Source organism: Sebastes fasciatus, chromosome 8 (genome assembly GCF_043250625.1).
Source record: "Sebastes fasciatus isolate fSebFas1 chromosome 8, fSebFas1.pri, whole genome shotgun sequence".
NCBI classification, from domain to species: Eukaryota; Metazoa; Chordata; class Actinopteri; order Perciformes; family Sebastidae; genus Sebastes; species Sebastes fasciatus.
In genome coordinates, this window is record NC_133802.1 from 34,506,674 (window position 1) to 34,625,560 (window position 118,887).

The window sequence follows — 118,887 nt, forward strand, 5'->3', positions numbered from 1 at the left end:
GCGAGAGCAGCGATGACATCGACTGTATAGCGTCTCATTCCTGTATATGTCGGGCAGAAGGTCGAGTTTGTTGTTCTGATTCGGTTTTGGCTCCATAAAGGACCACAAACTCACATCCAGTCACACCAGAGAGTTTATCTATTGTGTGCCTTGCTCAAGGGGAACAACACCATAAGAAGCGAGGGTTGATTCCCGTAGCGATCGTTGTCAGGTTATCACAGCGTAACTCGAACTCTGCACATCCACTTTGTTTGTTGCCATAACAGCGTACACACTTTTACTTTTTTACGTTTTGAAGAATAATTTCAAGAATTGGAGTAATTCTTCAGTACCACGTGAGCAAAGGAGAACAAATTGTATTTATTCTGGTACCAAAGTAAAGATGACATAATACTATGTTCATGTCTTGAGAGGTTCATTATTCGGAGCTGCATTTAAATTATAGTCTTACTAAAGTCAATGGCAGTGGTGGAATGTAACTAAGTCCATTTACTCAAGCACTGTACTTAAGTACACATTTGAGGTACTTGTACTTTACTTGAGTATTTCCATTTTATACTTCTACCCCACTACATTTTGGAGGCAAATATTTATTATTTTTTAATCCACTAAATTAATTTGATAACTTTAGTTACTTTCCAGATTCAGATTAATAATACAAAATATAAATCAACTAATAAATGAGGATGAATTATTATAGATGAAGCTACCCAGCAGTATATTAGGTAAAAAATTACATCCTTTGTGATGTACAGATTAATTCATCAATCACTATAATCTGATAATATAATAAACATGATTCTGAAATCCTGCATAATGACAACATTTTATATTTTTTTGTTAATATTTTTATACTTTTACTGAAGTATGATTTTGAATGCATGAAGAGTATTTTGACGTTGTAGTTACAGTGCGATATATATCTGAATAACCTGATTTTACTTCAGAAACAGAGGGAAAGTTTGAACTCTTGTCGCCAGTATTTCCCACAGGGATCATTAAAGTTTCATCTGATCTGACCTTACTGGTGCACAGGTGTTCAAAAAAATAGAAAAGCCGGCGTGACACCCGGCACACATGTCCCACTTCTGTGGTGGTGGTCGTGGCACGCTGTCTGCTGCTTGAATTATGTCTCAAGTGCCACAAAAGTCTTTCACAACTATTTTTTTGTTTTGTGTGTGCAGAAGTTGTGGAGAGTGTGGCATGCCTGGGACTTTCTCAGGGTCTAGTTGGCCGGGCCAGATGGTCTGGCTGAAGCGGTCCCCCCCCCTTCAACAGGAGATCAAACACCGTAGCTAATGTGATGTGTAACAAGACACACTTCTATTGTCCCCCGTCTCGGGCCCAGTGAATAGGCACAGAGTGTGGGAAACGGGAGATATCACACTCACAGAGAGATGGCTGACGGGAAGCCGCTCTGCGCCGCCGCAGGTCTGAGCGATGGCCGAGACTTTATGGCAGGAATTCAGAGCTCTCTCTCTCTCTCTCTCTCCCTCTCTCTCTCGGGCTGCTGGTGGGAGGGGAACTCGTCTTCACACACACTTGTAGACAAAGACCCCCGGCAGCCGCGTAGTGCACACTGACTTTCAGAGGAGGCACACATTCACACAAACATGTTTACGATGAAATCAATGGAGAGGACGGATAATAAAGCCAAACACGGATGTGAATTAACAGATTGGCAGTTTCTGTGCTTTCAAATGCTGCAACGAGAGAGATGTTTACTTAGATATACTGAAATATGCAGATAAAGAGCAAGAAAACAAGTACTGGAAACTTACAGCACCACATGTGACTCCAAAAACATCAACAGGTCACAAACCTGCTCAGAAGGCTGCAGGAGGGAAGTCTTTAGTGGTGCAACGGTTCAGCAAATGTCAAAGTTAACGTGATAATAGACGCGTTAACACAAATTTGTTTTAACGTCACTAATTTCTTTAATGCATTTACGCAACTTGTGATTTTTAGGTTGTAATGGTTCAGTTTTAGAGCTAGAGTGAAGCTACTGGCATCATATGAAACTAGAAAACCTAAGAAATCCATCAATGTCTATTGTACCATGTCACGTTAGCTTGTCGCGAAGGAGGCTCGCTAAAATTTGGAAAAACTGTCATGTCCATGTCTATGTCCCTGAAAAATGTCCGAAAAAAGTCTGAAAAATATTTTTAAAAAGTCTAAAAAATTTCTGAAAAATATAAAAAAAAGTCTGAAAAAAAGTCTAAAAAAAAAAGGTCCCTTGACCTCTGACCTCCAGATCAGTGAATGTAAATGGGTTCTATGGGTACCCACGAGTCTCCCCTTTACAGACATGCCCACTTTATGATAATCACATGCAGTTTGGGGCAAGTCATAGTCAAGTCAGCACACTGACACACTGACAGCTGTTGTTGCCTGTTGGGCTGCAGTTTGCCATGTTATGATGGGAGCAGATTGTTTTATGCTAAATGCAGTACCTGTGAGGGTTTCTGGACAATATCTGTCATTGGTTTGTGTTGTTAATTGATTTCCAATAATAAATATATACATACATTTGCATAAAGCAGCTTATTTGCCCACTCCCATGTTGATAAGAGTATTGAATATTTGACAAATCTCCCTTTAAGGTACATTTTGAACAGATAAAAAATTTACGATTAATTTGCGATTAATCACGCTTAAATATTTTAATCGATTGACAGCCCTAATTTCTATATTATATGAAGCCAAAACACTGATTTTATACATGAAATAAGGCAGGCTACTTGATGTTCAGATATTTGCCTCTTCTATGTCTCTGGCAACTCATCAAATAATTAGAGGGCCTGTATTTAATAGCGGTGCAACGGTTTGGTTTGTGCGTCATTGAACGCGGTTTCAGTTTTGCACCCCTAAGTGTTGTGTTGCTGTTGTACCGTATGATTGCATTTAAATATTTGTAATTGTATTATTTGTTATTTGTTATTTCGGGTTAGTTTGTTTTCCCTGTAATTGTCTTTTACAAATCACTAAAGCACTTTCATTCCATTTAATTTATTTCAGGTTTCTAAGTAACATATTTGAATGGAGAAGTATTTCTGTTGCGTTTCTTTGCGTACTTGTTTCAGCGTAGTAGACGGGTGTCTGAAACCTTAAATTAAAAGAGTCAACACAGGCTGAAGGCAGCCAGACTGCTCTGCGCCGGGCAGTGAAGTCAGTTGACTTGATTTTTCCCAGATGGACCGAGACACAGAGTTTCTGTTTGTCCCGCAACAAAAGATCAATTAACATTCCCAGCAGAGCATTGAGGAGCGGCGTGGCTTTTGTAGCTCATTTACCCTGATGTTGGGGACTTGTGGGAAACTGGGGAGACGGGACTACTCACACTGGACCCACAAGGCCAGCTTCACATCTGGGGCCAGCCAGTGATGGAGGCCCTCAGAGGCACGCTGCCAGCGCGCTCATAATGCCATTAACTTGACACTGATTTGACACAGTTCATTTACAACAGGGTCTGCAGACCCTCAGGAGACGTCAGACAAGAGCTCATGATGAAAGGTTGCCTACAGTTTCTCAGTGACTTATATTTGACTAAAACAACAACAATCATTTGTGATTTGTTTTAACACACGTAATTCAACATGCAGCACAGCGTCTGAGAAAAAATCCTCACAAAAAACTAAATCAATTAAATATTCATAACTTGAAGTGAAAGTTACTTTTATAAAATGTTTTTATGTCCAAATACCAAAATAACGGACAGTTCCTTTAAAAATTAAGGGGTATGATTCTCGCTTGGGGTGCGAGAGGTCCAGGGTGGAAATCCCGGACGAGCCCCCAATTGTTAAGTTGGGGGCTAAGGAAAGGACCCAGGAAAGAGAGAGACTGGCAACAGATGTGTGTAAACAAAAATGATACAGTTTATTAACAATAAACAAAAGTGTACAAAGACCAAACTTAAATCTACTTTCTACAAGAGAAAGCGCAACTTAGAGCCACAGCTCAACAACACCGCAATAACACACTTGAATCACTAGGAAAGGGGAAAACACTGCCGACTCTGACGCACACACTACGGCACGTAACACTGATACATTTTGCTAACAGTCTCCGTGATCAGAGTCAGAATTATTTGTAAATACATACAAGGAATTTAACTCTGGTTTTATGCATCTCTCTCAATGTACTTACAAAGAAATAGAAATAACAGCTGGAACAAGGAATCTGGACAAATAAAGGTGAGGAATAGTCAGGACTGTTATGTACACAAGTAGTGAAAAAATAGGTGTATATATAAATAAACTATGAATATATATATATATATATATATATGACCAACAATAAGATAACACATAGAATATACAAGTCAAGTGTTCTGTAAGTTGTTAACAATACAAATAGTGAAAAGAAATAAATACTGAAGTATGTACTTGTAAATATGTCTATATACTGTATATACAGTGAGTAGCATTTATATTGACAGTGGCAGATGATATGTAGCTACATATTAAAAGAAAAATGTGTTTTAAAGACTGTAAAACTATAATCTGTCATGGTAGCAGTGAATATTGTGGTGTTAGAGGGATGCCCTCCTAATGTTACAGGTGTCTCCTGTCATTAACATTGAACTTTCTGTTATAGACCATTTGGGAGTAAATTCTGATTAACATAAAGTCACATTAATAGAATCATATCCATGACTTGTACATATAATAGGCTACCTGTCAGTTCTCCTCATGGGGCTTCAATTATTAGGGATTAAATACTTCTCTAATATCACATTGCTTACTTTCTTTCTGAGTTTGATGTATTTGATACGACAATATGACAACAACAAACTAAATCAAAACGTCAAGTGCACACAAGATCACTTGTTTCCCTCCTCTGCCCACCGACGTGTGCCTCCTGGTGGAAGCGAGACAGCAGCAGCAGCAGCGTTGGATCAGTGTCTCTCTTCAGATCGTTGCCGTCTCTCTTCATACGTTCCTTCTGTTAGGAAACTCAGAGAAAAGGTGAACTGTAACATGAAGAAAAGCAACAGGTGGGAAAAAGAAACGTTTCACCTGCAGCCAGTTGATGTTGATGACCTCCCTACCTGCTCCTTCCTTTCTCTTTCAGTTTATCTTCTTCATTTTAAACATTAGTGGTTATCAACATAGGGGTCGGGCCCCTCCAAACGGGCACAAAATAGATCTGAGGGGGTCATGAGGTAATTAATGGAAGAGGAAGAAGAAACGAAGTTCTGCTGCAAAATATATCTTCTGAAAACGTCATTTTCATCCTTCCAAAATGCTTTTTGGAGGAAGGGAAGCTTCCTTTGAAGAGAAACTGAAAGCCTTCAGTTTATATTGTTTTATTGCAGTGAAGCTTTTGGTGCTTAATTGTAGTTACCCCCCCCCCCTCCTCTGAAGATGCTCACTTCCCCTTATTCTACATCTAACCAATGTAATTCAGACCTTCAGTCCATGATTAGTTTCTGAGATGACCGCTTGATAACATGTTAATCACCTGTAGCTTATCTTGGGAAACATGCCTCACACAGATACACGCTCTGTGAGTTATTGACGTGTCGTCCATTGTTGTGCTGGGAGTCCCACTGGTCAGAGTGTGGGAACCCCAGCCCTGCCTGAGCCACATGGCTTTGTTATGCTAATCTCCCAGTATAAAATGAGGAGCAGCCCCTCCAGGGACATCAGAGCTAACACCGTGGTCCATAAGAAGAAGCTGCACAGACATGGCTCCCTGCTCCACCAACTACTCCTCCATTCACCACATCTCTGACAGCATCAAGGTGAGTACTGCCGGGGGATCTGAAGGGGTTTTGCATCAGCTTGTACAGTAGAAATGTTTATTGAATCATGAGCTCACCTACCTGTCTCCTCTCCCCCCAGTTGAGAAAACCTGCCGTGGAGAAAATGCGCAGAGATCGCATCAACACCTGCATCGAGCAGCTCAAGGTCATTCTGGAGAAGGAGTTCCACAAGCAGGAGCCCAACTCCAAGCTGGAGAAGGCCGACATCCTGGAGATGACCGTGAGCTTCCTGAGGCAGCAGCTGCAGCCGGGTCTCTGTCAGAGCGACTACAACCAGGGCTACTCTCACTGCTGGAGGGACTCGGTGCACTTCCTGTCCGCTGGATCCAACACAGAGGCCTCTGTGGCTCCTCTGCAGGGCCTCCAGCAGCTCCATCGTCAGGCCCAGAGAGCCAGCAGCTCCTCCCCAGTGAGCTCCACCCTGAGGCCCACCTCGCTGCAGGACAGCAGCAGCAGAGGCCCCGTGTGGAGGCCTTGGTAGAGACTCGGACACTCTTTGACACCTGAGGGGACTTTCTCCCTCACTATGTAGGAAATATCTTTCCAGCCCGACTCATTTCACGATGGGTTTCCTTATTGTCTCATCACATTGATGGACAAGTAGTAAAAGCGAAAGGCTCTCACTTATTTGAAGGTTGTCCTGCTTTGACTTTGATTCACATTTGATGTTTGCTTTTCCTTTGTGTTTAAAGCTGGAGGGGAGTGATGATGGATTGTGTTTACTCCAGTGGAGTTTATCTTTGGACTGCTTTAACGTGACAGTATCTGCCGTACTGTTTTACACTGACAGCTGCTGTTGAGAATATTTCTCTTTTCTGTTTTGATCTATGCCAAACTGTATGTATGAGGATGATGATGATGATGAGGATGAGGATGAGGATGATGATGATGATGATGATGATGGTGTGTATGTTTGTGCAAATGGATGTTAACATTTTTGTTGATATTGCAGTTTTGTTATCACATTTAGGCTCTTAAATCTAACATTTGTTTGACAATTAACAATAAAAAGATACAATCATTAAAAAACACTGATTTCAGATTGTTTTTTTTATTTAATGAACAAAGCGTAGTTAGCGTATTGTTATTCGAGAATTGAAAAAAAAAAAAGTCTCATTATAATGATGACTTTCCTTTATTAAATAAAGGACATGTTATGTATTATTTTAAAAGTGTCCTGAGCTCGTCTTTATTTTGGAGAAGGTCACGTGATGTTTGGTCCAGGAAGCAACAGATATCAGGATGTTTTTGCACATAATACTCAAGTTAGAAGTCGTACTTCGATATACTAATACTAACATCTCCCTCCTTTTTTTTTTATATTTCTTTACATATTAGGAAACATGACAGCCTTTATTTTAATTGTATTAATCCAGAGCTCATTCCACGAAAACTGGAAAAAAAAATCTACACGCATTTAAGACACAAGCAAAGTGTCGAGTGGCCTTGTGTACAAATAATATTTTTGACTAAAAGATAAGAAAAGCATCAGTTACAATTTATATATTACACATAATTTACAATATGAAATTTATCTGCCATCAAATGATGGATACCTCGCCTGGTAGAAAGCTCAGGACGTTAGATCTATCCATAAGCATCATCACTGATGGAGGGAGGAGAGAGGAGATCGAGGAGGAGCCAACTCGATAGAGAGGCAGCACGTCCAACGCCCGGCCAGTTGAGGACGTTTTTTCTTTGTTTTGTTTTTGCTTGTTTTTGTTTTTTTCTTATAACAAATAAAATAAAATAAAATATGAAAAAAAAGAATAAATAAATAAATAAATAAATGAAAACAAAGAAAAAAATAAAAAGTCAACAGAACTGGGCAAAGATCAATATCATGTGACTGTGTACAGCGTGTGTGCTTGAGTGGGGGTGGGGGGTGGCTGGTAGTCAGTCAGGGTGCAAATCAAATTAAGGCAAAATTAATAAATAAATAAATCTAAATAGATACATTTATAAATTTATATTTATAAATAGATAAATATAAATAGATACATTTATAAATTTATATTTATAAATAGATAAATATAAATAAATAAATTGATAAATATAAATAGATACATTTATAAATCTATATTTATAAATAGATAAATATAAATAAATAAATAGATAAATATAAATAGATACATTTATACATTTATATTTATAAATAGATAAATATAAATAAATAAATACATAAATATAAATAGATACATTTATACATTTATATTCATAAATAGATATAAGAAATAAATAAATACATAAATATAAATAGATACATTTATAAATTTATATTGATAAATAGATAAATATTCATAAATAAATACATAAATATAAATAGATACATTTATACATTTATATTCATAAATAGATATAAGAAATAAATAAATACATAAATATAAATAGATACATTTATAAATTTATATTGATAAATAGATAAATATTCATAAATAAATACATAAATATAAATAGATAAATATAAATAGATACATTTATAAATTTATATTTATAAATAGATAAATATAAATAAATAAATTGATAAATATAAATAGATACATTTATACATTTATATTTATAAATAGATAAATATAAATAAATAAATACATAAATATAAATAGATACATTTATACATTTATATTCATAAATAGATAAATATTCATAAATAAATACATAAATATAAATAGATAAATAGATAAATAGAAATAGGGGGGTTATGGTGGTTTGTTTTGGAGGATTATGTAGAGGGGTGTTCCGGTGGCCCGTTGTCCTTCATGGATTACCTGTGTCATTGCAGTGTTATGGATTTTGCTCTCTGTTTATATCCGATATATATCTGAGCTCTCTGGAGGAGCCGCTCTTAATTTTATAGTGAGATCTAATTATCATAACAAAGCCATGTGACTCAGGCACAGCTGAGGTTTACATCACATCAATTACTCTGAGGTGAAGCAGTCACAGGCTGACCAGTAGAGATAAAGATATATATATCAGCCTGATAATGACGTGCTGTCAGTCTCTTATCTTATCTCAAACACCAGTTACACCAGTTACCCCAGCAGGAGAGCTCCTGATGTGCTCCCAGGGAATAATTAAACAGGATGTAATGCATTGGTGGTATCCAGGGAAAGGGTATTGCAAGTAAGAATGTCATTACTGATTTAATTTATAATTAATCAACTTTATATTACACTAATTGGATAATTTTTGAACATTTTGTCTCTTTAAATTCTTTGCAAAAAGTCTAAAAATACCCGTCATCATTATGCATCTTCTAAATTTCATTCCACATGAGACAATTTTACAGAAATAAATTCAATATTACTGAAATAAACAACAAATTCACACTGCTGCACCTGCAGATTCAATGTCATTCAGACTGTGATTTGTTGCTCACAGTGTTTGTATCTTGGGTGTCCTTAATTTATATATATATTGAGCCACTTTGTGTATATGGTGCTATATATATATATATATTTAAAATGTATTTAGCATTCTATTTATCTCATTCCATTCTCATAACATTTGTGAAATACTGTTACTGCGACTTACCTTTAATCCTAATTGTCACATGTATATACAGTACTTTTATTTTATCATCACTTTTTATCTTATTGTCACTTTATCTTGTAATTGTCTTTCTTTATTATCATTTTTTTCTTATCCTATGCAACTATTGCTTTTATTGCTGAGCCGTTCTCTCATCCTGTACATTTCATTGTACCGTTGACGTTGTGTTAACCTACATATGACAAATAATACAGAAACTGAATATTGTATTCTTTAGGAGAAACTTCTGACCACCATCTGTCCGACTGTATCCGTCAGACAAACTGACCAGAAGCCTGAAAGATGCTTCAACAAATTTTAAATATTGTGTGATGATGAATATTAATTTCCCTAAAATGCAGCGGATCAGAAAGCTCGTCAAATAAATCTCCTGAGATCTTCCCCACGGCGCACTGCTCTGGTCCTCTGACAATAAAACTCCTGCTTGTTCACCCATGGCACACTTCTATTGTTGACCGAGGGTATTAAGCCGTGAGTGGACAGAGAGACTGTGGGAAAACCAAGCTCGGACTCTACTCACACATCTACTGGTCAACAGCGCTGACCTCCCAGCCACAAAAGGCCTTTTCATGTCTCCTCTCAAACAACAGCCAACAGCAGCACTCTGTGTGTGTGTGTGTGCGTGTGTGTGTGTGTGTGTGTGTGTGTGTGTGTGTCTGTGTGTATGTGCAACCACACACACACAAGACAGGCCAATTGTGCATTTATTTGATATGCAATGAGATGTTAGGTGACGTCATGCTGCAATACTGAAACTCTTCTTTCTGTTGACCAGCTGCCACTTGTTGAAAATATCATCATATCATCATCATATCGCTTTTATCCACTCAAACCGACATTTATAAACTATAAAAAGGCTTTACAGGTTGCTTAATCAAATGTAAAAATCAGACAAGACTCTCTTTTATTGATACTAGAGAGGTTTTTGACCAATTACTGTCAGTTTCAAATTAATGGAGCTAAGTGAAACTTCCTCAGAGGCAGCAGTATGAGGGCCACATTGATGGGAGAATAAAAATCTGAGATTTTGAGAATAAAGTCATAATATTACCAGAAAAAAGTCGTAATTTAATGAGAATAAAGTCATAACTTTACGAGAAAAAAAAGTGATTTCCTCCTCCACAAAAGAGTCATAGGTTTACGTGAAAAAAAATTGTAATATTATGAGAATAAAGTCATAAGTTTACGAGAAAAAAAGTCACAATTATGAGTATAAAGTTATAATACTATAAAGTAGTAATTTTACGAAATATTATTCAGCTGAATAACAAATGACTGAAGCTATAATTAGTTATTTCATTACTATTTTATTAGTGGTTAAATGAGCCATGGATGTCAAAGGAATAACTTCTCTGTCTTCACTTTACATAAACATTTTTTATCAGTTCACCCTTAATAAGTTAAATGGAGTTTTACAAATGTATAGAGACACAAAGATGAAGTTTATTTAGTTGTTTTCTTTTCCCCTACTGTGGCCAATCTAATACAGTTATTTGTACACATACAATTAACGTTTTAAACTCATTTAAAAGTGACATTTGACCTGTGTCGTTCCAATTGTTGTACCTGGTATTCCTGCATCATACAATTCAACTATTTTTCATCAACTGAAATAATTACAAGCTTTATGTTTTATGTTTTATTTGCACATTTTTAAAAAGAAAGGTCAGTCTGAGAAAGAGTAAATAGAAATAACATCCATGTGCAGCTGAGGTAGAAACCCTCTGCAGACTTATCTAAAACCTTTACCTAAAAGGGAGAATATATATATATATATAAATAAAAAATAACGATGCAAAATAAAATATGAATTAACATCTTTTATATCTCAGATCACATTGTAAATTATGATTATCTGCTAATGAAAATATCACCACTATGTTGAAAACACAACAAAATGTCTATATTCTGGATACATACTGTAGATACAGTAGATATATGGATGGACGTGAGCGTCATTGTTTGCTCATGGTATACATTTGAATACAGTTCTGGAAATGGGCAGTGGTGTTCATTTGCGGTCTCAGGGCAATTATATAGATTTTGGGCAGGAAGTAGCCGCCGAGGAAGGCCAGGACGCTGAAGAGCGTGGCGAAGACGTGCGCGGCCATGGTGAACGGGCCTCTGCTGATGAGGTAGACGGTGAAGAAGCTCATCCAGGAGATCATGTACACCATCAGGCTGAAGGTCACACACTTGGCCTCGTTGTAGTTGGCTGGCAGGTCTTTGCCCATGTAGCTGAAAGAGAAGCAGAGGAAGCTGAGCAGCGATACGTAAGCGAGCTCGAGGCCTGGACCGGGTGAGAGGGTGTTACTGCACTCCAACACAATGCTGTCCTTGTAGAAGTTCAGATCTTGGGACGGCTGGGGGGGGCTGACTGCCACACGGACCACAGAAATCACCAAGATGGTGACGGACACCAGGAAAATGGTAAACTCCGGCCCGTGTTTTTTGGCCCACTTGTCATAGGCTGGCGGCAGCTTGGATGCAAATTTAAAAATGCAGACGACCTGGAGGGAGCGCACGGTGATGCAGGCCAGGCACACAGTGAAGCTGAACATGAATAGAGGCTGCTTGAGGATGCAGGCCAGAGGAGACGGACGGCCAAAATGGCACAAAGAGCTCATGGCAGCGGCAGTCAGGGCTGCCAGCATCAGGAGGCAGGTGCGGCCTCCGGCAGACTTGGCCACGGGCGTGTTCAGGTTGAGCAGCAGGATTACCGCGGAGCTGGAGGTCATGAGAAGACAGGTGGCCAGAAAGAAGAGCAGGGCGATGGAGAGGGGGGCGTCCCAGGCCAGCAGCAGGACAGTCCTGTTCAGACACTGCTCGCTGCTCGGGGGGGCCCACTGCTCCGGCTCACACGGCTGGCATGAAGTGGATTCTGAGAGAGAGAGACAGCATGGATGGAAAAGCTGCGCTGTGTTCATATTTAACATTGCTGAGTCATCCAGAGGAAATGTTATGATCTAGAGCAGAAAGCATTTTTTAGGCATTTCTGACATGTTATGCACCGTGCCCCCTTTTCAAAAAAGGGGGTTTGTGTCCTTTAGCGCCTGCATCAGGACATAGTATGAGTACACAGCGCCACCTGCTGGTCAACCTCACACACAACAGATACAAAAATCCTGCTGTGTTGGAGTGATAGTCATTTTGTTCAACTAGACCAGAGGTCAGCAACCTGCGTCTCTTCAGCTCCTCTCCAGTGGCACCATGTGGATTTATAAAAATGGAAATGAAGAACTGTTTTTTGTTTACATTTTCATTTTTATTTATCATTGTTGGAGGTCTATGGTACGACGGTATAACGGAGTATTAGGGCCACATCGAGGAAAAAATAAATAAATCTGAGTTTTCAAGAATAAAGTCATAATATTATGAAGTAGTAATTGTACATTTCATTTTATTTTTTCAAGTTATGACTTTATTCTTGTAATATCACAATTTTTTTTCTCAGAAAGATAGGACTTTATTCTCGCAATATTCTGACTTTATTCTGTAAATCTCAGATGTTTTTTCCCTCAATGTGGTCCTAATACTCCGTAGTACATTGTCTCTTTGGTCCTCACTGCATTAGACTTATATATCACATCACAATGATCACATGTTTTGCGGCTCCAGACAGATTTCTGGCTCTTTTGATAGTAAAGGTTGCTGACCCCTGACCTTTAACCCTGAACTAGATCAACGGGAAAAATCATAAAGAAAAGAAAATGTCCTGTTCTGTTTGTCAGTGTGATCTTTGTCCTGACTGTCTGACTGCTATAGGGCTGCAACTAACGATTATTTTCATTGTCAATTAATCTGTCAATTATTTTCTTGATTAATTGATTAGTTGTTTGGTTTATAAAATGTCAGAAAATGGAGAAAAAGGTTGATCAGTGTTTCCCAAAGCTCAAGATGACGCCCTCAAATGTGTCTTGTTTTGTCCACAACTCAAAGGTATTCAGTTTACTGTCATAAAGGAGGAACGAAACCAGAAAATATTCATATTTTAGAAGCTGGAATTAGAGAATTTTGACTTTTTTTTTTCCTTGAAATATTACTCAAACCGATTAATTGATTATCAAAATAGTTTAGCAATTAATTGATTAGTTGATGCAGCTCCAGTCTGCCACCATTTTTCATGCTCTCTGTCTTAAATTTTCTTTTTGGATATCTTTCTATTTTGTTTTATTTGCTTTCACACTTAACAACGACCTCCATCACATGCTTCACACATTCCCTCCGCTGATGATGATGAAGACATCCACAACATTTATTGTGTAGTATAATGAATTGTTAAATTCTGCACGGCCTGTTCAACCTCCCGTCTTTGTCACAAGCCGACTGGTGAGGTTGAAACATTATTAATCTATATTGATTTGTTTTGCAGGTTGTCAGTTTGTCTATACATGAAGCAAAGATCTCATTTAAAGGTCCCATATTGTAAACAGGGGTTTTCATGTCTTCTTTTTTTTTTTTTTAAATGTTTTATAATCAGGCCCTTTAAACGGGCTGTCACGATTCTAAATGTGTTCCAGTTTATTTCCAGTTGCAGTGTATGTGAATGACATCAGCTGACAGGACGTAAACAAGGACCCAAGCTGTTGCCTAGCAACGCAATTCTGCTGAAATGTGCTAAAAGGGAGCGTTTCAGACAAAGGGTAAATACTGACATATTCAGGCAGACAGTATGAGGAAAATAAAAGTAACACAATACAAGTATATACCTGAAAATGAGCACGATATTGGACCTTTAAAAAAAACACCTTTCCAGTTGTCCTCTCTGTTATTTTTGTCTGAATATTTTTGTGGTGCTTTGACTTTTTCTTCTGTGTGTCTTTGTGTTACCACTTTTATTGAGAAATGTAGCCGAGGGGCAGGCCTGGCAGTCGAAGCAGCATGTGTGTTGCCCCGTCTGCAGCTTCTTGTGGCCTCGCGGGCAAGGTGGAGAGCAGATGGACAGCGGCGCCTAGACACAACCAACACATATAACTTTTATTTAATTTAATAGGATCAACATTTTCAGTTGCAATGTCTGATTATTATTATTACTGTGGGATTATTACAAATAAGCAGGCAGCTGAACAAACACTTTATTCCAGTTGAGGGAAATGTATTCAGGTCTCTTTGAAACAGAACAAATTTTAAATATTCATAATTTTGTTATTTCATAAAACCCTTTGCAGATTTCTCACTCATAGTTGCACCACATTTACACTGAATTAGATTAGAAGCTAATGAGTTTTAAGCTTCTACACTAGAGTTGTAACCAGGGTTGGAAATTGGCACCAGCCACCAGCCAAATGCCGGTAAAATATGCAAGTGGCTGCTAAAGCAATGATAATCTATTGAGTGGCTGGTAGATTTTGTTATTTCCAACACTGGTTGTAACGGGATACCGGTATCAAGGTAGTATGAGTTGACAGTTATCATACCATGCACATTTACTATCTACGGTATTGAAAAAGAAAAATGATATAGTGCTGCTAACATGTAAACTAACATGCTTTAGTTATATAGCATATTATAATTGCATGCTATTTTTTTTTTAATCAGGTTTATAAGTAAAAGATAATGAACAGCTAGCCGGTCATTGTTGTGAAAGAAACCGATGCATCGCCCTGAAGGGGATTATTTCACAACAATGACCCGCTAGCTGTACATTATCCCGCTTATTACACGGCTACTTACTGAAGAAATCAATAATTTGACACAAAAACGGTCCTCCAGAGTCTGAGATCAGATTGGCGCCCATAGCAACGGTCTGTTATACATAGCAACGGTCTGTTATATTTAGCAACGGTCTGCTATAAAGAAATAACAGACCGTAGAACGCCGGGTTATCGTACCGTGAAAATGTCATCCCGTTACAACCCTACTTCACACACACAAACACTTTACTCACAGATGCTCCAATAGGTCGTACTGGTGTTGAATCTCCCGCATCGTGCCACTCGATTCGATCGGCATCAACTGTGAGCGTGATGGGATCTGGGCTGAAGGAGCCCACCACTCTGAGTGACCAGTCGGTTCCCCTCCAAACCCAGGAAACGATGTCGTATCCTGTGGGCGGGTCACCGTTCTTGTCGAAGTACACCGAGGTGTTGCCCAGAGAGAATCGCACCTCCTTAATCAGTGAGAGCAGCTGAGGTGGAGAGGAAGAAGGAAACATCAGTGCCTAACAGATAGAGTGAGATTTTCTTCTTTGCTAAAACACAAGTTTACATCTGCTCACCTCCCACGGATACACCCTCCTCCGTTGACACTCTCCAGAATCACAACCAAGTGCTCGGTGCAGAGCATGAGCCACGGCATACACCGCCTTATACACGTTGAAGGAGGAGGTGATGTCATATTTCTCCAGAGAAAACTTGTTCCTGGCGAGGCTGTACAGGTCTATGCTCTGTAGACAGTCATCGCCTGGACTCGTGGTAACATTGGAGACTTCCTGGGTGTCACTGTGTTGCATTGCAGCCTCAACTACCTTTCTCTCAAACTCCTCAAAACCAGATATGGCTGCATACTTGATGGATACGCCGAGCACAGTGCCGATGGTGTGGATCCCAGGTATCCTTGATATGCGAGTAGCTACTGACCAGTCCTCCGTCCCAATCCAAACCTTACCCGTCACGTTCCGCTTAACGACAAACGGGAAGAAGCCGCTGAGTATTGTCTTGCTGGAAAACACCACAATGGTGTTGACTTTGGTCTTCAGTATTCCTTCCACCAGGTTCCTCATGGTCTGGCTCGTGTCGTTTGTGTACGAGGGGATGACTCCTTGGTAGGCGATGCAGATGCCGTGGTGCGGCGCTTGCTCGTACAGGCTCTGCATGCCCGTCAGACCGTAGGCGTTGTCGCTGCCTAAGAGAGCAATCCAGGTCCACTTAAAATGGATCAGAAGCTGGATCATAGCCTCCACCTGGTTCTTGTCACTGGGAATTGTGCGGAGAAAGGCTGGATAGAGGAACTTCTTGCTCAGCATTTCATTTGATGCTTCATAAGAGATCTAAAAGTGAAGCAAGAGCATGTGAGGAATGATTCTGCATTATGGACGCCTCGTCATGTGGCTGCCCGTTGGCATGAAAAAGGCGTGTTTTTTAGTGACGTTTGTGACGTGTTTTCCGCAGCTATATTACAGTGTTTCTGTACGTATTTTACTTAGTTCACGTACTTATTTTAAGCCCAACCAAGACGTTTTTCCTAAACCTATCAAAATGATTTTGTTGCCTCAACCTAACTGCGGATGTTACCGTAGTTTTTGCGGAGTGGCGTACAAATGACACGTAAAAAGGCTAAAATGCGTCCTCATGACACGCGGAATGTCTGTGTAATGTTGTGCTATTTATACGTCTTCCTTCCTGTGAGACTGGATTGCAGGATGTGGAATATGTAATAATTCAAGGGCAACTTTCCAGGTAATAACTTACTTGTGGTACAAGGTAGGCTCCCAGTAGAGCAGCTGGGGTGAAAGATTTGCTGCTGCTGTCCGGCCCGATCACAGCCACGGCCCTTTGACTGTAGTTGTAGTTTGTGTTGCTCTCTGTCTCAGATGTAGAGGGGCTCTGATACTGCTGCTCCAGCAGGTCCAGCGTGGCCAGGATGCTGGCTGCTACCGAGCAGATGTCGTACATCTGGTAGCCCAGCTTCACCCCCGGTAAAAGAGGCTGCGGTCCGGTGCCGTTGTTAATTTCTTCCACAGCAAATCTCATGGCTTGCAGTAGGTGGAATCCATGTTTGTTGGGGGCACCTCTAGAAAAAGGTAACATGTAATAAATAAGACAACATTTTAAAGACCACCGGTGAGATACATCTGATCAGTGGAGTTGGAAGTATAGCTGCAACAATTAATCAATTAGTCGTCAACTATTAAATTATTTGCCAACTATTTTGATAATCGATTAATCGGTTTGAATAATTAATAAGAAAAAAAGTCTAAATTCTGTTTCCAGCTTCTTAAATGTGAATATTTTCTGGTTTCTTTGTTGTGGACAAAACAAGACATTTGAGGACGTCATCTTGGGCTTTGATCAACATTTTTCACCATTTTCTGACATTTTACAGACCAAACAACTAATCGAATAATCGAGAAAATAATGGACACATTAATCAACAATGAAACTAATGGTTAGTTGCAGCCCTAGTTGGAAGTCAACTGTCCAGTAAAACTCACTCATCGCATGGACCCACAGCAGGCAAACCAGCACCTGGTCCATCTGTGTCGTGGAGAGGAAAGAGTCCAGCGATGGAGTAGTCGCCCTGCAGCTGCATGCCCTGCCCCTGAGAGATGTAATCCAGTTCCCCACCAGCGAACTGCAGCATCAGCCAGCCTAAGGACAGAACCATGGCACCAGACAGATCCATATTCACCTCCTCGCTGCTGCCGATGGAGCTCGGTGTGGTTTGAGAAACGGATCAGGGCTTGTTTTTTTAAAGTGTGGATTGGTGCAGGGAGGGATGAGAAGACCACCTTTGCATCTCTCTGGGGAGTGTTGGTTGAGTGAAGAGCATTTGCATGTCAGATTTGTTTGTGTGACTGTGGAGTTTCCATCCCATTAAAAATGAATTGCATAAATGTAATAAGCCATGAAAAGAGAGACCGGTGATTTTTCCATTAATCTTTGACAAGTGACAACTGTAAACCAGAGCAGACACAGACCGTTTGTAGGTCAGTGCAGATCTAATAATCATAAAGCTGTTGTTTCACTTCATTAAAGCTGTTTAAAAAAATATTTTGAGCAGAAACTTTTACCTTATTAGAGTCTGTTTTAAAGGATTTTTCAAAATTCAGTCATTTGAGAATATCTTTATGTCCACTTTAACTGGATAATAACATGATACTGCTTTGTCTTTTGTTTGTCAGGTCTCTTGTCTTTTGCTTTTGAGGAGATCACTGGTGACACAATGTGCAGGTTCAAGAAGGCCGAAAACATCAAATCTTGAGAAAGAAAAGCACACTCTGCACATTTAGGTCCAATGCAATGATTTCATCAAAAAAGCCGCCACGCTTTTTAGACCTTAAGCAGGGAAAATATCTCTCTTGTAAAAGATACTTTAATTTCCATGAGACTTTTACTTGGTTGAATATTTATATTTATAACATTTTGCCACCTAAATTTGATGAGTTAACATTGTAAAAACATTTATGGACAAACAAGAAGTTTTGTGAGCAAACAATATAATAACTTTAGTAGTAACTTTCATGACTTTTATGTCACATTTTGAGTTAAGTATTTGTTTGTATGGCCATATAAGCATTTCAAATTAAAGGTTTACATGTAAACAAAAGTTACAGTGCAGTGTAATATTTAATATATATATATTAAATATTACAATGCACTGTAACTTTTATTCTTGTATTTTTATACCTTGTCTTATTATATTTTAGCTTGTTTTTATTTTCTGTTCTCTTTGATGTTTAAAGACTGTTTTAAATGTATTTAAATGTCCTTTAATAATGTGTTTCTTTTGCACTTTGTCTCGATGCTTTTGATATTTTATATAAAGCTCTTTGAATTGCCTTGCTACTGATATGTGCTATATTAATTAACTATTGTCCATGTTGCCTCACTGGGAAACTAAAAAGGAACAGAGCCTTCATGAATTAATGTTATTAGTTGAAACAGTGTTTTTTGCTGCTTAAAATGTCTGTCAAGAAAAAGGTTTGTGCAGGTGTAGCTTTGCATTTTGGTTGACATTTGAGGCTCATTTTGTTAAACACACCTGTTGTACTAACATACAATTTGCCTGATCACCTGCGTGCAGGACCCAAACCCATTGTTTTGACAGGAATATTGTGCATTTTGTCAACCACAGTATTATGGAGGCAAATGGACATGTAAATCTCCACGTCTGGACAAACAAATAGATTTGAGTAAAACTTGCATCGTGTAAGCTTTTCTATTTTCAACAGAAAAATTATTTGGTAATAGCCTTTATGATAATTTCTAGAGATGCACCGATCAGACTTTTTCAGTCCCGATAACTATATCGATACCTGGGCTTTGGGTATCGGCCGATACCGAGTACCGATCCCATACCAGTGTTTGATTAATCAGCTGTATGCCTCACTGTGTGGAAGTGACTGGATCATTCTGTTATGTGTAACAACAACATCAGGCTGGACTTAAACATTACTTTCCTAACTTTGTAAAACAAAATATAACTGATAAATACATAGATATACATTTACTGAATTATTGTTTATTAATAAAGTAATAAATCCTGCACCTGCAACTTGGTAAAAAAAAAAATCTTAAAGATTAACAGGAATTACAATTCAAGTGTATTATTATTATTCAGAAGATGCATTTACAAACAGTAAGGCAATCATTACAATTATAAAATGTTCATCCTCTGGACTGAACAGATACCACATGAGACATACGAAATGTACACAGACAGTACAAAAATGGTATATAATTATATTCTCACAGTTCTTTATCATGATAGTACGATGGAGTATTAGGGCCACATAGATAAAGTCATAATATTACGAGAAAAAAATCATAATTTAATGAGAATAAAGTCAACTTTACGAGAAAAAAAGTAATTTCCTCCTCCACAAAAGAGGCAATCTCCTCCAGGTCCATGTTTCCCTAGGTCTCTATTTCTAGAGCTGAAATTAATTAGACAGACATTATATACCATAGACAGACATTATATACCATAGACATGTATTATATAGCATGGGGATGTATTATATATATATATATATATATAATACATCCCCATGCTATATAATACTAATATATATATATATATTAGTATTATATAGCATGGGGATTTGTTATATAGCATAGACATGTATTATATATATAGCATGGGGATGTATTATATATATATATAGCATGGGGATGTATTATATATATATATATAGCATGGGGATGTATTATATACCATAGACATGTATTAGTATTATATAGCATGGGGATGTATTATATATATATATATATATATATATATATATATATATATATATATATATATATATATATGATATAGAATGGGGATTTGTTATATATATATATAGCATGGGGATGTATTATATATATATATATAATATATAGCATGGGGATGTATTATATAGCATAGACATGTATTAGTATTATATAGAATGGGGATTTGTTATAGACCATAGACATGTATTATATATATATATATATATATATACATATATATATATATATATATATAGCATGGGGATGTATTATATAGCATAGACATGTATTAGTATTATATAGAATGGGTATTTGTTATATACCATAGACATGTATTATATATATATCTACCATAAACATGTATTAGTATTATATAGAATGGGGATGTATTATATATATATATATAATATATAGAATGGGGATGTATTATATACCATAGACATGTATTAGTATTATATAGTATTTGTTATATACCATAGACATGTATTAGTATTATATAGTATTTGTTATATAGCATAGACATGTATTAGTATTATATAGAATGGGGATGTATTATATATATTAGTATTATATAGAATGGGGATGTATTATATATATTAGTATTATATAGTATTTGTTATATACCATAGACATGTATTAGTATTATATAGTATTTGTTATATAGCATAGACATGTATTAGTATTATATAGAATGGGGATGTATTATATATATTAGTATTATATAGAATGGGGATGTATTATATATATTAGTATTATATAGTATTTGTTATATACCATAGACATGTATTAGTATTATATAGTATTTGTTATATAGCATAGACATGTATTAGTATTATATGTATTAGTATTATATAGCATGGGGATGTATTATATATATTAGTATTATATAGGATTTGTTATATACCATAGACATGTATTAGTATTATATAGTATTTGTTATATAGCATAGACATGTATTAGTATTATATAGAATTAGTATTATATAGGATTTGTTATAGACGGGTAGAATGCCGCCGGGCTCTGCCTACGTCACTGCTGTGCGACGCACATGTCGAGGTGAAAGTGCGTGCTGCCATTTTTTCGGCGGAATCTTCCTGATCAGAACAGAAACAAACTGAGAGCCTCTCCGTCTCTCTGCAGCGGGCTAGCTTCATCTGCACGGGTATTACAGCAGCTCGGTGCACATTAACCCGGGTTAGAGCACGTTAACCCGGGTTAGAGCACGTTAACCCGGGTTAGAGCTCCGGGTAGCTCGGCTAGCTAGCGTTAGCTGCGGCTGTAAACAAACAGCAGACTGAGAGGAGAGGAGATCAGAGAGGAGACCACTCACATCACATCACTCAGCTCACTCACATCACTCACAGCAGCTCGGCTCAGTCTGATGTGGTGGAGAGTTCAGGTGGAGACCGAGCTAACGGACCGGGAGAGAGATCACGGTAGAACCGGGAGGAGAGCTGAGCTGGAGGCGGGAGAAGGGTTCTGATGCTGCAGGTAGAGAAGACTCTACTCCAGCTTTGATGACACTCAGAGTTTCTCTAAACTAGGTGTCGGAGCTCAGAGGCTTTAGAGCAGGTCGGGTTAGGAGGGTCACCGGGGAACACACACCGAGCACCGGCACCGAGCACCGGCATGTCGTCCTTCTCTGAGTCGGCTCTGGAGAAGAAGCTGACGGAGCTGAGCAGCTCTCAGCAGAGCGTCCAGACTCTGTCTCTGTGGATCATCCACCACCGCAAACACTCCGGACTCATCGTCCGAGTCTGGCACCGAGAGCTCAAGAGAGGTGAGAGCTGCCTTCACTTACTGCTGCTGCAAACTCTATACTGACTGCTGCTGCAAACTCTATACTGACTGCTGCTGCAAACTCTATACTGACTGCTGCTGCAAACTCTATACTGACTGCTGCTGCAAACTCTATACTGACTGCTGCTGCAAACTCTATACTAACTGCTGCTGCAAACTCTATACTGACTGCTGCTGCAAACTCTATACTGACTGCTGCTGCAAACTCTATACTGACTGCTGCTGCAAACTCTATACTGACTGCTGCTGCAAACTCTATACTAACTGCTGCTGCAAACTCTATACTGACTGCTGCTGCAAACTCTATACTGACTGCTGCTGCAAACTCTATACTAACTGCTGCTGCAAACTCCATACTGACTGCTGCTGCACACTCTATACTGACTGCTGCTGCACACTCTATACTGACTGCTGCTGCAAACTCTATACTGACTGCTGCTGCAAACTCCATACTGACTGCTGCTGCAAACTCTATACTGACTGCTGCTGCAAACTCTATACTGACTGCTGCTGCAAACTCTATACTGACTGCTGCTGCAAACTCTATACTGACTGCTGCTGCAAACTCTATACTGACTGCTGCTGCAAACTCTATACTAACTGCTGCTGCTAACTCTATACTGACTGCTGCTGCTAACTCTATACTGACTGCTGCTGCAAACTCTATACTAACTGCTGCTGCTAACTCTATACTGACTGCTGCTGCTAACTCCATACTGACTGCTGCTGCAAACTCTATACTGACTGCTGCTGCTAACTCTATACTGACTGCTGCTGCTAACTCTATACTGACTGCTGCTGCAAACTCTATACTAACTGCTGCTGCAAACTCTATACTGACTGCTGCTGCTAACTCTATACTGACTGCTGCTGCACACTCTATACTGACTGCTGCTGCACACTCTATACTGACTGCTGCTGCTAACTCCATACTGACTGCTGCTGCTAACTCCATACTGACTGCTGCTGCAAACTCTATACTGACTGCTGCTGCAAACTCCATACTGACTGCTGCTGCACACTCTATACTGACTGCTGCTGCACACTCTATACTGACTGCTGCTGCACACTCTATACTGACTGCTGCTGCAAACTCCATACTGACTGCTGCTGCACACTCTATACTGACTGCTGCTGCACACTCTATACTGACTGCTGCTGCACACTCTATACTGACTGCTGCTGCAAACTCTATACTGACTGCTGCTGCAAACTCTATACTGACTGCTGCTGCAAACTATACTGACTGCTGCTGCTAACTCCATACTGACTGCTGCTGCACACTCTATACTGACTGCTGCTGCACACTCTATACTGACTGCTGCTGCACACTCTATACTGACTGCTGCTGCACACTCTATACTGACTGCTGCTGCACACTCTATACTGACTGCTGCTGCAAACTCCATACTGACTGCTGCTGCAAACTCCATACTGACTGCTGCTGCAAACTCTATACTGACTGCTGCTGCACACTCTATACTGACTGCTGCTGCACACTGTATACTGATATATGTTGTTGATTCACTGACTGCTGCTGCTTTACAGTATACTGATACCATCACTGACTGCTGCTGCACACTGTATACTGACTGCTGCTGCTGCAAACTCTATACTGACTGCCGCTGCACACTGTATACTGATACCATCTCTGACTGCTGCTGCACAGTATATACTGACTGCTGCTGCACTGTACACTGATACCATCACTGACTGCTGCTGCACATCACTGACTGCTGCTGCACACAGTATACTGATGCCATCACTGAATGCTGCTGCACATCACTGACTGCTGCTGCTGCACACTGTATACTGATACCATCACTGAATGCTGCTGCAAACTCTATACTGATATATGTTGTTGATTCACTGACTGCTGCTGCACACAGTATACTGATACCATCACCGACTGCTGCTGCATAGTATATACTGATACCATCACTGACTGCTGCTGCAAACTCTATACTGACTGCTGCTCCACATCACTGACTGCTGCTGCACAGTATACTGATATATGTTGTAGATTCACTGACTGCTGCTGCACATCACTGACTGCTGCTGCTGTACATCACTGACTGCTGCACACTGTATATACTGATATATGGTGTTGATTCACTGACTACTGCTGCTGCTGCACAGTATACTGATATATGTTGTTGATTCTGTGCAACTGAAACTTGAAAGATGAGGTTAAAGTGTCAATGTGGCTCATAGGATAGCTGTTAAAGACTTTAACTTTACTTTAACATTGTGAGAATACTCCACTACAATTAAAAACCCTACATTCAAAACCGTAATTCAGTAAGTACTATCAGCAATATTTACTTAAAGTGTCCAAAGTAAAGGTATTCATTGTGCAGTAAAATGTTCCCAGTCAGTATTTTTCTATTATATCTGGTGTTTTTATTAGGACCACATTGAGAGAAAAAAATCGGAGATTTCGAGAATAAAGTCATAATTTAATGAGAATAAAGTCATACTATTTCAAGAAAAAAAAAGTCGTAATATTACGAGAATAAAGTCATAAGTTTACGAGAAAAAAAGTCGTAATATTACGAGAATAGTCATAACTTTACCAGAAAAAAAGTCGTAATATTACGAGAATAAAGTCCTAAGTTTACGAGAAAAAAAGTCGTAATATTACGAGAGTAAAGTCAGATGTTTACGAGAAAAAAAGTCGTAATATTACGAGAATAAAGTCATAACTTTACGAGAAAAAAAGTTGTAATATTATGAGAGTAAAGTCAGATGTTTAAGAGAAAAAAAGTCATAATATTACGAGAATAAAGTCATAACTTTACGAGAAAAAGTTGGAATATCACGAGAATAAAGTCATAAGTTTACAAGAAAAAAAGTCGTAACTTTACGAGAATAAAGTCGTCATATTACGAGGATATAGTCACAAGTTTAAGAGAAAATGAAGTTGTAATATTAAGAGAATAAAGTAATTTCCTCCTCCTCTAAAGAGTCAGTTCCTCCATCAGGTCCGTGTGTTTCTTTCTTCAGAATAAACTCAGTTTCTTGCACAATCTTTTCCAGGTCCTGATACTGATGATGATGTGCTGCTGATGAGCCAAAAGATGAAATATTTGGTTATTTGTGAAACTTAAACTAAAGTATAACTTCACAAGATGCTCCACGTTCCTCATTTTCACACAGCTGCTCTATTTCCCCTCTAAAATAACACGTAAAATTACTACTTTATAATATTATGACTTTATTCTCGAAATCCCAGATTTATTTTTCTCCTCAGTGTGGCCCTAATACTCCGTCGTTGTTTTTGGATTAATATCACTCCTGCATTAATGTGTATGTTGCACGTTTTGGTTTTATTGATGTTGTTTTCTGTTTGGCTGAACAAATCAGAGATGGCAGTGATTCAGAGGTATTGAACATAGCAAGATCAGGATGGAGTACACCCACAAACCCTGTTGCTTTTTAAGTAAAGAGGCATGACTTCCCCTCATAAAACCTGTTACTCCTCCATGACTATATGACTACAATGACAATGCATACAGTAAAATGTGTTTCTTAATTACAGTAGACAGGTATGTTGAAGAAAACTAGGTCAAATAGTAAATTAAACTGATTCAGAGTGCATTGTCCATCCCAGATTGATCATATCGTTTTTAAATGTCATGATTTTGTGTGACCTCCAGCTAAAAGCTCCAGGAAGCTGACGTTCCTGTATCTGGCCAACGATGTCATCCAGAACAGCAAGAAGAAAGGACCTGAGTTCACCAAAGACTACGAGACCGTCCTCGTCGACGCCTGCTCCCACGTTGCCAGGTACATGTGATGTGACCGCCGTATGCTTTCAGACAGCTACAAATAATGGTCTGTGTTATGTGTATGTGTGTAGAATAGGGATGCTAAAATTAACCGATAACCGACCCTCTTTGACCGATTATTAACCAACCAGATTAGTGCGTTGCATGCAGCGGTATGCTCGGTTCATCCGTCCGGGAGCGTTACTGTAGCATCCACGATGCTGCGTGTAGTGTCAGACACATGCAGACACTTTCCCAGTAAAAGTCCGCCACCACCACTGCATCATTTAATTTAGTTTATTACACGGCTGTGTTGAGTACTCGATTCTGATTGTTCAATCACGGCGTTTTGCGGCCTGTAATTTCTCTATAACAGACCGTTGCTATGTATAACAGACCGTTGCTATGTATAACAGACCGTTGCTATGGGCGCAGTTCTGATGTGGGACTCTGGAGAACCGTTTTTGTGTCAAATTATTGATTTCTTCAGTAAGTAGCCGTGTAATAAGCGGGATAATGTTCAGCTAGCGGGTCATAGTTGTGAAAGAATCCCCTTCAGGGTGATGAGAGACCCCTCCGTGTCGGGATGCAGTGTGTAGTGTGCGCGCATGCACGTGAGAGGTGGAGCGAGAGTAAACGAGCGCGGTGTGTGAGTGAAGGCAGCAGAGGAGCAGAGGAGCAGAGGAGCAGAGTACAGCAGAGGTCCTGGAGACCAAAGCTACGGTCTCCCCCGCATCCTCCGACCGCGGCCAACACTGTTTAACAGCTTCACTAGATACAACCAAGAGGTTTTGGTGCTTCACTGGAGTTTGTGTTGGGATTCTGAGTCTGAACAACAATTTGCTAAACAACATTTTTGCTTTGTTTTGAGCTGTAAAGATGATCCTTTCAATCCTCTTCTTCTTCTTCTTCTTCTTCTATCCCGCCTCCCTGCAGAGAAGCAGATGAGGGCTGTAAAAAGCACATGGAGAGACTGCTGAACATCTGGAAAGAGAGAGCCCTCTACAGAGCAGACTTCATTCAGCAGCTCAAACTGGCCATAGAAGACTCCAACAGCCCCCGGCCTTCAGGTTAGATTTATTACACCGGTACATGAATATATATACAGTATTTGTCATTGGAGGGTGATAAAACCAGGGCCAGGATCGCTGATGATGATTTATTATTAAAGCAGCTAATGTAATATGTAGGGGAGAGAAGTATGTCTTGATTTATGAGGTGAATGCATAAAACCTTGTATACTGATCCATCTCACATCCATCTCTTATAGCAGAACAATCTTTGAAACTGTAATGGTGGTAGTTCACATATTAAACAGCCATAACTTTTCATCTTGCGTCAGAGGTGGAATCGAGTGTTGATTACTTAATTTAAAAATAGCTGAATGGTGACAACATTTCAGGATTTCTTTTTTTCAGAATAACTTAAAGTTACCTCAAGTGGAATTTCATTTGACACAAGATCTTAAAAAAGGCAAATAATTGCATTCAATTATTGGTGTTGTGAAAATGCACATTTATCTATAATATATGTAGGGGTTAACTCAGGGGTCTCTTAGCAACCTGCAGCTCCGGAGCCACATGCGTCTCATCAGCTCCTCTCCAGTGGCTCTCTGTGGATTTATACAAATAACTGTTTTTTGTTTACATTTCCATTTTTATTTATCATTGTTGTAGGTCTATGGTACGACGGTACGACGGATTAGGGCCACATTGAGAAAAAAATAAATAAATCTGAGATTACGAGAATAAAGTCATAATATTATAAAGTAGTAATTTTACGTGTTATTTTCTTTTTTTTCTCGTAATATTCTGACTTTATTCTGTAAATCTCAGATGTTCTTTCCCTCAATGTGGCCCTAATACTCTGTAGTACATTGTCTCTTTGGCCCTCACTGCATTAGACTTATATACTATATACTTATATAAACTGTGTTACCTTCATCACAATGATCACATGTTTTGGGGCTCCGGACAGATTTAGTTTTTTTTGCCTAAAATGTCTCTTTAGATAGTAAAGCTTGCTGACCCCTGGTCTAACTGCATCATTTAGTGATATTGATAATATGTGGGTGTTGATCTGTTCTGGTCTTTAAACTCGTCTCTGCAGAAGAGAAGAAGGCCGTGAAACGAAGCTATCAGAAGATCCAGGAGGAAGAAGATGATGAAGATGATGACTACAGAAGCCACGGCTCTCCTCACAACGCAGACATCTCCGCAACGCAGCTAGTAGGACGCCAATATTTCACTTCCATGGCACAAAATGCAGAAATAAATATTCCTTCACCAGTAAAATATTGCTTGTTTCTCTGCATTTCACGCTTTTCTCTTTGCACCGCTTTCTTTGTTCTGCCTCCCTCTTTTTCTGTCGTATTGGTCTCCTCCCTGATCATTTCCCCCCCTCCTCCTCGACTCCTGTTAACTTCCTCCCTTTAAACACACTTTCAGACAGAGGAGCTGGTGAAAGCTCTACAGGACTTGGAGAACGCTGCATCGGGTGACGCAGCAGTTCGTCAGAAGATCGCCTCGCTGCCGCAGGAAGTCCAGGACGTTTCCTTGCTGGAGAAAATTGGCGGTAAGACCTGAGAGCTCAGCTTGATCAGAAATGACTTACTATTTTATATAGATGTTTTCTCAGTTTGGATTGAATGTTCTTTTTCCGTCATTATTGAAACATGCTTCTGAATTTTATTCATTTGTTATATTTTAAAATTCCTTACATCGTAGTGGGACTGTTTCTGTTGAATTATCAGGGCTTTGTGGTGAGGATTGTCAGATGGATTTTAAAATGAGTTAGGAGATGACGCAATAACAAAAGTAATATGACTCTATGGCGCTATGGAAAAAATATAAAATGCAAACAACAGAAAGTCAAATAAAATGAGCTGTGAAGAACTTTAAATAAAACAATGCATACAGTGTTGTTAGTAAAATGTAAACAGTTAACAATCGTTAAACTCGGTCAGTAAGTTTAGTACAGCAATACCCTGTACGTGATATTAAAATGTGCATTGTGTCCACACTACAGTAATGTAATAGTTTTATTTGTATAGGACATTTATAAACACAGGTTATAAAACGATACATGTTGATCAATGTAGAAAACATACAGTACTAAAATAAACATATCATAAAAAGAAAAATTCCAAAGTTAAATGCCCTGTATATAAAGAAACAGAAAATAAATGTCATATACTGTGACCATAACAATCCGCTTTGGCACCAATACAGACAAGGAGGCAGCAGACAAGCTGTCGAAGACGGTGGACGAAGCGTGTTTGCTGCTGGCGGAGTACAACGGCCGACTGGCTGCAGAGCTGGAGGACCGGAGGCAGCTGGCTCGCATGCTGACTGAATACATCAACAGCCAGAGGGATGCGCTCATGGAGAGAGAGAAGAAACTAGAGGTAAAATACCACGTACACAAATATAACAGTACACCAAGTATAACTGTAACAAAGGTCATGACTAATCACAAACATGGATAAGTCTATGGTCAGCAGAGCAGCATATTTTACAAATGAAGAGCAGGTACTACTAGACATTATACAAAGAAGTTAAACACATGATCCAGGCTAAAAGTAACAGTTGAAGCTGCCAAATGCAGGAAGGACAGCTGACCAAAAAAATTGCGCAATGTATGAATGCATAAATTAACAGGTGAGTTGATCTCTCATCTCAAACGTAACCTGCTCCCGAGCAGGTCAGCTGTGCAGCATCAGTTACCATGGTGATATACCCCGGTAAGAAGTGAACCACCGTCGTAGGACTGAAAACCCTGAAGGGTTAAACCTGAAGTTACCTCGTTAACCACAAATCCTGCTTCGTAGTACAGGCCTCTGATTTAATTCTGGCTTATTACAAATTAGGTCTATTTACTATTTTTCGTACTTTTGTTGTACTCACCATTAATAGCTGAATCTGGAAATGTGGCAACATCACTAAAAAGAAAAGAAATACAATCAGTTAGACCAAAAAGTTATAAACATCCACCACAGTTTATAGACACACTTCCTGGTTCACCTTTAGCCTACAGCACGTAGCGTAGTTCTGACACCGTTTTCCTTTGGAATCAGGGATTATTACTGACATCTTGAGTGCATTCAAGAATTTACTCTTAAAATCAAGTGGTTGAGTTAATCTAGCTTGTTTACAATGTCAGATTATCTGACTGCTTGTACATGTTTCCAGATTTCAGAAATGACTTTGACCCAAGTTGTAATGCACCTTAATTATCTTTTAAAGCCACATTCTTTGACTAAAATGTGTTTCCGACATACCTGAAAGCTGTAGGTGCAATAACTGCAATGTGTAAATAAGCAATCATTTTGAGCTCCTACCTGTGCCGTGTCATCTTGCAGGAGTATAAGCAGAAACTGGCGAGGGTGACCCAAGTTAGGAAAGAGCTGAAGTCCCACATCCAGAGTCTCCCTGACCTGTCCCTCCTGCCCAACGTGACCGGGGGTCTGGCCCCGCTCCCCTCGGCCGGAGACCTCTTCTCCACCGACTGAGAGGTCTCGGCCCAGTCAGACTACCGCCGTGCCCCTCCCTACCCGAAACCCACAACAGTTCCAGCTGTGTCACCAGTCAGAGGACACGTGGTCAAACCTCTCCCAAGGCAGCAAGCTCACCTGCTAAATCCAAACCTGAAGGACGAGAGTGAGGACGGGACATTAGAAGGTTTGGTGAAATCAAAAGGCTCTGCAGAGGAGAACAGAGATTCTGTCGGCCTGGAGTTTTCCAGCACTTGCTGGATCGACAAGGATTCCACTCCACCAGCTTAGAACCAGTTTGTTTCCTGTTTGTTTTTACTTTATTTTTTAGAAGGAGGGGCGGGGTAAAGAAGCAAAAGCTTAGACAGACATGAATGTTGGCTGTCAGGACGTGTCAATCAAAGTGTCTTTCTGCGTGGTATATTGTGGATTCAATGAGAGAAAGGTGGGCCGTTTGCTTTCATAATTCTCAGAGGTTGTGACTACACTGTGAAGACGATGTACCATTCGTTAGTTTTATTTTTTCGGGTTTTCAGTTGGTGGCTTTTTATCAGCCCGTTAGGTGGTCTTGATGTGTGTGTAAGATTAGAGAAGTTATCAGATTGGGTTCAGTGTACGTTGCTTTTCGGTTACTTCATGAACGCACATGGTTAACGGCCGCTAGTCAGCACACTCATTTCAGTAACACTTCATAGAGACGGTGATCATATAGGTTTTGTCCTCATAGTTAAAATCAATAGTTACGCTCTGTTTTTTTGTATTCTCATTCATCAAAACTGCGATTCAGAGTTCCCATTTGTTTTCACGCATTAATTTGGACAGATGCTTGAAATATGGTAATAAGTGTGTAATAGACGAGGTTTGAGTTTTACAAATAAACCCTTGAAGTTTGAGGAACAATTCAAACGTGAATGTTTGCTTTCCAATAATCTACCTGGTCTTTAATTAAATAAGCCATTAAAACTCAAAAATACTTCTCAGATGTGAAAAACTAAAGTATTAAAGATCGTTAAGTATAAGTGTGTGTAGAGCTGAGCAATAAAGAAATATCAAGATAAGTAGATAAAATGAAGACCTTTTATATATATATATCATAGGGCTGCACGATTATGGCCAAAATGATAATCACAATTATTTTGATTAATATTGAGATCACGATTATTCATTGATTTTAGCGACAACATATTTTATTGCACTTTCACATTAAAATAAACAGAACACTGCTTTCACTTCAATGCTGTGCTTCATCCCTGTTAATGTACATTTAGGGCTGCACGATGCTGGAAAAAAACTATACTGAACTATATTGCAATATTGAAAAAATACAGGAATATTCACTCCGTTGTTAGCTACATTTTAAAGATAAATGCTTCAATCTGGTGCACTTTGAGAGCAAAATTAGCAACAATAAGAGGCTAGATAAACTATTTTATGCTCTTAATTTCATCACATTGGTTGTATAGCTAATATCAATAGCCAAAAGTGACGTCTAAACATCTGGATCACCGGCTGGATGTTAGTTTAGGAATCGTTTGATTTGATATGCGGCAGAGTTTTCTATGAGCAGAACGAGCATTTTAAACGTCAATATCTCAGGAGATCATGTTCATTTAATTTCGGGAAGCCAAAATTGTGATCGCGATTAATATTTGATTAATTGTGCAGCCCTAAATATATCACAACATGTGTTTTGGTTCAAAAACAAACAAAACATTGAATGTAAAATGAAATGGACTGGAACTGTCATTTCCAGCTAAATTCTCTTAAGTATTTAAGAAAATTGTGCTTAAGGATTCACAATAATGATAATTTATACATATTGCTCAGTCCTATGTAGATGTTCAGTGATGAAATATTTTACTAAAAAGTAACAGCAACAAATTAAGGTTGAGTTAAAATCCCCAAATTATTTTTGGTCCAGTAGTTTATGATTTCCTGACCAGCATGTATTATTTGTTTAGCTCATATTTGATTTTCCGTCTGCATACAGGAAAAAATGAATTTGGGAAGTTATTAAACCTTTTTTATAAAGTTTTATAAAAACGACTGTTTTTGTTGAAGCTCTCAGTAGTCGATCACGGCTCCTGCTGCTGGTGAGACGGACGCTTTTTTAAAGTTGAAGAAGAGTTGCAGTCACTTATCTGCTGATGCAACGAGCTCGGGCGAGAAATGCTGCTGCAAATCCTTTTCAGTGACTCTCAGATTGATTGGTGTCTCCTGGCAGGCTGGAACACAACATGTGTCAAACAGCAGGTAAGAAATCACAGCAGCTTCAGCAGTGTTTGTTAAACTAAAGGATGGAATCATTACAATCACTGGTGTGCGGTCACAAAACAGATATTTGGGACTGTTGGTACATTAAAATTACAGACTGGAGGGATTTTTACCCGTTATGTGCTTCAGTTTTGATTAAAATATAATTCAATGATGAAAGATAAAAACAAAGTGTCCACTGTATGCCAGGAAGGATTTCAGCAGCATTTTGACCCGGGTGTGCTTCACTGTAGATATTAGTTAGATCTTTTCTTACCTACTTGCAGTGTGGTATGCGTTTCTCTCTGCAGAATCATACTGTACTACCAAGACTCGTCCAGTAGGGGAGGTGCTTTTCTGTTATGGAAGTGATTCAGTGAATGACAATAAACTGAAGCCATGTAAACGAATACTGTATGTGTATTTTGCATGAAGTCACATAAAGGTAAATATACTTACAGAATTCAGAAAACAAGAACCCATATTGTTAGGTGTGCTACTGTGAAAACAGTAGTTAAAAATCACACTGACCAGAAGAACCCTGTTATACAGTATACTGTGACTTTTTGCTGATTTTTTATGTCATATTATACTATGACTTTTTTTCATGAAATTTTTTAAAATACTAAACTATGACTTTTTATGAAAGTTTTCGACATACTATGACTTTTTTTTAATGAAATTTTTCAACATACTATTCTATGACTTTTTTTAATGAAATTTTTTAAAATACTATACTATGACTTTTCCTTCATGAATTTTTCCGACATACTATACTATGACATTTTTTAAAATACTATACTATGACTTTTCTTCTTGAAATTTTTCGACATATTATACTATGACCTTTTTTTTAATATAATTTTTCGACATACTATACTTTGACATCTTTTCATGAATTTTTTCGTCATACTATACTATGACTTGTTTTTCATAAACTCTTTCGACATATACTATGACTTTTTCATGAAATTTTCCGACATATAGTATGACTTTTTTTTTCATAAAATGTTTCGACAAACTGACTTTTTGATTAAATTTTCCAAAATACTATACTATGACTTTTTTTTCATGACATTTTTCGACATACTATACTATGACTTTTTTTTAAGTTTTTCGACATTTTATACTATGACTTTTTTTATGAATTTTTTCAACATATTTTACTATGATTTTTTTAATGAAATTTCCACATACTATACTATGACTTTTTTTTCATATAATTTTTCGACATATTATACTTTGACATTTTTTGGTGAATTGTTTCCACAAACAATACTATGACTTTTTTCCATGAAATTTTCCGACATAATATAATATGACTTTTTTTTTTCATAAAATGTTTCGACAAACTATTCTATGAATTTTTTCTTGAAATTTTTCGACATACTATATTATGACTTTTTTAATGACATTTTTCAACATACTATACTATGACTTTTTCTTCATGAATTTTTCCGACATACTATACTATGACTTTTTTTCATGAAATTTAAAAAAATACTATACTATGACTTTTTCTTCGTGAATTTTTCCGACATACTTAAGTCTTTTTTTATGAAATTTTTCGACATACTATACTATGACCTTTTTTTAATGTAATTTTTCGACATATTATACTATGACTTTTTATGAAATGTTTCGACATACTATTCTATGACTTTTTTCTTGAAATTTTTCGACATACTATATTATGACTTTTTTTCATGAAATTTAAAAAAATACTATACTATGACTTTTTCTTCATGAATTTTTCCGAAATACTATACTATGACTTTTTTTATGAAATTTTACAACATACTATACTATGACTTTCTTTCTTGAATTATTTCGACATACTATACTATGACTTTTTTATGATTTTTTTCGACATACTATACTTTGATTTTTTTTAATTAAATTTTTCGACATACTATGCTATGACATTTTTTCATGAATTTTTTCGACATACTATATTATGACTTTTTAATGAAATTTTTCAAATTATTATACTATGACTTTTTTAATGAAACTTTTCGACATACTATACTATGACTTTTCCTTCATGAATTTTTCCGACATACTATAGTATGACTTTTTTCCATGAAATCTTTCAACATACAATACTATGACTTTTTTTTATAAAATTTTTCGACATACTATACTATGACTTTTTTAATAAAAGGTTAGGCATGGAAGAATATCTAACCTTGAAGATCAACTTATTGTTGTGGCAATACTTGAAGAAATGAAAGGAGTGTTCAACATTTTCTCATCCAACAAAAAGAAAAAAGAAAGAAATTGTGAGATTTTTAAGATGTCTACCTATTCCACCTTAATATTTTATTGTGTTCAAAGTTACTTGTATGGCACAATCACAATTCTAAGTGTATTACATAAGATGAAGAAATGCATTAAAACATAATTAGATATGAACCAAAATCAATAATAATACAATATAAAAATAAAAACAGAATTGATCCAGTCTTTATTAAGTTCATACAAAGTGTAACAGTGATTTTCATTTAGATTTACAGTCTCTATATAGCTTTCCTTTTAAATTAGAATTTGATCATTTGTAATTTCACTTAATCACAGACTAATGACACATTTTACTGATTGAGAGATTTTTTTGTTTGTTTTTCATTCGAGAGAGTATTTGTGATATCACTGTGATTTCAATATGTTTACACAGGATCTGCAAAAGAACAGATAATACAGGTTAGACCGATAATTTCAGTGAAATTTGTAAATATCTTATTAATATTATTTGTCATTTAATCATTTTTATTAATTACTTAAACGTGTTGTTCCACTTTAAATAGAAATATGGCCTCACTAAATAGCTGGATGGTTTTGAATTTACAGATCGAAACCTAAATGTAGGATTGACTGTTTTTTTTTTTAGCAGTTATTATGTTGAAATATTTCTACATTACTGTTATTTTTTTTTAACCGTCTTTCTTCTCACATCAGGACCACAGATTAGCTTCAGCAGAGTGAAACAGCCACGAAGGGCCTTTGAGCTACTTACACTGACAGACGTAAGCCACCTCCAGGTACTTGTACGTGTTGACGCAGGGGTCTCCAAACACCGAGGTGCTCGCTCTGACAATACAGCTGTTTTTTCCATTACAGCTGTGGATGCAGATTAATGTGAGTGAATACAGGTTTAAATGGTCACTGAGGTTCATTAAATCTGGGCAGTGGTGGAATATAACTATGGCGATTTACTCTACTACTGTACTTAAGTACAATATCTGAAGTACTTGTACTTCACTTGTGTTTTCTTTTCATGTTACTTTATACTCCTACTCCACTACATTTATCAGCTTTAGTTACTCGACAGCAAATTTATTGTAATTGGGGACCGAGGACGGATTAACTCCTCCTGGTGTGGTAGTAGTACTTTAACTTAGGTAAAGGCTCTGAATACTTCCTCCACCACTGCATCTGGGTGTCATTTGAGAGACGGCATCATAAATCTGTGCAGCTGGTATATTAATGTTAATATGGACTGTGATTTTTGATTTCCACAATCCTCAACCTGGAGTCCAAATCAACAACGAGCGGCCAGCTGTACCTTTCAGACACTTTGCTCGTTGGCCCCGAACAGTCGACGTCCTGGAGTTGAGAAGCAGGTCGTTTGTAGGAGCATGTGGTGCGGTCACGACGTCCAAAATCAGCACCGTACACTAATATAACCTGACCTTCATCTGATGAGAAGAGGAGGAGACAAAGTGAGCAGGTATAATATTTAACTGGAGCGTTGAAATAAAATGAAAATATTAATTACACAAAGAAATAGTGATCTTACCACAATATAGGGGTGCCAGACTTTGCTCACATACAACGAGCTGAACTGTCGAAGCAACATCAATCAGATTAGACATCATCACACTATTAAAGGCCTGGTCACACCACAGAGTCGCACATGTGGCGCACACGACATTCATCTGAGCGTCTTCACCACAGGTCATTTTATACAGAGGGGTCAATGAAATGTCTCCTATGGAGACTAACATCATCACACATGAATCCAGTTGGGCTCAATGGATCCACCAGAGTCTCAACTTTACAGTGAGACCCAATTTATGGAATTCAACACTGTTTAGGGACCCCAGGATGCAGAAATATTCAAACACACCATTCTTAGAATAGGAGACAATAACACATTTATACTGCATTCAAACAACTGCATGTGGGCATGTCTGTAAAGAGGAGGCTTGTGGGTACCCATAGAACCCATTTACATTCACATATCTGGAGGTCAGAGGTCAAGGGACCCCTTTAGAAAATGGACATGACAGTTTTTCCTCGCTAAAATTGCGTTATTTAGCCTCCTTCCTGACATGGTGTCTTCACTCTAGCTCCAAAACTGAACCTACTAGATCAGGGCTCAGCAACCTTCACTATCAAAAGAGCCATTTTAGGCAAAATAATAAAAAAAAATCTGTCTGGAGCCGCAAAACATGTGATCATAGTGATGAAGGTAACACAGTTTATAGTCTAAGTATATAGTATATAAGTCTAATGCAGTGAGGGCCAAAGAGACAATGCACTACGGAGTATTAGGGCCACATTGAGGGAAAAACATCTGAGATTTACAGAATAAAGTCATAACTTTACGAGAAAAAAAGAAAATAACACATAAAATGACTACTCTATATCTATATTGACTTTATTCTCATAATATTATGACTTTATTCTCGAAATCTCAGATTTATTTTTTTCCTCAACGTGGCCCTAATACTTCGTCGTACCGTCGTACCGTCGTACCGTCGTACCGTCGTACCATAGACCTACAACAATGATAAATAAAACAATAATGTTAACAAAAAACAGTTATTCATTTCCATTTTTTTAAATCCACAGGGAGCCGCTGGAGAGGAGCTGAAGAGCTGCAGGTGGCTGACCCCTGGACTAGAGCCTCTGAAAGACAGTAAAGTCAGTCGCGGGTCTCAGAGGGTTATGTGTAATGATCTGTTTGCTTTTTTCAAAAAATTACCAGCATCTGTAAAAGTGGAACAAAAAGTATTGGTATTATATCAAATTTAAAAAGTCTGGTACCGCCCATCCCTAATATTTGGTGCTAGAAGCTTGGTGACGTAGTGAGCACTCGAAGCAATAATTGATGAACTGTCGTAGCTCGTTGAGTATCGAGGTTTACTTCGCCCCTCATGTTTAAATCCACTGATGACAGACCCTTAGAGTAGCATGAATCAAAGATTCCAGTAGAATGAACTGATTTTGTCTTTTTGAAAATGCGGTGTGAGCGAGCGTTTAGACTTCACATTCATTGAATGCAGACGTGTGACTGACTTGCTGGGAAGCAGGTGTAGTTGGTCTCCAGGTATTTATAGATTCCTCTGCAGGGATCAGAAGTACGGACGGCGTTTGTGTTCAGCTCACACCATTTCTTTCCATCACACCTTCAGGAAACACACATAAAGACAGCACATACTGTATCAAAATGTACTGTAAATTAAAATACAGTTTGGGCTAATATCAGAGACTGTAGAGATGTTTTGGGGGGGGGGGGATGTACCGTTTCCTGAGGACATCGGTGGTTCCCTGCTGAGAGCACTTTGTGTCGGAGAGCTGTTGTGGAGGTTTTCCTTCACTGCAGGTCTCAGTGTCGGCGCGTCCGTACAGAGCTGCCTGCACACTGATCACTCCATTCTCTGTTACACAGACGGTCACATTACATCAGTTATTTAAGTAGATAACAGCAGCTGAATGTCTGTCATAATCTGTGATTACTAGACGTATTCTTATCTGCTTAAAGGGACTGTTTGTAAGAATCAGAAATGCTTGTTAACAGCGACAACTGTGGCCGTTAAGTCAATGAAAGTCAGCGTCGGGCTGACGCTTGTGCTCGCTCTAAATAGACATGAACGAGCATCGCTCAACACAGTGAGGCGACACACGTCAGCTAAAAGCACAATATCACTCTATATTTCAGCTGCTTGGCACCCGGTCGGAGACGATAACGTTTCTCTCTGCAGAGCCCCGTCACTTCACAAGACACGGGAAACCTCTGTTGGTCTGGAGGAGCTGCAGCAGTTATTTCTGCACAAACGTCCACTGAACATTCACTAGATATTCTCAGAGCTAAACTAACTCTTCTGCAGTGTGGAGTGAGCAGCATGCACACGAGGTGGAGCGAGCTGAGTGAAGGCAGGCAGAGGAGCAGAGACTCCGGTCCTGGAGACCAAAGCTACGGTCTCCCCCGCATCCTCCGACCGCGGCCAACACTGTTTAACAGCTTCACTAGATACAACCAAGAGGTTCTGGTGCTTCACTGTGGTTTGTGTTGGAGTCTGAGTCTGAACAGCGTAGCCACACGCGAGTGCGCATAAGCGAGCACGCATGGGACACCGACCCGGGTGATTTATACGTGTCAGAAGTTACAGACAGTTCCAATAATAATTATAATAATAATTATAATAATAATAATAATATGTCTTATTACAGCAGGAATAGAAATATCTAAATGATCTGAGGTCTGTACTACGAAGCGGTTAGCGAGGTAACTTCAGGGTTTAACCCTTCAGGGTTTTCCGTCCTACAAAGGTGGTTCACTTCTTACCGGGGTAGATCGCCATAGTAACTGATGCTGAACAGCTAACCTGCTCCAGATCAGGTCACCGAGCTCTGATTGGTCAGTAGGATGTGTTTTCATACGAGTTGATCTCTCATCTGGAACATAACCTGCTCTGGAGCAGGTTAGCCATTCAGCATCAGTTACCATGGTGATCTGGAGCAGGTTAGCCGTTCAGCATCAGTTACCATGGTGATCTGGAGCAGGTCAGCCGTTTAGCATCAGTTACCATGGTGATCTGGAGCAAGTCAGCCGTTCAGCATCAGTTACCATGGAGATCTACCTCGGTAAGAAGTGAACCAGCTGAAGTTACCTTGATAACCGCAAATCCTGCTTCATAGTACAGACCTCTGATATGAGAATTTCAAACTGTTGATCTCCTCAACAACAACAACTTAAAATTGTCTCTTTCAGAGTTTCCTATCTTACTTTTAATATATAAATAACAAATTTAAATATTGATGCTACACCTTTAAAACGTATGATAAGAAGAAAAACCAAGCGTCCATGTGAAGCGTTCAGTTAGGTTTCTCCTCAACAAGCCTCCACACTTATTCGGTCACTTCAAGTCTTTCAACCTAAATGTGAAAACTTGAGTTTTGAGTCTCACCACAGTTCAGACGTTGAACAGCGATGCCGTCGTCACAGCTGACGACTCGCTCTGTGGAAACGTCTAAAACACAGATATGAGGTTATGAGTTCACGGCCGATACGTAAAGAAATATGTGTAAACATTAAGATACAGATATTTACCTGCTGTCATACAGGTCGCTGCCAGCACTGAAAAACACAAATCACTGTCACACTGTGTTTCAGACAAACATCTGATCTCCTCGTCTCTCTCCGGTTGTTGTTGTTGTTGTTGTTGTTGTCGTTAACCGGATCTTGTCTCCATAATGTGTTTACTCGCACACCGACCGGCTCGTTGTGTTTCACCGTGTTCACCTGGCTAACCTCAACACCTGTCTGTCTGTCGTCGTTAACACCTGTAACACCTGTAACACCTGTCTGTCTGTCTGTCGTCGTTAACACCTGTAACACCTGTAACACCTGTAACACCTGTCTGTCTGTCTGTCGTCGTTAACACCTGTAACACCTGTAACACCTGTCGTCTCCATCACGGATCGTCATCGGGCTTCCTGCTGGTGGTGTTCGGCTAAAAGAGGTCCCCGAGTGGATATTCCGCTTGTGAACTTTGGTTCTGCATCACATGCATCAAATCTTTTTTTGACGTTAGAGATCAAAAATAAACTAATTAAACCAAATAAACCAACTACGAGGACGAAAATCCGTCTGTAGACGGAGCACACATTAAAACCCATTGACCCATTAAAACCCATTAAAACCCCATTAATCCATTAAAACCCATTAAAATCCATTAAAACCCAATTAACCTATTAAAACCCATTAACCCATTAAAATCCATTAAAACCCCATTAACCCATTAAAACCCATTAAAATCCATTAAAACCCCATTAACCCATTAAAATCCATTAAAACCCCATTAATCCATTAAAACCCATTAAAATCCATTAAAACCCCATTAACCCATTAAAACCCATTAAAATCCATTAAAACCCATTAAAACCCCATTAACCCATTAAAATCCATTAAAACCCATTAAAACCCAATTAACCCATTAAAACCCATTAATCCATTAAAATCCATTAAAACCCCATTAATCCATTAAAATCCATTAAAACCCATTAAAACCCCATTAACCCATTAAAACCCATTAAAATCCATTAAAACCCATTAACCCATTAAAAGCCATTAAAAACCATTAAAACCCATTAAAAGCCATTATAACCCATTAAAACCCATTAACCCATTAAAACCCATTAACCCCCAACATCTCTACAGCTCAATGGTTCTTCTTCTTCTTCTTCTTCTTCTTCTTCTTCTTCTTCTTCTTCTTCTTCTTCTTCTTCTTCTTGTGTGTGGACATACATACATACAAATAAATAAATAAATGAATAAATGAATAAATGAATAAATAAATGAAAAATAAATAAATAAATAAAATAAATGAATAAATAAATAAATACATAAAAATAAACAAATACATAAAATGAAATACATAAAAGTGAACAAATAAATAAATCTATAAAAATAAATGAATAAATAAATATATACAATTAAAATAAATAAATACATACAAATAAATAAATAAATGAATTAAAAACAAAAAACAAACAAAGTCGTATTTGTAATGAAAACAACTATTGTTAGTTTCAGCTGATTATACACTAATGAAAACATAGTTATGAATATTATATTCCATTTCTGCTAATAGATCCACTGAAATGTTACAAACTGGTCCTTTAAGGTTTAATGAAGCTCTCTTGTTTAGGATAAACTTTATCAAGACAATTTCATTTAAAAATTTATTTCGAACATGTAAAAATAAATAAAAAAGAGAACAAGTGGACAATCAGAAAAAAGTAGTATTTACAGGAGAAGATAAGGTCAACGATATACCGTGTGATCTGGAGAGGTCATTTGTTTGTGTCATGTGCGTGTGAAGTCCACCGTCATGAGCTGACACACGTAAGAGAATGTGATGATGTCACTTCTACCAGGACGTCGAGCTGTCGAGACGACATCACTGCTAGAAGATCTATTGGTTTGATTTGAGTTTCTCACCAATCTTATTTAAATCATAACTGTATAAAGAGTTCAAACAGCAGTTTAATGTGATGTAATTAACATAAAGTGTCTCGTCAAACTCAGATTGAGAAAATGATTTCTGTCAAAACAAAACTTGTTGTACTTTTGTTGACAAGGAATCAATAAAGTAAAAAACTAAAGTGATTAATTACCGTAACTCGACCAAAACTGGATTAAAAAAAGAAATGCAAATGACTCTGAACATTTTTCTAGGAGCTTTTATCCAAGTTATTCCTGCTCCCCTCAGGATGAATATTAATAACTTTGGTGATCCTCTGCCGTTTCTTCTAGGAGTGTGTGTAAGCAGCAACACTGAGTCTACCCGGTACACTAAAACTCCATCAGATATAATAAAAGTCCTCATCCTCTTCAACAACAATCGTATCTAATCAAAACCCCAAAAAAGAATTTATACAAACAGAGTAATTATTATGACTGCAGTCACCAGTCGGTAGTGTACTCACACAGAGTGGTGCTGATCCTGAAGCTGAACATGGTGTGTTGGAGGCAGGTGAGTCTCTGGACTGATGGAGGCTGAAACAGACACACCTGGCTGTATTTATTCTGTTGGGTCCAGAATTGTGTTTGTTTTAAATGAGAAACCCAGCCGGCTGCTGTCTCATGATCCAATACAGTCTCAAATGTAAACACACAGTTCAAGCCTGAATGTATGACTTATTGGGTTTAGCAGATAAAAGATAATGAATTACTTCTACGGGAAAGCTCGTATGAAGTGTGTTTACAAAGTGCATTACTCATTGTGGACCTCTCCCTCTGTTCAGACACATTACTTCAGTCTGACAACAATAAATGGTTCATGGCTCCTTTTAATCAGCAGTTTCCTTATAAAGGACTGATTGAACAGAGAAGGATTATTCTGGCTTTTACAACAGATAAACAGAAACTACTGAGACATTGGAGGAAATAAAACCACCCCTTCATGAAGAATGGGCTACAACAATGGCTCAGTTATCAGAGGGTGACACAAGCCATTTTAATATTTAATAGCTAAGCTTGACTATATATATTTATTTATATATATAAATATATATATATATATTATTTATTTATCTATTTATATATATATTTATATATAAATATATATGTATTTATATATATATATATATATATATATATATATATTATATATATATATATATTATTTATTTATCAATTTATATATATATTTATATATAAATATATATGTATTTATATATAATATATGATATATATATATTATATATATATATATATTATATATATATATTATATATATACTGTATATATGCAGTTCAGATAAGTTATAAATCTTAATGGATGATAAAAGATATAAATTCTACCAAAAGCTGCACACACTTTTCTCCAGAGATGTGGCAATGAGGAGCCATTTTTGGAGTTTTTTTTATTTGCAATGTTTTATTGTGACCATGTGTACGGTATCGACTGCACTGTGTATATTTGTGTTATTATTTATTTTTGATATGGAACCACAATCAGAAGTAAAATCAATCGATTGATTGATTGATTGAAACTGTTTTAAAGAACCTTTGAGCTTTGGTGGATGAGATGTTATAAAGATATATATATAAGATATATAAGATATTGTCATGTTCTGGCTGTGCCAGCTTATTATTATTTACTTTTGTGATTTGTGATTTGGTTTATTTGTATATATTTCCGGTGTTTCCTGTTTTATTTTGGTAGTTCACTCCTCCTGTGTCTTGTCTGGGTTTACTTCCCTCCTTTGTTTGTTTTCCCGCCTTTTGTTGATTGTCTGCCCCGCCCTGATTTGTGTCACCTGTGTGTAATCTTGTCTATTACTTAAGCCTGTGTGTTTCCCCTCTGTCCTTGTCGGTTCGTTTGTCTCTCCAGCCCCGTCTACCTTGTCCTCCATGTTTCCTTGTTTCCTCCTGCTCTATCCTGGTGTTCCTCGTGTTTCCCTGGTTTGTGATTTTTTGGTTTTGATCCTCTGTTTGGTTTTTGTTATTTGTTTCTAATTGTTGTTTGGTCCTTGGTTCCCCTCCCTGCCTTTTTGTGTTTTGGATGTGTTCAGCTCGATTAAAGCTCGCTTTATTTTCTAACTACCTGTCCTGCCTGTCACTCTGCGTTTGGGTTCACTCTAAAGACTCATCACACGACAGATATATAAGATATAAAGAGGTGAGGCAGACTGTTGAAGAGGATATATTTGTTTATTGATTAAACTCAAATCAAATCAATAAACCTTCGAGCAGTGATGTCGTCTCGACGGCTCGACGTCCTGGTAGAAGTGACATCATCACATCCTCATACATGTGTCAGCTCATGACGGTGGACTTCACGCTTTGTTGACACACACAAATGACCTCTTCAGATCACACGGTATATCGTTGGTCTTATTTTTTCCTGTGGACAGAGATTTAAAAACCAATCAATAATAGCACATCAGAGGCCTCAGAAGTTACAGGTTTACACGTTGACTTTCTTTGCCTTTTCTCAACTAATTATGTAAAACTTTCTTTATATAGCACTCTCCAAAACCTGGTTATAAAACGCTTAGAACAATTTAAACAAAATACAATTAGTGATGTAAGGTTACACCACATTATCAGTCACAAATGATCGTTTTTCTATCTCTTATCGACAGATAATCAATATTTACCTTCAAAGTTAATCTCCATGCAATGTTCGTTTCCACCTCCGTTGCTGGGCTGACCTTTGGGCCAGCCTTCGTAGTCAAACACGGAACCATCAGTCCACAGCCACACACCCTCCTGAAAGAAAAAGGTTTAACTTCAGTTGTGTTTTAACTGTGGTGCCTTTTATCAAACATCGGTTACAGCATGTGATGTAAAGAACAGGTGGATTTACTAGTATCCACATCCCACCTGTCAGACAACATCTGGAGGGATTAATATCTCTTAATGCAACTATCAAATTACATAGAGAATATATTCAATATCAGGCACACAGGATAGCTGCATCACAACCTGCTTATTGCTAAAACTCTCACCTTTGATGAATCGTAGCCTCCAACCCAGGTTTCTACATCTGAGCCGGTCGATCCTTTAATGGTGTCTCTGAGGAACTGGTACTCTTCTGTTGTGTGGAAGGAAGCCAGATTTCCACCGAGAGAAACGCAGAAGATCTGATGAAGGAGGCAAAGTGTGAGACAGAAAAAGTGAGAACATCACTACTTGAACATTACTGGTCTGTGTGTACCAACAGGAAAAACAACAAGGGTTTCATTGGTAATTAACACTTAGTGGGTCGTTTTTTAACTAACGATTAAAGTCCACGACAAAATCCTGTTTATTTAAAAAGAACATTATATTCAGTAAAAAAATAAAAATGTACCTCTGCATCAACGAAGTCCTTTACATCAAAGCTGAACAGGTAACACTTCTGTTCATAATGAGTCCAGCCAGGAGGGCAAAGTTTACAGTCTATAACACAATCACAGATCATTAGATAGATAGATAGATAGATAGATAGATAGACAGACAGACAGATAGATAGACAGACAGATAGATAGATAGATAGATAGATAGATAGATAGATAGATAGATAGATAGATAGATAGATAGATAGATAGATAGATAGACAGACAGACAGACAGACAGATAGATAGATAGATAGATAGATAGATAGATAGATAGATAGATAGATAGACAGACAGATAGATAGATAGATAGACAGACAGACAGACAGATAGATAGATAGATAGATAGATAGATAGATAGATAGATAGATAGATAGACAGATAGATAGATAGATAGATAGATAGATAGATAGATAGATGTACATCTCAACACTAGAGAAATATTTCCATAGAATACAAAATACAAAGAATACTCCATAAATATACCCGACTACTACAACTAGAATATAAAAATCGAAATTATAAAGATAAAATAACTCACTATATTATACATATGGATACTATAAACATTAGTGAAGTGTGCAAGTTACAATGTTTGATGTATATTGTCTTTATGGACAGTCTAACAAATAGAAGCTGTTGAGGAAGGACGGAGTTATCTTCAACAACAACAACTAAACTTAAACATTTCTGTAGACTTCTCAATAAGCAGAAGTTGAGTCAAAGTGGCAGCTACAGTCTTTCACCTCCACCGTTCTGAGAAGAACAACCAGACTGTGTCTCACCTGCTGCCTGTGAACACAAAGAAATGATCGTCAGTAGTCAACTCATCTTGGATTTGAACTTCAGATGTTAATTAACAAACACAGGTTACAGAACGCTGAGTTTTACTGATCTACATTTGTTTTGTTCGCTTCTTTTATTTGCAAAATATTAATAAAAAAGTCATATTTCCATTGTATTAATAATATCAGTCATGTTGAAACGTGACGTTTTGCTCCGAGACTGTTTAAAGTTTAGGTGTTCTCACACCAAAGATCTTTCTGAAATAACTGTTTTAGTGTACATATTACATACATTAGCTGCAGTCCACTGGTCAGACAGAGGACCGCAATGAAATGAAGACTTGATGCCATCTGTGTAAAGACACATCATATTAATGAAGTTATAGATAAGTGCATTGTCTAAATGTGAAACAAGGCATTGTAAAGAACTCTACATGAAAAGGGGATTTCCCCTTGAAGTGAACACTAAATGAAATTTTTTTATTTTTTATTTTTTATTTGACCTTTATTTAACCAGGTAAAATCAATTGAGAACCAATTCTCATTTACAATGATGACCTGGCCAAGAGGCAGTAGCACAGTCCACACAAGTGACACAAACAGCACAGATACAATACAGTATGACAAACACATGAGAAAATGGCTAAAAACAGCATAGGTAAATTAATAAACACTATGTACAAAAAAAGGCGGATTACTGGATGTTCTTTGTAAAAATGGAAGAGAGAGAGAGAAGTGAGGGCTGGTCAGCAAGTACAGCAGTCAACTATGACTTGTTGCAACTTTTGTTTGAACATGTTGAGAGAGGTGAGAGCTGTTAGTTTGAGCGTGTTTTGTAGTGAGTTCCAGTCATTTGCAGCGGCAAAATGAAAGGAGTTATGACCAAACACAGTACGGACTTTTGGAATGATGAGCCTAATGAAGTCACTGGATCTTAAACGGCGATTGCTGTCGGAAATGTGCAGAAGATTGGAGAGGTAGCGAGGGGTCATTCCCAAAATGGATTTGTAGACCAAGAGCAGCCAGTGTTGTAGCCGCCTGGTGTGAAGGGAGGGCCAATCCACCAATCTGTAAAGATCACAGTGGTGGGTGGTGAAGGGTGCACATGTGGCAAAACGGATTGCTGAGTGGTGGAGTGTGTCCAGTTTTCTGAGGGTGGTCTTTGATGCCATTTTATAAATTATATCGCCGTAGTCAAATAGAGGAAGGATGGTCATTTTCACAAGGGTGAATTTGGCAGAGTGTGTGAAGGAGGCCTTGTTTCGATACAGGAAACCCAGTCTAGCTTTGACTTTAGCCAGAAGGTTATTGATGTGTGTGTTAAATGAGAGAGATGAGTCCAACCAGAAGCCAAGGTATTTGTAGGAGCTGACAAACTCTAGCTCCGAGCCATCAGCACTGTAGATCTTGGGAGGGCTGGGGATGATGAGGTTTTTCCAATAATAGTGTAAATAATGAACAGATGAATAAAAACAGCTGATGCTGTGATGAAAGGCAGGAATGAGAGCCTTACCTTGTTGAGATGATCAGGTGAGGTTGCTCTTGCAGCGGTAGCAGGTAGCAGGTAGCAGGTAGCAGGTAGCAAGGTGTCTTTGAGAGGGAAACCCACAGCTTATATACCTTCTCTGCAACGTGTCTCTCTCTGATCACAGGATAATGTTTAATTATTGTAATTAATAAGGAGTAATCTATTGGATCAGACTTGAGGAAAAACCAGAATGCTCTTCAAACAAAGCTAAAAAAACAAAATGGATCCACCGCCTTTGTAGATACCTTCTACAGCCTGTGCTATTCATGTAGTAGAAATTTGAGTTAAGAGTTGTAATTCACAACGGCTCTCCAGACATCTATGGGTGTTGTCTCTACGGCCATATTTGATACAGTCTATGGGATTGCCGTGAAATTTAGTGCAGAAATTCATGTCACTAAGACGGTGAATTCTCAGGACTCTGATGATCTTCTGACTGATCCTCAGGCACCTCCAGCAGGTCAAAACTGTCACAAATTCTGTGAAATCTCTCAACATCTACTGGATGGATTGGTACAGACATTACTACGTTTAACTTACGTTAGCTGAATTTTTGTTTTGTTTTTTACTTTACTCCCTTGATACTTTGCCCCGTGTACCGTCTGCTTTCCGGCTGAACACCTGTGCATTGATATCATGGGGTGAAAGGAAAGAAATTTTCTCTGAATAAAAAACAAATGCATACAAGGAAAGCACCTGTGGTTGAAGCCGCCCTCGTCAAGTGGATTGATAATGCCGGGTCACGAAATCACCTATGTATCGTGATTTTTAAAAAAAAAAATTTTAGATTTTGAAATGTATGTTTTAATGCCAGAATCGATATATTTGCTTCATCTGAGTCTCTGTGGAGGTTGAAGGAAGTTACCGCTTTTATTGTTGTAGTCTGAGTAACGTGATGTCATATCCGTTCCGTATCCGTCAACCAAAACAAACCTCAGCGAGCCGAAACAAGAGAATAAAACGTTGGAGGGTCGTCGTGGATACGACCTGCACCCTCCCATGTTAAATCCAGCATGGTAAACACTACACATCCAGTAAAGGATGGAAACACTTTGGGTTTCACACATTGACAGGAAAAGCAGAGCTAGACAGAGCAGAGCTAAAGCTGCATGCTAACTCTGTCAGGGACAGGAAACGTTATCGTATCGCGGTAACGTGGCGGTGGAGCCGGCCGTCGCTCTCGTCTCCGTGGTCAAACGGGCCGACGCTACAACTGTAGAGCACCCTGATACTGACATGTCTGTTCTCTTCATTGAAACGGCCCCGATGGAGCTGACCATGGATGGATAAAGAGAACGGAGCTGACGGGAGAGCTAGAGACCACCTTGGAGAAGTTAGAGGAAGTAGACACGTGGGACTACGTCCGCTTTTCAAAATAAGGTGTTAACAAAGGGAACTGTAGATACTAAATACATCTATGGAAATCAGACTGATGGATTATATTCACCAGAAGTATAAAACATTACATGTCCCTTATAAATTAAAAAGAAATACCACTAATTTGTGAGGGAAATGTCTTTATTCTTTGATTTTTTGGGTTGCTGGAAAAGATGTGATAAATAATTACTGACAATGATCCTGATATATTTGACTTCAGGACATCTCTGACTACATACATCCTGAAAATTAAAAAATTTTACTGGATTAATTTTAGAGATTTTCCAAATTAAAAGTCCCTAGAAGTGTATGATTCAACGTTTTCTCATGGTCTAGTGGTTTAAAATCACAATAAATCGCAATATTGAAAATCCCAATACATATTGAATTGCCTCCCAAGTATCGTGATAGTATTGAATCTGTAGATAGGTGAATCGTTCCAGCCCTACACATAATGCCTCCAAAATGAAACTTTGCTGATCGGCTCCTCGGCACTGCACCGGTGTCCATCTCCCTCCATAACGCACACACACCCTTAATAATGCAGGCCTACAGCTAAATGTTGTAAAATGACTTTTACTCTGAGGGAGGCAGACTGGGACATCTAGTGGCTGAATACTATCACTACTATCAATTGTACCATTAATTACACATTACACACACACACCATTATGTCACCCTCTATTGCTGCAGGTAAATGTTCAGTCCTGAAAAACACGTGAAACCGACCCAGGGTGGGTTCTGTGAATACAGATGGGAAAAGTAAACTGGCAGACACTTCTTTTGATCAAACCTCTCCTGGGTGTTTGATGAAGATGATTCTGTTTAACTTTGAACATCCTGGTTGAAAAAGGGGACTTGCTCACATGAGTAAATAGGCCAACAGCAGTGCTGCACTTAAGCCCCGAGACCTGTGGGATCGCAGGTTCATCCACCGTTTTACAGCCGCTCCTTTGATCAATTGTCAAAGCCATGGTTACACATACCTTAAAGCGGGTAATGGAGATGCGGCCTCGGTGCTGGAGGTGAGGCGAGAGCGGCGGGTGCTGGTGGACGGTGAACTTCCAAAACGTTCAGAAACTGCATTTCAAACGGCGGACCACGGCAACATACGCCTAGAAGAAGAGAGCGAGTGAGAGAGAGTCAGTGTGTAGAAGAAGAGTAAGAGGAAGAGAAAGAAGAGGAAGAGGAGGAATAGGAAGAGGAAGAGGAAGAGGAAGAGGAAGAGGAAGAGGAAGAGGAGGAATAGGAAGAGGAAGAGGAAGAGGAAGAGGAAGAGGAGGAATAGGAAGAGGAAGAGGAAGTGGAAGAGGAAGTGGAAGTGGAAGAAGAAGAAGAAGAAGAAGGGGACTTTATTAATCGCCGATGGGAAATTCAATTTTTTCACTGTTATTTTACACAGTACACACAGGCCCGAAATACACACACATGCACAAACAGGACCAACACTATATACATGCATTAATGGAGAAATGTCAGAGCGAGGGGGCTGCCCCTGACATGCGCCCCGAGCAGTTGGGGGTTTGGTGCCTTGCTCAAGGGCACCTCGGCAGTAGCCTAGAGGCAAACTGGCATCTCTCCAGCTACCAGTTCAAACTCAGTACTTGGTCCATGCGGGGACTTGAACCGGCGACCCTCCGGTTTAGGGATGCTAATTTTGAAAAATGTTCTTAACCGATAACCGACCCTCGTTAACCGATTATTAACCGTTAACCGACAAGATTAGTGCGTCTCATGCAGCGGTGCGCCAGCTGCAGTGTAGGAGCACAACAGACAACCAGTTCACCGTCCGGGAGCGTTAACTTAGCAGCTACGATGCTGCGTGTAGTGTCGTGGACATGCAGCCACTTTCCCAGTAAAAGTCTCCACCGCACATTTAGTTTAGTTAAGCAGGTTGTCAGCTGTGTGTCTGCCCGGCATAACGATAGCAATTGTCCAACAGTGTGTGTTTGTGCTACATTAGCATCGGTGGCTCTGCTGGTAGCTCCGTGCCCGCTGTAGCCACACACATACGCTCTGTCAGCGCAGCGTAACTTCAGCGAGTTTGCGTCAGAGCGTTTTAACCGATAGCGTTGATCAGTTAAAACGCTTTATTTCGATTAACGGTTAAACGGTTAATTATTAACATCCCTACTCTGGTTTCCAAGCCAAGTCCCTATGGACTGAGCTACTGCTGCACACACACACACACGCACACGCACACGCACACGCACACGCACACGCACACGCACACGCACCATTAGTTATTCATTCACGGCTAAATATTTATATCCTGGATTCCACAGATGTAGTTGCTTGGAAGGAAGTAACTAACACTTTAATTAACACAATATTATGTAAGAGTAATGTAAGAGTATTATTGCGGTATGGCAGGGTTGCCTGCAATAACATTTCATCTTTCGGGTCTGAGTTCTTTCATGAGCTACATTATACATACTTTCGTTTTACCAAAACTTCTTTATGTAGCCAGAACACTGACACTGTGTTTCAGATACATATTTTTCATGGAAAGGTAAACATTGTGTTGCATTTAAAAGGGTTTACTATTCAACATAAATAAATTAGGGATGGGTCATGATTTTCAACTCTTCGAATGGTCATTCAATTCTTAAAAAATAAAATAGTTTCTGCGACTATCAACGTTTTTACGGGCCTGTAGCACATAAAAGCCCCAACCTGAATATTTTTCATGTGAAAGAAGGTTAAGTGGGAAACTGTCTGCCCCAGAGTCACAAGAAACGCCTGGTCCATGTGCATTAATGCATTTTTTTTCCCATGTTGATTTACTTGCAATTTTTAAAAAAATTATAGACTGGTTCCCAATGATTATTGAACAGGAATTTTGCTTGAAATGCACATATTGTTGGTAAGGTCAAGGGTCATCCAACGTCAGAGATACTCTGTGGGTACTGGATTACTATTAGGTGTTTCATTGGTTTTGGTGTGATGTTTTGAGGACCTGGCAAAGATAATTGTACATAGTTGACTTCTTACAGGGGTATAGCCATGTCTTCACTCTAGAAATTGGATGTCCAAAAACATTATGTGCATTAGCACTAACCCTGTGAGACCTCTTAGATCACTGGGCAGTGGACTGCTAGTGGTACCCTAGGTAAAAACCAAACAAGGAGAAGTGGCTTTTAGTCACTATGAAGCACAGCGCTGGAACCAACTGCCTGCTGGTCCTAGGAATGCCCCAACCTTTGTAGTTTTTAAATCCAGACTGAAAACCTGATTGTTCTCAAATGCATTTAATTAAATGTCTTTAATGCCAAAGGCCTTAATATCATTGTATTATTACTATCATGTTAAATATATTTATTTACTTATTCTTTAACTCCTTTCTTTTTTTTTAACAGATCTATTTTATTCTGCTCTTTCAAACCACATTGTCTTAACTTTGAACTGTGTTGTTTTAACTTTGAATTAATTTGTTCTAAATGTGTATTGTATTGATTTAACTTCTCTGTACAGCACCTTGAACCTACCTCTGTGCATGCAACGTGCTTTATAAATAAAACTGCCTTGCCATGCCAAGGAAGTTACAAGACAATAGATTTAAAGAACATTTCCTTGTATGCAAATCACCATCTCTGCACATCTCGTCTTTCAGTTTTTAGCATTTGCTTCCTCCTCTGGTGTCTCTAAATTGCCTCACCTGAGAGAAGTGTTAAAACTGCAATTTTTCTGTGCATTTATTCAGCTTTTGAAAAAAAAAAAAGTTTGATTTTTTAACACTATACAATCTAACCAACCAGATGGTCAGAAAAACCTGGCCCTGTGGGCTTCACGTGCACACACGCTGCCATATGCTCCACATGACATGCAAATGAGAGTAGATTAGGGACGCAACGGATTACAAAACTCACAGTTAGGATCGTATCACAGTTTTGAGTCACGGATCAGATCAGTAGAAAAAAGGGAACAAATATAACTTTTAGATATGCCACAATTAAGTTATTTTGCCGCAGATACATTGACTCAATCGTCAATGAGCAATATCGGCCGATACAGATGTTTTTTGTCATTGTTTTGTAAATTTAAATGTTTTTAAATCCTAAATGTTATCCTTTTACTTTGTTATAGTCATCTATTGTGGTTATTTGCATTCAAACACACAATTCAAATGATTAGGAAATCCATCTGTCCATCCATTTACTTCTAATGATATGTGATTGATGAAAAAATCTTGGCATTAGTAGTTGTAATGATGTATTATAAGCTGCTGTAATGGCAATTTTCATATCTGCAGTCTAACACTGTACCTTTAGATAATCTCAGGGCCTCACATGTTCAACTTCGTCACCATAGGACAGTGACCTGACATTTTAGTTCTCTGTAACTGCAAACAACAGATTGCTGAAATACTTGTTATGTCTTGTGATGCTCTGTTGTCTGCTGTGTGCTGACGCATTGATATACTTTCTATCCTTCTCTTCTTTTCTTCTTTGCACTTATCTTCATGTTATGCTTTAAATGTATAAATACTGACTACTCTTTGTATTCGGGGTTCACTTGCCACAGTCCACAACAGGTGGCTGTGCTCGTGAGTCCATCTGCAGTCCATCTGCAGATGTTTTAGTTATTAATGTATACCTTTTTATTAAATTCACTGAAAGACAAGTTGTTACGTTGGTTTGTGTCTTGTTTTAACAGAAACTGCCACCACACTGCTCAGAGCTCATGTTAGGTAGTTAAACAGGTCATAATTCTCTCTCTATTATTTATTTTATATTGATGTGAAAACATCTTCAAACAAATGTATTCAAGTTTCTCGTCAAAAACTATATTTTAGAAGACTTCAAGACTGCTACAAGACTTCCTCTTGAAAGCATTCATTTCTCCCGAGGACACACGGTGAACGCCATGTTATCGCCGTGGTTACAAATTTATAAGAGGGATACTCCGTTGTCGGACTTCCAGTGAAAGCAACTGAGCGTCTGGCAACCAGCCACACACGAACTAGACACCTGCCATCTGACATTTAGTCACAATTCAGTCCAAAAACATACAGTCCACCAATCAGTGCATTTTAAAATAAAATCATTCTTTTGCGCGGCAATAGATCAGCAGAAAACATAGCAGCAAAATAGCACAGAACAAGAAAAAATGTAGTCAGTAATCTGTTGAATATCTTAGTTATTGATTCGTACCTTCTCACACCAATGCACAACTTCCAATGTGATTATTGTGTGAACAAATCCTTCTGCTTTCTTTCCAGAAGCCTCAAATGTCATCCTTGGTTCCTTGGTAGGCTGATCTTGTTTTCCGTTGGAAATATTAATAAGAATTGTTTGTCATTTCTGATTGGTTGACGTTTGTGATCAGTAACGAGACCTAATTAAAGTCTGAATGTCAAATTTCTAACCATTGCAACACTCATAAATATCTATTCTATTCACATGCCTTTTTAATGATATAACACAGAATAATAATAAGAATATAATGAGAATATACAGTAAATAAATAATAAATCTACATAATAATAATCAACATTAATATTTAGGAAGACAATTAGCCTACGTTTTATTTGACGGGGGGCGTTAAGGGACCTGGATAATATATAGGGGGGCGCTACCCCAAAAAAGGTTGAGAACCACTGGAATAGAGCCTGAACGCACCATAATGGAAACTCTGTATATTAGCTGCTCCGGTGCTACCAACGTCAACTAGCTCTCCTCCTGCCGATTTCAACACCGATTTGTTGTTCACAATGGAGCATTATCAGGGATCGGTGACTAGAACACATTAATGGAGATCTCCCGATCGCATATTTTTACTGAATATTGAACATTTTTATTTCAAACTATGATGGTTAAACTGTGTAGTTATTCCACGGTTCACATGTGTGCCGAACCATGTGGTGATGCGGGGGGTGATCCGTACGGATCAAGGATCAAGGATCAAGGATCAAGGAACCTACTGAACATCGACCGTAAATGCAAAAAACAATGAGTGGTTGTCGTCTTGTTGCAGATAGAAGGGAATTGTGCCAACCAGGAAAGACTCTGAAAGTCAAAGCAGCTATCAAAACCCGATCCTAATAAACATCGACCGTAAATGCAAAAAACAATGAGTGGTTGTTGTCTTGTCGCAGGTGGCAGTGTATTTTGCCAACCAGGAAACACTCTGTAAATAAAAGCAGCTATCAGAACCTCACCTTACTGAACATCTACGTAAATAGGGCTGTGTATAGGCCTGAATCTGGTGATACGATACATATCATGATACAGGGGTAGAGATTCAATATATTATGATAGGGGTGTGAATCTTTCTGCATCTCACGATGCGATTTCAATTCTTTGGGTCACGATTCGATTCAAAATCAATTCTACATTGAGTAAATAGGGGTGCTAATTTTAGGATGAAAATTCAAAAATTAATTGTAGAAAAAATAACCCTGTAAAACTGGCATTTTGTGTGATTTTTAATCGCACGCATTATGTCCATGACCTCGTGTCGGCAACAGACGAGCAATGGCTGATTGAAGTTGAAATGAGGAGTTATCTATACGATACCTCCTCCTCCTGAATAAAAGGTACAAAACATCAGAAGATAGCAAGTACTACTCATCCATCTGTTAAGTGGTTACGTGTCCTGTCTGATCTGGAGCTCACAGCTCATAGGAAGGTGGTTTGTTTACATGACGTAACGTAACGCTTGCTGTTAGGATACGCTGTCTTCCTCTCTGTGGCCCAGTTCTTTCCATCATTACGGTTGTTGTTGAATTATTCCTCGTTCAGCTTGACTGAACGTTACATTTCATTTTCAGTGTCACTCCCTTCATGTGGTGCATTTAGTGCGTGTGAGGCGGTAGTAAAAAAAGTAGTTCAAATCAATTTTTTTGAAGTTATGAATCGATTCAGAATCTTAGAAGATAAGAATCACGATTCTTACATGAATAGATTTTTCCCATACCCCTATATTGCGATATATTGTGTTACTGTAAGTAAGGCAATATATTGCGACTTTTTAAATCTAATTTTAGGATAACTGTCATGGTATAGAGAACACACAACCATATGCACAAAATCTGAAATTAAAAAAGTCACTACGTCACATGGCTACTATGTGGACTTACTAGGGATGTCACGAGAACCGATACTTCGGTACCAAGTCGATGCCAAAATTCTAAAAACGTGATGGTTCACTTTTTCTACAGTACCGAAGGTACCGCACGATCAGGGTCCGAAATTAACACCCCCCAAGCGCCAAATGCAGGTAGATTTTCCATTTGGCGAGTAACTCTCTGAAGGCTATCCGCCACACTGGCAGGTAAACATTTGTAACAAACCACACGCTGCTTCTGTCCTCTGCTCTCCGTGTCGGAGTTTGACACACACATGCACACACAACAGCGCCATGCAATAGAGTCGGAGATGTTGGGTTTGTTTGCTTTTATATATATATATATATATATATATAAACTGGAAAAAGTTCGGAAACTTGTGTTTGGTCGATTATTTCATTGCTGTTACAATGCTAATGGTCATTGTATTTTACATCTTTGGAAAGCCTGTTTATTTACCTTTGCAATGATGTCCAACTTGTAAAGATCATGCATTTGTGGGATGAGCAGCACAGCTGATTATGTGGGGAGCGCCCAAGAAAAATTTGCCAAAATGCTCCGTCAATGGTAAACAGTGTATTATCCTGTTGGTGTTGACTCTTGTTTTGAGTTGTTTGGTGGATTGGATGATTGAACTCTCTATCAGTAACAAGGAACAAACAAGACATATTGGCAATTTTACACTTTATTCATTTAATACACCGTCAGCAGCCTCAGTAGCGGTGGAAGATCCATACGCAGCCACAACAGCCTGGCACCTCCTCCTCATGCTGGTCACCAACCTGGTCACACGTTGCTGTGGGATGGCGTTCCATTCCTCAACCAGGATTCGTTGCAGGTCAGTCAACGAGGTTGTGTTGGTCACTCTAACACGTACAGCACTCCCAAGCTGATCCTACAAGTGTTGAATTGGGTTGAGGTGTGGACTCTTGGCAGGCCGTTCCATTCTCTCTACTCCCACATTGTGGAGGTAGTCTGTGATAACCCTGGCTCTGTGGGGGTGAGCGTTGTCATCTTGGAGGATGAAGTTAGGTGCCAGATTGTGGAGATATGGGATCGCTACTGGCTGCAGAATCTCATCCCGATATCTCACTGCATTGAGATGGCCTTCAATGATGACAAGCCTTGTTTTGCCAGTGAGGGAGATGCCGCCCCACACCATGACACTTCCCCCACCAAAAGCTGTTACTCCATCGGTTTAACAATCAGCATAGCGTTCTCCACGTCGTCTCCATACTTTCACCCTGCCATCCAACTTTGGCAGACAGAACCTGGACTCATCACTGAACATGACATTCCCCCACATGTTCAGGTTCCATTGTCTGTGTTGGAGACACCAGCGCCAACGGGCCTGACGGTGAAGGGCAGTCATTGCAGGCTTCCTGGTAGCCTTATGAGAATACACTGTTTACCATTGGCAGAGCATTTTGGCAAATTTTTCTTGGGCGCTCCCCACATAATCAGCTGTGCTGCTCATCCCACAAATGCATGATCCTTACAAGTTGGACATCATTGCGAAGGTAAATAAACAGGCTTTCCAACCATGTAAAATACAATGACCATTAGCATTGATACAACAGAGAAATAATCCACCAAACACAAGTTTCCGAACTTTGTTTTTCCAGTATATATATATATATATATATATATATATAGAGAGAGAGAGAGAGAGAGAGAGAGAGAGAGAGAGGGTGTGCGTGTGCGTGTACAGCCTCTGCTGTTTTCTTACAGTCATTGAGCTATAAAGTCTCATAAATAAAGTCTCATCATTTTCCTTTTTTTTTTTACCATGGTATGGAACTGGGTATCGTGAATCGTGGAAATTCACCGGTATTGGTATCGACTACTAGATTTCTGGTATGATGTTAGTTTTCTGGAATGATGTTAGTTTTCTGGATGATAATCCTAGGGATGTCGCATCCCTAGGACTATCATCATCACACATGAATACTGTTTAAGGACCTCAGTATGCAGAAATATTCACCATCATCTACCGTAAATGCAAAAAAAATGTTTTGGTTGTTGGTTCGTTGCAGGTGGAAAACGCCCATGTCCTGTAATTTTAGCTTGACATATTCAACATTCCAGGCACACAGACTGGGTATAAATACATGTTCCATCCTTTTCCAAATCATACTGTTTGCTCATCCTCTCTGCATCAGGCATCACTACAGCAAAGGTAATACTACATAATACTATTTTGTAATACTTTCAAACAAATTTTTATGTGACAATTACAGCTGAAATAGCTAGTCAACTAATCAGTAAGTTTAGCTGGATAATTATAAACTGAACAGACTGAATTGACGTTCTATAGACATAACAATGAATGAAAAATCAAAAAGTCTTAATAATTTTTTGATGTGGAAACAATAATGGTAAATACATAAATATCAATGTCAGACATTGAGATGCCTTTGTAAACATTTTACCACAGATTTTAACATGTTTAACTAGTGCTACTTACAGTGTAACAGAATAGATACTAGAATAGGATTAAATACCTACAAGCACACATAAAATACATTTATTCTGTTTAATGCTTTTCCACAGATGGCATCAGGATTTCGCTTGGCTTTCTTCCTCTGTTTGGCCAGCGTACTGTTGATTTCAGAAACTGTAAGTAAAATTTTAAACACTTCTATATGAAATTGTTCAGGATAACGCATGTCAAAATGAAAATGAAGAATGCAAATACCAAGCTGATTTAAGGAATGTGTTTTTTCGTGTTCACAGTGGTCCTGCAGGCGAGGTTGGTAGCTCTGACTTATTTATACTTGGATGTTGTATGTAAAAGATACACTGTCACATCTCAGCTCTTATCAGATTATAGCCATATCCCGTTTGCTTTTAGTAACATAACAACTGTGTTGCAGGCTGTCCTTCAGGTTGGACTCGTTATGGCTCTCGCTGTTTTTACGTTGTGACCGCTCAAAGGAATGTGGCTGCTGCAGAGGTACCTACTTAATCACTCTTCATTGGCCTGCAGGTTATTCATGATCATATTTATGTTGTTTAGTTGTTTTTCTCTCCTATCCTTCATCTCTTAGTTCTTCTGTCTCACTCTTTCTCCCTCATCAGCGCATCTGCATTACTCTTGGTGGGAACCTGGCCTCAATCCACAGCTACGGTGAAAACAATTTCGTTAGGGGCCTGATTTTCCGAAGGTATCGCTCATATCCAAGAACCTGGATTGGGTTGCATGATGCAATGAAGGTGAGACCATTTTAGACTCGTAGACTTGTTCTAGTACAATCAATGATGAGTAACGTGTTGCTATGTGGAAATTAATATGTGCTCACCGAATTATATCTCAATTTAATCTAGATTAATTAATTTAGACAAAAATGTCCACATGTGCAGATTACCTAACTGAAAACCAAGATGGCTAAACTGGACGAATTACTGTTGATGAAGTTTTAATGTGCATCAACAGCTTATGAATATGGTAAACTGGTACAGTGCTGGTTTAATTCAAGGCCACTATAATTTGGCTTTTTAACCATAATCATAATGCTTCCCTAACCTTCAACAATAATTAGAGTTGGATTTTTTTCAAAAGGATGACGATGTGACCACAGTAGGGCTGCCAACGAATATATTAAATTTGAATATATATATTAAAATAGAAAATAAACAGACATTCAAATTTGAAAATGAAGCAGCACTACGGCGGATGTCTGCCTCGCAGGACTGCATGATGGGAGTCACACAACCCTAATTTTAAAATATGAACCCTATATAACCAGTAAATCAGTAATCTACAATTAGTGCAGTTGTTGTGAAATCACCTTTCTGTTCTAGGAGAGAACGTGGATGTGGACGGATGGTTCGAGGGTTGGCTTTACCCGCTGGGCTCGTCGCGAGCCTAACAACAGAAGAAATGAAGACTGCACCGAAATTAACTTTAGAAGTACATATATTATTTCTTTACTTCCTGATTTTGAATTGAGCGTTAGCATGGATACGTATGTTGTATTTCTATTACTGTTCATACGCTTGTCTTGATTTGCCTGAAGTATACACATTTCATTAGAGACATTTAAATGCACTCTTTTATGCTGTTGAACTCAGTGATTCTTTTCTTCTTACAGGATACTATTGGAATGACGAGAAATGTCACCGCAGGAGGCCTTTCGTTTGTGCCAGGAGACTGTGATACATCCCGCCATCTGCTGTCATATTTACCATTACGAGACCACTTCCGCTATGACGACGTTACTTCGCTAAAAGCCAACATGCTCTAATGCTTCACTTCCAATTTAATGCCTCCATATCAATAAATATCTCTCCTGATTATTCATTATGAATAGAATAAACCTGACATCATATCATAATAAGTAAACTGATTGAACTGTGATTAAAAAATAGGCTTTTTATGACGGTGGGGGGATTATGTTTTTTGTGATTCTTTTATTTACTGGCATATATTAACACAATTTAATATGGGTGACAAGAAAATCAATATGTAAACGAACTACAATGAAATAAAATAATCTGATAGCATAATGTGTTCCTGGTATGAAATCATTCTCCATTTTATCTGTTATACTTTAATTGATATGATTGTTTATTATGATGTTACTTTCTCTTTGATGATACTTTGATAGTAGCATTATGTATGCTTATTACAAGGCTCTGTTGAATACTCGATTGTGATTGGTCAATCACGGCGTTCTACGGTCTGTTATTTCTTTATAGCAGACCGTTGCTATGTGTAACAGACCGTTGCTATGGGCGCAGTTCTGATGTCGGACTCTGGAAAACTGTTTTTGTCTCAAATTATTGATTTCTTAAGTAAGTAGTTCTGTAATAAGCGGGATAATGTACAGCTAGCAGGTCATTGTTGTGAAATAAACTCCTTCAGGGCGATGAAAGACCACCCCTCCGCTCCGTCTCTGCGGGTTTATTTCACAACAATGGCTGGCTCGCTGTACATTATCCCTTACATATAACATGCACTAATAATTCACTTCCAATTTAATGCTTCCAAAGCAGTAATTAGCAATATCACTGTCCTGACTATTCATTCTGAATAGTTTAAAACCTTTCACCATATCATCATTACTAAACTGATTCAAAAACATGCTTTTTATGAGGCGGGGAGGATAATTTTTCTTGTGATTTTTTTCATTCAGTCATATAATAACACAATTTCAGATGGGTGAAAAAAAATAGAATAAAAAACTACACTGAAATAAAATATAATCTGACAACATAATGTGTTCCTGATATGAAATCCTTCTCCATTTTACCTGTGTTAGTTTGTGTGTGTGAACATCATCACATAGAGTGCAAATGAAGCAGCTGATCACACCAGATGTTGGCTCAGATCATTCATCAGAACAGTAATGCATTCATCCATTACAAGCTGTTAATCAAGCTGATTAAGTTTCTCCCAAAACCATTTTACTGCTTCTTGAACAGATTAATAAAGGATCTCTGAAAAAGTAAACAAACCAAACATCTTGACGCTGTTGCACGGCGCTGTTGTGTGTGTGTGTGTGTGTGTGTGTGTGTGTGTGTGTGTGTGTGTGTGTGTGTGTGTGTGTGTGTTTCAAACTCCGACACACAGAGAGGACAGAAGCCTTCAGAGAGTTACTCACCAAACTAAGATCTATCCACATTTGGCGCTTGTTATTTTCGGATCACGATTACAGACATCGTACGGTACCTTCGGTACTCTAGAAAAAGAGTACAGTCACGTTTTTAGAATTTTGGCATCAACTTGGTACCGAAGTATCGGTTCTCATGACATCCTTATACCAAACCTCTGACTGTAGCACAGGTAAATACAAGCTAAAGCTCAATATTTCTTAAAACCTTAAAGCGCCTCAACACAAAAGTCCAATAAAAGGGATGCACAATATATCTGTGGTTGATATTTTATATATACAACCTAGCAGACAGGCTGTATACCTGCCTCTGCAAACTCCAACCAATATTGGAATTTACAGTAAAACTATCAGATGTATACGTAAAACACACACATTGTCATTTCAGACAATCCAAAGATAGATTACAGTGAGAAAATACCCCGACGTCTATCATACGTGCCGGTAGAAACGGCTTATGCCACTATGATAACCGGTTAATGATTTAAAAGATTTATGCTGAATAATAATTAATATGCCATACGTATGCCTAGTTAATGTTAATGCAACGTGGAGTTTTATAAATGTGTGAACGCATTTTATTATTAAACATGCAAAAAATAATACAAGTACTATTTGGTTATTGGTTCTAAATGTATGTCATCGATTAGTGAGACTGGCTGCAGTGGCTAGGAGGCTAGCTCTACATAAAAGGACAACAGAAATGAAACAAAACCAACATAAAATAAAAAAAACACACATAATAAAAATAAATAAATAAGTAGATAATAATAAAAAAGACCACGTGAGAGAATGACAATAATTTCACTTAAAAAAACGTTAAAGATATTCCATACGTTCATTGTTTTCATTGCTTTTTGTTTTGTGAGGAAGATATAATTCCATTTCTTTATTTAATACAAAGAAATTAGGCTTTTTTTGTAAATTTACACGTGAATGTGGAACTTCACGAGAATTAAAATTAAATGTATAGAGTTACCTGGTCATCTTGCTGCAGCTGATGGTGGATGACGTCAGCTGATGGTGGATGACGTCAGTTGGTTGAGCAGTTACTGTTAACATTAGCTCAGGGAGTTGGTGCTAACTTTGGTTTAAAATTGTCTTTCAGGAGATAAAAGTTGAAAATATGATCACACTGAAGACTAATGAACTTCTCAGCAACATTTTAAGTGACTTCCAGTCGATGTCAGGCGGGTTTAACGGTAATAAACACATTAAAGACTCCAACAGGCAGGAAACCGCTGCACCGTGCCGAGGAAGAGCCAAAATGGCGCACGATTTCTTCTTCGCTGGTGGACTGGAAAGCTGCTCAGCTGCATCCGTTTGTTCTCAGTGCTGCAGCTGGTTCTGGAGGACTACCGGTGGCGCTGTCATCAGATATAAATGAAATAATAATGGAAACATGTAGAAATATTATCAAATAAATGTGCAGGTTCATTTGAAAATAAATAAATGTATTTATTTGACAAATTACTTATTTTTGTATTTATTTATTCCCCATTTCCCTCCACTACTGGTGGCCACAAACTGTAGATGTTAATGATGCTAATACTTTTGTAATTTTACTATTTTAATTTTAACTAACATTTTGAATGCAGGATTTTTACTTGTAACAGAGTATTTTTTCATTGTGGTAGTACTACTTTTACTAAGGTAAAAAAAAACATTAAAAAAAACTGTAAATTAACTTTAAAAAAAAAAGTTATTAAAAACTACTGATATGCAGAAAATATCAGTAAAATATCCCCCACAAAATTTGTGAAATATCCCGAAAATATAAAACAAATCATGAGTTACAAATCATGAATTACTCCAAAAAATATTAGAAAAATATCCAGAAAATATTAGAAAAGGTATTTATAAAATATCCCAAAAATGTTAGTCATGTCAGTAATGAAAATGAAACCTAAAATCTCTCAAAAAATCTGATTTGTTTGAATAAACAATTTCCAGCAACACGAGTTCTGCAATTAATCATTTATCATTCATTTAGTTTAGTGTTCAAATGTCAAATGAAGTGCCATGTTTTGGTTTCATCATTCTTTTAGCTCACATAACCTCTAACTACATTTGGTTTTGGTTGTTTTTTTAGTGTACAAACTTTTTTTAGCAATGAATTTATGTTTTCAAGCTGACTCACTAACTGCACCTGCTAACCTGCTTTGGAGGATTAGATTAAAACCTGTTAACTGAGTGATCACTGACCTATCAGATCACTGGATTCATACAGGATCCAGGCTTCCCATTCCCACTGTGGTTTTAAAACAAGCTAAAAACACAAAATAAATGATTATAAATGCATTTTAATTATGAAAACTTTCTTTCATTCTTGTGTCAAGAGCTTTTAAACTCTTATTCTATCACTGCATCTCAAGGTAACATGATGGGACTTTGTGATAGTAACAGGAAATAAAAAATAAACCCTCTGTTGTTTTTTATTAAAAAAAATAGTCCACACACTGTTAATCAGATCCCACGATTATAAATACATTTTGGTCAGGTAGACCTCATTAGGCATTAACTACTTTTCTCCTCCTCTCTTGTCTGGCAGCTTAACTTTATAATGTTGTTCATCAGCAGACAAAAACAACTCGCTCCATACCAAACACATATACAGTATATTATAACTGATTTATAGCCTTACTTTTAATAATCTGAAATTATTTATTCTATTCCAGTTATCTGATTATATTGAATCAATTTCACTGCGATAACCAAATTTTCCAGTGAGTATCACTGTTTCATCTAATGAATTGTAATGATGTTACATGTCATGAGCTGGACCAGTAACCCCAGTGTTACCAGAGCCAGTTATCCAGGATGACCAGTAACCAGGTAACCCAAAGACTGTTGAAGTTGATTCGTGGTTCAGGCCTCTGGCGTTGAATCTGGAAAGTCATCCCTCTTTTCACAACATTATACAACACTAAACAAAAAGCTGTGGATGAATATAAAAAGGTTATTATGTCAACTAAAGACATAAAATTATACAATAAATAACATTCACACTGACACACCTGGCAACAACCTGAGGTTTGGAGATGACTGGAGGGATTTGAACCTTCAGGGATAAAACAACATCTCTGAGAAAACACATCAAAAACTCAGTTTTTAAAGAAGCAGCCGGCGACGGAGGATGAGAGGCAGTAGTCATGTCCATTTACTGTCATTGCATTTACACGTTGATACAAACAGAGAAATTAAAACGACACAAAACTGAGGCTGAACTATGGAGGACCACGAGACACGTAAATAGTAATAAAGAATTTAACTGATTAATAACTAATTGTACAATAAAAACAGGCATTAATAAAAAAAATTACAAATGTATTTATTAGTCTATGAATAAAAGGACTAAATTAAAGTCATACAAATAATTAATTATTTGACATTTTATTGGGCAATAAAAAGAATTATAAAAAGAATTTACAAATGAAATATTTACAAAAACACCATAAAAGAGTCAATAAATACATAATTTAAATAAACATTAATAATTCCTAAATTAAAATGAAAGTTGCCCGTTTAAATGCCTGATTAAAACCTGTATTCTTAATTAAATTTGTGAATCCAAGTATTTATTTCTCTTTAACTGCATTTTCAAATAGAATTTTAAATTCTATTATTTATTTCTAAATTCTTAATGTATTTTTAATTTATGTACTTGTTGACTGTTTGTAATTTATTGATGGATTAATATTTAATATGTAAATTATTTTTATTAAATGTCAAATAATGAATTACTTTGTAATTTCATCCTTTTATTAATATTAATATATTAATAGATGAATTTATTGTACAATTAGTTATTAATCATTTAAATGCTTTATTACTATTTAAGTGACTCTTGTGGTCCTCCATACTGAACAGAGAGAAAAACAAAAAAAATACAAACAGCATAATTCTCTTTTCTTCACCCGAGTTCTTACACAAACAAAAATAAAAAGCTTCTAAAATCAAATAAGCAGCTGCACATTTTTCTTGAACATTAGATACAATTATTAGCTTTTTACACTCAGCTCCACTGTTACTCATGTTGGCACATTGAGACACAAACGGCAACCAACTCAGAAACATGATGAAATCTGTACGAGGTCCTGCTTCTGGTTCATCGCACTAAATCATTCTCACAAATCACAGACGTGGAAACGAAGAGGAGAAACCTCTGAAGCCCCAAATGAGCTCAGAGTTCACGTTTAGTTGGTTTTTACTCAATTTTAAGTTGTGAATCGTACGTTGCTTCAACCTTGACTTCAGTCTCTCAGCACAGGAAGAATGAAGTTAAAAGACTTTTGCTCAGAAAAAATCATCAACATTTTCTCCTTCAATAGCTGAAAAGAGGCACTAAAGGTTGGAGGAAGTGTGGTGATACTAGGGGTGGGAAAAAGAAATCGATTCACCTATGTATCGCGTTTTGTTTTGTCGAAGTTTGAAGCTGAGAGCCACAGACAGGAAGTCAGAAAGTACCGAGAGACGCTCTGACACATTGTTGGTTTTGGTCTTTTCGTGGAATAAGTTGACAGACGATAATAAAAATACAGCCTTAACCTGAAAATGAATAAACAAAGCCGTGAATACAGACACCAATTAGACACCTTAGCTTTGATTTAACGGGCTTCATCCTGTGATATTGTTATAATAGTACCGTATCATGATCCCGGCTCGATCCACAGATTGTGGACTATCACACATTGTGTCAAACTGTTGGTGATTATTTAACCAAATCATACTCACGTAATGATTTGGGATTGACTTTGGTACCTTATTTTAATCAAAGACAACTCTGTAAAGTCTAATTTAATAATGAAACATGGAGTCTAGACGCATCACACTACTTAAAAGTAGCACCAGTGAGCCCCAGTGAGCTAGCTAACGTTACAGCTCAGGTGAGGAGGACGCTATTATTGTTTACATCTGGCGCTGTGACAACGGCGAGCCTCTCGTCCACGAGTAGATGCACGCACAAATATGTGTTTTTGACTTTGGGGTGAACTGTCCCTATGAATATATGAAGACGGTTTTGTTTTTGAGTTATTGGGAGATTTATGAAACACTTTTTTCCCTTTTTGAACATGAGATGTGCAGCTGGTTTGGGGCTTTGAGAGAGGAGCCGACCGTGTGGCGTCCGGAGCTACGCGTGACGCTGAACACACTTTTCCCAGTTTACACCAGACCGACCACCGCTCTGCAACTTAAACACAAAGAAGAAGAGAACATACAAGCGTGCAGACACACTACAGATACAGCCAACGAATCCTATGTCAAACAAAATGACACAAATCTAAAGTTTTTTTTAGAAAATGACAAATTAAAACTAGTAGAAATATTGAGTGTAATCATCAGTGTACATAACAGTACTATGGCAGCGAGCGAGGGGAGGAGACAACTTGTTGCATTAACTACAGGGCAGTTACAAGTAGCACTTCACGTTAGCATCATTCCAGGTGTGGAAACACTTTAACTATTGTACTGAGGCGGGACTCACTGTGGTGCACCAGTACCGTACCAGTACTGAACGTATACCCATACCGAGCAGTTAAATAGCAGATATTGCTGTTTATTATTGGCTAAAACACACGAGGATAAAACCAAAGGAAGTGTTACCCTGCTCTACCTCTTCCACCGAGTTGGACTGCAGCGCGGCCTTTCACAGAAACAACCTCTAGCTTCTATTACTCTTTGTTAAAATGATGACTCCTTCTACAGAAGTGGGAAACATCTACCAGTGACCAGATGTTGTGTCTCTACCTGCTGCTGTCATTTTAGATACCAGCTCTGCTGCACACCTACTCATCAGGAGCTAAAGGTTGTTTGTTTGACAAGACCAGTTTTATGTTCCTCCTCTTCCTCTTCCTCCTCTCCTCTGGTTGGGTTTGTGGCCGCTGGCGTGCGGCTGCAGTCGGAGCCTCCCCCCGCGAGGCCGTCACACGCCGGTGCAGCATCTGTTCTGGAAGAGCTGCTCGACCACCGAGGAGTCGGCCAGCGTGGAGATGTCGCCCAGGTCTCGTTCGTCACAGGCGATTTTGCGGAGCACCCGTCGCATGATCTTACCTGCGCAGAGCGGAGGACAGAGGTGATGGTGAGCTAATCTTAAAGGAGTGTGTGAGATCAAGCGGGTGCCAGGCTTGTAGAAAATCTAAAGTGGCCGACATGAAAACACAAACGAGGAAAAGCACCAAGCTAAAAACATACTGCCGCAGAAACATATTTTCTCCTCATAGTTTTCCATCGTTGCAATCATTTGATGATTTTTGCAATCGAGTTTTTGAAATTTGGAAATGAAACTAGGGTTTAGTCACAGCTCTAAATATGTTAGTGTTCATGATCAGTCAGGTTTGGCTAAATCTCCTCCTCCACGAGTACAGCTAAAATAAAAACCTGCTTTATTCTGACCGTCTATCTAACTTAGGCGAGGAAACTCTGTCTGTGTGCCTTTCACATCCGTCCGATCTACTTCACATTTGGCGGGCGTATTGCTGGGGACCCAAAGACGTGTAGCGTCGAAGTTGGAGCTATGTGAAGACGCGTGCAGCAGCAGGGGGCGTGGCTTCAGGGCTCTGCAGACAGAGTCGAGCATGTCGTCTGCAGCGGGTCTTTACAGGCCGCGGCTGGATGCTGGATATACTAACGTTACAACCAAACTCTTCTTCACTTCGCTGTTGAGTCAACGAGCGGTTCTTGAAAACGCTGCAAGGAGAATCTCCTAGGGCCAAGCAATCGGCCCGCACACGCTCAGAGCAGCTACAAGAGCATGCACGCCCCTCCTAACAACGCTGCAAGCAGCAATACCTGGAGCCATGCAGAACGGGCACTTCACTAGTTTACTGGAACTTTGGTAACTTTACCAGATCTGGTCTTGGGGAGTCCTGGAGCATTCTGGATGAAGTCTGGTGTAGCGATGGCACCGATCTTCTCCCGCACTGCGAACACCAAAGACAACAAATCACATCACAATCTGACTTACACGAACTGTCACCGAAAACCAGGTTTTACTGTAGAACTTAAAATGCCTTAAAAGAAACTCAGACACAACTAGAATCTGTGGTAGAAATCGTTTCACTGAAGCCCGTTTCTTTGCATATTTTATTTTCTTCGTTCATGTTCTGTGCACTGGGGTCAGAATTAGGGTTGATTGTTTAAATCTCCTTTTTCTCTACCCCAAACAATTATTGTGGTTTCAGTGGAGAAACCCCTCACAGGTTCTGCATTTAGCATAACACATATGCTCAAGTCATAACATGGGATAGGGGAAAAGCAAATGTATTTATGTAGCACAGCCGAGTTCACCAACCTTGTCTTTTGAGCTCTGCCTCCAGCGTGCGGTTGTACGTCACTCCATCAGTGAGAGTTACGAAGCAGTAAAGGCTCTCTCCTTTGACAGGATGAGGTCTGCCCACCACGGCGGCCTCGGCCACGGCCTCGTGCTCCACCAGCGCCGACTCCACCTCCGCCGTACTCAGTAAGTGACCTGGAGGGGAACGACGGGGACAATATTACAGATCGACTTGTAGTGGAGGCATCGTCAGAGACTTTCTCCTGTTTGTGTTCTCTAAGAAGCTGTGTGAAGTCTCCGGCCTTGAATACCTTTTTGTACGGATACTTTTAATACAAGAACAACAACAAAAAGTGAAATGTAAAGTAAATGTGAATATTTTCTGGTTTCTTTACTTCTCTAGGACGGTAAACTGAATATCTTTGACATTTTAAAGACCAAACGACTAATCGATTAATGATTAAGAAAATAAGCGACAGATTCATCGACAATGGAAAGAGCGATCAGTAGTTGCAGCCCCAGTTTGCCAGTTAGCATGCAATGTCTGGGGGATGTGTTGTCAACTATTCTCAATGGAAAGTGCTTAATCATGTCATTATTTATTATAATATCATATATGATATCATAATATCAATGTCGTTCTAAATCCATCTCTATTCTAACAATGTTTTATGAAGGTTGTTGTGTAGACGCTGGAATAAACTCACTCTTAAGAAAATGTATTTTGAGAAAAAAACTGATATAGCAAATTAAATCACTTAGAACAGGAACAAAGGAGAAAGGGTTCATTGGAAAAACAATGCATAGATTTGTAATAGTTTTGTTGCTAAGCTTTGTTTTGTTTTGTTTGTTAAAGGTCATGAAATGTTGCCTTAACTAGAGAGAAAGTCGCTCAGTTGGGGAAAATATCTTATAATTTAACTCCTGTTAAATATTTGTTTTTGGATTAATATTCACAAAAATGGGAAGAAAAAAAGCAAAGAAAGCAGGATGAGAGGGTCGTACTGTAAAGGACAGAGACTGGTCGGTCTTACCGGAGACATTCAGCATGTCGTCTATCCTCCCCGTTATCCAATAGTAGCCGTCTTTGTCTCTACGGCAACCTGGAAATCAAAAACAGTAAAGTTTAAACATGTGTTGTAAACATAAAGCTTCCAACAGCAGCACACCGTGCACACTGTGGTTTGTTGTTGAGGACTGTAGTTGCACTGGGAGGCGGTGAGAGTTCTTTAGAATAAAAACAGAAATAATAAAGGATGTTGGATGTTGTCCGTCTCTCGGGGTCGCCACAGCGGATCATCACAAACACGGGGAGAACATGCACACATACAACCGGGGATAAATAATAAAGCATAAATACATAAAGGTGTTTACAGAAAGAAATAAAAGGCAATGGAGTAAACTATAATAGTTGATAGCATGATAAAATATAGATTAAATATAAATTCACACGTTACAGCGGTAATAAAAACAGTCTAAAGATGATGGAAACAGATAAAGAATGATTTAAATAAGAAATACAACAAAATAAGAAATTAAGAAAAACAAAACAAAAGAAAGAGGACACTAAAATAAAAATCATATTCTCATATAAATATAAATATATAAATATATAAATATATATATATATATATGTCAACGAGGCCGGCAGTCTGGTCTCTCACCGTCTCCGGTGACGTAGTATCCGGGGAACTTCTTGAAGTAGGTGGTTTCAAACCTCTGCTGGTTGCCGTACACCGTCCTCATCACGCCGGGCCACGGCTGTTTGAACACCTGTCAGGAGACAGAAGATCATCAACACACGTCGTCACATGATGATGATGATGATGATGATGATGATCCTCACCAGGTATCCTTCACTCGGCCCCTCCAGCTCCTCTCCTGACTCATTCAAGATGGCCGGCACCACGCCGAAGAACGGGAACGTCTGGAGGACAGAAGAAGAGAAGATGGCAGATGTTGAACTTCTTCACTGTATACACATATACTGTATATATATATATATATATACACACACACACACACGTTATTTAATTATTTCTTATGACTTTAAAAGTAGACATTTAATAGAGGTTAGTGTGAAATGAGTTCTACAGTAATCTAGGTATTCCTGCAGCGCCCCCTAGCTTCTGGACACCGGAGCTAAAATTTGTTTTAACTGTATTAACTGTCCGATATTTTCATGGAGAATATTAAATTGAGTAATTTATGTTTGTACAGTAAATGATAATACAGGTATTTTCTTCACTTTAAGCCATTAACCACAGTTCTGTGATGTTTACTTGACAAGTAAATATTAAATGAAGGTAAAATCAAGCACAAATAGGCCCAAAACTGCATCAGCATAAAGAGGTTATATTTGGGGGAGACCTGACTGTTTACACCTGGGGCTTCTTCACCTCACCTGTCACATCTGTTTCACATCTGTTGTCTGCTTTTACGCAGTTTGCAAAAGTGAAAAATAAGACAAAAAAAATTAAACGTTTTTGAAAACTCAGCTTAAAACTCAGCTATTTTTAGCTGCTTTTTAATTATCGCTTTTATTTAGCTTTAGTCTCTTTATTTTTCACTTTTTATTAACAGCATTATCTCCAAATTTTTATACATATTTGTATTATTATTTATTTATCTAATCTAATTTAAATGTCTGTAAAGCACTTTGAAATTCCAACAGCATGTACGTTTGCTTTTCCTCACAAAGTTGAAGTGAAGTGGAGCACTGAGTGTGTTTTATTGGTTCATCATTTACTCACAGCAGATCCAGGTTTCATGGGTGTGGCTGCAGGTAGAGGAGTCAACACGTGTCCACCCTGAAAGGCCAGAAAACACATCCTGTTAATGTTCTTTTAACGGCGTCAATCAACAGTCTGCAATCACGGCTTCTGAGTGAACAAATAAACGTTTTCTTTTTTCAGTTATTTTTTGGGGGGCATTTTCCATTTTATTGAGAGGACAGTGGATAGAGTCTTGGAAAGGGGGGAGAGAGAGTGGATGCGGAAAGGGCCACAGGCCGGATTCGAACCCGGGCCGTCGCGGTCAGGACCAAGCCTTGTTACATGGGCGCCCGCTCTACCAACTGAGCTAACCCAGGCGCCCAACGTTTTCTTTTTAAGTGTCTAGATTGTCGGGAACGTTTCCTATCTATCTATACTATAATAACGTACCGTTTCTGTCTGCCAGAAGGTGTCGACGATGGGACATCTCTTCTCTCCCACCACGCTGTAGTACCAGTGCCAGGCCTCGGGGTTGATGGGCTCTCCCACCGTCCCCAAAACCTTCAGAGATTCTCGCTTATACCTGCAGAGAGAGAACGGGATTTAAACCAGTAAAAAAAGGCCTCCCATTACACACAAACAGATAACAACAGCAGTGAGGACCAGCACCACAGAGACGACTCACTTCTGCACCGGCTCTCTGCCATACTTCATCAGCAGTCTGATGGCGGTCGGAGCGGTGTAGAACTTGGTCACCTGGTATTTGTCCACGATCTCCCACATACGGCTGACGTCTGGGTACGTAGGCAGGCCCTCAAACTGAAACACAAACAAACAAACAACCCGTAAATATTAGGGCTGTCAACGTTAACGCGATAATTAAACTTTAAATATAAATCATAAGACGGATGTATTTAAATGACCACATTGGTCAGCTTTCTTTAGCTGCAGATAAAACCAGACACCACCTGCAGTCGGTCCAACAGAGCGACCGTCAGCCAAGTCGGCTGAAGTTTGTAAAAAAAAAAAAAAACAGGAAATTGAGTAATCCCGCCGTCGCCACTCACCAGGACGCTGGTGGTGCCGTTAGCCAGCGGGCCGTAGGTGATGTAGGAGTGTCCCGTGATCCAACCGATGTCTGCCGTGCACCAGTAGACGTCATCGGGCTGGTGGTCAAACACCAGTTTGAAGGTGGTGGCGGTGTAGAGCATGTAGCCGCTGACTGTGTGGAGAACGCCCTGCAGACGACAGGAGAGAGGAGCGCTGGTGAAAAATGATATTTCATGATTAAAACGTGTGATTTAAAGAACAAAAGATGGAAATTAAGAGGACAGAAATCCTTTTAACTGTAATGGTGGAGATAAAAATACTTGTGATGCTCCAACATGAAACATCCTGCTGGTTCTGGGCTTTACTGATTCAGTTCAACATTTTTAAACTACTTGGATCATAATACGGAATCAGAAGGACACCACTATTATTGTAAATAGAGTCTGTGTAACTGCTCTGACTCTTTTTCTTTTACATTTCCATCAGTGTGTTGTATTCATGTTTGTTTATACTAGAGAACGGTTGATTTATTTTTTTCTATCTTTATTTTTGCATTTATTTATTTTATATTTATTTTAAAATGTATTTATTTACCACTTATTTATTTCACCAAACTTAATTTATTTATAAATGCAAAAATAAATAAATAAAATGAATGCAAAAACATTTTCTTTAAAACAAATTTAAAAATGAATGAAATAAATACATAGAAAAATAAGAAGGGAAATTAAGCAGAAGAGTAAATAATAAGGGAATTAATACAAAGATAAAACTTTCAGGCGTTATAACCCCATCATTTATTATATCTTCAACTGTGCAATACTGACTTAACATTACAATAATTTAGTGCATTCATTCAGCTGTGCAATAATCTGGTTTACTCCGGCATTAACACTGCATGTATTTATACAGAACATTTAAACTAATATTCTTATTTTACACGATTCTTGAATTCTTATAAATGTGTGCAGTTATATCATTTGCATAGATCCTATTTTTTAGCAGTATTATTTGCACTGCTGTTATATGTGTTTCTTATTTATATTTTCTCTATTATCTCTATTTTTATATATATTCTAGCACGGGAGCAAAACGGACCTCAATTTCCCCCCCGGGGATCAATAAAGTATTTCTGATTCTGATATTTATTTCCTTGCTGAAGAGAGGGAAGTTCGTCCCAAAGTGGCTGCTGTGTTTCTAACCTCCACCTTAAAGGAGGAGCTTCATTGAGCTGTGAGTGAGACTACAGACGGAGTTCACTCCACCACCAGAGTCTCCTCCTGTTCCACTCAGGAGCAGCTGCTGAATCAAGTGCGACACATGGTGGTAAAGTTTGGTAAACCAGTCCGGTCAAGTGTTTGACCCAATATCAAACCAGTTTGAACGTGTTTCCACCGGAACCATCCGTGGTTTCTACTCTACCTTTGGTTTGCCGGTTGAGCCGCTGGTGTAGAGGATGAAGAGAGGATCTTCAGAGTTGCACCACTCCGGTTCACACTCGTCTGACGCTCCACGGACCAGAGTGTGCCAACACAAGTCCACCTCGGGGTTCCACGGGACCTGGTATCAAACACACACACACACACACACACAAACGTGCACAGACATAAACAGAGAGGACAAATTAACACACAAATAATCAATAAAATCCCCGTCAATCAATCAATTAACTAATGTCTCTACAATCTAAAACACAGAGCAAAAGAGAGAGAAAATTAGTTTGACAAACTAGTTAGGAGACGAGAAAACATGAAAACTGTCGATCAGAGTTACAGCAAATAAAGCAGCAAAGAGTTAGAGAAGTTACAGACATGAAGGTTTTCTTATAACGTATTCCCTTTGTGTCTGGGTCACTTACTTACCATCGGATATCTAGTAAAATGTGAATATAGTTTAAGGAATATAATGGAGAAAATGTTATTTTTGTTAGACACAAAGCCTGAAAATGTTTGGACTAACAGATAAAAGAGATTACATTAAGGAAAGATGAGCTACATACGCAGAAAGATTTATGTTGAGAAATAGAAAGATACAAAGATTTAGTCATTAAATAAATCACGATTCCACAAAATCTTTCCAATTATTTTAAGTGTTTTGGAAAAATCTCATCAAGTGGGCTGCTATGGAGGACAGAATCTGCCAGAATCAAAAATAAATAAATAAATGACTCAATAAATAAATGTCATTAAATATAGCAAAAATAATATTAAAAATAAATGTAGCCATTAATTGATAAAATGTGGCATAATTTTATTTATTCATGTATTTATTTTCATTAATTTATAAATGAATCTGTTTATTTTTGCATTTCTTCTTTTTTTCTTTCTTTCTTTATTTTTGCATTTATTTATTTTTAAATTTATATATTTATTTATGCATTTCTTAATTTATTCATTTCTGCACAATCTTCCCTTTGCATTTGAGCCCTTATCTATTTTCCCAAACTTATTTATTTTTAAATGCAAAAATAAATAAATAAAAAAATTAATGCAAAAAAAAATGTTTTAAACAAATTTAAAAATGAATAAATTAAATATAGAAAAATAAGAGTGAAAATTAAGCAGAATAGTAAATAAATAAGGGAATTAATACAAAGATAAATAGAGATAAATATATAAACAAAAAAGTAAAACAGAAATATAAATTTATGTCACATTTTATCAATTAATTAATGGCTACATTTATTTTGATATTGTTTTTGCTACATTTAATAATTATTTATTACATTTATTAAATATTTATTTATTTATTTTTGATTTTGGCTTGTGATTTTATAAGGGACATGTAATGTTTTATACTTCTGGTGAATATAATCCATCAATCTGATTTCCATAGATGTATTTAGTATATACAGTTCCCTTTGTTAACATCTTATTTTGAAAAGCGGACGTAGTCCCACGTGTCTACTTCCTCTAACTTCTCCAAGGTGGTCTCTAGCTCTCCCGTCAGCTCCGTTCTCTTTATCCATCCATGGTCAGCTCCATCGGGGCCGTTTCAATGCAGAGAACAGTAATGTCAGTATCTGGGTGCTCTACAGTCGTAGCGTCGGCCCATTTAACCACGGAGACGAGAGCGACGGCTGACTCCACCGCCACGTTACCGCCATACGATAACGATTCCTGTCCGTGACAGAGTTAGCATGCAGCTTTAGCTCTGCTCTGTCTAGCTCTGCTTTTCCTGTCAATGTGTGAAACCTAAAGTGTTTCCATCCTTTACTGGATGTGTAGTGTTTACCACGCTGGATTTAACATGGGAGGGTGCAGGTCGTATCCACGCTGACCCTCCAACATTTTAGACTTTCTCGTTTCGGCTCGCTGCGGTTTGTTTTGGTTGACGGATATGACTACAACAATAAAAGCGGTAACTTCCTTCTACCTCCACATAGACTCAGAGGAAGCAAATATATCGATACTGGCATTAAAACATCAATTTCAAAATCGAAAAAAAAAAATAATCACGATACATAGGTGAATCGATTTTTTTCCCACCCTTAGTAAAAATACTGCCGACTGAGAAATGTGGCCTTCAGAAATGGTTTAAAAATTGCAGAAAGTACATTTATAAAATCTAAAGAACCACAACAACAGACCTCTGATTCTTCCTGACATGTCAGTTAAGGAGAAAAGAGTTACAGCAGTTACATTAGTGAGAAAAACACTAATAATAATAATATTATAAACATAAAGGGTGAGACTACAAAGAGAGAAAAACGGTGTTAATACAAAGTTCACACTTGCAAAGAATTTACATTTTATTCCAGCGAGTTTAGACGGTCCAGAAAACACCCGAGTACAAGTAACACTTTCCAATCTTTTATGGTGCAATATCGTCTCTGTAAACTTAAAGTTCTTATTTTTATTTCCGTTATTGTCTAAATGTTGGTTTTAATTTTGATTCTGCTGCAGATTGTATCATAAGATTTTAAAAATCAGTCAATCTGAAATGTCATTTCTAAAGCTGACAAGTCATTGGAGGTAACATAAATCATGTTTTATATCTTAGTTTTAGTTTCATTGTGTCAGCAGATATTAACGAGATAATATCTTCAATTGTTTCTAAATCAGGGGAAAATATTTTTTTTGTGTTTTTATGTTCACAAATGTAATCTGAACCGTCAGAAATCACAGGAATAACTAACTGCTGTCGCTGGATAAAAACAATAAATCAACAATAACAGTTTCTTAAATTATATCAGATAATATATATATATATATATATATACATGTAAGGGATAACGTACAACAAGCCGGTCATTGTTGTGAAATAAACCCCGACGCGGAGCGATCACAACAATGACCCGCTAGCTGTACATTATCCCGCTTATTACACGGCTATTTACTGAAGAAATCAATAATTTGACACAAAACAGTCCACCAGAGTCCGACATCAGAACTGTGTCCATAGCAACAGTTTGTTATACATAGCAACGGTTTGTTATACATAGCAACAGTCTGCTATACATAGCAACGGTCTGTTATACATAGCAACGGTCTGCTATACATAGCAACGGTTTGCTATACATAGCAACGGTTTGTTATACATAGCAACGGTCTGCTATACATGGCAACGGTCTGCTATACATGGCAACGGTCTGCTATACATGGCAACGGTCTGTTATACATGGCAACGGTCTGTTATACATAGCAACGGTCTGCTATAAAGAAATAACAGACCGCAGAACGCCGGGATTGACCAATAAGAAACGAGTATTCAACAAAGCCATGTAATAAATATATATAGAATCATTGATTTTAAGAGCCAACATATCATGAAATGCAACACACTAAAGGCCCCTAAAATAATGAACTTTTTCTTCTTACTTTGTTTATTGTTTTTACCCCGCAGCAGTGATATGACAATTCTACTTGTGGGTGAAATATCCCTTTAAAAAGCAAAAACAAACAGGAGTTATGGGGGTTTAGTGGAGGGAGGAGGGAATGAAAATACCTGCGGAACAGGACGTGTTTTCTTTACTCTCCCTGTCTGTTTCTCCTGCTGGACGGGAGGGAAGGAAAGGAGGAAGAGGAAGAGGAGGAGGAGGAAGGAGGAGGAAGGAGAAGTTAATGAAGGAGAGTGGCTGTTTTAAAAACCCAAATTAAAGAACACAAAATGAAAAGGAAAACAGGGTCCACAACATCACCTCAAGTTGAGAAATTCAGAGAAGTTTTAGGAGTTTTTAAAGATTGATCCGAAGATCCACAAATTATAAAAATAGTTGAGAAGTCTTGTTTTGAGATTTATTGACAATAACAAACATACAGAATAGCACCACCCTTTTCCTCTAAAGTACACAGGAACTAAATGAGTATTATTTACATGTTAGTAGAACTGACCCTTCTGTGTTTTATCTGACGAACGTGGGAGAAGCAAAGCAACCATGATTTCTTCGGGATGTGAACTTAAAGCATATGAAGGACACGCCATGATGGGACCGCAGGATGTAATGATAGAGTATTAAACTAGCGTTGGCCTGGTCTGGAACGGCCCAGTTTGGGTTTTTAGTTTATCGTTTACCTGCAGATCAGGACAGGACCGTTTGGCGGGAGGAGACTGAGAGCCCAGAGGAGTCTCTTCTGCTTCTTTGGACAGGTGCTTCAGCATGATACACCTGCGTAGAGGGAAACCTCTGCACAGAGACACAGACATGGACGTGGTCCTTATTAACTTCTCATAACCAGCATGGTTCTCTCACTTAGGGCTGCAACTAACTGTTATTTTCATTGACGATTATTTTCTTGATTTATCGATCAGACTTTTTCCCGATACCGATAGCGATACCTGGGCTTTGGGTATCGGCCGATACCGAGTACCGATCTGATACCAGTGTTTAATTATAATGATCTGTATGCCTCACTGTGTGAAAGAGACCGGATCATTCTCTTATGTGTAAGGCAACATCAGGTTTGACTTTGCTTTCCTAACAAATAAATACATAAATATAAATATATATATACATATTTGCCCACTCCCATGTTGATAAGAGAATTAAATACTTGACAAATCTCCCTTTAAGGTTCATTTTGGGAAAAAATGCGCAATTCATTTGCGATTGTCCCCCTAATATGTATGTTTTAATATGAATGTTTTGATATGAACCCCAGAAAGAGCAGTTGTTGCTGAGGAAACAACAAATACAAATAAACAATAACAAAATAATCTGTTGTGTAATTCTGCAGTATTTTGTGAGTTGTACTCAGGTTGTATTTAGATTGATGTTACAGTAAGAGTTTGTGTATACATGTAGTTGTGATCGTTTGGGAATAATTTATGTTAATGATGGTCCTCACTAATATAAACAAGTACAAGTGTGTGCGTGTCTCGACAGCTTACTTGTCTCTGCATTTCTGCAGCGCTTCGTCAGCCAAGAGCTTCAGGTTGATCAGCTTATCTCCTCGATAGAAACCATCTGAACAAACGAGACATATGACATACAACAATGACACTTCATCAAAGTTAATTATAACATGTTTGGTATTAAAGGTGCAGTGAGGTTGCAGATTGCAACCAACTGAAACTTCTCTCGTGTGCTAAGCGTGTGAAAACGAAAAAATGCAAATGTCCCTCTAGCTCATTCTAAGGTAACAAAAGCACAGCGATTCTTATTTTCAGGTGATTATACATTAAAGAGAATGTACTTATTAATATTGTATTCCATTTCTGCTCATAGATCCCATTAAATGTTACACACTGGCCCTTTAAATTGCTATGATTCATTGCCAACAAGTCTCTGTGGATGTGGAGCTCCACAGTTTTACAGCAGGGCCTCACCTCCTGCAGTTTCACGGGTAGTTCAGTTCATTTACTAAACTTTATCTGCAGTAGTAAATCTACACTGAGTGGAGCTCCGTTTCACCAGTCATGTCATTACTTTCTTTACAAGGTAATAAAACTCTACGAGTACACTGCCGGTCAGAATGAAAGACTCTGATCCGCTTACAGGACTTCTATGAACCCCGGGACATTAACAGGTTTATTTCCCAGGACTCTAATCCATCCGGCTAATAAGACTTTGATCAGTGGTCACAGCTCAGCACCTCGTCTCAGCCAACCACTCCAACCATTCAACTTCACTAGGAAACCAGAGGGAAGCTTCAGTGACCTGCAAGAAAAATGACCGAAAAATGTCCAAAAAAAGAAGAAAAGTCAGAAAAATGTCCGAAGAAAGGCCAAAGAAAAGTCTGACATATGTCCGAAGAAAAGGCCGACATGTCTGAAGAAAAGTCCGACATATGAGAAAAGGTTTTTTTCAGACATTTTTCAGATTTTTTTCCCAGAAATTTTTCAGATCTTTCTTTCAGATCTTTTTTTTTTTAGACATTTTTTTTAGACATTTTTCAGGACATTTTTTTCAGACATTTTTCAGATCTTTTCTTTCAGACATTTTTCAGATTATTTTTTTTGACTTTTCTTTCATACATTTTTCAGATTTTTTTTTTCAGACATTTTTCAGATTTTTTTTCCAGACTTTTTTTGTCCGACATTATTCAGATTTTTTTTCAGACTTTTTTCAGATTTTTTTTTTTTTTACTTTTTTTCCAGACATTTTTCAGATCTTTTTTCAGACTTTTTTTTCAGACATTTTTCAGATTTTTTGGACTTTTATTTTCATACATTTTTCAGATTTTTTTTTCAGACATTTTTCAGATCTTTTTTTCAGACTTTCTTTTCAGACATTTTTCAGATTTTTTAATTTTTTGGACTTTTATTTTCATACATTTTTCAGATTATTTTTTCAGACATTTTTCAGATTTTTTTTTTCAGACTTTTTTCAAGATCTTTTTTTTCAGACATTTTTCAGATTATTTTTTATTTTTTTGACTTTTATTTTCATACATTTTTCAGATTTTTTTTTTCAGGCTTTTTTTTCAGATCTTTTTTTTCAGACTTTGTTTGTCCGACATTTTTCAGACTTTTTTTTAGATCTTTTTTTTTTTAGACTTTTTTCAGATCTTTTTTTCAGACATTTTTCAGATCTTTTTTTTCAGACATTTTTCAGACTTTTTTTTAACAAAAAAATTTCAGACATTTTTCAGATCCTTTTTTTCAGACTTTTTTCAGATCTTTTTTTTCAGACTTTTCTTTCAGACATTTTTCAGATTTTCGTTTTTTGTACGTTTTTTTCCAGTCTTTTTTTCAGACATTTTTCAAAATTTCAGACTTTTTTCAGACTTTTTTTGCCCGACATTTTTTTTCAGACTTTTTTTTCGGACATTTTTTTCAGATTTTTATTTCTGGACTTTTTTTTCAGACATTTTTCAGACTTTCTTTTCAGACATTTTTCAGATCTATTTTTGTTTTGCCTTTTTTTTCATACATTTTTCAGATTTTTTTTTTAACTTTTTTTTTTGGACATTTTTTTCAGACATTTTTCAGACTTTTTTTGTCCGACATTTTTCAGATCTTTTTTTCAGGTGTTTTTTTCAGACTTTTTTCAGATCCTTTTTTTTGGATATTTTTTTCAGACATTTCTCAGATTTTTTTTTTTTTTGGACATTTTTCAGACTTTCTTTTCAGACATTTTTCAGACTTTTTTTGTCCGACATTTTTCAGATCTTTTTTTTTTCAGACTTTTATTTTCATACATTTTTCAGATCTTTTTTTTCAGACTTTTTTTGTCCGACATTTTTCAGATCTTTTTTTTTCAGACTTTGTTTGTCCGACATTTTTCAGATCTTTTTTTTTCAGACTTTTTTTGTCCGACATTTTTCGGATCTTTTTTTTTCAGACTTTCTTTGTCCGACATTTTTCAGATCTTTTTTTTCGGAATTTTTTTTTTAACCTCTCTTCTGTTACAGACGAACACAGCGAATAATGGTAAATGTTGATAACCTGTGTGACACTTAAAGCGGAAGTCTGGTGATATTTTGTATTTTTTTCTTATTGTCAACAAATCCCATGAAGCAAACCAACAACAGGTTAGTCCGTCTGTCAATACTGTCTGACTTCCTGTCTGACTTCCTGTCTGTGGCTCTCAGCTCTAAGCACATTGGCTCCTACTGAAGACGTAAATCTTTAATAAACACAAATATAGTTTCATCAGTGATTTCCTCAAACAGCTGCTTACTGTAGTTTTGTGGACCCTACAAGGCCTTCTTATGAAAACCTGTAATGTAGATGTGTTTTCTGAGGCTGACACCCACCTGCTGTGATGAGCAGCGAGCACTGAGAGTCCATGATCCTCTCACACAGCGACTCAGCAGAGAAACCTGCAAACTGGAAACAGCAACACTCACAGTATCAATATCCATCTTTTATCTCAAACTAACCCAATGAGTTACCACGTTGACATTAACGAGCCACGTCTCTCTAACTCACCACTATGGAGTGAACAGCTCCGATGCGGACGCAGGCCAACATGGCGATCACCAGCTCCACCACCATGGGCATGTAGATGGAGACTCGGTCGCCCTTATTCACTCCTGCAGACACAAAGACAACAGGAGGATGATGAAGTAAATAATAATCACGTTAGTCTTGTTTTACTGGACGAGGAGACCAATCTTAGTTTTATTATAGATCAGGTAGTTTTAACAGCAGGGAGTGTTGACGCACCCTGAGACTTCAGGACGTTGGCGAACTGACAGACCCTCTGCAGCAGCTCTCTGTAGGTCACCGTCAGCTCATCACCGGGCTCGTTGCCTTCCCTACGACATCAGATCATACAGAACAATGTGTCAACAAACAGCAACAACTAATCCAATAATCCATTGATTGTTTCAGCTCTACTTGAGGGTCCATGTGTTAAAATCTAGTTTTGTTCTGTTTACATGATGCATATTCATAAATTAATGTGTGAATAATAGAATTTACCGGTACTCAGATAAGAAAAGCAGAAAAACTATACACATGTAGGCCTGTCACAATAACTACTTTTGTTGGACGATATACATTTTGTCCCAGAAATATTTGCGATGAACAATATTATTGTCATTTTAAAATCATTCTATGTCACTGATATAATAGCATAATAATACCAATACCATCCTTTCAAAGAGCAACTCACTCTTATTATTATGAATATTCAGACACTGGTATTCTTATGTGAATATTTTTAAATATTAAAATATTAAATAAAATGAATAAAATAAAACCCCACGCTGCTGTGATGAGTATTAGCGTCTATATAGTGTCGTAATATTTTCCCTCCATAGGCCCAGAGGATACATAAATATACAGGGAGGAAAAATAACATGTTTATTTATACTTATATTAGGAGAGAAGAGAAGTATAGAAAAGGAATTGAAAAAGAATAAATAAATAGAAAAAAAAAAAATTAGAGATAAAGCAGGAAAATAGAAATAAAAGAATAAAGAAATAGAATAGGAATAATAATAAATATAAATAAATAAAAAATAAATAGAGAAAAATAAATAGGGAAAGAAATTAAACATAATAATAAATGAATAAATAAATAAATATAAAGAGAAACAAATTAAACAGTGATAATAAATACCTTTTCACTTTTTACAAATGCTCTGACGCAATTGTATGCTCATAAAACCCAATAAATAAAGTTTTAAAGTAAATAAATAAATAAATAAAAAACACAACCAAAATAATAAATAAAATGGACTCTCAGGCTGCGTTAACAAAAATGTTCACAAAGCCCAAGTCTTGTAACGGTAGAGAAAACCCTGCTGTTTATTCTGGCATCAAGTTGGTGATATTCTGATATAAACAAACACACACGTAAAGACAACGCGTGATATTGAGGTCAGCAAAAATGATTGAGGTCATGTCCATATATCATATGATTATGAATTATTGTGCGGGGCCTTTACTTAATGCAAAGCAGAGTCTCTTGTCAGTTAAATCACGTCTTACACAAAAGAGACGTTACAAAACCCTTTTCCTCCAGCCTTCATTTAATCAGAAGAACTTCAGCCCAGTTATGAAACAACTCAACTTTCCCCTGTTTTCACAACAGAGTATCAGTATCATCATCATCATCATCATCATCATCATCATCATCATCATCATGGCGTTTAAGGAGCTGCTTGCAAAAGCATCATTCAAGGTCGTCGTACCGCCTCACACACAAACACACACACTCAGTTTATAGGAGTAGGACTTTTAGATTAATGGCATCGTCTGGAGAACAGAGAGAGAGATGAATGAGTTGTGCCGGCTCGGCCTTTCCACGTTATTAAATTACAGCTGCGACCGTGAAGCTCGTCTCGTCTGGACGGCGTCTCCGTCTACAAACTGAGAAACATGACTGGCAAACAGCTAGTGATGGGAGGAGAGAGCTGTGGCCCGCAGCTCTTCTATATATCTATATTATTATTATTATTATTATTATTATTATTATTATTATTATTCACACTGTTTACACTTAAGACAGATAGGAGGTAAAATAATATACATTTTAATTTAGGTAAAACAACTATACAGTACTTTTTCTTTCAAGGTTTTTAAAATCATACCAGCAGTATATTGTCAGGTAGAATTATTTCATTATTTCATCTTAATTTGTCAGTTAAAGTTGAAATAATTAATCTATTTTAAGTTTAGGCTGCTTCGTTAGGAAATGATTAGGCTTCAGGAAATACAAATGGCACCATTTTTCTCTATTTTCTGACATTTCAGATCAAACAATTAATCAGTTAATTGAGAAAATAATGGTTAGTTGCAGCCCTACTATCAATAATTTGTTTTACAATTTATTGTTAAATATTTAAATACTAGGGCTGTAAATTGATTAAAATATTTAATCGCGATTAATCACACATTTTTTATCTGTTCAAAATGTACCTTAAAAGGGGGATGTGTCAAGTATTTAATCCTCTTATCAACATGGGAGTGGACAAATATGCTGCTTTATTCTGTTGGAGAAATTATTTAATAAACAGTCTCTGGTCATTCAGTTTAGAAGCAATTACTATTTATTAAGCAAATGCATTTGGGTCCATACAGCAGACAAGTGAGTGTACAAAGACAGAGAGCTCCCTCACTACATCATTCTTTATAATCTTGGTTCAGCCTTCCCTCCCCTTTGTGACCCAAACCTTCCGCCCTGCCTCTAAGTGGAAGATTCATTAAAAGAGTTACTGGTGATTATAATGTTTTGAAAGAGTGCGGATGCGAATATGATAACAAATATATCTAAACTAGGACAGTCTCTACTTTCCCAAAACATTCGGATAAATCTGAGTACACAAATGCTAATACAAAGGGAAATGGTATTTTCTCTCACAATTCAAATGTATGTAGACCAAGTGATTAATCGATAAAGGAAAATAATCTTTATGATAATGATAATGTCGTTAGTTGCAGCCTTAGTGTTTATGCTAAGTCGATATAAAACCAATTATGATAATTATTGAAATATAATCCTTTAAATATTTGTGATTATTTTTCAAATTCACCAGATTGTATTTTTGGGACATTTTAAAGGTCCAACTACTTATTGATGAATTTAAAAAATAAACAAATGTTTAATCTTTAAATAAAGATTATAAGTTGTTAGTTGTTGTCACTGTTTGACTGCATGCCGCTCGTTCCAACAAAATCAACATGCAAGCTGTGATTTTTCAACATAATTTCCTGTTAAATCGGAAACATTTCTTTAATCCAAACTAGAGTTGTCAATCGATTAAAATATCAAATCATGATTAATCGCATAATTGTCCATAGTTAATCGTGTTAATCGCAATTTAATCACACATTTGTATGTGTTCAAAATGTACCTTAAAGGGAGATGTGTCAAGTATTTAATCCTTTTATCAACATGGGAGTGGGCAAATATGCTGCTTTATGCAAATGTATGTATATATTTATTATTGTAAATCAATTAACACAAAACAATGACAGATATTGTCGGGAAACCCTCACAGGTACTGCATTTAGCATAAAACAATATGCTCCAATCATAACATGGCAAATGCATGTGATTATCATAAAGTGGGCATGTCTGTAAAGGGGAGACTCGTGGGTACCCATAGAACCCATTTACATTCACTGATCTGGAGGTCAGAGGTCAAGGGACCCCTTTGAACATATTTTCCTTGCCAAAATGTAGCGTAAGTTTGGAGCGTTATTTAACCTCCTTCCCGACAAGTTAGTATGACACGGTTGGTACCGACGCATTCTTTAGGTTTTCTAGTTTCATATGATACCAGTATCTTATCATCGCGTTAACTATGACAGCCCTAATCATTACCTTATTTCAGATTGTTCAAGATGTGTCCTATATGTGATGCAATAAAAATATGTGTATCTTAACACAATGTAAGGTAAAGTGATTCCAGTATGAACGTTTTTATTTTGATAATTATAAGGGTAATATCGTGTATTGTAATTATTTTGGCCAAGATGCTTTTATATTAAGATACTATTTTCTGTATGAATGATTAGAAATAGTACTAATGTACTGTGGAACTGGGACACGGCGCAAGGAAACCAAAGTTTAAGTGCACCTGAGGGAAAGATGGAGCATTCAGGTGGGAGACGGACGGCCTACGAGAAGTCAAAGACGAAGAGTGAATAAAAGAAAACAAGAGAAAGAGTAGAGAGAGTGCATTAAGAAATAGTGCTCAGAGGGAGGGAAAGTATTAGAGAGCAAAGAAATGAGAGCTTCAAATGCACCATGAGGGGAAAAACAGCTGCATCAAGAAGTTGTAAAACAAACTCATCAAGTTTTACTAGAAGTACGTCGCCTGCAAAACTCGAGCAACAGCATAACATATTCAGAGATGAACACATGATAACATAGTTGATGAGCAGCATTCTTTAACTACAAGCTTAAACACGTCCCGGCACGTCTGTGATATCGTTCTTAGCAGAGTTTATGTTCTTTTTTTGTGACTTGTTTGACTCACATAACTTTAGTGTTTTAATGAGAAGTGAAAGGCAGAATCAGATCCTGTCAGATGCATCATGTTTAGTCCAGTATGTGTGTGTGTGTGTGTGTTTCTGCAGCTTCTCTCTCTTTTATTGCCTAATCGCTGTGGCTGATAACAGCAGCGTTACAGCTTCCAGCACAAAACACTTCAACAAATACGGATTGCCAAATATCTCTTTCATCAGCAGTGTGAGAGAGGAGATTTCTTACAGCAATAGCTGCTGATATAGAAGACAGAACCTGCCAAAATAAAAAATAAATAAATGACTCGATAAATAAATGTAGCAAAAACATTTAAAAAAATAAATATAGCCATTAACTAATTGATAAACTGTGACATAAATTGATATTTCTGTTTTAATTTGTTTCTTTATTTATTTTTCTTTGTATTAATTCCCTTATTTATTTACTCTTGTGCTTAATTTTCCATTTCATTTATGTATGTATTTATTTTCATTATTGTTTTTTAAATGTATATATTTATTTTTGCATTTATTTTGTATTTATTTATTTCTGGGGGAGCAGCAGCAGGCTGACGACCCGCTGTACAGAGCCGGGAATGAAGACTGGAGTTGATAAGCAGAAGCAGACACCGTTAGCTAGCTAGCTAAGGAAATGCATAAAGAAATGTGTAAAAAATAAATGTATAAAGAAAAGAATACAGAAATAAACAAGGGGTGAAATGCAAAGGGAAAATCGTGCAGAAATAAATGTATCCATCTGTTCCGTCCTCTATATCAGCTCTTCTGTTTTTAATTTTCCCTTTTATTTTATTTATGTATTTATTTTTTATGTATTTATTTCTGCACGATTTTCCCTTTGCATTTCACCGCTTATTTATTTTTGTATTATTTTCTTTATACATTTATTTTTTACACATTTCTTTATGCATTTCCTTAGCTAGCTAGCTAACGGTGTCTGCTTCTGCTTATCAACGCCAGTCTTCATTCCCGGCTCCATAGACATATGCCCGGCTGCTGCTTTCCAAGAAAGAAAGAAATGAAAAAGGAAAAAAAAAATACAAATACTTGCAAAAATAAATAAATAAATTCAAACATTAATAAAAATCAATACATAAATAAATAAAATGGAAAATTAAACAGAAGAGTAACTAGAAAAGGGAATTAATACAAAGAAAAATAAATAAATAAGCAAATTAAAACAGAAATTAATATTTATGTCACATTTTATCAATTAATTAATGGCTATATTTATTTTTAATAATATTTTGATACATTTAATGACATATATATATATATATATTTATCGAATCATTTATTAATTTATTCTTGATTTTGGCAGGTTTTGTCCTCCATAGTTGAAGTGGTAAAATGCTCCAGAAACACCATCCAACACACAGCTGCCTCAGTGGAGTTTCTCAATAGTGCCCACTGTATCTGTGATGTTTTCCACTATAGTGTGTGTATGTATGTGTGTTGATGATGTTGTTGGTGGGAGGGGAGCTTACATAGCTGAAAGGCCTCTGTGACCTGCTTGGCACCAACAGCTGATGGGAATTGCATTCACAGAATAACTGACATTATAATGAAGCTGTCTGACCTTGATAATCATTTCCAACATGATATCTGAGCTGCAGCGTCGGTGTGTTCACAACCAGGAGGACAATATACAGAATATATGTTTTTTATGATTTTGAAATAGATGTTTTAATGCCAGAATCTATATATTTGCTTCATCTGAGTCTATGTGGAGGTAGAAGGAAGGTTTTTATTGTGGTAGTCTGAGTAACGTGACGTCATATCCTTTCCGTATCCGTCAACCAAAACAAACCTCAGCGAGCCGAAACGAGGAAGTCTAAAACGTTGGACGGTCAGCGTGGATACGACCTGCACACTCCCATGTTAAATCCAGCGTGGTAAACACTACACATCCAGTAAAGGATGGAAACACTTTGGGTTTCACACATTGACAGGAAAAGCAGAGCTACACAGAGCAGAGCTAAAGCTGCATGCTAACTCTGTCACAGACAGGAAACGTTATGGTATGGAGGTAACGTTATGGTATGGCGGTAACGTTGCGGTGGAGCCGGCCGTCGCTCTCGTCTCTGTGGTCAAATGGGCCGACGCTACGACTGTAGAGCACCCAGATACTGACATGTCTGTTCTCTGCATTGAAACGGCCCCGATGGAGCTGATCATGGATGGATAAAGAGAACGGAGCTGATGGGAGAGCTAGAGACCACCTTGGAGAAGTTAGAGGAAGTAGACACGTGGGACTACGTCCGGTTTTCAAAATAAAGTGTTAACAAAGGGAACTGTATATACAAAATACATCTATGTAAATCAGATTGATGGATTATATTCACCAGAAGTATAAAACATTACATGTCCCTTATAAATTAAAAAGAAAATATCACTAATCTGTGAGGGAAATGTCTTTATTCTTTGATTTTTGGGTTGCTGGATAATAAATAATTCCTGACAATGATCCTGATATATTTTACTTCAGGACATCTCTGACTACATACATGCTGAAGATCAAACATTTTTACTGGATTCATTTAGAGATTTCCCAAAGTAAAAGTCCCTAGAAGTGTATGATTCAACTTTTTCTCATGGTCTAGTGGTAAAAAAGTTAACAGAAATCGCAATATCGAATCACAATACTTAAAAATCACAATACATATCGAATCGGCACCGACGTATCGTGATAGTATCGAATCAGGAGATAGGTGAATCGTCCCAGTCCTGATGAAAATGTGCGTCATTATCTCCATATTTAAACGTCTTAATCACATCTTGCCCCTCTCTATTACGACCCGATTTTCCCTCTGCCTTCAGGTAACTATAAACACTTACACTGTAATGAAGCAATGCAGAGCTGAAGATGTCCTCCATACGGAGAATAAAACCTTTTCTCTGACCAAACTTAACATTATTGCCCCACTAGCGGTAAAGAATATCAAAGAGCATTTATCCAATCAACAAACACACGTACTGGTGTGTAACGAGCATTACAACTTTAACATGGAGGCTATAAATTATATATTTGAGTCTGGTTTGAAATACAATCACAGTGCGTCCACACACGGCCTCTAAATAGCAGGAGTGTATTCTCACTGCTGCTGGATTGAGACCAACGATCACCGTCTGGTTGTGAGAAGACGGAAGCAAAGAAAGCCACATACAGTATATCCTGCTGTGATCAGATGATTAAACCTCTCCTTCCTATCGTGATTACTCGTTCTGTACTGCACACCATGAAAATCACCTGGTAATAACCTGTATGGACACAGTGACCTACTGTACTCTGCTATCAAACCAGACGACCGGCACACAAATTAATCAGCTCTGATAAGAACAAACAAGGTCATTCCTCACAGCGATCCAACACCAAACACATGCACACAAACTAAAACCAGTTTCATTTGTGAGGGAAATGTCTTTATTCTTTGATCAAAGAATAAATTCTTTAAGAAATGTAATAAACTGGAATGGCACTCGGAGAGCGCAGACCTCCGCCAAGCTGCCCGAGTACGATTGCCCCCCCTCTCCGTTCAGCTTGCTTTTGGTTTATGTTGAGATCAGCTGTACGTAGCGGAGCATCGTAAAACACTTCATTCAAACTGGACAGAAACGAAATAAAACTATACTAAACCGTCGTCGTTTCTCTTTCCAACAATCACCAAGTGAGCTTTGGTCCAACTCAACTGGAATTTCACCGAGTTTAATGTGAAAAAAAACCTGCTGAATCTACAGTTGTCCCCCCCCCTGCTCTCTCTCTGTCCCTCTCTCTGCTGGCAGAAGGAAAGAGGCTGGGTGATGTGTCATGAGCGCGTCATCAGTTACACTGCGCATGTCTTAAAGCCTGTGGTGTTAATGCACAGGCTGACCAGTTATTAAAAACAATTCTCGAAGCCGGATCGTGATCCGGATTCATTGTGCCACACCCCACCCCTCCAAAATTTCATTCAAATCCATCGCGGACTTTTTGAGTAATCCTCCAAACGGACAAACCAACAAACAAACGCCGGTGAAAACATAACCTCCTTCCTAAGCCTTCGGCGGAGGTAATAATACCTGACAATGATCCTGATCTATTTGACTTCAGGACATCTCTGACTACAGACATGCTGAAAATCAAACATTTTTACTGGATTCATTTAGAGATTTTCCAAAGTAAAAGTCCCTAGAAGTGTATGATTCAACTTTTTTCCCTTTATGGTCTAGTGGTAAAAACGTTAACAAAAATCACAATAAATCGTAATATCGAATCGCAATACTTAAAAATCACAATACAAATCGAATCGACACCCAAGTATCGTGATAGTATTGAATCTGTAGATAGGTGAATGGTGCCAGCCTATTATGAATATTATATTCAATTTCTGCTAATAGATCCCCTGAAATCCTACACACTGGCCCTTTAAAAAACACTTCATAAATAAATTAGTTTAAGTTTTATTCTGGGTTCTGCAGGTGAGGGATAATTATTATGATTCTATTACCAACTGGTGCAACATGCTGGAAACAAACACTTCAACGAAGGTCATCAGACATGTGTTTCTGCCCGGCTGTCATATCTGGAAATGTTAAGAGCGATAATAGCACATACACACACACATTTATACACACACACACACACACAGAGTGCACAGGCCTATAAATACACAACAGTTAAACCATTTCTAACACTGTGGGTTTAAATGTCAGAGGCCAATGTGGACAAACACACTTTCTTTTGTATGAGGACACTAAAAATAAAAACACCAGCAGCATGTGGAGAGCAAAAGGAACATTAAGTGAAAAAGAGGAGAAAGCTGCTTAAATGTTTTATATTTATATTTTGTCTCAGAGGAACAACTAACTCTACTGATGCTGTTGATGGTGTCCGTTGCTATTGAACATCCTCGAGGCTTCAGTCAAAACACTATCAGCGTTGTGTTTGAGTCAAAGTGTTCTCTGTTCATCATTTTAGTCAAAGAAATGAAATGAAATACAACATTTTCTTTATCTTTTCCATTTTTTTTTTTATTTATTCCATATAAGTTGAACACTCAAACTCGTGTGTTAAACCATTTTTGTGGAAAATCCAGCTGGTGAGTTAAAGGGAGTGTTAGTAAGAATCCTAAATGTCTTGTTAACAGCTTCACCTGTGTCCGTTAAGTCAACTAAAGTCAGCGTCCTGTTGCTGGCGCTTGTGCTCGCTCTACATAGACATGAAGGAGCATCGCTCAACACAGTGAGGAGACACACGTCAGCTAAAAGCACAATATCACTCTATATTTCAGCTGCTTGGCAGTAATGTTAGCTGACCAGACCAAGGTCTCTCCATGAATCAATGCTGATCCTAGTGTTGGCTTTTCCCGCCTCAGCCTCCCGACCGCGGCCAGAGGGAACAGGATATAAATAATTAATCGATTATTAGAGAAAATAAAGATATATCTAAATAAAAATAACTGTTTGTTGCAGCCTTACTTTCCACGAGAGCTGAAATCAAAATCTGATCTGATGTGAATATTTACTGGTTTACTTTTATGACCATAAATCTAATATCTTATATCTCTGGATTTTTGGTAGTAAGTATTTTTTGAAGATGTCACGTGAACATTTTACATTCCTATCTGACATTTTATAGAGAAAATAATATAGCAATGACAATAGTCATTAGTTGCAACCAGAGATTTTCCTGCAGATATAAAAGTCAGTGAGGGGACACGCTTTCTGGTTCAATCATCCTCCTCTCTCAGGATATCTCTGCTTTAGAAAGCCCAGCGTGGTCCAATGTGCATCCCTCTCTGTGGCTTCACCATTCACATCAGAACACATCAGAGGCCAGAGGCAAGAGAGACACAACGAGGGAAAGAGGAGAGCAGAAAAGAAAAGAAGTGATGCTGCAGACAAGGAGAAGTGCCCTTTCAGGACAAACAGGAGTGTTTTAATAAAAGAGAGTCAGTCAAGAGAAAGAGATGGAGCAGTGAAATGAAAGAATACGAGCAGTGAAATAAGAGAGTGATGCTGCAGATGGTTGGACAGAGAACAAATTAAACTCCTTATATTAAATGTAAGAGATAATGTACAGCGAGCCGGTCATTGTTGTGAAATAAACCCAGACAGGGTTGAAGAGGTTTATTTCATAAAGATAACTCGTCATATCCGTTCCGTATCCTTTCACCTAAACGAACAGCAGCGAGCCGAAACGAGAAAGTATAAGACGTTGGAGGGTCAGCGTGGATACGACCTGCACCCTCCCATGTTAAATCCAGCGTGGTAAACACTACACATCCAGTAAAGGATGGAAACACTTTGGGTTTCACACATCGACAGGAAAAGCAGAGCTAGACAGAGCAGAGCTAAAGCTGCATGGTAACTCTGTCACGGACAGGAAACGTTATGGTATGGCGGTAACGTGGCGGTGGAGCCGGCCGTCGCTCTCGTCTCCGTGGTCAAATGGGCCGACGCTACGACTGTAGAGCACCCAGATACTGACATTTGTGTTCTCTGCATTGAAACGGCCCCGATGGAGCTGACCATGGATGGATAAAGAGAACGGAGCTGACGGGAGAGCTAGAGACCACCTTGGAGAAGTTAGAGGAAGTAGACACGTGGGACTACGTCCGCTTTTCAAAATAAGGTGTTAACAAAGGGAACTGTAGATACTAAATACATCTATGGAAATCAGATTGATGGATTATATTCACCAGAAGTATAAAACATTACATGTCCCTTATAAATTAAAAAGAAAATCCCACTAATCTGTGAGGGAAATGTCTTTATTCTTTGATTTTTGGGTTGCTGGATAATAAATAATTCCTGACAATGATCCTGATATATTTGACTTCAGGACATCTCTGACTACATACATGCTGACAATCAAACATTTTTACTGGATTCATTTAGATATTTCCCAAAGTAAAAGTCCCTAGGAGTGTTTGATTCAACTTTTTCCCTTCATGGTCTAGTGGTAAAAAAGAATCATTAATATTTAGGTGGAAAATGAAAACGAGCACGATGTGTGAGAGAGACGAAGCTGGAGGAAAGAAAAGAGGAAGTATGTGAGAAAGAGAGAAAGACAAAGGAGGAAGGTCGACTGCAGCTCCATTCATTCGATCTGTTGTTATTCAATCCTGTTATTGTGTTCACAGTGGCAACCCCCTCACAAAGAGCGCGCACACACACACACAAACACGTACACACATCAGCGACGCCCATTAAACACACTTTCTCTTGTACTGGTGAGCGCACACACAACCCAACACGCTCATTATCAAGATCAGAGATGCAACTATAAAACAACAAAAATCTAAAATATCAGGAAAAGTGATGGAATAATAGATGACAGAACATGGAACTTTAAATTATTCTTTTTTATTAATTAAAAATGTTTAAATGTAAAAATGTGTTCATTAAAAAACTTTAATAGTATGCAGTAATCTGATGTTCCCGACACTGGAGTTTATGTGATTTCTTTGATAGTTCATTTTATAATTTCATTTATTTTTATAATGCACACATATTTACATTTCATCTGTATTCTTATTTAAATTTTTCTTATAACTTATCTATGTTTATATATATTTTTATTCTAAAATGGAACAACTGTAATTTACCCCAGGGATCAATAAAGTATTTCTGATTCTAATATCACTGATTAAACAGCGTTTAATAAGGTTTTTATTTTTTTTGTAAAACAGCGCTCTCGCTGGCGCATCAGTAACAGTTCAGGCGGAGAGCGGCACTGCAGCACGGGAGACGACGAGAGGCTCCAAAACAAAAACCCACAAAACGATAATAAATTGAGATGAAGTTCTGAGAAGTTGATGAAAGAAAAGCTGCTAAAAATCAGGAAGACACCACTGTAACTGTAGAAAGAGCTGTGTTGTGTTGAAGTGGTGTTCTTTCCATAGACTTACTGTTTTATGTGACCTCTGGGTTGTAACACACCAATATTTAAAATAGATAGAAACTGACATTAGAGCTGCAACGATTAGTTAATTAATCGATTGCCATAAAATGACCAACCAAATGAGAGAAGCGAGACACAAATGAATGCACCTAATGTTATCATTCATAAAAACCGTGGTCTTATGCTGACCACTATATGTAGTCATAACACACACACACACACGCACACGCACACGCTCACGCTCACGCTCACACTCACACTCACACTCACCAGTAGAAGGCCACTTTATCGGCGAGCTTCCTCTCATGGACGTTGCGGTCGAGGATGTTGTAGCAGATGTTGGTGGAAGCTCCTTCCATAAACTTGATAAATATTTCTCCTTTGGTCACATCGAAGTTGTAGTCGAGGTACTGACCCACGTGTTTGGTCTTCCAGAAGAAATCTTTGGCGATGTCGCCCCAGAACTCTGCAGGACAGGAAGTAAAGGGATCAGAAATAATGAAATACTGCATGCCCATAAATCACATCTGGAAGACGCTCATCTCACAGAGACCTCACGTGTTCATGGTGTTTGTTTTGATTAAGGCTGTCAAAGTTGACGCGTCAACGCAAATTCGTTCCCAGATATATGTTTTGTCTTAAGTCCAGACTGAAGCACTGAAGCACCAGCAGAGCTCATAAACAGCTGAATAAAAGACATCGTAAATAACAAACTACCTTCCTTCCACTAAAACGAAACCAACGTTGTGATTTCACAATATTTGTTTACAACTCAAGGTGGTTAATTATCTTCCAGCTGTAACTTGTTCCTCTCGTTTAAGTTCCTTTTGTGTGAGTTTTATTAGGCCATTATCTCCTGTGTATCATTAACTTACTTAACTGTACATCATTATTTCCTCATGATATGACATTTCTGAGCCCAGAGTGAGACAAATCCACCCTGAAGCCGGCTTCCACCTGCAGGAGAAACTTGTTTGGTTGCCTGTGAGATACTTTACACATCACAAGGAAATGACCTGAGCAGCTGTTTGATTAACAATAGCTGCACAGATACTGAATCTCCCCCCTCCTGCCTGGTATGTTTAGGAGAGACGGCCACGCCGCTTCCTTATTACCAGAAAACCCAGAATAACCCCTCCAGTGCAGGCTGTCTGCAGGTCACAATGAGTTGACTCAAATACTTTTGACACTGCTGAAACAACATGTGTGTCTGTCTTTACTTTAGTGGTTAATGCAGCTCTGAAATATTCTATTAGCACTGTCTGTCGCGTCTTAATCCAATGCATTAAAGCTTTAATTATGGAGTCAGATGCTGCCTTTAAATTGCATGTGGCAGGTGTACTCCTCAGTGAAGTCCTCTGTACTTGATTGATTTAGACAGTGGTGCAAGGAGTACTCAGATCTTTTACTTGAAGGTCCCATATCGTGCTCATTTTCAGGTTTATACTTATATTTTGTGTTTCTACTAGAACATATTTACATGCTGTAATGTTCAAAAAACCTTTATTTTCCTCATACTGTCTGCCTGAATATACCTGTATTTACCCTCTGACTGAAACGCTCCGTTTTAGTGCATTTCTACAGAATTGCGTTGCTAGGCAACAGTTTGGGTCCATGTTTACTTCCTGTCAGCTGATGTTATTCACATACACCGCAACAGGAAATAAACTGGGACACATTTAGAATGTTCACATTTAAAACCGTGTAATGGACTAAATATTGTATATTTGTGACATCACAAATGGACAGAAATCCTAACAGCTTGTTTCAAACGCACAATTTCTGAATACGGGCTGTGTGTATTTCTCGGTATATTGAGCGTTTTGATAGTTTAACAGTATTTACAAAGCACTAAAAACTGCTTTATAATATAAAAGACATGAACATCTCACTTTTTACAATATGGGACCTTTAAGTAAAAGGAACAATAGCAAGTCCTGCATTAATTTTTTTACTTCAATAAAAACACAAAAGCATCAAAATATAGTTAAAGTACCAAAAGTACTCATTATTCAGAAAGGCCCATTTCAGAATCATGTATTAAGATATTACAGGATTATAATTATTGATGCATTAATGTGTTCATCACTTTAATGCTGCAAATGATATTAATTACTTTAAATAGTTGCCTGATTTACATGTTGTTTTATTAATCTGAATCTGCAACTAAAGTTATGAAATAGAGGTAAAGCACAAAATGCAAATACTCAAGTAACATTTACTTTGCACATCTGGATGTAAACACTATAAGGTGGACTCACCATCTGGATTGTCTATGGACTTCAGGTAGAGCTCTTTATAGGATTCGAAGCTGGAGATGTGAGCCTCCTTCTTCAGCTCCTCGGAGCCGTGGAAGACGTCTTCCTTCGGCACTTTGTCGGGAATCATCTCTCAAACGAAGCTTTCACTCTTTTACAAGTCAGTAGATCAGAGACACGTCGCTGCAGAGCAGGCTAACTGATCAGCTCTGTTAGATAGAGATCGATATATCAACCTGCTATGATCAATATCAGGGGGGGAGATGCTGCACGGACTCCTTCAGCTGCAGCAGCGGGAAGCACAATGAAGAGATGCAGCTGCAGGCTGCTAGCTGGCTGCTAGCTGACTGCTAGCTGACTGCTAGCTAGCAGCAGAGTTCATTCAGACTTCCTTGTTCTGCAGGGTGTTTGTTGTTGTTGTTTTTGTTGTTTTGGTTATAAACTTCACGTGCAGACGCCTCGTGTGGATCCAACACGTGCAGCTGCAGGTGTTGGGTTTAGTCCGGCTCAGTGTCGGGTCAGCTCCGGGTGGATCCGTGTAAAGTCCTGCACACACGGACACGGGGGAGTGGCTGTCCTGCTAACAGCTAACGGCTAGCAGGCTAAGCTAACTGCTAAGCTAACAGGCTAAACTAGCTCCCTCCAGGAGAAGAGGAGCTGAGACTTGTTTCTGCTGCTGTAAACACTCAATGTGTTTTAAATCATCAGATTCACTGAGTGTGTTTCCTGCTGTCCAGGAGGCGGGAGGTGGACTGGTACTGGTACTGGTACTGGTTCTGGTTCTGGTTCTGGTCCAGTGGTTCCAGCATGCTTCTTCTTCTTCTTCTTCTTCTGACAAGGTGAGCGCTGAACTCAGTTTGGTCCTGAGCAGCCAATCAGAGCTCACGGTGCATTCGCGTACTCATCGAAAGCTCCGAAATTCACACAACTAACAGTGTAAACTACCACCCCGGTTGCGTTCACGTGTTAACGTTCATAATAAAGCTTAATGGCACAAAAAATTAAATAAAACAAAAATAGTGTTTTATTAAATAACAAAGTGAGGTTTCCTTATGGTAGAAGTTTTTATGTTTTATAATCATTTTAAAAAATAAGGTTTCGAGCTAAAACACACTTTCAACTAATATCTAAATCAGGAACTCCTCACATTTGAGAAGCTGCAACCAGAGGACATTTTTTGCTTAAACAATTACTTAAATTATTAATTTAGGGCTGCAACTAATAATTATTTTCATGATCAATAATGTGCCAGTTATTTTCAAAATTAATCAATTAATATTTTGTCTAAAAAAGGTTAGAAAAGAGTGAAACATTCCTGTTTTAACTTCCTACAGCTCAAGAAAATGCATTCAACAATTCAAAACCCCAAAATATTTCGCCATTTCGCCATCAATCGATTAATTGACTAATTGTTTCGAAAAAATATTTTATAATTCACCGACTGTTTCATTGGTACACATGTATTAATTGTAAATTAAACCTCCCAAATAATAATAAATGCATTACTTTTACATTCAGCTGTTGACAGGTAGATTTTGCAAATATAACCTTCAGCAAATCCTCATTCAAATACCATTTAAGAAAGCATTAAGCAGCTGATCAATAGTCCAGTGTTGGTCATGTATGTGTTGTTACTTTTCCCTGATAATGGACCTTGAGGCTGAATAATTATAGATGATATAAATTAATGTAAAATGTATGAATATGAATGACCGCTTTTTTAATGTAAGGCAGTTAAAAGTGAATATGAGTTGAACACAGCACAACACAAATGTAATGTTGTATAAAGTATGTATATGATAAATATGATGTATTGGCATCAGCTAATGGGGATCAGTTTTAAATAAATATATACATTTTAATTACATATTTATTGGGTGTTTTATGTTCACAAAGAGCTCAAAGTTACATTGATGTTGTTTTCATTTTTGAAGAGCTGGATTAATAATCTTTGTTGCTGTTTGTTCAATTAAAACATTTAAGAAAAAGTTAATTTCTTTAGAAAACTACGACAGTTGTTGTGACGGTCTCAGTGTTATCAAACACCGCCCCTTATGGACAACAGTGTATATTACATTTATATTTGATTTGAGTTTTGACCAACAAACAGCAGGTGGAGATAATGTTCAACTTCTGCTGCTCTGAGAGGGTTTGACCACAGCTTCAGCATTATTATACGAATAATAAAATATTATTAGAATAATATAAATAAATGTAATTCAGTACATTTACTCAAGTGATGTATGTAAAGTACAAGTTGAAGGTACTTGTACTACTTTACTTGAGTTTTTCCATTTTATTTTTTAACTTTATTCAGGTTTCTTTTTAATTTCAAAGTCAGTATCATACAACATATAACACTGTTGAACATTCCTTGACAGAGTACATCTGTCCACATCAACAGTATATATATATATACTGTATATACTGTATATAGTCCAGTGCGTCATCACTGGAGTCCATCTTTATTTGCAGTTGTGCGTAGACAGTATAAACACTGTGCAGACTCTGAGTTTGCATCGGCGACAGCTTTCCTCCAATTTACACTTATCATCTTTCTAGCAACTGGTACAAGTATTCGTAGTATATACTGTATCTTTGGTCTTTACCGTTTACATTGTGGGGTGTTTTTCCAAATAAAAACAACTGGGATAGCAATTTTCATTATTATTTTCAATCTCCTTTTTTTTTTTATATCTTGCCAAACTCGCTGCAGTGCTGGACAGTCTCAGAAGATATGAGAATGATCTCCAGTCATCCCTCATTTCCTCCAACATAAAGCTATAATAGAGTATCATTACATTGTGGTAATGGTACTTTTACTTCAGCACAAAGGGAACTAAAGGGGCGACGCTGCGGAGGCCCCTGCGGCCCTTCCTGATGTCACAGCTCTGGAGGTCAAAGGTCAACCTCAGGCCCGGACTGACTGAAGGAACATGTGTGATTCACAAAGACTGCTTTGTTTTCTCTGTGTTCGACCGTTGTTTTCTTCATATAATCATGGTTCACGTCCGCTGCATGTTTCAGTGAAGAAACGGAATTAAAAAGGGAGATTACTATCAACAGAATAATAAATAATACAACACGGCATGAACATTCCTACAGATCTTCAGTAGAACAATCTTTGAGAGACTTTTACAACACTGCATTAAAAGAGGGAAATATTTTATTATTATTATGTGACGTTTGTGGTTTAGAGTGAAACGTTTCGACAACTATTGGATGGATTTCCATGATCTATTCAATTCAATTTTATGTTTATATACTATATACATTATATACTGACATTTAATTTCTGTTTAAGTTTTGACCAAGTTGCTGCTGCATTAAAATGTTTACACCTGAATTGTAATTCTGTTAATTTTGAAGTTGTTTTTTTTACCAAGTTACTGGTGTACAATTTATCATTTTAATAAATAAAAATTCTGTCATTTTGAAGATTTCTGTTACCAAGTTACTGGTCATTCATTCATTATTTTAATAATAAATAAAAAATCTGTTAATTTTGAAGATTTTTTACAAAGTTTCTGGTGTACGATTTATTTTTTTAATAATAAATATAAATTCTGTTAATTATTAAGATTTTTTAACCAAGTTACTGGTGTATTATTCATTATTTCAATATAAATAAAAATTCTGTTCATTTTTAAGAATTTTTTACCAAGTTGCTGGTACACTTAAATAAATGTATATCTATGTATTTATTTGTTACATTTTATTTTACAAAGTTAGTAAAGTCATGTTTTAGATGTTGTTTTTACACATAACAGAATGATCCCAGTCACCTCCACACAGTGAGGCATAGATTATTAATTAAACACTGGTATCAGATCGGTACTCGGTATCATGGGCATGTCTGTAAAGGGGAGACTCGTGGGTACCCATGGGGTTGACAGTTTTTCCTCGCTAAAATTCAGTGTAACTTTGGAGCGTTATTTAACCTCCTTCACGACAAGCTAGTATGACATGGTTGGTACCAACGGTTTCATTAGGTTTTCTAGTTTCATATGATACCTGAGAGACAGTAAAGTCTGTCGGGATCGCGGGTCTCAGGGGGTTAATTAAATAAAGTCACACTGCTGATTTGAACAGGAACTTGGAGATTCAAAACAAATGAAAAGTCCAGCCTTGACGTGGAAATACTGTTTTTATTGTCTGTACCAAACTTGATTGAAGAAAATGGAGCTTTCCAGAGTATAACAAACACATCAAAGAGGAGAGAGACTCACAGTGAAACCGCTTATCGGCACCGATTGTTGAGAGGGAAAAGGTCAGAGGTCACACAAGCATTACCTTTAAAGCCGTCATTTCAACTTTCAGCTCAGACATTTTCAGCAAACACACAAACACACACACCATCATCATCATCATCACGCTGGATCAGAAACTACGGATCCTCAGAGAGGTCAAAACCTTCTGAGCATGAACTCTTTCAGACGTGTGTCAGACTGAAAACATTCAGAGGAAACATCTTGTAGGTTTGATATCAAACAGCACACACAGCCCTCAGTAACACGTACAGTAACACGTTCTACTGGCATCGGGACATCAGAAGGGAGTCAACACACTTTCAATGACGTGTCAGGAAAACCAGACGATTGTCAAAAACCTCCTCGACATAATGACAGATGTCATTATGTTCCACATCACATCTGACAGGTAAATTATGATGATGAAGACTGATTAAACACAGACTGTTAGAGGAGGTCACATTGGCACCGGGTAGGCCACTATGTAGAGGCGGGGCTCCCCCTTTAACGTTGCATAACAGAAAGCACTTCTTCACTATAAGGCTCGACGGCTCCAAACGCCAGAAAGCTGCAGTTCTGTCGACAGTTTGAAGGTTTCCTGCATTCAGAAAACTCAGTATTCAGAGAGGACGTGTTGACGTCCTGCAGTTTGTCCTCCGTGTGCTACGAGTTGTCTCGGCAGTAACAAACATGAACGAGGACATCTTTAGAAAACTGGTTAATATGGAGTTTCTAAGTGCTTAAATCTGAATTTTGTAACATAAAGTCTGAAGAGAATTAAGTAAAAGAGCATTTGCAATGAATTTATTTAGGAGCAACTAATATCAATTTGACTTTTAGCTGTTTAGTTTGCTCTGGTCACGTTTCAGGTTTCAGTGCACATATTTGGGAACTAATCGACAACCATTTTATATTGTTTGAGTCGACGTCGAAGCAAAAACGTCAAATGATTTGCTGGTTTCAGCATCTAAAATGTGAGGATTTGCTATTTATTTCTGTTCTGTTGGGTTTGGGACTGTTGGTCAGACAAAACAAGATATTTCAATACTCAAATTTTACATTTTCTGACACCTAAAAACTTTTTTTAAAATCGATTAATCAAGAAAATAGTCAGCAGATTAATTGATAATAACAACGTTCATTAGTTGCAGGAAGCCCCTACTCATTAAAAGACCTCAGTTTCAGCAGTTTTCTGACATAACAAGTTTCCACAATAGCAGGTTTTAAGTTAAAGTTAATTTTCTTTCCTCAAACGTTAACAGGGCCTCAGATCCGGACGGTGAAATCCTGCAGATCATCGTCAGGAGCAGTTTTTTGTTGTGTTGCGTCTTAACTTCAGCACAAGAATTACTGTCAGAATAAAGTCCAGACTTTCAGCTTTAATTATAAAAAAAGTAAAATAGGGTATTTTTATTTACAGTGCCCCAGTTTTAGTTATTACTTTTAATAATTGGTCAAATCTTGGTCCGTCTTGGACCCTCTGACGTCCCTCAGACATCAGCAGACATTTTGATAACGCTCCATGAGGTCAGATTCTCCTGCAGCTTATTTTGCCTTCAGAAATTGAACCATGTGACTGAAGGGGCGACGAATTGGACAAAACTCCCTGGTTGACTAGTTAGTATGATTATTTTCCAGCTATATTGTCCAAAAAACTGTGTGACTTCAAGTCCAACGGGTTACTAGTCCTGCAGCATTCACACAAAACGGATGAAAAAAAAACTAATTTTAAAGCTGAAAATCAGTCAGAACTTTAAACTCGACTTCAGTCATAGTTGGATTTGAAACCCAGCGAGCTGCAGCGCAGAGACACAAATAAAATTACTAAAGGTTGACTTCTTAGAAACAAGAATATCCTTCGTTCAAAAAACTCTTTTGGAGAGTCAAATAAAACATACATCCTGTAAAAAATACGACTTCTAAAAGTCAAAGTAGAGATTTTTAGATGGTTTTACTGAAGGCAACTACCAGAAAATGCAAAAACCTAAATACTCAGGCACCCTTTGATAGTGTGCAACATTCAACCCTCACGTTTGTGAACTTAAATGTCTGCACGTCTGAGTCACTGACGGAGAGCCGCTCTATCAGCCGATCCGTTTGTCCGAAGAGGAAAACGCTCAACTCGGCACCCAAATTCATCTTTAATTCAATTCTGCAGAACATATTGTGAAAGTCTGCAGCTGTGATACATCTTATTTATTTGATCTCACTGTGGAGACAAACAGCTCAACTTGTGGCAAGAAAAACAACCAGGAATTCAATTCAATAATATAACACCATAACTATGTATATCGTTTGCTTTATGAGCCTTAGATGGAAGACAGGTGGTCCGCTGCACCCCCGACACATCTGAGCTTTTTGTCCAAAATACCACCAACGTTGTTTATTTTTCAGAAACACAAAAATAGAACTAACAGTACAAACATTTGCCCAAAACAGCAGAGACTTACATTAAAGTAAAAATAATAAAAGAAAATAAAGAAAAATGCTATTATGAATAAGGCCATTGATAAAGTTATGTATTCCAATAACAACTGTTAACAGTAAGTGTGGAATCAACATTAATGTGTTGTTTCAAATCAGGTACAAATATGTCAAAAAAGACATTTTCTACAGAGTACAGTGAAAAAAAAAAACTGGTCTCAAATCAGATCAATACACAATATCAGTATTGAAGTTGGTCAATCGGGGAGTGGAAACAGGAACAAAAGAGGAACCTGTCTTGAATTCCCAGAAAGGAATCTGCCTTCAGTGTGGCAACTCATTGATCCCACGTCTTTTAAAACTAAATCCAAGATTCAGCCTGAAAGAAGCACATGAGCCACTTTCACAGCTCAGCCGTCGGTCTCGACCGCGGACGGCTACATGTGGTGAACGCACCGGTGATCGGCCGCGGTCGGAGCTCACAGTGTTTGTAACGTGGCTGCTCTGGATCAGGAAGTATTCTCATTGGCTGAGGCCTGAGTAAGGGCCACTGGTAGAAAACAGTGCATGTGCCTTAAAACAGACTCAACATACAAAACAATCACTTTTTTTAACTGAACACTGGCAGGTTGATCAAAAGGCCGCCGTCACACATCGACTCTCCTGGAGTTTAAGAATCGCACGTTTGAGAAGCCTGAAATGTGAACGTCGAGGTCGAGCGGGAAATGGAAGCAAAAAAAAAAAACTTCTGCTACAAAAACAGCAACGCTTTCTACATCCCAAAATAATCATTCCAACAGTGATCGTTTAGTGAGCGTGAGAGAAAAACTAAACAAATGAATAAAGTTGCGAGCGTGACTGACAGGTGCCCAAAAAAACATTTCAAAACACAAAAACCAGCTCAACAGGACATAAATCAGGAGGGTGTCTGTCCTTGGTGGAGAGAAAAAGGCCAAGAGAAGACCCGACTGCTGCCTTGTCCCAGACTAAACCCTGAGCCCTTCAGAGTCAGTGTGACACCCACGAGTGCTTTTTTACATCGGCTACAGCAATCTGGCAAAGCCTGCTGGCTCCGTGACGTTTGATTTATACCGTTTCTTGTTGTCGGGACCAGAGGTCTGTACTACGAAGCAAGTTCAACATACCCAGGGTGTCTTCTCGTCATCTGGTTATCTAACCCTAAACAACGAGATCACGCTAAGTCACCGCCTACGACGGTAGTTGTCAACCCAGAGGTTCTCAGTCAGGCTATGAGCGCGTTCACAGACACGACAAGTTTACTGTCAGCAGAGCGGCACATTTCACAAACTATAATATTAGACAAGTACGAATACGTTAAACACATAATCAGACTAATAATAACACAGTTGAAGCTGCCAAATGCAGGAAGGACAGCTGGCAAAAGAAACAATTGTCAATGTGTTAATTAACAGATTTATTAATTTAATGGCCTGAAAAGTCACATATATTCATCTAGATGTATAGATTACAGTAGCTTATATTATATTGATTATGTTGTGGTGTGTTTGACTATTTCAGCCTTCTTTCAGCTGCGTCCCCGGCGGTGTGAAACGGACTCAAGACCAAGTAAAAACAATAAATATAAAACATATTTCAAAGCCAGCTGTCCTTCCTGCATCTGTCAGTTTAAACTGTGTTGTTTTTTAGTCTGGTTATGACTCTAACTTCTTCATATGTGTGTAATATTATCATACGATCTGCTCAGGAGCTCTGATTGGTCAGTAGGAGGTGCTTTTATACGAGTTGATCTCTTATCTGGAACATAACCTGCTCTGGAGCCGGTCAGGTGCTCAGCATCAGTTACCATGGCGATCTACCCCGGTAAGAAGTGACCCACCGTTGTAGGACAGAAAACCCTGAAGGGCTAAACCTGAAGTTACCTCGCTTACCGCTTCGTAGTACAGACCTGTGAGCAAAAACACACCTCAGCTTTGGTTCAAAATTATGCAAAACTAAGAGCACTAGTTGGGAATGTGTGTGTGTGTGTGTGTGTGTGTGTGTGTTATATATATTTTTTTCATCGTCCTCTAAATGAATTGTCAACAGGAGAGGCACAAAACGGCGGCAGTGCCATCATACAAAAACAATCAGGGTTAGTTTGGGACAAAGTGATTGGTGAAGTGACAGCCGGGTCCTTCAGAGGTTCTTCATGTTTTATTCTTTTCAAATTGAATATTTTTTTTTTTTGTTAAACACACACATATACACACATTCTCTCTCACACACACACACACACACACACACGCACACACTCACGCACAGAGAACATCACCGTGTTTTTCACACTCAAGTCCATTAAAAAACCAGATCAGTACTGCTGCACAATCTGGTTTTGGGAAGGATGGGATTACAGGGGAGGGAGCGGAGGAAGAAGAGGCAGTGACCGAGGCTTCGTTGATTGTTGGTAAAAAGATGTTTCAGTAAGGAAGGAGCTGAGCTGTACGGCGGCTGGGGTCTGGGTTCAGGAGAGGATAGGGGTTCGGGTATGGGGGGGAGGGGGGCACAAGTCGAGATCAGGTTTGGTGTTGGATATAAAACCAAACAGGCCGTCTTGGCTTGAGGAAGGATCTCGAGGTGGGTTTGTAGACCAGAGCATCCAAGTGAAAAGTTGGTTGATTATTAAAACTCCTCCTGCTCCTCAGCATCCGGTATCACGAAACCCTCCTGGAGAGAGAGAGAGAGAGAGGGAGAGACAGAGAGAGGGAGAAAATGTTTTTCCATGAAAAGACCCAAAGTAAACGCTGTAAGCGGACTACTTGATGACTATAAGCAAACTATTATAAATCATTGCTGGTCGGTGTCTCATGGTCTCGCGTGTGTCTCCGCTGTTCAGACTCAGACTCCAACACAAACTCCAGTGAAGCACCAAAACCTCTTGGTTGTATCTAGTGAAGCCCGTCTGTTAAACAGTGTTGGCCGCGGTCGGAGGACGCGGAGGAGACCGTAACTTTGGTCTCCACAACCGGAGTTTCTGCTGTACTCTGCTCCTCTGCCTGCCTTCACTCACACACTGCGCTCCTTTTCTCTCTCTCGCTCCTCCAGACCAACAGAGGTTTCCCGTGTCTTGTGAAGTGACGGGGCTCCGCAGAGAGAAACGTTATCGTCTCCCACCAAAAACTCCGGCGTCTCCCCCGTTCCCTCCGGCCGCGGTCGGGAGGCTGAGGCGGGAAAAGCCAGCACTAAGATCAGCATTGATTCATGGAGAGACCTTGGTCTGGTCAGCTAACATTACTGCCAAGCAGCTGAAATATAGAGTGATATTGTGCTTTTAGCTGACGTGTGTCTCCTCACTGTGTTGAGCGATGCTCCTTCATGTCTATGTAGAGCGAGCACAAGCGCCAGCAACAGGACGCTGACTTTAGTTGACTTAACGGACACAGGTGAAGCTGTTAACAAGACATTTAGGATTCTTACTAACACTCCCTTTAAACAACCTTTGTAAAGGAATGATTCTGTCCCAAGCTGTTTGATCACTATAAGCGGGTCCACTGTACTTTGTTTATTTTTAACGTTAAGCACCAGAACACCAACCAAACTTCCTTGATTGTGAAACTATTTGGCAATACAATGATTCAGATTTTCGGATCAACATTTCGGGCGTTGCAGAAGCACAAAGAAAAAGTGAAACTTAAGTAAGCAAAATAAAATAAAAAATGAGAACAGAAGTAAAAATAAAAACTATTACAAGATCAATTCAAGTGATATACATACAGAGTACTGCACCATGAGCTAACAGTGCAGTACTGCAGTGACATAATGGCGTGGTTAATAGCAGCAGGTCGGCCGCTGAGAGCGAGCTGCATGCCATTCCTCTGCAGGAATTCACAACGGCATCAGCAGTTGTTAACAGCAGAGCAAATGGGCTTTAATCTGCTGTTGAACTCACAACATGCTGGTTTATTTTAAAGAAGAAGGTTGGCGACCGTTTTAGATGTTAGAGGAAGAAGATATATATCAGGCTTTGATACCTGTTAGTATGATTAGTATTAGTATTCATTCACTGTTGGTTTTGGTCTTTTCATGGGATTTATTGACAAATATATAAAAACACAGTAGAGGCGTCACGATTTCGTTTCTAAAACGGAAATCGATCGATCATCGGCCATTCTGTCTTATAAAATGATTAATGATGGTAGTTTTTAAAGCAAGTACATTCATTTCTAGTCTTTATATCCATCGACTGCTTCTTGGCCTTCAGACTGAATTACATAAAAGCAGAAGACAAACTCACGTCTGTGGCGTAGAGGATGTCGATGATCCGCTGCAGCGTCGGGTCGCCCTCGCCTTCCTTCTCCTGGCAAATCAGCTCAATGTTCCGCAGCTTACCAAAATAAAAGTCTCTCTCCTTCTCTATGTCCTGAACGGTAGATTTCAGGATCTCCACCTGTGGGGGGAAAAAAGGGCCAAAACAACATCAAGTTTTGTTTCTACTTTTTCACTTTACATGTCCTCTTTGAAGACACAAATAAAGCTTATTTTAGTCTCTCTCAGCGGTGATCGTATGAAGATGATGTGCTGACCTCATTCATGAGCGTATTCGTGAGCTCCGACCTCTCCTCGTCGGATCCTCCCATCCCCGGCTTCCTCATGCTGACGTTGGCCAACTTGGGCGCTACCTTGGCAACAGGTGGCCTCTGAGGAGCTGAAGAGGTCAGAAAAAGGTTATTAACTAGAGAAGAAGTTTTACTTAACAGCATTTCCCCATTTAATTCAAACCGTGTGACCCACCAGACAAACCGGGGCTCTGACCTTGACTGAGGGCCTTTTTGGGGTTTCTGGCGAGAGCTGACGTGGCGACGGGGATGGGCATGGAGTCCTGGCCCTGGCCCTGGCCCTGGCCCTGCCTCGCCTCCACCGGGTCGTAGTCTTTCCCATCGTAGTTGGCATCAAAGAACTTCTTAAACCACTGGACGAATTCAAAGTTGTCCTGGAACTTGCCCTTCACCAGTTTGTCTACTGGAATGATCTGGAAGCAAAGAGAGACGGTCAGGACCGGGATGTTTGGACAGACGTCTGCCTGGTAGCTTCAGGTTAAATGAGCTCTCATTTCGCCGTCACCGCTGGTAATGTTACATTTTCAGTATCACCGCCGGTACAGTTCATGTGTTTTAGTATCAAAATCAAACCTTTACACACATTGCAGTATAAAAGACATCACAGAATGCAGATGCAGTGATGCTGAACACCTGACCTGCTCCGGAGCAGGTCATGTTCCAGATAAGAGATCAACTCGTATAAAAGCACCTTCTACTGACCAATCAGAGCTCAGTGTGCAGATCTTAAGATAATATTACACATACACAAAGAAGTTACGGTCATAATCCAGCCTAAAAACAACACAGTTTAAACTGACAGATGCAGGAAGGACAGCTGGCTGTGTGCTGTGGGTGTTTCTCTCTTTGAATTATGTCTTATAATTATTTTTTTATTTGCTTTTATCGCAGTCCCTGTAACATCCAACATCAGAGCAGTACTTTGAGAGGGCACATCTCTTAGCAAATGTAATAAAGTATTGGCTGAGTTAATCTCTGAAGGATAAGGAACGGAAGGCGTGGATACGACCTGCACCCTCCCATGTTAAATCCAGCGTGGTAAACACTACACATCCAGTAAAGGATGGAAACACTTTGGGTTTCACACATTGACAGGAAAAGCAGCGCTAGACAGAGCAGAGCTAAAGCTGCATGCTAACTCTGTCACGGACAGGAAACGTTATGGTATGGCGGTAACGTGGCGGTGGAGCCGGCCGTCGCTCCCGTCTCCGTGGTCAAACGGGCCGACGCTACGACTGTAGAGCACCCAGATACTGACATTTGTGTTCTCTGCATTGAAACGGCCCCGATGGAGCTGACCATGGATGGATAAAGAGAACGGAGCTGACGGGAGAGCTAGAGACCACCTTGGAGAAGTTAGAGGAAGTAGACACGTGGGACTACGTCCGCTTTTCAAAATAAGGTGTTAACAAAGGGAACTGTTTATACTAAATACATCTATGGAAATCAGATTGATGGATTATATTCACCAGAAGTATAAAACATTACATGTCCCTTATAAATTAAAAAGAAAATCCCACTAATCTGTGAGGGAAATGTCTTTATGCTTTGATTTTTAAGTTACTGGAAAAAATATAATAAATAATTCCTGACAATGATCCTGATATATTTGACTTCAGGACATCTCTGACTACATACATACTGAAAATCAAACATTTTACCGGATTCATTTAGAGATTTTTCAAAGTTAAAGTCCCTAGAAGTGTATGATTCAACTTTGTCCCATGGTCTAGTGTTAAAAAAGTTAACAATTGCAATAAATCGTAATATTGAATCGCAATACTTAAAAATCACAATGCATATCGAATCAGCACCCAAGTATTGTGATAGTATCGAATCAGGAAATAGGTGTGATTTTTACCGTGGTATCGTCTCAGTATCGGTATCGAGTTATTTAAGCAGTGTATCGTATCAAAGTCAGAATTTTGGTATCGTACCAACACTAGTCTTCGGTACTGCACACGTTAAACACAAAGCTGACCAGAATCGAAGCCACAGTGAAGAAAAGAGAGCAGCGGTAAAAACCAGCAGCAAACCCAATTACTCAGCGCTGGAGGAAGCTGACATCATTAGACAATACACAAAGCAAAGTCCACAATGCCGGGGATTATAACGCTGAACAGCTATGAATACACCGATGGTCTCTACATGTTCAAGCATCTGTTACACCGATCTATGAATCAACACCGTCCAGAGCACAGATCTACAGTAACGAGTTAAAACAACAGGAAGAAAGGACATTGAAACATGAATTAATGATGGCTGCTTTGTCAATAGTCCTGCAAGCTACTGCGTGTTCTGTCTGGAAACAAATGATGACTAAGCTGGATCTGCCCTGCCCTTTTTAAAGCTTTGTTGGCAATATCAAGACATTACAAAGCATCCAGGGCTGCAATGACAAATACTGTTGCATCGTCTATTAAAAAAAAGCTTCTGATAGTGAAGAATACAACTGGAACATAGCATACTGACTTACAAAGGACACATACGTGCCTCTTTTCACAAGGCAGCAGCTGAACAATGTGTTAAAACAAAACACATGCTCATACCAGGTCAAATAAACCACGATTATTTGATTCCAGTAAACAAAACAGGGATTACAGTTAAATTTGTATGTCTGCCTATGAATTGGTGTCTCATTACTTTGTGACAGATGAAACGAGTATATTTACACGCACACACCCAGTCTAAAGAGTGACAGACGAGCCAACAAAGTGCTCAGAAAAAGAGTGACTCATGACCAGATCATCAGAGGCAGCTCAGCTGGTTGGGAGGGGATGACGGGAGGTGCAGTTTGCATACCAGTAAGGAACGACTGGTGAGGTTACTCTTAAAACATCTTAGTAGGGAAAAAAAAAAAAAAAAAATCGATTCACCTATGTATCACGTTTATTATTTACTATTTTGAAATAGATTTTTTAAAGATTTTTTATCGAGTACAACGAATAAGCTGTTTACCTCACTGTGTGGAAGTGACTGGGATCATTCTGTTATGTGTAACAACAACAACAGGCATACTCAGGCTGGACTTAAACATTACTTTCCTAACTTTGTAAAACAAAATGTAACAAATATATACAATTTTTTATTTTATTTATACAATTTGAATTTGTATTTATTATTAAAATAATAAATCATACACCAGTAACTCGGTAAAAAAAATCTTTAAAATTAACAGAATTTTTTATTTATTATTAAAATAATAAATTGTACACCAGTAACTTGGTTCAAAATTTTCAAAAATATTTTTTTTGTATTTAATTAAATAATAAATCATTCACCAGCAAATTGGTAAAAACATCTTTAAAATTTAAATGGATACAATTCAGGTGTAAACCTTGTTAATGCAGCAAAAAGTTGGTCAACATTTAAACAGGAATTAAAATTCCAGTATATAATGTATATAAACATAGAATAGAATAGAATAGATCAGCTCCATTGTCACCGATATCTGATGCAGCTATTTGAGTCAGTATCGGTCCGATATCCGATCCGGTATCAGTACATCCCTAATTATAATAATATTTGTTTAAAATTTCTCTTTTTACCCCCAAAGAGACTCAAGAGAGAAGTCAACCAACAACAAAATGTGCCCTCTAATACCAGAAATTCCCTCCTATATTTCCAGACCATGTGCTATATGTAGGATGCTGTACATGGTCACGTGATTTGAAGCTGACATGTTTATGCTGTACAGAGGCTGCGTGTTGTTACCTTACCTTGTCGATTACCATCTTTTTGAAGGAAAGCTGCAGAAGCTTGAAGTTGTGGATGTATTCATGCTCCAGCTTGGCACCAAATTTAACTTTCTTCAGAGGCACAGAGCCGGTAAACAGCATGTCCATGAACTGGCAGTAGGCAGAACCTGAATGATTGAAATGAGCCACAAAAAGAAATCCTCTTAATGTCCAATACAGTAAAATCCTTACTAGGACTGAGTGTGTGCTGCATGGCAAGAAATCAGGGGATGCCTCAAAAACAAGAAGAGTAACAGAAAAGGATAAAAAACAGAGCTCACTTTCCTTTCAACTGAGAACAGAGAAAAGCAAGACATTTATTTATTTAAAACATGACTGCGTACTCACAAACCATCACTTTAGCTCTTTTAAAACATTTTCTGTCTGAACTGTTGGTCAATGAACGGCAGCCGTGTACACTAATTGTGTTTGTTTTTTATCAAATAAAAGGCATTGATTGATACTGAAAACCGCAAATTCAGCACCAATATTCAACACTTTCAGACAACACAGCCCTAATCCTGATCCAACACTGTCACGATACCTGGGTGCCGACTCGATATGTATTGCAATTCCACAAGTATTCGATATTACGATTTATTATAATTTTTGTTAACTTTTTTAACACTAGACCATGAAGGGGAAAAGTTGAATCATTCACTTCAAGGGACTTTCACTTTGGAAAATCTCTAAATTAATTCAGTAAAAATGTCTGATTTTCAACCCAAAAATCAAAGAATAAAGACGTTTCCCTCACAGATTAGTGGTATTTTCTTTTCAATTTATAAGGGACATGTAATGTTTTATACTTCTGGTGAATATAATCCATCAGTCTGATTTCCATAGATGTATTTTGTATATACAGTTCCCTTTGTTAACATCTTATTTTGAAAAGCGGACGTAGTCCCACGTGTCTACTTCCTCTAACTTCTCCAAGGTGGTCTCTAGCTCTCCCGTCAGCTCCGTTCTCTTTATCCATCCATGGTCAGCTCCATCGGGGCCGTTTCAATGCAGAGAACACAAATGTCAGTATCTGGGTGCTCTACAGTTGTAGCGTCGGCCCATTTGACCACGGAGACGAGAGCGACCGCCCGGCTCGACCGCAACGTTACCGCGATACGATAACGTTTCCTGTCCGTGACAGAGTTAGCGTGCAGCTTTAGCTCTGCTCTGTCTAGCTCTGCTTTTCCTGTCAATGTGTGAAACCCAAAGTGTTTCCATCCTTTACTGGATGTGTAGTGTTTACCACGCTGGATTTAACATGGGAGGCTGCAGGTCGTATCCACGCTGACCCTCCAACGTCTTATACTTCCTCGTTTCGGCTTGCTGCAGTTTGTTTTGGTTGACGGATACGGAACGGATATGACGCCACGTTACTCAGACTACAACAATAAAAGCAGTAACTTCCTTCAACCTCCACATAGACTCAAATGAAGCAAATATATCGATTCTGGCAATAAAAAAATGTATTTCAAAATCATAAAAAAGAAAATTGTGATACATCGGTGAATCGATTTACTCTATGAGCCTATCCACACCAAATCCCCAACTTTCGTATTTCACAATGTTTTCTTCCCCGCAGCTGTTTTGATTTCTGCGAATTTTGGATGCCGATAAAAACAAACCAACCAATAAACTAAACTTTTGCTCACAGGATCAATAGATTTGCTTGGACGTCAGTGTCATGATTCTGTTTATGGAGCTCTGATCGCTGCTAGACCGCCGCGTTACAGGTGTGTTCCAACACGCAAGAGAAAATGGACTATTTCCTGCAATGTTTCTATAAGTTACTAGTAACAATAATTACAATGTCAACATTATGAAAGAAGCTTTGATGCTTCAAACGATCCGTTTAAGCCTTATTATTATTATTATTATTATCAGCCTATTATTGCTATTACCAGCATTGGAAGCGTATGAACTCACTGTCCTTCCTTGAGAAATTCAGGGAGCCCGGGAGTTAAGCTGACCATTAAGCCTTGTATTAAAGGCCTTGCATCCCATAATAATAAACTCACAGGCTACATATGATCCAGTGCAATAAGCTCAGCATTTGCACATTACAGTAACATGCTTCATAGGAAATGCGACCACTTTTCTACACAGACCTGCACACTTGGAATAATAATGAGCCTGTCTCCAATGTGTAGAGTTGAGTGTGGGTTTATTATAGTAAAAACAACTTTTAACTTATATTTATTCTATTATTATTATTATTATTAACTTATCTTAGGCCTTAAGACAGTAAACATTAGCACACTGTGTACAGTTTGCTCATTGTGATTCATTTCAGTTAAAATTTTAAACTGAGCAAGTTTTGAAACTGCTACTATAAATCAAAGTTGTCCTAGTTTATCTTTAATGAAACAAAACCTCAACCTACAGGAACATGTTTTATCGGCTCATGTGCTAAAAACAGGAGCGTCAGTGTTTTTCCTCTCACATTCAAATCACCATATTCAGCCTCAGCAGCTACTGGCCTACTGTTTCACAACACCAGTACAATCACACAGTCATGCAAAATATCACGCATGCTTACACTGATCCCGGAACGGTTTCAAGAGGTCTGACAACCGTCCATTAATGAAACATATCTGGTCCTCCCATGACAAGGGAAAAATTAAATAAAAGAAGTCATGAGTTACCTGTACACAGCATTTCTATCTTGGTGAGGTTCATCTTTAGAGAGTCATTGATCCAGACCAACATGTCATGACGACTCAAGTTGTCACTGGTCACTGAGGTCGAGTACACGTTCACAGCCATCGTCGGTCACCTGCGGACACAGAGGAGAGAACAATTGTGAGAAAAATGTACATGATGACAGGTTTATCTGTCGGAGCAGCTGGTAGAGCAGACTAACTAACTAACTGGACACAGTCAAGTGAACCAGACATCTCATTTTAGATTTGCTTGTGGTTAAAAACCTTCTCACACAACCCAGCTTCTGGCTTTTAGACAAGGAAAACGGTTGCACACCCAAATATGCTGATATGATCCAAAACAATACTTTATAATAAGCACGATTCATAATTTGTCTTCGACCCATAATTGCCAACCTTTAAGGATGTGACGGTGAGGAAATTTCCCCACCGATTAAAGTAAACCCGTGACAACACCGGTGTTACCGATTACACCAGACATTTTACAAGAAAAGATGACGGTCAACGTGTAGAGCGTTTACTTTGAAAAAAACAACGACAAAAAAGTAACCGAGGTTTTAAGTCATCATGTTTGCAATACAATCATATTACAGATATATGTAATGTCTCCAGTGAGGTCTCTAGTTACAGCTCACACAGCCTCCGCTGTGGCTCATCTCCAGGACAGACCAGGCCAGTTATTTCCTCAACAGCTGAAAGTAATAGCTGAGGCCTTATAGGAATAACCGTTCTCCTCAGATGTAGTCGACTATTGTATCTGGATGAACAAAAAATTTGACCCTGGTAGATGATTTCACATGTAAATGAGAAATAACACTATAAATAAGCAAGCATTCTGTCATGTGTCAGTGAAAAATACTCAATCATATGAATCACCTGCGTATCAAGTTAGTCTTATTGTATATATGTATGTATTCATCTGTTTGTGTATGCATGTGTACATTTATACACATGTAAGTATATCTCTTATTTTCACAAAAAGCCCTTCTAGGGACAGGTGTTGTAAATTAGCATCCGCTGTAAGCACTATGATACTGGCATCAGATAGCTGTTTTTAAGTTGTCTATGTACATTGTATTGGTCCCTATTAAATAAACCATGAAGAAAATATATTTGTTTTTTATCACCTTGTTTTACCATTTTACCACTTTATTATTATTGATATGTTCTGTGATGTTGTGTTTCAACGGTTACCATATTTTTACTTTATTTATCTTTATCTTAATCGATCTTATTGTCTTGTGAAGCACTTTGTAACATCAGTTTTGAAAAGTGCTATATTAATAAACTATTATTATTATTATCATTATTTAAGTACGGTTTTGAATGCAGGACTTTGACTTGTAATAGAGTGTTTTTAAAGAATGTATTACTACTTTTAACGTTACTTAAGTAACTGACAATATCTGATTACTTCTTCAAACATTGAATATTTAATATGAATTTAATAAACCTTATTTAGATTTCTGACTGTTTGTCACGAATCTTTAAATATCCCAACATGAAGACTAATTGAGAAATGATGTGTTCACAACTTGTTATTGTGAATAATAGCCAGTAATAAAGATAGTGCTGGTTAGCTGCTGAGCTGAGTGAGAGTCAGCTGGATGCAACAGGGCCTCTGGTAGACACTAGTGAGCTAGCTGTTAGCTGTTAGCTCTGCGGCTCCCATCAGACTGGATGAGCAGTTAGCTCACTAACAAGCTACCACCTGACAACTCATTACATTAGCACCACATGTAACATGTATCAGAGACCAATATGTTGCTATAATTCAGCTACAGTTCTGTCAGCGGCTGAAACCCTCGACTACCGGCTGCTGGGAGCTGTTCCTGCTGTTGCAGCCGGACACTGGGAGGTGTTTCCCCGCCCTGAACTCACCCAGCAGCCTGCTAGCTGCAGTTAGCTTCAGTCAAGGCCTATGGAAGGAGGTGAGGACACTGGTCTTGGAAAAGCGGTACAGCGCATGCGCAACGTAACTCAAGCTGCGTTGCGATTGGCTCAATTTCGACGAGTGCAGACTAGATTATACTGCGTATGCGCAATGCCCGCCAAAATATGACGCGTCACCCAGCCTCCTTTAATAGGCCTTGACTTCAGTTAGCTTGTCACCGTTCATGCGGTAAACGTTCAGTCTCGTAGCCACAATGAGTTCGCTTCGTCCGGCTAACCGTTACAGGAGCGGACTGAATGAGCTGCTTTAACTCTGAATCAACACGGTTTGGTTCCTGCTAGTCACAAGATAGCATGCAAGCTAACAAGCTAACATCTAAGCTAGCAGAGCCTCGCTGAGCTCCTCTCTCTCTCCTGCCGGCTCACAGCGCTCCATGCCGCCGCGCCGGGCAGTCCTACCTGCAGCGGGTCGGTGAGTTTATTCTGTATCTCGGCTGTAACTCGGTGTCATATAAAGCTCTCTCTGGTTTGGATGTTAGAGTCACTTCTGCTTTCTCTCTTCTCCTTCTTCAGTCTACCGGCAGCGGAACAACCGACTAATGGACGTCAGTGACGGGGCCGACGGGTAACGCCTAGACGTAACGACGTAACGACGTAATGATGTAACGACGTAAAGACGGCGTGACGCTTTGTTGCGTGGACGTATGAATGAGGTAGTTCCTAGAAGGGAACCCGGGAACCGGAACCCGGTGTTTTTGATGTTTTCTGCTGTTACTATGTATACTGTAATTTTGAAAGAAAAAAAAATTAATTAATTATTTAATTAAAAAAAAAAAAAGATAAGAAAGGAACCCGGAAGTTAAATCAGGTAAAAGAGGTGTCATTTAAGTTTGTTTTTGTTTTTTTTATTTCAAAATGACAGTATCCATAGTAACAGCAGAAAACATTAAAAACATTTACATACAAAAGAAGCATAGTGAAAACATAAACAAAGAGCTGTGTCAAACATAAAAGGACAACAGAAATGAAACAAAACCAACATAAAATAAAAAATAAGTAGATAATAATAAGAGACCACGTGAGAGCATGACAATAATTCCACTTAAAAGCATTAAAGATATTACATACATTCATTGTTTTCATTGCTTTTTTGTTTCAGATATAATTCCATTTCTTTCATAAATACAAAGAAATTGGGCTTTTTTTTGGTAAATTTACACTTGTGAATGTGGAACTTAGGTGTCATTGAAGTTGATCCACAGATTCTATCCAGTGAAACATTTCTTACAGAAGTTAAAGAGTGACATACAGTAGATGTAAATTATTTCTTCTGTGAATCACATCCTAAAACTTGCTCTCATTTATTCTGCTCCTGTAAATTTACATGTGAATTGTGGAAAGATGTCAATAATTTTCTCAGATTTTGCACTGTACTATAGAAATATTATATTTGGTTGCTATGGTTACAGTGACAGTTTCTTATTAATTTAATTTTAATTCTCAGGAAGTTCCACATTCACAAGTGTAAATTTACCCCCAAAAAAGCCTAATTTCTTTGTATTTATGAAAGAAATGGAATTATATCTGTCAACAATTTCTTCCTCACAAAACAAAATAGCAATGAAAACAATGAATGTATGCAATATCTTTAAAGTTTTTAAGTGAAATTATTGTCATACTCTCGCGTGGTCTCTTTTTTTTATTTTTTATTTTTTTATTTTAAATTTTATGTTGGTTTTGTTTCATTTCTGTTGTCCTTTTTATGTTTAGCACACCTCTTTGTTTGTTTTCGCTATGCTTCTTTTGTATGTAAATGCTTTTAATGTTTTCTGCTGTTACTATGGATACTGCCAAAAAGTTTCTAGAAGGGAACCCGCAAGCTGGGGCAACTCTCGCGAGATTGAGCTCGAATAGTTAAAGTTAAGATAGGTCGTCGGGCAGCGGGTCTCGCGAGAGTTTCTGCAAGTTTACTCTACGGGATACCTTCTAGACTCGAGTTGTTGGGCTTTTTTAGTTCCTCATAACTTTTATTGAATTGAATGAGAAGTACCCCAATATTTACCTAAAAACCTTAAATTGCTTTATTATAAACATTATATGCTAAAATATCATGAAATGGTTAAAGTAGGGCCCTCAGGCTTGAGAAGCAGCTGCTCTTCATCAGAGGAGGAAAACCAACTAATAGAAGACACTTCTGATCAGACACAAATCTCACCATTGTGACTTATTGTCTTCACAGATGTAACCTGGTAGCTAATGTCATGATTCAGGGAGTTTTTCAAGAAATTTCAAATAAGTTATTTGATAATTATTATCTGTTTACCAGCAGACATGGAAATAAAGCATATTAATTAACATTGTTTTCTTTTCCTGGAAATGTATTAAATAAATTACCAGCTATTTATTCAAGATTCAATCCCTTTATTGTCATTGTGTAGTACAACGAAATTAGATTGTGACAATCCCATAGGTGCTAAAAAAGATAATACAATATAAAATCTAAAAATACAATATGTATATTGATGAGATGGCAGTTTTGCCAGATTAGTTTTGCCAGATTATTGCAGAAAGTGTCTGTCAGATAATTATATAATTATTGCACAGCATCATATTATTATTGCACAAGTAATCAGCATGTTATTGCACATATCCGTAATTATTACTGCTTATTGGAAAAATAGCAGAATATAATTATTAAATCATACTTGTAATATATTTACAATAATAATAAAAGTCCAGAGTTAAGTCCCAAGTCAAGACAGCCAAACAAAGTAATTTTTGATAAATTGTGAGGTAAATAT

General features: G+C 38.1%; 6 protein-coding genes and 2 long non-coding RNA genes across 13 annotated transcripts; 3 read left to right on the forward strand and 5 right to left on the reverse strand.

Annotated features, from left to right (window-relative positions):
- The first annotated feature begins 5,472 nt into the window (after positions 1-5,472).
- Positions 5,473-6,796, forward strand: her12 (hairy-related 12). The gene is made up of 2 exons (XM_074642761.1): positions 5,473-5,746; positions 5,847-6,796. Exons 1-2 carry the CDS (start codon positions 5,690-5,692, stop codon positions 6,246-6,248), a joined length of 459 nt encoding a protein of 152 aa, XP_074498862.1. The 5' UTR covers positions 5,473-5,689; the 3' UTR covers positions 6,249-6,796.
- Positions 6,797-11,018: 4,222 nt separating this feature from the next.
- Positions 11,019-17,662, reverse strand: tas1r1 (taste receptor, type 1, member 1). Its single transcript, XM_074642534.1, has 6 exons — positions 17,472-17,662; positions 16,729-17,050; positions 15,537-16,307; positions 15,228-15,446; positions 14,150-14,270; positions 11,019-12,200 (listed from the first exon to the last, which is right to left on the reverse strand). The coding sequence occupies exons 1-6, from the start codon at positions 17,660-17,662 to the stop codon at positions 11,275-11,277; spliced, it is 2,550 nt and encodes an 849-aa protein (XP_074498635.1). The 3' UTR covers positions 11,019-11,274.
- Positions 17,663-21,265: 3,603 nt separating this feature from the next.
- rprd1b (regulation of nuclear pre-mRNA domain containing 1B) lies at positions 21,266-31,200 on the forward strand. Its single transcript, XM_074642687.1, has 7 exons — positions 21,266-22,018; positions 25,698-25,827; positions 26,745-26,878; positions 27,918-28,036; positions 28,256-28,382; positions 29,039-29,214; positions 30,169-31,200. The coding sequence occupies exons 1-7, from the start codon at positions 21,868-21,870 to the stop codon at positions 30,316-30,318; spliced, it is 987 nt and encodes a 328-aa protein (XP_074498788.1). The 5' UTR covers positions 21,266-21,867; the 3' UTR covers positions 30,319-31,200.
- Positions 31,201-34,786: 3,586 nt separating this feature from the next.
- Positions 34,787-44,167, reverse strand: LOC141772038 (L-rhamnose-binding lectin SML-like). Of its 3 annotated transcripts, XM_074642711.1 has the most exons (10): positions 44,031-44,167; positions 42,271-42,340; positions 39,890-39,916; positions 39,747-39,809; positions 38,081-38,216; positions 37,855-37,964; positions 36,350-36,394; positions 36,116-36,248; positions 35,567-35,670; positions 34,787-35,230 (listed from the first exon to the last, which is right to left on the reverse strand). In XM_074642711.1, exons 2-10 carry the CDS (start codon positions 42,299-42,301, stop codon positions 35,220-35,222), a joined length of 660 nt encoding a protein of 219 aa, XP_074498812.1. In that variant the 5' UTR covers positions 42,302-42,340; positions 44,031-44,167; the 3' UTR covers positions 34,787-35,219. The 3 variants fall into 3 exon arrangements, with proteins under 3 accessions (XP_074498812.1, XP_074498813.1, XP_074498814.1); XM_074642712.1 differs by lacking the exon at positions 44,031-44,167 and having other exon boundaries at positions 42,271-42,904; XM_074642713.1 differs by lacking the exons at positions 42,271-42,340; positions 44,031-44,167 and adding an exon at positions 40,141-40,171 and having other exon boundaries at positions 34,791-35,230; positions 39,890-40,102.
- A 631-nt stretch (positions 44,168-44,798) lies between these two features.
- On the reverse strand, positions 44,799-62,973 carry LOC141772041 (uncharacterized). Its single transcript, XR_012594820.1, has 4 exons — positions 62,521-62,973; positions 61,533-61,608; positions 49,844-49,972; positions 44,799-44,933 (listed from the first exon to the last, which is right to left on the reverse strand). It is a non-coding gene; the product is annotated as an uncharacterized LOC141772041 (long non-coding RNA).
- A 1,707-nt stretch (positions 62,974-64,680) lies between these two features.
- LOC141772028 (acetyl-coenzyme A synthetase, cytoplasmic-like) lies at positions 64,681-97,394 on the reverse strand. 3 transcript variants are annotated; one of them, XM_074642675.1, is made up of 19 exons: positions 96,549-97,394; positions 94,558-94,753; positions 82,131-82,222; positions 81,894-81,997; positions 81,719-81,791; positions 78,909-78,984; positions 78,093-78,204; positions 77,526-77,570; positions 74,001-74,138; positions 72,596-72,766; positions 72,214-72,347; positions 71,979-72,111; positions 71,568-71,624; positions 70,661-70,741; positions 70,479-70,587; positions 69,849-69,917; positions 68,833-69,009; positions 68,387-68,461; positions 64,681-67,592 (listed from the first exon to the last, which is right to left on the reverse strand). In XM_074642675.1, exons 1-19 carry the CDS (start codon positions 96,673-96,675, stop codon positions 67,465-67,467), a joined length of 2,097 nt encoding a protein of 698 aa, XP_074498776.1. In that variant the 5' UTR covers positions 96,676-97,394; the 3' UTR covers positions 64,681-67,464. The 3 variants fall into 3 exon arrangements, with proteins under 3 accessions (XP_074498776.1, XP_074498775.1, XP_074498777.1); XM_074642674.1 differs by having other exon boundaries at positions 77,526-77,573; XM_074642676.1 differs by lacking the exon at positions 77,526-77,570.
- On the forward strand, positions 97,240-99,891 carry LOC141772045 (uncharacterized). Its single transcript, XR_012594829.1, has 2 exons — positions 97,240-97,384; positions 99,262-99,891. It is a non-coding gene; the product is annotated as an uncharacterized LOC141772045 (long non-coding RNA).
- Positions 99,892-102,976: 3,085 nt separating this feature from the next.
- On the reverse strand, positions 102,977-116,697 carry mapre1b (microtubule-associated protein, RP/EB family, member 1b). 2 transcript variants are annotated; one of them, XM_074642688.1, is made up of 7 exons: positions 116,546-116,697; positions 114,176-114,306; positions 111,513-111,658; positions 107,969-108,206; positions 107,761-107,882; positions 107,472-107,624; positions 102,977-105,904 (listed from the first exon to the last, which is right to left on the reverse strand). In XM_074642688.1, exons 2-7 carry the CDS (start codon positions 114,294-114,296, stop codon positions 105,860-105,862), a joined length of 825 nt encoding a protein of 274 aa, XP_074498789.1. In that variant the 5' UTR covers positions 114,297-114,306; positions 116,546-116,697; the 3' UTR covers positions 102,977-105,859. The 2 variants fall into 2 exon arrangements, with proteins under 2 accessions (XP_074498789.1, XP_074498790.1); XM_074642689.1 differs by having other exon boundaries at positions 107,990-108,206; positions 116,546-116,696.
- Positions 116,698-118,887: the final 2,190 nt, after the last annotated feature.

Bases quoted from the DNA above. Each gene is read 5' to 3' on its own strand.
- her12 (XM_074642761.1), top strand. From the start codon at position 5,690: ATGGCTCCCTGCTCCACCAACTACTCCTCCATTCACCACATCTCTGAC. The intron at 5,747-5,846 runs GTGAGTACTGCC...CTCTCCCCCCAG, and splicing joins ACATCTCTGACAGCATCAAG to TTGAGAAAACCTGCCGTGGA.
- tas1r1 (XM_074642534.1), bottom strand. From the start codon at position 17,662: ATGGATCTGTCTGGTGCCATGGTTCTGTCCTTAGGCTGGCTGATGCTG. The intron at 14,271-15,227 runs GTACGACCTATT...GGTTGTGTCTAG, and splicing joins ATGCGGGAGATTCAACACCA to GCGCCGCTGTCCATCTGCTC. The intron at 12,201-14,149 runs GTAACACAAAGA...TCTCTCTCTCAG, and splicing joins TACATTTCTCAATAAAAGTG to AATCCACTTCATGCCAGCCG.
- rprd1b (XM_074642687.1), top strand. From the start codon at position 21,868: ATGTCGTCCTTCTCTGAGTCGGCTCTGGAGAAGAAGCTGACGGAGCTG. The intron at 22,019-25,697 runs GTGAGAGCTGCC...TGTGACCTCCAG, and splicing joins GCACCGAGAGCTCAAGAGAG to CTAAAAGCTCCAGGAAGCTG. The intron at 28,037-28,255 runs GTAGGACGCCAA...ACACACTTTCAG, and splicing joins ACATCTCCGCAACGCAGCTA to ACAGAGGAGCTGGTGAAAGC.
- LOC141772038 (XM_074642711.1), bottom strand. From the start codon at position 42,301: ATGTTCAGCTTCAGGATCAGCACCACTCTGT. The intron at 39,917-42,270 runs GTGAGTACACTA...TGTGTTTTTCAG, and splicing joins CAGGATCAGCACCACTCTGT to TGCTGGCAGCGACCTGTATG. The intron at 39,810-39,889 runs GTAAATATCTGT...TCTGTGTTTTAG, and splicing joins AGCGACCTGTATGACAGCAG to ACGTTTCCACAGAGCGAGTC.
- LOC141772028 (XM_074642674.1), bottom strand. From the start codon at position 96,675: ATGATTCCCGACAAAGTGCCGAAGGAAGACGTCTTCCACGGCTCCGAG. The intron at 94,754-96,548 runs GTGAGTCCACCT...CCTGTCCTGCAG, and splicing joins GTCCATAGACAATCCAGATG to AGTTCTGGGGCGACATCGCC. The intron at 78,985-81,718 runs GTGGGTGTCAGC...TCGTTTGTTCAG, and splicing joins CTCGCTGCTCATCACAGCAG to ATGGTTTCTATCGAGGAGAT.
- mapre1b (XM_074642688.1), bottom strand. From the start codon at position 114,296: ATGGCTGTGAACGTGTACTCGACCTCAGTGACCAGTGACAACTTGAGT. The intron at 107,883-107,968 runs GTGGGTCACACG...TGACCTCTTCAG, and splicing joins TCAGAGCCCCGGTTTGTCTG to CTCCTCAGAGGCCACCTGTT. The intron at 107,625-107,760 runs GTCAGCACATCA...TTCCCCCCACAG, and splicing joins CGAATACGCTCATGAATGAG to GTGGAGATCCTGAAATCTAC.